The following is a 144179-nucleotide window of genomic DNA, read 5'->3' on the forward strand; positions in this document are numbered from 1 at the left end:
TGTGAGTGGTTCATGGGTGTGCCCAATGAAGGTATTTCTTTTTAGTTTTTGTGAACGTGTACATTTGCATGTGAGATTTTACTGTTTGTCATGTGGTAGAGCAACAACACTAAACTGATGAAGAGGAAAAACCAGTCAGGCCAGTAAGGAACCTGCAACTTATTACTGAAACTTAGAAACCTGAAATCTGCTTTGTCTAACTTCTGTAGTTAACTTCTGAGGCCATCACAGGGCAGTTGTGGAGCTGTTTTGCAAAGAAGAACGGGCAAGGATTTCAGTCTCTAGATGTGCAAAGCTGGTAGAGACATACCCTAAAAGACTGGCAGCTGCAATTGCAGCAAAAGGTGGTTCTACAAAGTATTGACTCAGGGGGCTGAATAATTACACACACCCCACTTTTCAGTTATTTATTTGTAAAAAAATGTTTGGAATCATGTATGATTTTTGTTCCACTTCTCACATGTACACCACTTTGTGTTGGTCTTTCACGTGGAATTCCAATAAAATTGATTCATGTTTGTGGTTGTAATGTGACAAAATGTGGAAAAGTTCAAGGGGGCCGAATGCTTTTGCAAGCCACTGTATATAGGCCTTTAGATTCATGTTTGAGCAGTGTCATTTGGCTCAACCAGTAAGTAGCTAGAAGAACTGGTAAGAGCCATTAATAGATGTAATACTTATTTAAAAGTTTTAAACAAAGGGAATGTCCACAGGTTCGATTTTTGTATGCATGATATTTTATTTATATAACTTAGCAAAGGCAAAGCAAAATCAATAAAATTTAAAATAATATCCCATGTTTTATCTTAACCTAACTGATCTGCAGGACATGTACCTGAACGCTGATGCTGTGACATTATCTTAATTTGAGTGGCTGAAGATTAAATCTCATTCATCTCTGTGGAAAACTGACCTTCAGATATGAGACGGACCTCAGTGGGTACAAAACTATAATTCTTCAAACCTACAGACTGAAAGAGATTCATATTTGTAATATGAAATATGATATAAAAAACAATGATACATCAAATGAACAGCAGAATTTAGAAGAGAATAAAGATTATACAGGTATTGAAAATCAGGCTAAAATATCTACTAATTTTTAAACACAAGAAACAAAAACTTTAATATTCACTTATTAATGCCCGTATTGTTTCTGCTGTTTCCTGCTTTTTCTTATTTGTATCACATTTTATTTAGACTGTTTCTGTTTGTCCTAATCTTCTGTTTCAGAATCAGGTTCTTTGACTTTCAATTGCTCCAATGTTTTCCACACCTGTTCTTATCTTCTGCTGTTTACGTTTTGTTTAATTGTGTCAAACATGTTCTCAAATGCATCAAGGATTTCTTCTGTACCTTGAATCACAATGATTCCACTGTCAAATATAGACACAGTGCCTCCATCAGAGAGCTCAAGTTTGAATTTGTTGTTTTTTTCCATTCGAATAGCGTTGGATTGAGGGTAAGCTTCTTCTATTGCAGCCTTGTAGTGTGCTCCAGAGTTGGTGAAGAAAATGAGGTTACATCTTACACCATTTTGTTTTCTGTCTTCATAGAGAACTTCTGGGTTTCTCTTGAGAGTTTCTTCTCTGAATCCATTCCTTACCTCACCCTCCATTACTTCAGGGTAGTCAAAAGGACGAGCTGGCATCTATGAAACATAAAGCAATTATTATTTTTACACAATTTCATGTTTCACTGATAAACTGTAGATGTGATGTGGTGATATACATGTACCTTCAATGTTTCTTGTTCTGTTCTAAATCAAGATGTACTCAACTTCTAGGTGAAAAGGTGTATTTTCCTTACACAGCTCCCGCAGTAGTCGGTTCAGACTCTGAGTTCCTGTAAGTCTAAAATTGCTCTTTTGTTTCCTGAGTAAAGGAAGAGCCACTCCTTCAAACACTCCTGTTAAACAAAGGGAATGTCCAATGGTTAGACTTTTGTATGCACTGTATTTTATTTCTATAACTTAGCAAAGGCAAAGCAAAATCAATATAATATAAAATAATATTTTATCTTAACCTAACCGATCTGTAGGACATGTACCCGAATGCTCATTTTGTGACAAGACTAAATCTCATTCATCTATGTGGAAAACTGAGTTAAACTCCCACCTGCTCAGTGACTACAAAACTAAAATTCTTCAAATCTACAGACTGAAAGACATTTTCATATTAATAATATGTTATGCAATACACTTACTTTTCCTTGACATCATTGTAAAACAATACATATATAATAATATATCTAACAAACGGCAGGATTTAAAAGAGAATAAAGATTATAAAAATATTGCAAGTCAGACTTAAATATCTAATCATTTTTAAACACAAGGAGCAAAAACTTTAATATTCACTTACTAATAGTTCAAATGTCCATATTGTTTCTGCTGTTTCCTGTTTTTTTCTTGTTGTATCACATTTCATTTAGACTGTTTCTGTTTGTCTCGTGAGATTACACGTTTTATTCGTAAGCTGTGTGATCACTTGGATGCTCGTTTTCCAGAGGATAAACTAAAGGAGTGGTCTGCATTTGACATTGAGGCATTAAGCTCAGACGTCAGCTTGAGTATGGAACAGCAGACATTGCCATGCTGGCAAAGAAGTATGAGGCCATTTTCCATCACTCACATTCTGTGGAGGTCATTAACAGTGAATATGCTGAATTCAAGTACATAATGAGGCAAAACTTAAACACGAGTCAATCAGTACATTCTCAGATATATTGGCTGCAACAGTAAAATATGAGGAGCTAAAACACATCCCACAGCTTGTGGATATTTGTGCTACATTTCAAGCAGCCAGTGCAGATTGTGGAAGAGGCTTTAGTTTAATGAATCGTACCAAAACAGCATCCAGAAATTGTCTTGAAGTGGACCATTTGGACCAGCTGATGTGCATGAAGTCAAAGCTGCAAGCAGACGAGGCCATCAACCTGGACAACATGTACAACCACTGGAGACGTGAGAAGGACAGACGGGAAAATTAGGGTGAAATTTAAGTTCTTAATCAGTTTAGTGCTTATTCTAGTGTCATTTATTAAGAATTTTCATGTATAATGGTTAATAGTCATTAAATGCTATTACCATGAATTTGTAATAAAAACTGTGTAATTATATATTTTGCAGAGTTAATGGAATTTTCAAATATCACATCCTTGCGCTATAGGCCACATGTGCAAAATGTGAAAGTTTTAATGTAAACAAAATTTTATCTCTAAAAGATGTACATGCCTCAATTATTCCAGAGCAGGAGCCCCACCCTGACAACACATTAAGAGTCATTCTACACATCTGTTCATGCAGTCCACTCTAACTACTTAACAGGTAACTTCCATATGTCTTCCTTCCACACTGTGTTATTGTTCAAGTAGAATGCAGAGCTCTAACTGCCTTCACACACCCAAGATCTTATTTCTTCCAGCTGTCACTCATTTCTTCAAAGTATGGGTCAGTGCCATTATGGCATGTAGTGTTTGTGAGTGGTTCATGGGTGTGCCCAATGAAGGTATTTCTTTTTAGTTTTTGTGAACGTGTACATTTGCATGTGAGATTTTACTGTTTGTCATGTGGTAGAGCAACAACACTAAACTGATGAAGAGGAAAAACCAGTCAGGCCAGTAAGGAACCTGCAACTTATTACTGAAACTTAGAAACCTGAAATCTGCTTTGTCTAACTTCTGTAGTTAACTTCTGAGGCCATCACAGGGCAGTTGTGGAGCTGTTTTGCAAAGAAGAACGGGCAAGGATTTCAGTCTCTAGATGTGCAAAGCTGGTAGAGACATACCCTAAAAGACTGGCAGCTGCAATTGCAGCAAAAGGTGGTTCTACAAAGTATTGACTCAGGGGGCTGAATAATTACACACACCCCACTTTTCAGTTATTTATTTGTAAAAAAATGTTTGGAATCATGTATGATTTTTGTTCCACTTCTCACATGTACACCACTTTGTGTTGGTCTTTCACGTGGAATTCCAATAAAATTGATTCATGTTTGTGGTTGTAATGTGACAAAATGTGGAAAAGTTCAAGGGGGCCGAATGCTTTTGCAAGCCACTGTATATAGGCCTTTAGATTCATGTTTGAGCAGTGTCATTTGGCTCAACCAGTAAGTAGCTAGAAGAACTGGTAAGAGCCATTAATAGATGTAATACTTATTTAAAAGTTTTAAACAAAGGGAATGTCCACAGGTTCGATTTTTGTATGCATGATATTTTATTTATATAACTTAGCAAAGGCAAAGCAAAATCAATAAAATTTAAAATAATATCCCATGTTTTATCTTAACCTAACTGATCTGCAGGACATGTACCTGAACGCTGATGCTGTGACATTATCTTAATTTGAGTGGCTGAAGATTAAATCTCATTCATCTCTGTGGAAAACTGACCTTCAGATATGAGACGGACCTCAGTGGGTACAAAACTATAATTCTTCAAACCTACAGACTGAAAGAGATTCATATTTGTAATATGAAATATGATATAAAAAACAATGATACATCAAATGAACAGCAGAATTTAGAAGAGAATAAAGATTATACAGGTATTGAAAATCAGGCTAAAATATCTACTAATTTTTAAACACAAGAAACAAAAACTTTAATATTCACTTATTAATGCCCGTATTGTTTCTGCTGTTTCCTGCTTTTTCTTATTTGTATCACATTTTATTTAGACTGTTTCTGTTTGTCCTAATCTTCTGTTTCAGAATCAGGTTCTTTGACTTTCAATTGCTCCAATGTTTTCCACACCTGTTCTTATCTTCTGCTGTTTACGTTTTGTTTAATTGTGTCAAACATGTTCTCAAATGCATCAAGGATTTCTTCTGTACCTTGAATCACAATGATTCCACTGTCAAATATAGACACAGTGCCTCCATCAGAGAGCTCAAGTTTGAATTTGTTGTTTTTTTCCATTCGAATAGCGTTGGATTGAGGGTAAGCTTCTTCTATTGCAGCCTTGTAGTGTGCTCCAGAGTTGGTGAAGAAAATGAGGTTACATCTTACACCATTTTGTTTTCTGTCTTCATAGAGAACTTCTGGGTTTCTCTTGAGAGTTTCTTCTCTGAATCCATTCCTTACCTCACCCTCCATTACTTCAGGGTAGTCAAAAGGACGAGCTGGCATCTATGAAACATAAAGCAATTATTATTTTTACACAATTTCATGTTTCACTGATAAACTGTAGATGTGATGTGGTGATATACATGTACCTTCAATGTTTCTTGTTCTGTTCTAAATCAAGATGTACTCAACTTCTAGGTGAAAAGGTGTATTTTCCTTACACAGCTCCCGCAGTAGTCGGTTCAGACTCTGAGTTCCTGTAAGTCTAAAATTGCTCTTTTGTTTCCTGAGTAAAGGAAGAGCCACTCCTTCAAACACTCCTGTTAAACAAAGGGAATGTCCAATGGTTAGACTTTTGTATGCACTGTATTTTATTTCTATAACTTAGCAAAGGCAAAGCAAAATCAATATAATATAAAATAATATTTTATCTTAACCTAACCGATCTGTAGGACATGTACCCGAATGCTCATTTTGTGACAAGACTAAATCTCATTCATCTATGTGGAAAACTGAGTTAAACTCCCACCTGCTCAGTGACTACAAAACTAAAATTCTTCAAATCTACAGACTGAAAGACATTTTCATATTAATAATATGTTATGCAATACACTTACTTTTCCTTGACATCATTGTAAAACAATACATATATAATAATATATCTAACAAACGGCAGGATTTAAAAGAGAATAAAGATTATAAAAATATTGCAAGTCAGACTTAAATATCTAATCATTTTTAAACACAAGGAGCAAAAACTTTAATATTCACTTACTAATAGTTCAAATGTCCATATTGTTTCTGCTGTTTCCTGTTTTTTTCTTGTTGTATCACATTTCATTTAGACTGTTTCTGTTTGTCTCGTGAGATTACACGTTTTATTCGTAAGCTGTGTGATCACTTGGATGCTCGTTTTCCAGAGGATAAACTAAAGGAGTGGTCTGCATTTGACATTGAGGCATTAAGCTCAGACGTCAGCTTGAGTATGGAACAGCAGACATTGCCATGCTGGCAAAGAAGTATGAGGCCATTTTCCATCACTCACATTCTGTGGAGGTCATTAACAGTGAATATGCTGAATTCAAGTACATAATGAGGCAAAACTTAAACACGAGTCAATCAGTACATTCTCAGATATATTGGCTGCAACAGTAAAATATGAGGAGCTAAAACACATCCCACAGCTTGTGGATATTTGTGCTACATTTCAAGCAGCCAGTGCAGATTGTGGAAGAGGCTTTAGTTTAATGAATCGTACCAAAACAGCATCCAGAAATTGTCTTGAAGTGGACCATTTGGACCAGCTGATGTGCATGAAGTCAAAGCTGCAAGCAGACGAGGCCATCAACCTGGACAACATGTACAACCACTGGAGACGTGAGAAGGACAGACGGGAAAATTAGGGTGAAATTTAAGTTCTTAATCAGTTTAGTGCTTATTCTAGTGTCATTTATTAAGAATTTTCATGTATAATGGTTAATAGTCATTAAATGCTATTACCATGAGTAGTAGAATTTGTAATAAAAACTGTGTAATTATATATTTTGCAGAGTTAATGGAATTTTCAAATATCACATCCTTGCGCTATAGGCCACATGTGCAAAATGTGAAAGTTTTAATGTAAACAAAATTTTATCTCTAAAAGATGTACATGCCTCAATTATTCCAGAGCAGGAGCCCCACCCTGACAACACATTAAGAGTCATTCTACACATCTGTTCATGCAGTCCACTCTAACTACTTAACAGGTAACTTCCATATGTCTTCCTTCCACACTGTGTTATTGTTCAAGTAGAATGCAGAGCTCTAACTGCCTTCACACACCCAAGATCTTATTTCTTCCAGCTGTCACTCATTTCTTCAAAGTATGGGTCAGTGCCATTATGGCATGTAGTGTTTGTGAGTGGTTCATGGGTGTGCCCAATGAAGGTATTTCTTTTTAGTTTTTGTGAACGTGTACATTTGCATGTGAGATTTTACTGTTTGTCATGTGGTAGAGCAACAACACTAAACTGATGAAGAGGAAAAACCAGTCAGGCCAGTAAGGAACCTGCAACTTATTACTGAAACTTAGAAACCTGAAATCTGCTTTGTCTAACTTCTGTAGTTAACTTCTGAGGCCATCACAGGGCAGTTGTGGAGCTGTTTTGCAAAGAAGAACGGGCAAGGATTTCAGTCTCTAGATGTGCAAAGCTGGTAGAGACATACCCTAAAAGACTGGCAGCTGCAATTGCAGCAAAAGGTGGTTCTACAAAGTATTGACTCAGGGGGCTGAATAATTACACACACCCCACTTCATTTAGACTGTTTCTGTTTGTCTCGTCCTTCTGTTTCAGAATCAGATTCTTCAACTTTCATTTGCTGTAATGTTTTCATCATCTGTTCTTCTTTTCTTGTGTCTACATGTTGTTTCATTTTGTTAAACATTTTCTCAAATGCATCAAGGTTTTCTTCTGTACCTTGAATCTAAATCTTTCCACTGGGAAATATGGACACAGAGAGTTCAAGTTTGAGTTTGTTGTCCATTTGAATATCCTTCAATGCTTCTTCTATTGCAGCCCTGTAGTGTGCTCCAGAGTGGGTGAAGAAAATGAGGTTACATCTTATACCAGTTTGATATGTGTCTTCATAGAGAATCTCTGCGTTTTTCCCATCAGAGTTTCACGTTTGAATATTTTCTTTTCCTCATCGTCCATTCCTTTAGGTTAGTCGAAACGATGAGCTGTCATCTAAAAAACATAAAACAATTATTATTTTTATGCTGATAAACTATTTAATAAATTCAGCACTTATAGATGTGATGTGGTGATATAAATTTACCTTCGATGAAGTAATCAAAAGCTTTTATAATAAGTAAAGACAATTGTCTCCGCTGTGGCAGCACAGATGTAAATCCTTCCAAATGTCTTCTGTGCTCTGAGTGTACAATGTCCGTCTTCTTTTCAGATCTTTTAAATATCTCAAAAAGTGACAGAAAAAGGCAGGAATGTGTTACCCACACAGGGGTCAATCAGTCTCTTGTATAGTTTTTCCAGAGACTCTGGAGTCTCTCCAGTTTTTGGGCTGTTTTTGTTAGGACAGTTTGACACACACAAACACAACACACACAGACACTCACACTTTCCGTCCTATTGGAACATTCAGTGCTTTCCTGTATTACACAACATGCCTGAACAGTGCTCTACTGCACTTCCTTTTTCTATCAGATCATGTTTAAGTACTTTCTATTCTATTCTATTCTATTCTATTCTATTCTATCTAGTCTTATTTATAACATTGATTAGGTTTATATCACATGATGAATGAATGCATGAATGAAAACGTCTGGAGACAAGTTTTGTTTTACCCTTTAATCCTTGAACAACAGTAAGTTAAGATAATTGTCTCCGCTGCTCTCCTAAGGCGTGGCAGCTCAGATGCAAATCCTTCCAAATGTCTTCTGTACACCCAGAGTACAATGTCCGTCTTCTTTTCAGATCTTTTAAATATCTCAAAAAGTGACAGAAAAAGGCAGGAATGTGTTACCCACACAGGGGTACACGGTGATGCCAGTAAAGCAGTTTCAGAGTTTCTCCAGAGTCTCCGGGCTGTTGTTTGTTATTACAGTTTGACACACACAGTCAGTATAAGTTACAAACGAAATTAAAAAATTACAAAGTCATTGCTCTCATCTAATAAAATGTCCAGCTCAAAAAAACTCTATTATGATTTAGTTTGCTTTTTGTATTAAATTTGATGATGAGATTTACTTTATTTGTTGGCCTTATGAAGTTGCTGCCAAGTTTGAGTTTGTTGGCCATTTGTGTAGGTTTGGATTTGGGGTGAACTTTTCTATAGCAGCTCTGCAGCTGTCTCCAAAACAAAAACGTTTGGATTTTCATTCATAGCTTCAGTTTGAGTCATTTCCTTTCCACATCTGTTGTTGCTTTTGGGTAGTCAAAACAATGACCAGACATCTAAAAGTAAAGCATAAAACAAAATCATTGTTTATATGAAATTTTATGCAACTGATACATGCTTACATGTGTGTGTGTGTGTGTGTGTGTGTGTGTGTGTGTGTGTGTGTGTGTGTGTGTGTGTGTGTGTGTGTGTGTGTGTGATGTGGGGAAGTACCTGGTGTTTTTTTCTTGCACAGGCAAATTCAGGCTCTAGAGTCCCGCTCATGATTCTTTGACGTCACCACCCAATAGAATTCATTGTAAGTTTCACTTGTTATTGGTACAAAATAAATTGAACTTTAACTGTTTTTTGTGTCAGAAAATGTTTCAGGTTGTTTCAGTTCATGCTGAGAATAAAGAAAAACTTTACTAAACTCTAAGCTTTTACAGAAAACAGTTTAGTTGTAACTTTCAGCCTTTCCTGTTGTTTCATCTTATATAAAGCTTCTCCCCAACAAACCATCCTACTTTGGCAAAACGTCCTACCATAAGTATGCACATTTCTGCTGTCACAGAGTAATTCCAGCACAAATGTAAGTAGGTATGACGGTTTGCCACTTAACTTTACCCATCAGAGTACGCTTGTAGCTCATATTCATAAAGCCAGGACGGTTTGGCACTTAATTTTACCCATCAGAGTATGTTTCTAGCTCTTATTAACAAAGGTAGGATGATTTGTCACTTAATTTTGTGTCGTGCGCATGCGCAGAAACAACGGGTAGGATGGATTCCCAGAACACCGTATCCTAAAATTAAAAAAATCTATTATTTGAATAGTATTGTGTCTTTGTTTGGTTTAAGAAATTAGAAGATGTCAAGAAATTTATTCTAAAAGACATTTCTTCAGCTGAGAGTCTGAAAGGTAGAAACACACTGTAGTTTTTACTTGCAAGGGCGGTCACAGAGCGCTCACACAAGAGTGGGGGCCCTGTGATGTGCGCGCTCTGTTCTTGCACTTGTCTTTATTCAGATACAAAAATAATACAACAGTGAATACGTCTATTCATAGACAGAGGAATGTTAGTGCGTATGTATGTGTGTATGCAGGTGTATGTGTGTGTGTGATTCTGAAGGACGCGGCCCCTCTTCTTGTTAGGGAGCGCAGATAAAAGTGTCCAGCTCTCCTCTTCCTGGTAGGAGTGAAACTGCTTGTTCAGCTATTATCGCTGTGGGAAAGAATTTATAAAACAGAAACAAGTCTTGTAGTGGACAACAGTGTAAGTCATAAAAAGGTCATCATGCAGTATTCTATCACATGTAAACTTATATCATTAAAAGCTTATACTGACTACTAAGTACAATTTTCCATTGACAGAAGACAACCAGTCAAAAAGCCACTGCTCTTAGTCCAGCCTCTAAACTGCTGTCATTATAATTTAATTTTATTGGTTGTTTTGAAATTTCATTATATGGAAGCTCCTTTTCCATTAAGTCAACATGTATCCCTCATATACAAAAAATTTCGAGAGAAGGATGTTGGAGCTTCTCTGTATCCAGACAGAAGAATCCATCTGGAGTATCTAAAACACTCTGAAACCTGCACTTTTAACCCTCGCAGATTACTTATAACAAGTATGACTAAAAATAAGGAAAAGAAGGAAATGTTTTTTTTAAACGTTTTAATTTCCAAATTTATTTTGAACAGGTGCAGTGAAGCAAACAAAAAGTAAAAATTTCCAAGCACAGTAAATCAAATGTTTACACATATTATCTTGTCAATTCAAAGAAAAAACAAAAAAAACAACCCACAAAACTGCAAACATGCTTCACAACAAACAGCAGTTCTGATTTACACTCTACAGATAAGGTTTGATAACATAATATTTCATTATATGTGAGCTGTGGAAGGGTGGTGCTTTTTAGAGGCAAATCACAACAACAGTTGCTTCAGGACAATTTATATTGTAAGGTGAAGACCTTGCAATAACACAGAGAAAACCCCAACAATCACATGACAACCAATGAGCAAGGTTGTAGTATTTTCGTTGTTACTTTTTTAATGTCAACTCTTTCATTTTTTCATTTAGGTCTTCTGTTTTTTGATCTTCTTGCTTTACGTTAATTTTGACTTTTTCTCTGAACCATGTGAGAAATTCACCCCTTTTCTCATTTGAAACATGTATCACACATTCTCCATTGCTGTGTAACATTATGGTGCTTTTGTCTGTGTCATATTTGTAAGTGATTATTTTTTCAGTTTCATCACCAAACTCCTCTTTTATCCAGTTTCTCCATTTTTCTGGATCTTTAGTATAAAACTGGTATTTATCATCTCTCGATTTTCTTTGATTTACAAACAGCTGTTCAGGTCTGCGCGCTCTTTCTTCCTCTCTGAATTTCTTTTTTTCACGGTCTGTTGCGCTTTCATTGGGATAGTCATATTGTTGAGGAGTCATCTAAAAGAAAAGATAAAAATTGCATGAGCACATTTATTTTACGCCATATCCTCAGAAATCTTGTATTCAGTGCTCACAGTTCCACTGGTGTTTCTTGTGTTTTCTGCCATTTCTTTGAATCAGTTAACTTGGTTTGAAGAAGAGTCGACTGATCCCACAGCGGCTTCCTGAGTGCAAAGGCAAACCTTAATCATTTGTACCAGATATCATATGTTCTGTTATTCAATCTAAGCTGCACGCAAGTCATAAAAACCATTGCCAAAACAAACAAACAAAACATGAATGAATAACAGTAAATTACCTGAGCTTGCACATCCTGGTGTCTTAAAGTCTAAATAAATCTGTTTCCAATTAAAATTGTGCTGGTTGAAAAGCTAGTATTAATAATTTGTTTTCCAACCCTGTTTACCTTTTCCCTCATAATGATGCCCGTGGTTACACATTTACTGTTTTCAGGTGTTCCCACGGTAAACTTTCAAATTCAGGTTTTTTTTAATCCTCTATTATTTTTAGGTTATGATGTCATTAAAGTGTTTCTGAGTGTAAAATAAACAAACGGAGAGTTAAAGACATATAAAAGGATCTGTTACTTACTCAGTCTACTGCTTCAGGCAGAGTCTGTGATTTTGCTGTTTCTCGAGCGTAGTCCAAGAGAAATGACCTGCTGACGGCTTCTTTTCCCCTTTTATACTTCCTCCCTTTTTTTTATTTATTTAATTTTTACAAACAGCCAATCATAGAGCAGAATCAGTGTTCACCAGGGACTGCAAATAAATACAAAGAAATGTGTTTCTGTAAAACAAGTTAATCTTCACCTTCATACAGTTTAACCAAACACACACACACACATTAAAGTTTATTGAGTATTTTTTGCCTGCTAGCTGTAGCATGTTTAATACTAGAGGAGGTTGCCATGGTGAAGTGGGAAGAGTTTTCTTCATATTACATTGAGATGTTTGCGCCGTACAGGGTGTAAGATGACCTGAGGGATGGACTGAAGAGCCAAAAAGGAAGTTTAAACCACCATCCTCAACTGTTTGGACCAATCATGTTAGCATTCTGTTTTTATGACACATCAAAGTATTTACTGCCGGGATGTGGTGCTCTTTTCTTCGTTTGGGTCTCCTGAGCAAAGGAAGAGACATGGAGTCGTTTTGAATCAATAAAAGCAACCAGGCAGTGTGAGCACTGCTGCTAGATAGACTTATTCTGCTGTACTTTAGTACTTAAAACCCTTTGTACATCGTGCCTCATCTACCCTGATTCACATAATCACTTTTTTTTCAATGCATAAGCGCTTTCTATCTAAAATTCACACACATTCTCTCTACAATATATCAGAGAGCAACTTGGAGTTTATTGCTTGCCCATGGTGTTCATTAGGTGCACACTCATTGTTAGGTTCTATTCAATGATGTGAATAAGGGTGGCATGTTGGTGCAGTGCTTAGCAGTGTCCCTTCACAGGAATGTGGAATTAAGTGAATGTGGCTGTAGGATAAAATGCTTTGGATGGTTACCAGGATGAGAAAAGCTCTACACAAGAGTCAGTTCATGCATTTAACACTTCTAGGGCTGGACTTATGTATTCCATTATTATCAGGATGTCCTAAAAACTCCATAAAAAAATCTTTATTTGATCCAAGGGTTCTGATGAGGACTAAAAAAAGAGCATACTTTGCCCACACTGGCTTCATTGTCCCTGTTAAATACAGAATTGGATTTAAAATCCTTCTTGTCACACACAAGGTCTTGTATAATTAGGTCCCATCTTATTTTAAAGACTTCATAGCACTGTATCATCCCACTTCTCTCTCAGACTGTGTGTTTTGTCCCTATAGTATTTAAATGTAAAATGGGAGGCAGAGCAACTCTTGGAGCAGAGCAGCTTCTAGTTTGGATCAGGTGGCCCCAAATCCTCACTCAGGTGGCCCAGGGGCTTCCCATGATGCACTGAGTGTTTCTTCTTCACTCACCTTTACACATTTCTCTTCCACAGCATGTTTTTATCCTGTCTTCCTCCTCTAACCTCAACCAGCAGCAGATGGCTGTCTCTCTCTCTCTCAGCCTGATTCTACTAGAAGTTTCTTTCTTTTAAAAGGGCGTTTTTCTTTTCTTCGATTCCGCTTCCTGAAGAGCAGTTGTCTAAGCATTTCACTGCATATCGTACGGTGTATGACTGTGTATGTGACAAATAAAATTTGAATTTGAATTTAATTTGATTTGATTTTCTATGCCAAACCGTTGCTCATAGCAGAGCATCTGACTGTTGGGCTTTTTCTGTTTTGTCTGTTTAACTGAAGGATTCTGGCAAATATAAAGCAACTTGAGGCAACTGTTATTATGAGTCAACGCTATGTAAATAAAATTGAATTGAACAGAAAAATTCCCGTGGCCTCGACTGCAAGATCAAAATTAATAAAACTTTTTAAATTCTTCAAACAAAACTTGACACTGTAGCTGGATTTCAACAAAACCTTTTTAATTTCATTGGTACTGTTTAAAAAATCAGCGAGTCTGCTTTGATGCCAACTTAAACTTGGTGTGTGAACCGTGTTTGTGTATTTGTGGAGGGATTCGTGGTTGTGTGTGTTTTTTAGTGTGTACTGTGATGTACACGTGTGTGGGAATGTGAAATTGCTTGATAAGGCAACATGCAGTCATCAGTTTCCATTGGCCTCAAAGTAAGAACACACAAACCAGGTCCAGACACAAACACACACACACACATTTTGCTGGCTGAATCCGTTCTGTGTTAGCAAACACACACGTCCACTCTCACATACAGTACATGTAGACACACAGTTTTGCAGGGCAAGCAAGCTGTGAAACGTGTCAGAACACTGAGTGACAGCAGAAAGAAACGATCTGATTGGTTGAGACAGTTGAGGGGTGGGAGCTTCACAACAGTCAGATTTAGATTGTGTGAAATAAAAACCATCCTAAAAGCTACTACATATCCCAGAATTCAAGCTGTGCACAGAACTACACATAAAGCTGGTCTAATTTTTAAACCCAAACCTTCATTATGCTCTTTTAAAGATGAATTAATAAGAATAAGAATATTTTCAACTGCAATACAAACAACTGACAAATGTCCCATCTGCTTGTTTCTCTCGATGGTTTGCCAAACAGTGTTACAGAGACTAAAAAGCAGCTACACAATAGCAGAAAGTGATCTTATTTTCTCCTTGAATAGTTATTTTGAACATTTTTCACACTATCCAGCACAGATTTCTTTATGAGAATTACTCTTGAAGAAGTCACGTGTCAGGCTTTTGTGATGTCTTCCAACTCGGGACTACCTGGAGGAAATTTCTTTTAATTTGGCACAATCATTCACTTTAAGTCAAGGAAGAACTGCAGCTCATTTAAGAGTCAAAGGTAAAATTCACAATCACCATACAAAACTTGTTTCTGGCATTAACTAAATAACTCATTTAATAACTACTAATTAAATAACTTCTATCAAAGTTTTACACAAATGTGAAGCAGAATTAAATAATGAAGGTGTGATACTTGACAAAAGCTCTTTTTTAGTTGTAGTGAAACACTATAAGTGAGGGATAAATATAACCGCAAGGTAACAATTCTAGTTATTTTTTTCTCTGTATGTAGCTTTCTTTCGAAGTTGCTGAATTTTCTGCAGATCAATCAATTTTAAATACAGTTCTGTGTTTCTGAAACAATGCCAGTCAGCTTCTTTAGTGCTAAAAGTTGTTCACATATGAAGTCATTGTTACAATGGATGTTGCTGAGGTCTGAACTGCTTTGGAAAAAGGACATTCTCGAATTTTAAACTAAAATTATTATTATTACTTTTATTTTTGCGGGGAAACTTCCCTCTCAGTCAAATCTGATTAAACCTAAATCCTTAACTTAAGTAGTTCAAAGTAATAAGAGCTTTCTTCTCATTAAGTCTGCTTTCTCACACCTCAAATATTTAAATGTTATAGGAGTTTCTTTTAAAATGTTGCCTTTGCTTTCTCATGCATCACATGAACACATTTCAAGCTGCTGCTCTGACAGATGAATATTGTCTATTGCTTCCACTGTATTAACCCTAAACACTGAGTAGAAACACACACTAAGCCATTCAAAGCAACACAGAACAGCTGCTACTCTAGATTTAACAACACGTTACGAGTCATTCTACACATCTGTTCATGCAGTCTACTCTAACTACTTCACATGTAACTTCAACATCATCAAAGCACATTTTCCTGCACAAGCCTCTGGAGATTTGTTCTATACAGCAGCAGCTACACATGCACACACATACACGAGCTAACACTGGTACACAGACGCACTGACTGCAGCTCATCCACCCTCTCATGTCTTGCCTCAGTCGCACACTGTGTTATTGTTCGCACCCAGAATCGTATTTCCCCCAACTGTGACTCATTCGCCCAAAGTGCGAGTCAGTGCCGTAACGGCATGTACTGTATGTGAGTGTTTCATGTGTGTGCCGAATGTTGGTGTGTTTCTTTTTTGTGTGTTTGCGTGTGAGATTTTACTATGGGTTCATGTGGCAGAGCAACAACACCAGGATCATATCAGGACACCACTAACACACAGATGAGGCGGGGGTACGAAAGCTTCAGGCTGCTTTAAATTAGAGGGGAGGAAAGATGGCGGTGAGGACCACAGGGGGAGGCACCGGGGAGTGACGAGACTGAGCGGGGAGAGAGGGGCGGTTGTGCAGCATCCGGAAGAGTCTGTATTAGTTGATTTTGGTTCCGTAAAGTCACAAAAAAATATTGTTGAAGATCTGGAGTCTGGTACAGCGAGGCAAAGGGGGAGGCGAGGGGCAGGTGGAGAGCACGGGAGGGCCTGAAGATGACTAGTATCCCTGGAAGGGAGGAAAGAAGAAAAACATAAAAACACAAATATCAACAGTGGAAGACATTTTTTATATGTATAACAGTAAAAAACATCAAGCATATGTTAAAGATCATAAAGCAGTATTCCTCTTTTTGCTACTTAAAATTTCCATACAATCATATTTTAGATGATTCGATTTAGAGTTTTGCATTCATAGTTCAACATGAAACCAGCGGCTTCAAGCATTTTTCTGCTTGTGACCTCTTACTTTAAAAAGGCAGCCAGAAATCCTCATCATATCTGTGCAATCGCTGATTTGTTCACAGCAACACCAAACAACTTCCTTTTAAGATGTCCCACCTGGTTTCAGTGTTTTGCTGTCATTATAAACTTGCGTGCTTCTCTTTTTCTGCTAATCCGGTTTGTGTTTATTTAGGCCTTGGATTCTGGAGACTGGTACACAGATTCTTTAGGTTAGATTTTATTATTGTCTAAATTATGGTTTTACTCAATTTACAAATGCATTTTGCTTGGATGTTTGATCTTTACTAAATTACTAAACTGACGCACAGTAGCAGCTTGATCCTTGATAGTATAGGATATGCAACGTGATACTGAAACTTACTCTAGTGTATTTAAAATGAGAATGGATTCCAACTGATCTGCCTATCCATGCATTTTAAGAACTGAAAATACATTTTAAAATAATTGTATGTGTCTTAAAGCCTGGAGATGTGTACAGTAAAAACCTGTATAAACTAATTAATCTGTAAGTTGTACAGTTTTGTTTTGAAATCTAGAAGCCTGAAATCTGCTTTGTCTAACTTCTATAGCTCATCTCTTCTCAACACTAGCAGCTCCACATTAGTTACCACTAGAAGAATCATAGACTGTATATAAAAGATCAATGTGACCAACATGAAATTATCCAAATTCGGCCATTACTCTTTTTGTGTTTTGAAAGTAAATGTGAGAAGAGAGGAGATGATCAGGCTGAGAAATGCAGGGACACTGTTAGTTATTAGCAACTTGTAAATCACAATGAATGCCCACCTTCAAGCATACAGTGCTTTATTGTCTGTTTGACTCTAACTGGGATAAAACTAACATCATGTTGGAAAAAAACGAAGATATGTTGAGTCTCACCGGGATCATGGAAACTGGAAACTGGAAAGAAAGTCCTCTGTATAACAAAGGTGTATGTGACCGCTTTTAATGTATGTGTTTTTAATAAAATACATGAAATAAAAGAAATTGTTTCATCTTACCTCTCCTCCTTCCCCGCCCTGCTGCATTCCTCCATATTCTCCCTGTGGGAGGAGAAGACGTTAATGTGGATGGATTATAAACACGAGAGAGGTGGCGTGAATATTTCAGCAAGGATCAAAGAATGAACTGATGGCACCTCTAATTCAATAAAGCAGTTACAATATTTCCAAAAAGCATGCAGTGCCATTGAAAGAGCTCTTATCATCATGCGCAAGATTTTTCAGGAAAGGGAGAGTCAGTTAATTAATTATAGCTTTCTAAGATGTCAGAGGAACACTTTTGCCTACAGGCTTCTGATGCACAGGCCTTACAGGGAAGCAGTTCAGAGCATGCCATAAGAATATTCACTGCCTTGTCTGATGTTCTATAGATGTGGCTTAATGTTGCATAGACAAGCTACACGGTTAGAAATGAATTTTAGTATCACTGGAGCCTAAAGTACGCAACTTAGTGAGCATGAGAGGAAAATGTCTCAAATATTCAGAGGAAGAAGTCACAAAGTTATTTTTTATGTTGTATTACAACTTGGATTTTTCCTGGAAGCATGAAGGGTTTAATCCAAAGCCCCAAATGATGCAGGAATAAATTCAGGAAGCCTTACAGAAGCTTCTGTTCCTTCCCTTTCCTCCTGAAGCTCACTGAGTTTGTTGTACACTATTAACTAATGTTCACGCAATCCAATACAAAAGGGTTTCTACAGATTGTGTACACCTAACAGACTGTTAGCATCATGCACAGTATCCCCCCCCCCCCCCCCCCCCCCCCCGCTTTCCTAACCCTCCCGATTTCTTTATGACCTATGACCCCAAAATGTTCTGTCCAACTGGCACCTCGTATACAGGCTCCTCCTATCAGGGAAACAAAAATGAGACACAAACAGCACAAACAACAAAATGTGAGAACAGTAACACAAAAACAAAGCACAAGAAAAAAAAGCACTGGCACAAAATTATAACAAAAGAACAGCACACAAAACACACGACAATAAAGACATGCAGAAAAGACACAAATGTTAAATGCAAGAACATCTAACATCTGACAGAGAGTTCAACGTATAAGAGCAGAAGGAGGACGATCAGTTTCAAGAGCTCCAAATGACATTAGTGGTAATTCAAAATTTTCTTATACAAGTTGTAATACAAGTTTTTTGCAAATGTGTCACAGTTATATGTATTTTATTATTTCTTTGCTTAAAAAACAAGCAAACAACACAGTGATGACATAAATAATAATTGAATCCGTAAATACTAAGTTTAAAAATGTATAATTTTTTCAGGCTGTGGAAAACTGGACAGACAGAAAAATCCTCTCACAAGCAGATGGAGCCACAATGACCTTAATTTACTCAGAGCAAATAAATGTAATTAAAGTTTCTCAACAGAGTGCTGCAGTAAAGAAATTGGATTTCTTTGGTGTCCTGCAGTTGTTTGATGTGAGTTCAGGGGAAATGGCTCCATCTAGTGTTCAACCTCAAACTAGCATTAAAGATCAGTTTCAGGCACAATTTAACTTAAATGTGCAGCTGACACTTTGTTCAGCTCAATCAACCCCCGATCCCGTTTTAAAAATGAAGTTTTCAGCATTGTTACTGCATGAGAACTCTGGTTCCCTTCTAGAGCTGCAAAGATGCTAATGAGGTAAACCTATGAAGAGTGTTGGTGCGACCCACAGTAACCATGGTAACTAACCTGGTTGACCAGCCCGGTTGATGCAGCAACGTTCTCGACTCCCTCCACACCCGCCTGCGCCACCTCGTTGGCTCCTGCAACCGCTGTTTCTCCGACAATGTTGGCCTGATCCACGGTCCTGTTGGCCACTGAGACGTGGAGAGCGAAAGAGGGTTAGTGTGTAAACTGCACTGTGAGAAAACAGTCCTGATTTTCACCTCAATGTGAAAATCTGTGCAAAGCTCTTTCCAGGACTTTGAAAAGATCAGATGGGGATGGGACAGGAAATCAGAACATTTGATCAGGAAAAGTGGTATGCAGTGTAGACAACATATTCAGATTAGTGTGTAACCATCTGCCCTCATACAGGTGTATTACCTGCCAAGTAGAACTGTAAATAAATATTTACACCTTTTTTCTCAAGTAAAATTCATAACCCTGCTAAAGTAACCTAAGAGTACAAAGGTTTTAGCAATTAAAGTACCTAAAGTAAAAGTACTCATTCTACAGTGTTGCTTGAAAATAGTTCATTATTCTCTAATGATTCATTAATGTGTGTTGTAAGCTATACAATAAAATACATTATATCACATAACGTAGCTTTTTATTTCAAGTACTGCAGAGTAGAAGTAGATGGTATCATAACAAAGAAGTACTTAAAGGATAAGCTTGTACGTCACTTGAGTGATGTGAATGTATTTTCCAGTACTATTTATGCTATAATCCTATTGATGCTTTCATCTAAGAGTGTTGGGCATGAACAGTAGTCTACCACAGTGACCCTAACTTTAGTGTGGAGTAGGCTTGGGCAGTGCCACCTCATGGCCCCCCCTATGGAGACACCCCTGAAACTAAGTTGATACATTGGCCTCATCACAGAAGAGCCTTTTCACATATATAATTTGTAGGGGTGCAACGATACACAAAATTCACGGTTCGGTTCGGTTCGATACTTTGGTGTCACGGTTCGATATTTTTTCGATACAAAAAAAAATGTTCATGCCTTTTTAATTTGTCATTTATTAAAATTATAAATATATATTTTAACACAAAAGTACAGTTTTTAAATTTAACCCTAACCCTTGTGCGTGTTGTTTTTTAGCTCGTCATATTGCAGCCACAGAAATTCTTTTGTCCATGAAACCATAAAGCTGCACTTTCTTTTTGCCTTATAGTCTGATTTGTCATAACTTCTCCGTTTTGTGGTAAGCTTTTCTTTGGCTGTCACTTCTTCACCCTGACCTGTCTTATTTGGCTCAGCAGAACTAAAATATATATCTGTCTGTGAAGGTTCTCAGTCATCCAGGTCATCGTAGTCAAATATAAATCCTGCTGCTTTTACACACGTACTCACATAAGCTCAGCGATTCTCTGCGCGATCAACCTCACATGTTTAAGCTGCGGGAGATTTCACTTGTCATGTTTGCATAGTAAGCTAACAATTAATAAGACGATGTCAGAGGAATTGGTGCACAAATTATCATCACTCACAGATCAGTGCTGTCGCTCTCTATACACAGTTCGCACGATTGCAAAGTGAAAGCAAAAAAACAAGCGCAAATTCAAACACGATTTCAATATGTCACATATTGACAGTGGCTCACCCAATGACATAATTACCCAGCTACATTTCTGAAAGAATGCAAAAGCATTGACATATATTTTTCCTTCCTACAATAGCCCGACAGGCAGGGGAGAGATAGCCCCGGGACGTCGGGCTAGCGATATTGCGAGCCCTGTATCTGATTGAGGAATCACTCATCTTTGGAAAAGAGAGTTTATTACAGAGAAATGTCTCTTTCCAAAATAAAAGCTATACTATCCGCTTCTTCTGGGTTATATTCTCAGCAGCATAAGGAGAATCCTGTGCTAACAGCTGTCTAAATGACTCGGCTAAAGTTAGTAGCATGCTTGTTGTTTTTGTCTTTGCACTAGGATGATGTCAGTGTAAATGTGCAGTCATATTCGTTGTGTTCCCACTAGTGCTTTCAGGTTAATCTCGTTGAAATAACCTTAACGCCACAACACGGCAAATCTCCGTTAACGAGCTACCCTATACAGAGGGGCTAGACGGCCAACACGTTAACGAGCTAACTGCGCTAACACACTAGCTCCCACCCATGTAATTGAGCATTGCATGGCACATCCAACATACTGTTTTACTTTAGTCCATGACTCGCTTACCTTCAGGGTCATACGTCACATGAAAACCAAAATAATTCCAAACGCCAGATCTGAATGAGGGTGGGGAGGTCCACTTCTGTCTCGCTAGCTTGCCCTGCGCTCTTCCTTCTGACCATGCTGTCTGTGTTGAGTGCTCAGTGAATCTGCGTTCGACTACTCCGCCTAGGCTGCACTCTCGAGCCTAGGCGGAGTAGTCAAATGCAGATTCACTGAGCGCTCAACACAGACAGCATCGTCAGAAGGAAAGTTGATAAAATAAATTACAAATTTTGTATTGTTCTTTTTTTTTCTCCCCTTTGGTTTTCTTTCTTTCTCTCCCCCTGTCCTATCCCACAGTCATGTCTGTCCCGTTTGCAACTGAAAATAAAATAAATTCATAATTATAATAAAGGTCAATCAAATGGACCAATATGATGATCCACTTAAAATAAATCCTCTTGGCATCTTTCTTGGCCTCAAGACAACAATTCTGATGGCTATAGATCCAAACGGGACACAAAAAAAAAAAAAAAAAAAAAAAATTGAAAAAAAAAAATTTGAAAAAAATTGTATTGTTCGATACATATGCGTACCGAACCGAAAGCACTGTATCGAACGGTTCAATATCGATACGAATATCGTTGCACCCCTAATAATTTGCTAAACCAGAAAGATAGTGTTATTCACTTTTATTTTCTTTATAAAAAGCAAAGTTTAAAAACATCTTGAAACCTGAAGTTTGTCTTTCACACACAAATGACGCTGTATAAGAGGGTCCAGAGCAAACAACATCAGCCTGCTCAGTGGAGGACAAAGTGAAGTCTCCAGATCCTTTAGCACAACTGTAATGTCATTATTTAAAGTAATATTAAAAGTAACAGCACTAAACATTAAAATCCTTCGGTAAACATCTTATTTACTTTTTCTATATGACAGTTAAAGCTTTATGCAGCTCTGTTATTATCTGTATGGATTAGAATAAAATCAGGATTTTTCTTATTTCTACTTGGCCATAGTATTATTTTAGTAATAAGCAATGAACCACATTTGGGTCACCTGGAAGAGGACACCTGGTATTTAAACACATTTCTGATGATTGTACCTCTAAACTTGTATCCAATGAACAGTTTATTTGTACATACTGCTCTTATTTGATTTATACCAAAATTCAATATTTATGCTTTTCATATCTTAAATTTCTAGATACAAAAAAGAAGTAATTTGAGAAATCAGATCAGCATCTACAGAGCATTTAAGCCTTTATCTGTTCAAAATAAAAGGTTATCATCATCATCATCATCATCATCATAATCAACATCTGCACCTGCTAGTTGCAAAATCAAATTGAGTGACACATACAGTAGGTGGCATCTGTGCTTTATCAGAAATATTTTCAAACTTTATTAATGTATTTTTTATTTTTTTCGATTTTACTAGAGAAAAAAACTTCAACAATGAAGATTAACTGACGGTTAACCATCCCACCTACCTATGTTACAAAACATACCCTTGTAGCCATCTGGGACTTTATACCATTCAAGTGTGACTAAGAGCTCCTTGTTCTAAGAACCAGAGTGTTTCAGCACAGTGCTTAAAGGTGTAGCCATGAATTCAGTGCTGAAGTATGAATATATTCGGATGTTGTTTTTGTAATAAGAGAAGGGATCATAACGAACTCTTCGGGACAGCAATCACTTCATATTCAGACAACAAACCTCTGCATTCTCCCCTCAGAGGTTTCTGTTTCTATATTTATATGATCTTAATAGTGGCTCAAACATGCAGCTTTTCTTACCTGTGTTTACTGATGACACCACTCCCTCCTTTGTCTTACTCCCTGCAGACCAAAAAGGAAAAACAGACTCATATTCATGTACATGACTCATGCATGTTTCCTGTAAAATAAAGAGACACATTTCACACGCCCTGTTTGTCCTGTCTATGGTTTCTTTCCTCAGTAAGTAAAACAGTCAAATGAAACATAAACTATATAATAGATTTGTTATTAATGAATAATGTAGGAATAAGAGCAATGAGAGTTACATTATTAATAGCCTAATAGTAGCACATTTAATACACCAGTGCATTAAATGTTGTCAGAGAAATATCATAAAATGTTGACGGCAGATATTGCTTATGTATTTTTGGACATTTCTCAGCTGCTGTTGCCCCTTTAAACTCTGACATAACATTCCCAAGAGTCTCAGCTCAGCGTGATCCATTACTGTTTCTAAAAATACATTCACAGACCTACTTTTGCTCACAGTTTTGTCAGTCTGACTGGTATGTTGTGCGCTTTCCTGCGTCCTCAAAGGGTTTTGCCTTTTTAAATTTTTTTAATAAAGTCTGGACTGTTTAAAGATCCTGTTATCTTTACCACTAGCTCTAAAAAAGCTCCTTTCACTTGGAAACATTTTATTTAATTGGAAGTCATCCTGTGAATGGGCTGCAACAGCCGCACGTCTCTGTGTGTGCCTTCCTGCTTTCCAGCCCTGTGCTCATTACAGTATGATCCCAGCAGATTAAATTGTGGTTATGTAATCTGCCAACGTTAGGGATGACAGGAGGGAAGTATCCGAGCTAAAAGATAAGAACAGTAGAAAGAGTGAGAGGAAGGTAAAAAGGAACTAATGGAGGAAAGGAAGGCTACATCTGCAGATGAGTAAACTGACTGCACTCTTTTTTATAGTCACATAGATGCAGCTGCTGCCATTTACAGTGTCCCACATCCAGTCAGCCTTGCTACCTTCTGCTTCCCTCCATCTTTCAGCACGTTCCCCGTGGTACATGAGCCACGTGCGGGGTACTGAGCAGTACTGCAGTACAGCTCATCGCAGGCTGCAGTGACACAGCTTCTTTCTCAGTCAACAGGGGGAGCCCCCCTCCCGAGTGTCACTGCACGCCGTGACTATTTCAGCTGAAGAGCTGATCTGCCTGTCACCAAACAAGCCATGCCTGTGAAAGAATACATGACTTCTGAGGAAACTTTGCTTTATGATTTATCGAGTAACTCATAAACATCTTTTTGTAATAACGCCGATTCCAGCTGAAGGTGATGCACAGGACACAGCTGATCAAATGACAAGAATAAGAACAAAAACGCAATTGTTGAAATAATCCTTGTAATAAATTATAATCCTGATTGGAGGCATGCCTGAGTACACAAAGACGGTATGGATTAGAGCGTTTGAATGCATTTTTACCCATTATGAAATGATGCGTTAAACACAGAGAAATACAGCTTTTTTTCCAGAGGAGGATTTGCGCTTCAGCAATCCTGACGTGGTGAAAAATCCTGTTAACTGTGAATCCTTATGTGCTCTCAGCTAAAGAAAGATGCAATTTTACACACCTATATATAATCAACAACACGCTGTATTACCATATACATACAAATGAAAAAGGAAATTCATATTCCGTATTGCAAATACATCGTGTTAAATTTACAGGGCAGAAAAAAAAATCATGCTAATTGATTTCTTTCTAAAATAATTGCTATATATGTTGGTATATTTTCATATTATTGCAAAAATAAACACCTAGAATTTTTAGATTGTGTATTTTGGATTTTTCATGAATCTCTTTAAACAAAAGATTGTAATGAAACCATCAGTGATTACCAAAACACCGAATTAAATCTTAAAAGCAAAAATAAAGGGATTGATAAAATCACATGAAGTTAAATCTCTTAATTAAAAGTTAAAACTTAAGTTTTGGAGCTGTTTTGCGGCAGAAGCTTTTAAAAATAAATTAATAAATCACTGAGCATGTTGCTGTGTTTGTCCAGGTCTGGCCCATGTGGTGGAAAGCAGGCGTGCAAACCTTGATACTGTGTACTGACAGCCACATGCTGACGTAGGCACTCTGCTGCAGGTGGATACAGTGAAACCATTGACACTCTTCACTGATCACATCCCCTCTCCCCCTTCTGATCCTCCCCCTGTGATCTGCGTTGTTCCCTCTCTGTCTCTTGCTTCACTTTTACCCCCTTTCTCTTGCTTCCTTGAGCCTGTGACCACTGTCTACTTCCTGGAAGATCCAGGGTTTCTTTACCCAGCAAGTCTCAGCCCTCTGTCCCAATGTGTCACCTGTCTTTCTCCTCCACGAGCCACGAGACTACAAGCTCAAAGCTTTTGGTGACATAACACCCCTCCCTTCATTTTTTTACCCCCTCTTTTCTCTCTCTGTCTCTCTTTCCTGCATCCCTCCGTTCTTCCATGTCTCCCTCGGGTGGGTGTTTTGTGAGCTGTGGGGGGTGGAAGGAAGGAGCACTCACTGGGAGGCCAATCCTGCTGCTGTGACGCCACAAACTAACACAAGCACACAAATGTTTTTGCGTCCAGCACAAACCGATGAGGGTAGAGCGTGCGGGAGAAGGAGGGTGGGGGTGGAGGGGTTGTGATAGAGAGAGAGAGCAAATTGCTGCAGTGCTCAAATGATCCTTGCCCTAACTCACCCCTCCCTCTCCAGCTTGTGCCGTTGACTTCCCCCTTTTTTTCATCATTATGATTAAAATTTTGTAGTTGCTGCATGACGGTCAGACAGAGCACTGACAGGATAGACAGCAGACAACGATGGAGCCCTCCACTCTGATCGTTCCTCACCCACCCTCCTTACTTTTGCACCCCCTCTGGCCTGTCCCAGGTGGTGTGAAAGCCTGCTGCTTGGGATAACCTTGAAACGTGACGCAGTGGCAGCTTGAGCTATAATTAAAGTGCAGGAAACAACAGCATCTGTGCAAAGCACCCGAGGTAAAATATAAATGAATCATTTTTCTTGGGCATTTAAAATTGTATTTCCTCTTACACTTACATCATCTTGCGTCTTGCTGTGAAATGATTCTTTTTAAGTGTTTAAATGCTTTTTATAACACTTTTCTAAATATATTTTTTTCTTTTAATTATGAATGTAAGTCAGCTCTATTCTGTAAATTTAATTTTAAAAAAATCAGATAAATTGACACTCTGGAAACCAGTCCATCACTGGACATCCCCATCCAAACTGCTTCACAGACCAGTGATTTAATATAGTCACGCTGGTCAGGTGATGAAAGCCCGAGGAAGCGGCGTCACAGAGCTCTGCAGTGACCTCCTTTCCCTCCTTTTGCTCTTCTCTTTTGCTTTTCTTTTGCTTTCCCCCCAAACATCCACTGATCACTGTCCTGCTGCAAAGCTGTAACCCTCACTGTCTTTTCCTCGCTGTTTCTCACTGTCCACCCTCTGGACCCTGCACCAGTCCTGCAGCAGTATCCCACCAGCACTCACTCCATCCCCTCCTTCCTGCCTTCTCTTCTCTTTTTCCTCCTCCTCCTCTATCTGTTCCTCTCACAAGTCTCAGACATGGATCCCAAATCATATGATGCAAAAAGTACACGAAGTAATTCCACATATAGACCAAAAAATGAGTGCACCTCCCCCCCACAACCCTCCAAACTCTTTTTGCTGCATGATATATTACATACCTACATACATTACCCCCTCCTTGGTCTTAGCTGCTGCTTCCTCCATGCCAGCTTTGGTCTTCTCTGCGGCGGCCACCACCCCCTCCTTGGCCATGGAGAACCCCTTCATCAGTACATCCATGTTGGGCGATGAAACAGTTGGGCTCCCCTGCTCCAAATGGGCCTGGCTGGTTGGCTGGCTGGTGCTTACAGTGAGCGTGCAGAAGTGATGCTGTGAGATGTCAGAGTGTGTGGCTGGGTGAGTATGTGTAAGTGCCTGTTTCCTGGTGGCTCCTCCTCCCTTTGGTGCTCCAACAGAGGGCTGAGAGGAACACACAGCAGGGCTACAGCACTCAGACTGAGAGAAACAGGAGGGCGGATACAGCCAATATGTAAAAAGATGGGGAGAGGAGGAGGAGAGGCAGCCGGATGCTGCAGCATTTTCAAGTCATGCTGCAACCCCGCCCCTTTAGTCATCCCTCCACTCTCGTCCATCTTTTCTTCTGGTGACTCTCTCTCATGCTCAGCTCAGCCTCTGGCTATCTGTTTGCATATTTTGATTGGCACGCTTTGCTCTGGGCACACCTTTGTAGATGCTGAGGCTCCATGCGCTGGTTACATAACCGACAGATCCTCTTGTCAGATCATATGCATCCTTAAATTTTGCAATGTAATCTGCAGTTGCATCACAGAGCTTGTCCCAAACATTTGCTTCCTTTGTTTTTAATTTCTTAGCAAAATGTTCTCAGTTGATACTTTATTTATATGTTTTTCTATTCTTTTTACTTATAGTATTGCTGTTTATATTAATGCTTTGCCATCAGCTCAGATTTTTTTATTTTTACCACTTGAGCTGAATCAGAATGCATTAAGAAAGACAAAGAGAGCATCTACAGCTATTTCTGTGGTTGTGATTGGAGAGAAATTGCTTTGTCATCTTCACCTGAATGAGTCACAACAGCCCCGCTCTTCCTCTTCCTCCTCCTCCTCCTCTTTCTGTTTCACTCAGACATGCTGATTCAGCAGTGCAGTGATTCTGAGTGACATTGATATCACAACCAGGGTTTGAATGATCCGGAACCTTCAGCACCTTCAGTCATTAAATCTGAGGCAGGTTAAGGTAATTTTCCGTGTGCTGCTGCCTGGTGTTGCTTCCAGTGAAAACATGGAGATATACTTGCTCAGTAATAAAAACAAAAACGTCCCACGACCCGCTACACCCTCAACACATCCTTTTTTCTTCTCGTCCCTGTGATGCGTTCGCGGTGCACATGTAAAGTTGGAGTGACATGCAGTGAAACGCACAGGAGAAGAAATGTGAGATTATTTTCAAAAGTTTAGCTTTTAAATCACACATTGGATCCGTACTTGGTATTTTGCTGTTTTTGTGAAATATCCTGCAAAATAAACTGTACTTGAATAATAATTTTGTGTTAGTCAAAGGTTTAATGAAGATACTAGGCTACATTGGTTGGTTTGCGGTAGTGTAATAAAGAATACACTGATTCACTGTATTGGACTAGTGCAGAAGAGGCTGTGGTATTCATGTAAGGCTGTAGGAAGGGTAGCAGACATCGATTTCTAATAAAGGTGATGATGCACACTAGATTCAATCACTGAATTCTACTTTATATTGTGCATTTGTTGGATATCAGCTTGTAAAACATCTGCAAATCAACGAAAAGTAATCAATATCAGAGTCATGTGACTTATCTACAGGTTATTCCTCACCAGCTAAATCCCACTTTACACAAGCTCCATTTTTTTTTCAAAAAACAAAACAAAACAGTTGTTTGATATTAAAATGTTGGCAAGTAGGAAAATAATTATATTCACTGTATAATACTAGATAAAGGAAGGGATGAAGCTAGAACACCGTGATCCATGAAGCGCTGTTTTGCTGTTGCAGAGGCGGAGGGTCCCTCCTTCAGGTCTTTGACTGCCCTCTGGTGTTCACAGGACTCATCGCATCATGACGCAGCATTATGGCAGTGATGGGGGGTTATTTAGACTTCAGCTGTTAAGTCATAAGATGTATGATCATCAGTCACTGATGCTGTTTGCAAATCTTTTGTAGCCAAGTCCAAGTCAACGTGCACGACTATGAACGATAAACTGTTTACCTGAAAAGAGCCTTGCTGGTAGCCCCCCTTCATGCAGTTCCCCTCTGCTCTGCAGAAGTTTTCTTTCTAGAAATTGAATTTTTGGTTCTGTATTTTAATATTTTTTGTTGTGGCCTCACTGGTCAAGTCCATGTTTGGTGTGTCAGTTTTCACCAGAAAGTGCAGAAACATTAGGTAGCTGGTTGGGGAGCGAATAGCAGAAAAACACAGCCAAATATCTTTGTCATGTGTTGGTGAAGAAACAGAACTAAACAAAGAGTTAATATTGTTAACCCCTGGATGCTAACTCACTGCCACAGTATACACTGCTAAAAAATTTGAAAGGGGGATTTTAGAGTACAGCATCCAGCCAATCAATCTGGTCAGTTAAGTAGCAGAGGGAGTTGTTTTTGCTGCTTTGGTATCAATGAAATTAAAAACAGGTGCACAAGAGAGGCAACAATGACACAACCCCCGAAGACAGAAATGATTTTACAGATGGAGGTCACTGATATTTTTTCCCACCTCATGTTTCCCGTTTTTTCATTAGCTTTGCATTTGGCTGTTCTCGGTGTCACTACTGGAAGTATAAGGCAATAGCTGGACCCTACAGAGGTTGCACAACTACTCCAACTCCTCCAGGAGATGCAATTGCCAAAAGGTTTGTTGTGGGTATCAAGATGAACTCTCTGGACCCAATATCAGACACTACGCTGGTGCAGTGGGTCCTGGGTTCCTCCTGGTGCACGACAATGCCCAGGCTCTGGAAGGAGAAACCCCAGGAAACCTGTCATCCCATTAGGAGCTGTCACTGTTATGCATGCATATAAGCACATGGGGGCCATACAAACTACTGAGCACCATTTTTTCCATTTTTCCATTGAGATCTGATATGTTTTCAGTGTTTTATTAATTTGTTTTGAGAAGTGAATGTTAGAAAATAAGAAAAAGTTTAATGGCGTTGCCTTAAAATAAAAGCTGAAGATTGTGGCTCCACATGCTGTGTTCATATCTAAGGCTTTGTCAGCCCTGTTATCACAGCTGTGCCAGTGCCAGCGGTGCCACAAGCAAATAAACAATCATCTTATTATCCTGTCAAAAGCTGTTAGATGCTCTTTTGTTTTTGGTTTAGTTTTTATCCTGGTTTGCAAAGTCAAAGACTGCTTCTGCTTTTCCATCAGGAACAGAAATGACAGGAAACACGATTGATGAACGTCTCAATCATAGCACCACACCATGTTTCCAGCGGTTTCCAGCAGTTCATTCAGCCGTATTGTTTTAAGAAAACATTTATTCACATTCATATCAGTGCATTTGTTTTTTTACATACTGTATTGGTGCATTTAGATACATCTCTATGTGTGCTGCCTCACAAACATGCACATAGTGTTAAAATTCATATGTTTGTTTACGTACTGGTGCATAAAAGAAACATAATTTCTGCATTTTCACTTGAATACTTCATTTTTTGTACAATTTCCCTTTCACATAAGAGAGACAGAACCCAAACAAAAAGGAAACAAGGAAAGAAAAACCCAAATGCTAGATCAGGTTTTAGCAGCTGACAGATATATTTGACATTTAACATTTAGCATTCTTACACTAACATTTAGTATCTTTCATCAAACTAATCTGGGCTACAATACTATGTCACATTCCCGAGCACTTTGCTCCTCCTCTTGCTCCTTATCTCTCTCCATAATTTATCTCTTTTTCCTCCTTTTGTCCATGTCGTCCTTTACATGTTCTCCTCCTCCCCCCTCTCTCTCTTTCTCTTTCCCTTTGTTTTCACCTTCTCCTCTTTATTCCTGGACATTAAGGATCTGTGCAGACAGTCCATGATGCCAGTTCTTCAGCTTGGCAAAGCGGGGCCCTTTGACCTCCGACTCAAACTTCTCTCTGATGGTAGGGAAAACAATATGTGTGTGCGTGGGGAAAGAAATTAAATAAATAACACTTTTTAGTTTACGGTTAGGTGCATGCATATTTGGAGAGTGACACACTTCTTTATAATTTTTCATCTGTACATCATCAAAGTGTATTACAGAAGAAAAAGCCAGTTTTAAACATAGTGCACCACTTTTCCAAGTGGATTCCAGAGAACTGAGGAAAAAAGTATTTTTCTGTTTTCGTGATTTCCTGCCTCTTTGGAGGTAAAAGAGACCACCCAAACATGAGATATCACTGGAAATGCCAGAATGTCCTCTATTGAGCACATTGAGACTTAGTAGGGTCGCTCAAATAAGTCAAAGGATACAGATTAAAAACAAATGTCCATTACAGAGGACAAAAATGAATAGGCTGGGTCTCAGGAGGATATTGTTTCGATCACTGTCAGGTTTCCATGCTATCAAACTCAATGGCAACATCCTTGCTCTAGTCCAATCATCTTCTTGCCCACTTTCTCTGAGCCAATCAGCCTGCACTCTGTCCCACTCTTGTCACTCAGAGCTTCATTTAAACACCGGTGACGATGAAGATGAAGATGGAGGCTTAGACTCCAGGGGGTCCTATCCTAATTCCTATCACTGGGAGTCATCAGAGTCTAATCGTCAAATAGATTAATTGTATTCTGTATCTTGGTGTCTCTCCTTTCTGAAATAAACTGATGATAGTAAAGTGTTTCTTTAGAGGTTGTCAAAAAACAACTCTCAAGACGTACAAGATTAACTTGCACAAAAATGATGGAAGGAGAAGAGTATGAAGAAGGAAAAGAGCAAGTCATGATCTAAAGCATGCCAGCGTACTGAAGCATGGGCGTATATAGCTGCCAGCCAGTGGAGCTGGTTTACTAGTATTTATTGCTGATACGTTCCTAATAGAAGCAGCTGAGCTCTCTGCTCAGATTCAACCAAGTGCTGCAAAACTAATCTGACAGTGCAAATGAATAATTAGCTGAGGCAAAATTCAAAAGATGATGTTCTAGTGTCAAAATAGGTTATTAGATATAAAAGTTAAGTCAAAGAGACCCTTAAAGCAGAAGGAAAGCTGGCTGCAGTAAAGGCCTGGCAGAGCAGGGTTTCAAGCAGGGATCCAAGCATTAGAAACAATCCTTCCATTAAAAGTTATGTTGGTTTGTCCAGTTACTTTTGAGCATATGAAAGTGGATTGCTATGTATAAAAATGGCTGCAATAAACAGTTAATGCAATACCTTTCTTAAACCCTTTTAATTAAAGTTGAAGTATCCACTTCAGTTCAGCTTAGCTTTCTATGCATTTTTCTTTAAGACAAGGTAGCTGATGCCAGTTGATGTAATTTTTCAATTTTGCTAAAGTATCTGAACCTCTCTAATGTCTCCAACTGTCAGTAGACTGGTCACGCACCATTAAAAGACCACTCTTACCTTGACTTCTGCAGGGCTTCCTCATCTGGGTCTTGCACTGCATTGACAGACATAAACAAGAGCATTTAGTAAGATCTCTCAATGAGATGATAACTAATTGAGGATTTGGAAGGAGAAGTATCGGGCACATTCAGGGAGAGGGTATGAAATCATAAAGGATGAAAGGACAAGAAGATAAGGTGGAGTCAGTGTACTGACGGAATTCGGTGCCAGTGATGTGGGCCAGAATCCTGAAGCTTTTAGACTGCAGGTTGGCAGCGCGGCGAGCCCAGTCAGTCATGTCCAGGGGCTCTCCTGGCCTGATCACTGCCTGGTACACTGGAGATGCACAATCTACCACAGGCTCCTTGATGGGCAGAACACCACTGCAGGACAAAGAGTTCAGTTAGACGTCATCGGAACAATGATGGATGTTAAGGCCCAACCTTTAAAAGCTGAAACTAGATCATGTATTAAGTGCCCATGATACACTACCACCTAACGATATTAGAGTAGTAGAATATTTGTACACCAAAAACAAATATTGGAACAAAAAGTAAAATTGCCTAAAGCATCACTCTTTTAATTCAGTGTTGTGAAGAATTATTTGCATCCTTCCTAATTTCTTAGTTTTTACATTTAGTTTTGACATATTTCAAATTATTAAACAAATTTTAATACTAGACAAAACCCAAATAAATACAAAATACAGTTATATATCCAAACCTACCAGGCCCTGTGTGAAAAACTAATTGCCCTTTGTTAAATCATCAATTAGTGGTAAAGTTGTGAAACTTTTGCCTGCCAAACATACAACAAGAGTGAATGATGACTCATCCAAGGGGTCATAGAAGAACCCAGAACAACATCTAAAGAACTGCAAGCCTCACGTGTCACAGTTCAGGTCAGTGTTCATGGTTCAACAACAACAAAAAAGAGACTGGAAAAAAAATGGCATCCATGGGAGACTTCCAAGGAGAAAATAACAGGTGACAAAAAAAGAACACAAAAGCTTTCTGCACATTTGTTAAAAAAAAACATCTTAATGATGCCCAAGACATTTGGGAAAACAATATATGGTCTGATGAGCCAAAACGTAAAGTTTTTGCAAGATTTAAGTTCCATTACAGCATTTCATAAAAAGAAAATCATGTCAACAGTCAAGCACAGTGGTGGTAGTGTGATGGTCTAGGGCTGATTTGCTGCTTCAGGACCTGGATGACTTGCTGCAACTGATGGAACCATGAACTCTGTTCTCTATGAAAAATCCTAAAGGAGAATATCTGGCCGTCAATTTGGACCCTTAAGCTCAAACGGACTTGGGCTGCAGCAGAACAATGATCCGAAAAACACCAGCAAGTCCATCTCTGAATGGCACAAAAAACCCAAATCAAGGTTGCAGTGACCTGAAAAACTTTGGCATGATCTTAAACAGGCTATTCATGCTAATAATAATACAAAAAAAACCTTCAAAGTTATCAAAAAAAACTTGATTGCAGTTCTTTCTGCCAAGGGTTTTGCATCATTTCATGTTATCTTTGTCTAGCATTAAAATTTCTGTGATTATCTAAAACATTTTAGTCTGACAAATATGAAAAAGATGAAGATATCTGGAAGGGGGCAAAGACGTTTTCACAGCACTGTATGCATATTTGTATGTGTCTATAATTCTTTGCTTTTTAGGAGTTCTTGAAAGTCTCTAATCTCAGTGTGTAACAGACCTGAAACTGGAAAGACCTGCTGAAATCTGCAGTATTAACACCCACTGAAAACCCACTAAATATTGAATTTTATACAATCATGGGCATTTTTTACATTAAGGTTAATTATTACATTTTTATAGTTTATGTGTTAATCCATCATATTCAATTCTGTTCTGTTGATCTATAGTTTTACCTTAAGTGCCTGTATTTACTGTCTTGTAGTCTTCATGACAGTAAATACTCAGGAGCATGTACACAGCAGTTAGTAAGTGATTCAGTGCGGGTCCGGGCAGTAGATGTTTTAAAAACCTGTGATACTCAGAACATTCCCATGCCATAAAACTGCATCAGATGAAATCCCATCAGGTTCCCGAAGCTGTGATGATACTGGCTCCTTTTTTCAGAGTATGACTCTAAACTCGACTTGCACTCTCACACTAAGGCCAAAGTACCCACGGTACTTCCTCACACATAACCATGACAACCTCATGGTTAGTGTGCATCAAACACTTTGATGTGATGTTTCAGACAAACACATAAAAACATAAATTCTGTATACAGGAGGCTGGAGGATTTTCAGACATTTTTCAGTCGGGCATTAGTTTATGAGACACATGGCACAATGCGCAAGCTATTATGAAGTCGTGAGACGAGAGGAGACGCACGGATGAGGAGAGGCGAGACGGAAAAGCAGCTCTGCTGTACTTACGCCAAGGGGGAGCCTGCCTCTTCACTTCATGTCACAACCAGGAAGGAAGGATGGGCAGGGATGGGTGGAGGACAGCGCGGGTGTGGTTGGTTGGTTGGATGGAATGAGCAGAGGAAAGTGGGTGAAGGCACGGAGGAGTACTCGGCATGGACATAGACAACAAGGAAAAGCCCGGGCATACACTACACCACTATAGACACCCTATTTGTAGCAGCGTAGGCTTAACGTATGCTCAGAAGCTCCACCTTATTTGGAGCTTTTCAGGCAAAAGTTAAAAGGTCAGTTTCATCAACCACTGCTGTTTTATCAGACACATTGGCATCTCATAGTGGCAGTGATGCTGTGACCTACTGCGTTATGGCAACAGTAAAATGGGATTCTCATTCATAACTCACAAGTTGACTTGCAAACTACTTTTTGGTGTGTCATTTACACACAGAGGCATATTTTAAACCAATCTGACAATCAAAGTAGATTTTAGTGCCTTAATATAACCAGCAAGTGAAGATTGAGTGAATGAATATGGGGATTTTTGTCATTTGAGTAACTGACCCTTTAATTTCTAAACACGTGGCTTTGTTCAGTCAGTGTGATGTCATCAAATGGTGAGTGCAAAAGAGGTATAAAACACCTGGGGGCGGGATTGGTTTAGTTGTGTGTCCTCACCTGTCGTGTCCCTTTGCCTGTGACTGCCCTGCGATAGCGTCCATGATGGCGTCCTGTGAGTACATGCTGATTGGTGTGTTGTACTGAGCGTGAACGATAGTGGCTTTTCCTCCTGGACCCTTCACTTCAATGGGCTTGTGGGTGGACAGGGCTGAGTCTTTCAAAGCAATGGGGTTGAAGCTGGGGGTGTACTCCACACTGTCAGAGCAGGTGGAAAGGGTGAAAGGTCAGTGGGTAAAAGAAGAAGGTTTCAGGTGTGGGGTGAAGGGTTTAAACATGAGGCGTTAACAGACGGGGATATGAGGGGAACGAAAAGGCAAGGTCAAGGTGTAGTCATGCAATCGGCAGAAAGGGGGGGCTGTTGTACCGCTGTAGTGGTTAGCAAATATTCACCACTCTGTACTGTAGCTGTGTCCCAGATCCAAAACATGGAAAAATGTGTGATTCCAGACTGGATTCGAGCCCCAGATCTTCTTGCTGTGGGGAAGCAGTGCTAACCACTGCACCACCATGCCACATATGTTGACTTACACCATCAAAGTTTGGGATTGTCTACAAACATCACTTAAAAGTTCACAATTTATTAACAGTATTTAAGTGCCCATAGACATAGAGACAACCTAACAGCTCTTTCACTTTTAATGCTGAAGCCACAATGAAGTATATTTTAAAATAATCTAGTTGACACAGGGAGCATTGCATCCTGCTGTCACTGTTTGGAAGGGACATTAGCTGCTGCATATGTCATATGCTAACTTCTTACAGTGCAATCCAGCTGAAGTCAGAATTTCCAAGTTCAGAAATGGAACTTTCACCTGGAACTCTGCCTTAAAATCGGATTTCAAACTTGGAAAGTTGGAGCAACCCCACCATCTCGACTGAAACTATTCTAGATGGCAGCAGCGAATGTAAACAGTAAAACTTTTCATCTGTATTGTTGCATATTTGTGACTTGCTAATAAATAAGCCACAGACAGATCACTGACCGGGCTCTATCGATTATGGGCTGTGGTGGCTTTTAAGTGCTTGTCACACATGACAGGCTTTACCTAAGGAGCAAAAAAATAAATAAATAAATAAAATAGTGTTTCTTGATTTTCCAAGTTGAAAATGCTCAAATCGGGAATCACGTTGTTCCAAGCTACAACACCCAACTTTAGAGGGGAACTAAACACAGCATTATTCGTGTACTATGTGCGGCAAATGTTCAGATCCTACTGGATAAATATTTAATACCAGTGAATTAATATTTCTAATATTTGTGGAATTGGGACACAGCATGTCAACAGAAACTAAAAGGTCTTTGACATCATCTCTTGAACATTTCTAAACTCTTAGCTTTTACTTGACAAACAAACAAGTCCAAAGAAAACCAAACATGCTAATGTTTCAGGCACCCAGCAGGCCAAACTGACAGGTCATCACTGGCATGTTTAAAATGATGCACTCAGTTATACTGATATAGGCATAGTACTGCAAATACATAACATATCTGTTATGAATTTCACACACAGTAAAACTGATTAAAAGGACCAGCAGAAGTGGAAATGCAGGTAAATGTCTCAGTACATTATGAGTTCAGTGCTGATGCTGGAATGCCGGCAGCCTTAAACAATTTCCTTTGGGATCAATAAACTTAATGAAATGAAATGAAAATGAAATAATTATTTAAGGGAGAAATAAAATTGTGTCAGCGCTAAAATTTACAGTCTGTTTTGGTTTCTTTGTCTCAAAATGTAAGTAACGTTGGAACTCGTCTCTTGGCTACAATGTAATCTTGGCAGGCATGTTACATTTTTATGATAAAGTAAATGGCAACAGAGCTGTCAGATAAACAAAGTGAAGAACGATGCACAGTCAATTCTTGTGACATGGAGAAAAGTAGAGATTCTGGCCAAAGTCACCAAAGTAATGTGGTAGTCTGCCATTTTCCACTTCTGGGGACCAGATGATTTTAACATGACTTGAATTTTTAGCTTGTGAACGCCACGCTCAGTGCAGCCCAACAGCTACAAGGAAGCTTTAGTTCAACCACAAACACACAAATCCCACAACCTCACACCAAAGTTACGAGTGGATGATCGAAAATTGCTAATACTGCTGCGCTTCACTTCATGCACATGAAATGCTGTAAAAATAAATTAAGGTACTGACTTTGCAGCTGTGTTTGCAATAACCTGTAACACACCAGAGGAACCGACACACAAAGAGAGACAAATAGACAAAAGGGGGGAATGTGGTGAATCACTACAGGTATTTTTTGTGGATAACAATAGCCCTATGTGCGTTGCAGGAAACCATCCGGCTACAGTGCTCATGTGTAATCCCATGTACTGGTCAAAATAGCAGCCTTTTTCCCATCACTGGGATATTTCCCTGCTACCCCTGAAACCTCAGGAGTGACTGACAGGAGCAGAAGTGTTTCAGTCACATGACACAGGACGACAGGGATGTAGACACATTTAGCACAGAACAGACAAAAATATACACAACCACACAAAACAGAACGCAAACCACCCGCTCAACTTATGTCAGAACAGCAGACATTACAGATAGATGAACACAGGCTGGCACAGACAAGTTACTGCAGATTTCTAACCCTGCATATGGAAATATTTATGTTGGTTTCACTTTAGCTTTTGCCAAGAATCTGTCTCATGTATAAAAGGTTACACTCTGGGCTCTTAAAACCTGCTAAAACAGGAGTTTGTAAAGTTTCACACAAATTCACCTTCATAAATCTGCATCCATTTCACTCTTATTCTCAGGGTTACTTGGAACAAATGGTGGTTTTCAGTGTTGTTTCATTTTTAATATGGGCACAAGACAAGGCTAATGATATGGCAATAGTTCAGTCTGTCCATCCATCCATGCATCTAGCTTATAAACCGCTAATAGACTGGGGCCTATCCCAGACACAGTTATATAGTTTTATTAAATTTTCACCTACTGCAGAGGTCAGTTTGAATGTGCTTTGAGTTTGTGAGTATTTGTGAGTTCTGTTGCTGTTTTCAAAATAAACTGAGAGGACAAACAGAGTGCCTGATAGTTTTAATGAGCTACACATAGTGCAGCATAACCAATATCGTGTGAGATTTTAAGCCTGAATGATTTCAATCTTCAGAGAGACTGACTTCCTCTTATGCGAGGAATCATTGCCAACTTCATATTGTCAGTGTAAATGTGTTCAATTCCACAGTGGTGAGACACATAAATGTTTGTCTCTACAGTACATGGATGTGTTCAGGGTACAGTAAAGTGAAACATATCACGTATGGGGCATCTCCCTATAGACGGGGTGTCCTTTCTCAGGTTTGGCCTTCAGGGGATTCAGGATGATGGTGTGTAACCAGAGCGGAACATTCCATAACTGCGTACAACAGCTGCTCGTCCTCTCCGAGTGTGTGTGTGTGTGTGTCCGCATGTACTCAGTGAGGTGGGGCTGCTGGCATGACGCTGCCGTCATCATCCTGTGCTCTGCATGGAGCACGTTTTTCTGACACCTGACTTCCCATTGGCTGTTACTGTAAGGGCTCAGCAGAGGGGAAACAGATTAGGGGGAGACTGATACGTGGCTGTGATATGTCAGAGGCCAAACACGTTACACCCTTAATTAAACTCTACACGTATTCCATGACTGAGACTTCACGCAAACACATGCCATCCTTCTGAGAAGAGACCGCTCAACAGCGGCCATAATTCAACTCCCACCAGACTCCAGGTATGGGAACTTCCAGATCAAATATGCAACATGAATATGACTTTACGGACACCAAAAAAGAAGAATAAGAAAGAAATGGAGCCAACCTGAGCTTTGTTAGGTGGAAATATGAGTTGAAGAAAGTGCTGTTTTTCTGGTATCTGTTTAGAAAGTATATATAAGAATGTGCAGAATGTGTTATATTATGTTTTGTCCAAAAAATATATTATGTAGCCCAATAATGCACTGTGAACACAGAAGAAAAATTATTATTATAGTGGCATTTTCCCTCGACGTTGGAACTAATTTTGAGTCAATCCCTTGGTTTTCTGTGGAGCTGAAAATCACCCTCTATAAGGACGTCTTTCATTACATGAATATCAACTCTAAAATTTACTATAGTGGGGCCCTACAGTTATATTCTCAAAACTGATAAATTTAGAAAGAGAAAAGCACAATGCTGAAATAAATGGCCACTATTACGCTGAATAATTCAGTGATAACAGCACAATACAGCAGAAAAGATTAGTCAGTTACAGGTTATTAAATATGTGATCCACTGAAAAACATTGTTGCTATTTTAGGGGTGAAAAACCAAAACAGTTTTACAAATTCTGACTTTAATTTTTAATGAATGTTTCTGCATTTTTCCCTTAGAATTGTTTAATCAAAATAAATGTTATTGGTTTGTTTTCTGAATCTAAACACACAGATAGCCAGAAGGCGAAAACAAAGATAAAAAAGCAACAAAAAACAACAAAATTAATACCTAATTATTTAGATCTATTGAATAAAAAAACAAACAGAATCTGACACCTTTTGTTTTTTGGTTTTTTGAATGAGCTCAGAGAACCGTAAGTCAGCACCTGTACAGCGGGTTTGTTTTTGCTATACCTGCAGAGCTTTTACCTTCGCATCAGCGACACTCACAAAAACAGCATGTCTCTGCTTCAAACAAGAATAAAACCTTTGTTGTGGGCTTTCATTCCCATGTGTGCAGTAAGAGGGATGCATTCCCCAGATGATAAAATCTTCAAAAAACCAACTTGGGGAGCCGAAACAGCAAAAAGACTTCTTTGGTGACGATGTTGCTGATGGCAGCATCATTTCACTGGCTTTATGTTTTCATCTTGAAGAGTCAGTTTTTGTTCTGAGATATTTAAATGTAGTACTGAGGGAATGTGACCTTTAGTAAAGAGGCTCCAAATATCCTCAAATGATCCTGCGCTCCTCCCGTTCTGTTACCTGGATGCAGGCCAGGTGCATTTGTATGCACGCTCCTAAAATAGTGCCACGTGTGAGAGGTTATGCGTACTGGAATAGCAGTGGAAAGTTCTGAGTATATTTTCTGTTAATCTTTGGTTAAATGAGGGAGGTGTGGCTTCATTCCTTGGGTGAGCTCTGTTTGGCTCCCCCCCCCCCAGATTAGTTATCTTCTTCTCTCCGTATTATTTAACCGGTGGTTAAAGTGTGCTAACCTACCCCAGCGATGAAACTCTTCTGGCCGATGCTGATCCCTCGCCTATTTTGCCCTGCATATCAATCATATCTCTGAGAGTTTCGGGGGAGTAAAGGCCTATTGGGGAATTGTACTGCCCCCGTTGGCTTGGTGGAGATCTTGAAGCTGGGAAGAGATTTCTTTTGCAGGGTTTTTTGTCCAGGAGGATTCCACAAGACTCTTGATCCTTCTTTTGAACTTCTCCTGCAAAATGTTCCTCTTGTAATGCCTTAAAAATGGGAGAATGTCAAGCTAGATGGATATATAGAGATGAAAAATGAATCTTTTAAATTAAACCAAAGCTAGCAGCTTGTTTAGCAGTTGTTCTGTTGGTGTTTTGCTTTTCTTTTGCTGACCTCTGACCTCCCTGTAGTGATTCCCCTTCAGTTGCACTGTGAATATTTTACACTAGAGGGCAGCAGGTCACTGCCTGATGGCACCATTATAAAATAGTTAATCATATTCTTACAAACACGTATAAGACGAGGATACGGAACACATTTACCAACACACAGGATTTAACAGACAACATATATGATATTCAGTAGGTCTGCGTGTGTCATTTAGGTATGTTTTTTTATGATAGAGCGGCTGTGTTTATACCTTCTGGTGAGGGATGACTGGCATAGGTGAGTCCATCCTTGGAGTTGCCGTGGGAACTGGGGCCGGGCGTCTTGATCTGTAGATTATACAGCAAAAAAATAAAAAATTCTGTTCAGGGAGAAAACGTCAGATGTGTTTTCCTCATGTCACTTTTTTGGTGTTAGAGCTGCAGAATCAGCCAGTTTTTCATATGCATAACTAGAAGTTGGAAAAATCTCATGTGCTCACCTTTAGTCTAAATGGAAACTGTGTAGGCGGATTGAAGAGACTCTCATAAAATTAAACTGATTTGAACTGAGTGTGTACATAGAGGGATTTCGCGGAATCACAGCTAGTTACAGAGCCAATCCCGGATCTGTTAGTTTACTCAAGTGTGAAGTGGAACCTTAATTTTCTGAAGTATCACTTTCATCACTTTGTCCTCCTCCTTAAACGCCCAAATTGACAAGGCAAATCCAACTCAAGTACCTTAAAAGTTTCTTCTTCATCACCTACTTTAGTTTGTGGGGGTGGGTGTTAAGATATAAGTGTGCTGCTTGTTTACTTCTGCATTGAGAGGGTGAGTTTGATGGTGGCAGACTTGATCTTGTTCTGGGCCTCCAGGTGCGTCATCCCCTCGGTGCTGACCCCATCAATAGCTGAGATGATGTCACCCTGGGTCAAGCTGCCTCCCGCTGCCTTGCTGCCCGGAGTTATCTAAGGAAAGGGTCAGCAGAGCAGGTCACGCTAGAGCCACTGATACACCTTCCTCAGAAAACTGACAAACATATGCAGTTACACTTAGTACAAATTGACCTGCATTTAAGAAAGTTACAAACACAAGATACGATTCAAACAGTTTGTTCATCTGCCTGCTAATGTTGGCCTTAAACCGCCCAGCCGACGTGTTACTTCCGCTTCCACTGTAGCTGCTCTTTTCACTCAGTTATTAATGCTGTGTGTGTGTAGCGGCACAGTAAATAAGCCTTAAAGTTAGTGGAGAGAAAAGCCGATGAAGCAAACTAAAGTAATCCTTCAGCTCTGGAGATGAGTTATGTTAACTGACAGAGCGTAACCAACTGTTATCTACGAGTCTAATGAGTGTCAACAGCAGAGAAAAAACAGTGAAATAAAAGCAGCAACATTTCAGAGCCACAAAGCGTGCAGAATACTTTTATTCCTGACACTGAACTTATTTCATTGACATGTCTCATGTCGGTTAGAGAACACAGAACAAGAGAGAAAGAGAAGAAGGTCCTTAACAGAGGGATGGGAAGATTTTCTTGAATTTGAATGACAAGAAAAAAGATTTTATTCTTCAGATTATGTAAAGCATTACATCACTTTTCTTTGTCACTTTCAGTTATCCTTCATGTATGACCTTCAACGCAGTATTCCTACTTCTAGCTGTGCAACAAAGCCTCGTTTTAGCTGTTAAACTACACAGAGAGGAGGTTTAAGTGAGCTCAGCGGTCTGGGTTATACAGTATTGGGTCTAGGCTTACAGGCAACTCGTTAAAGAGTTGAAAATAAGCGATGCTCCTGATGCCAGTGATTGACCCCTGTGAGCCCCCTCTCTATCTCTCAAACACACACACACACACACACACACACACACACACACACACACACACACACACACACACACCTACTACTGACATTCATGCAAAACTTCTTTGATTGTTCTTTTTTTCTGTTTATTTTAATCATAGCCTCTACAAACTCACTACAAAGCATTTTTTTCCCCCAAGATTTGATCACATTATCATTGGTCTGCTGTGTCTTTTCACACTGTTGTCATGTCTTTATTTCCTCTTTACGTCTGCTTTGTCTGCTTTAGTGTTTCCATTTCAGTCTTTGTGTGTGCGTGTGTGCAAGAGGCCAGAAAAGCAAGGTGAAGGAGAAGTAATATTTCTGCTGCCTCAGTTCAGCGAAGCGCACGACACCACCCAAACAATTCATCACGCATGTTTTCCTTAGATATAACACGTTCATCCTTCAAAATAAGAGTCTTTAAAATGAACGATGAATAATTCATGTGGAAAAAAATGTTACTTGCAGGTTTTATACAGCATGCCAGACTGCACTGAATCAATTAGCTGGACAAATATTAGGCATAATGTTGCTATTGTTAGGTTATTTTTTCCACATGCACTAACGAGAGATGCTTTCATGGTGAGAGATGTTTTCACTCCTTTAGAAATATGTCAGTCTCAAGAGAGCATGCACATAGACCAGAGTGGTGTGGGTGAAACTCTGAGAGAGTCAAGTTTTTAAAACAATTTCAGCTATGGCAAGCACAATGAGAACATTTTAACATCAATATATTTAATTAATAACAATAGATATATAAATAAATATCACTCTTAGTGGCAAGTGCTTTGGCTTGGATAACAAGAAGTAAGGAAATCCAATGTCTTCATTCCTCTTTCCTTTTATTAGTTCTTGGCAAAAGTCCGAAATCCAAACCTCTGCAGTGTTACGTCAAACTGTAATGTCACCCTGAGCTGACATGTCAAGCTGCAGTGTTTTATGTTAACTTGTCAGGACCAATCACAGGTAACCTGAACAAATCCAATGATACAATCTTACCCTGGACACAGATCAAAGCTCCCCTCGCCTGCCTAAGACGGGGATCAGAAGACAATGAAGTAACAGATGTCTGGATCAATATAACAGAGCCTGATTACCAGCTGAGCATCAATCAGGCCTGAGGAATGAAGGGCTCGAGGTGGGAGGGGAGCAGAGATTACTCTCAGGCAAGCATCCACCTCATTCCTACTTTTCTCTGTTATTTCCTAAATCGACCCCCTGCCCATCTGTTTCTCCACAGGAGCAGCTCCAAACGAGGAAACTGAAACTGACCACGAGAAAGCTTACTAAAGGTAACACAAGCTGCCGTTAGCTTCCTCGCAATGCTCGCTGCTTTCCTGTCCCATTCCCAACCATCCATCCACCTCTCCCCTAAAGCTATTTAAAGGGAATGCTGTAAATACACCCCCAGTGGTGCCTGCCAGAGAATCAGAAAGGGAGAAAGTCTCTCTGCTGAACACTAAGTGGTTATAGTCTTTCCTTCCTTTTAACTTGAATTTTAGATTTTGCTTTGTTTTTTTTAAGAAAATTATGCTTGTTATAAGTTCTTATAAAACTTTTTTAACTTTTATTTTAAATAATTTAGTAACAGTTTTGACAGTGTAGCCCGGATGGGAATTTGGGAGTAGATACTCGTAATTCCCATGGATTTAAACGCCACAGTAACATAAGGTGTTCACAGTTAATATTATGTGATTTAACTGTACTCTGAATGTAATTTGCCCTGTAATATGTCACAAGGTAAATACAGGTAATTAGAGCAATGAACCTGTTATGTTAATCATAAAGTATTATTTTATGGTATGTAACTCTGAAGAGAGTTAAAGTATTGTTCAGAGTTCTAATTTTCTGGAGGCCCGTGAAGGTAGCATGAAACGGGACCTGTGTATCTGTTGTAATGGAGGAAGAGAGGAGAACGGCATGGAGAGATGCACGAGGTTAGCTGAACCAAAGTGAGAGACTCAGTTAGTTTTACTGAAGTTAGCTAGCACAAAAGAGTGTCGGACTAGAAAGCTAACCGTGTGAGAGCTTCGCAACAGAGTGTGGGGGAAGTGACTTTGTGTTCAATGGTCGCACCACCGTGAAAAAACTGTGTTTCCAGCTACGACCGCCGAGGCTAAAGGCTAGCCCGGACTGCCTGGCTGCGCCACGGAGGCAGCCGCTATGGACTGTCGGAGAGCTGGACAGTGACTGGCTAACGCGTTGTAGCAGAGACAGCATCCGGTCCGCAGGGAGAGCGGAGAGTGAATTTAGTTTGGGACTGGCGAACGGAAACCTACCGAGCAACTGAACTGTAAGTTGGACTTTCGTGCTCTTACTGGGGAGAAGAGGATTTTTCTCCATCGTCCGGCGTGAGCAGCAAACAGGCCTGCAACAAGTGTGAATGTGAGTGTGTGTGGGGCCCATGTGTGAATATTGTGTATCTAGTGGATTATATAGCATATTTTTGAGTGTACATTCGTGAGTCACTTACCAAGAGGTGATAACATAATTTGTGTTGTTTAACATAATTTCAAAGGGAAATATTTCATTTACACAGCATGTTTCATTTGTTTATGGAGCTGGATATCATTTGAGTTGAGTTAAGAAAAGGGTGTTTTATACATTACTTTTTCCTGCCCTTACATTCAGTAAACGTTTGGTTTGTGTTAAAGAGTTGTCTGGGGTTGATTCTTTTACTACTGGTTAAGTCTAACTTGCAGGCAAAGGTTTACTGATAGTTTCCCTGATTCCTGTCTATACCAGAACCTTTTTGTGGTATCTAGGCTGTAACGAACCTAACACCCCGCCTAGGGGGTCCAAACTGAGGTAAGTGGATTTAGACTCCGTATCACGGGTGGGGTGCTACATAAAATGGAGGCACCGCTGGGATAAAGACTGGTAGTAATTAGTATTAACTTGTGACCCAGACAACCTTTAAAGAGAGGGTGATTTGAAGTTATAGTAGGTTACAGCAGAGCAAAATCAGTTTGTGTTTGGTATTGTGTTACACTATACACATACAGTAAGATTCACACACTCAACACCAAGAAATGGCTCAGTTACGGCACTGGTGTAAAGGAGAAGGCCTTAACCCTTCGCATGCCATACTACTTAAAGATGTTCCCGAGGACACAGAGATTGAAGTCATAGAAAGAACTCTGCAATCCATTAAAGTTCTTGGACGTGTGAAGGTTAGAGGACGTATGTATGATCCTCAGAGCAAGTGTTTGACTGTACTGTGTGAATGCAGAGAAAAGGTAAATACTAAAGCCATTCCTCTGGACATTCTAGCTGATGGCAGCAATTCACCCTGGAGAATCATCGGCCACTTAGAGGAGGAGGATGGTTCAGTTGACCAGCTGGTTGCAGATGACTGGCAGGCATCTCAAACTGATTTGGGACCTGCCGCCACACTTCAGGCCTCCACTCCTGAAGCAATCATCAGAGCTGTTGGTGACCTTCTGCAAAATACCTCTAAGCCTGCCAGTGACAATAGCAGCTACAGGAGGTTGCGCACCTTCTCAGGGGTTGTTCCCACACCCCCAGGAGAGGAGCAGTTGGAGAACTGGATACTACAGGCTCGACTGATGATAGAGGAATATGATCGGCCTGACAGAGAGAAGAAAATCAGGATAATGGAAAGTGTAAAGGGTCCCGCGTTGGAGATTTTACAGGCTGTACGATTTAATAACCCTGAAGCAACACCTCAAGAATACATTGATGTAATTGAGAATACTTTTGACACACCAGAAACAGGAGAGGAACTCTATTTTGCCTTCCGAATGCTATGTCAACACAGAGGGGAGAAACTTTCTGAGTTTCTGAGAAGAATGGAGAGATCTCTCAGCAAGGTGGTCAAAAGGGGAGGTCTGTCTCCTGCCCTAATAGACAAAGCACGTCTTGATCAGCTCATTAAAGGTGCAACAGGGTCTGACCTGATGCTGTTAAGTTTGCGTTTAAGGGAACGAAAAGATAATCCCCCTACCTTTCTGCAGCTGTTAAATGAGGTCCGCATTGAAGAGGAGCATGAAGCTTCTCGGCGCAGACTTAACCTCAATAAAGTCGTGCATGTCAAAAGCGCTACTGTACCCACAGGGGCACACGTGGAAAATCTCAGACTTGAGATACAAGGTCTGAAAACCCAAGTCAGTGATCTCACCACTGCTGCCGGGGTGCCAGGTGTCCATTCACCTGGGGCAGCATCCACAGAGAATGTGGAAGCAGACGGCTTGGGAGAAGACAAAAACTTCCAAGCATTAAAGAAAGAAGTGGTGAGGCTAAGAAAACAGATCTCTGTCATGTCAGTCAACCCCAGCAAAGGGGTTGCGGTGCCCTCACCCAGGCACCATGGTTCTCCCACGCACCTTCAGCGGGGAGCAAGAGCACTCAGAGATCCCAGTCACTTTTTCTGTTATCGCTGCGGGGAGGATGGGCACATCTCTACCAAGTGTAAGGCTCCAGAAAACCACCCTAAAGTGATACAGAAATTCATTCATGCTCAACGGAAACAGGGAGAAAGTAATAGAACTCCCAGTCCTGCCAAAGAACCGACCACCACCAATGTAGGTGTTAACCGGAGTGTTGTCAATGTCAGGACGCCTAGTTTCCCTGAAGGACTGGTAGGGCCACCCTCCACAGCCGGTGTGAAGGTAGATGGTGTACCTTGCACCGCTCTCTTAGACAGTGGCTCTCAGGTGACCATCATTTTTGACAGCTGGTATTCAAAACACTTGTCTCATGTGCCTTTACGCTCTGTTACGGGCCTAGATATTTGGGGACTAAGTGAATCAGAGACCAGCTATCCTTACAGGGGGTACATTCAAATTGAATTGGAATTCCCCGAAGAAACACGAGAGAAAGTTGAGACTATCCCAGTCCTCGCTTTGGTGTGCCCAGACCCTCGGTGCTCAGATACCATACCTGTCTTGTTGGGCACCAATGTTCATAAAATCAGACCCATTCCTGCAACTGGAAAGAAAGTGAGGGTGGGGAATGTTTGCTCTGCCAAAGTGAATGTTCAGCAGCCTCAGAACCTACCGACTATTATGTCTGAGTCTGCCAAGGATGATGACAGTCCAGTAGCTAACGTTAAGTGGACTGGTCCTGGCCCACTGGTCATTCCAGCTGGGAAAGAACGTATAGCTGTCTGTAAAGTCAAAGACATCCACACTATTGGAGACAGCATCCTCATCACAGAACGGGCAGCTTCACATGCCCTTCCCCCGAGTGTGCTTGTGCAGCCAACCGTACTGTTCTCCAAGATGCTTGATAGAGACAAGTTTCTGGTGCTCATGCGCAACCAGTCACTAAAAGACACTGCCATTCCCATGGGCACTGTGGTTGCACATCTGCATGTAGCTGACATAGTGACTGATGTCCCCGGCCCAAACACAAAAGCTTCTACTATGCTTGACCCATCTCTGTTTAATTTTGGGGACTCTCCTATACCAGCTGAATGGAAAAAGAGGCTTAGTCAGAAACTTGCAGAGAGAGGCAAAGTTTTCTCGACGGAGGAATGGGATGTGGGTTTGGCTAAAGGAGTGCAACATCACATCCGTCTAGCTGACCATACCCCCTTCCGAGAGCGGTCCCGCCGTGTTGCCCCAGCTGACCTGGATGACTTACGCCGCCACCTGCAAGGACTTTTGGCAGCGGGGATAATAAAAGAATCAAGGAGTCCCTATGCTTCCCCCATCGTCTTGGCACGAAAGAAAACGGGGCGGTTGCGCATGTGTGTGGACTATCGGACCCTGAATCGCAGAACTGTCCCTGACCAATACACAGTTCCTCGCATTGACGAGGCGTTGGACTGTTTGTCTGGCAGCAGGTGGTTCTCTGTCTTGGATTTGCGTAGTGGATACTACCAAATTCCCATGGCAGAAGAGGACAAGGAGAAGACCGCTTTCATATGTCCTTTGGGATTCTTTCAATTTGAGAGGATGCCCCAGGGGATAACCGGAGCTCCCGCGACCTTTCAAAGAGTAATGGAGAAAGCAGTGGGAGACATGCACATGATTGAGGTCATAGTGTACCTTGACGATTTGATCGTGTTCGGAAGAACTTTGGAAGAACATGAGCAGAGACTAATCAAAGTTCTTGACAGACTGGAAGAGACTGGCCTAAAATTGTCCATTGACAAATGTCAGTTCTGCAGGCCACAGGTGACATATGTTGGACACATAGTGTCAGAGAAAGGGATTGCCACTGACCCAAGCAAAGTTGAGGCGGTAGCTCGCTGGAAGCAACCCACCGATCTCCCATCACTGCAGTCTTTCCTAGGGTTCTGTGGGTATTATCGTCGCTTCATAAAGGACTACTCCATCATTGTCAAGCCGTTAACCGAACTATGTAAAGGTTACCCACCAACCCAGAAGGGAAAGCGAGCTGTCAGAGTCCCAGAAAAGACCTACCATCGCGTAAATGAACCGTTTGGGGACAGGTGGGATGCTGCATGTACAGAAGCTTTCCAGAACATTATACATTCTCTTACAAATGCACCTGTTCTAGCATTTGCAGACCCAACCAAGCCATATGTGTTGCACATTGATGCTAGCCTTCAGGGGTTGGGTGCTGTGCTCAACCAAGAACACCCAGAAGGGCTGCGACCAGTTGCATTTGCTAGCCGAAAGCTTAGCTCAGCAGAGAAAAACTACCCCGTGCACCAGCTTGAGTTTTTGGCGTTGAAGTGGGCTGTAGTTGACAAGTTTCACGACTACCTGTATGGAGCACAGTTCACTGTGAGGACGGATAACAATCCCCTCACATATATCCTCACCACTGCCAAGCTCAATGCCACCGGGCATCGGTGGTTAGCTGCTCTTGCCACTTACGATTTCACTCTCCAGTACCGACCTGGGAGCAGCAACATTGATGCTGACGCGTTATCGCGCAACCCCTTACCAACAGAGGACACTGATTGGCAAACTTTGCCCTTGGACAGTGTCAAAGCTCTGTGTAAGCAGATCTCCTGTAGAAATTCAGCAGGAGGGGGGGCAGTCAGCTTTGCTGAATCGTTAGGAGTTTCCCCTGAGGCACTCCCAGAGTGTTTTGTTTTCCCCACTCATCTTGACTATGGGTGTTTGACCCAGATAAGCAAGGCCGAGCTTATCAAAGCACAAGACAATGATCCAGTGATCGCTCCTGTAAAGAAATCTATGAATGGAGCGATTCCCTTTACTTTCGACAAAGACTCCAATGCAGAAGCCATGTTGCTTCAAAGAGAGGCAAACAAGTTGGCAATCACTGATGGAGTACTCTACAGGAAAGTACAGAGACAACCTGGAAAGGAAATCCATCAGCTTGTACTACCCCGAGAGCATGTTGCCATGGTGCTTAGATCACTTCATGATGAGTCAGGTCACCTGGGGGTGGACAAGACTGTGGAGCTCATACGAGACCGATTCTACTGGCCTAGGATGAGTGCAGAAGTTGAGCAGTACATCAGGAATTGTGGGAGATGTGTTGCACGTAAGGCACCCACACAACGAGCTGCACCATTGAACCAGATCACCAGTAGTGGGCCACTAGATCTCGTGTGTATTGATTTCCTATCCCTAGAGCCAGACTCTCAGGGATATGCTAACGTTCTGGTAGTGACTGATCACTTTACCAGATATGCACAAGCTTTTCCAGCTAAAGACCAGAAAGCCTCCACAGTAGCCAAGATTCTCTGTGAGCGGTACTTTGTGCATTATGGACTTCCGACCCGGATACATTCCGACCAGGGACGTGATTTCGAGAGTAAGCTGATCCACGACCTTCTGAAAGTGTTGGGAATCCGGAAATCCCGGACAACGCCTTATCATCCCCAGGGAGATCCACAGCCAGAGAGATTTAACCGGACGTTACTTTCCATGCTGGGAACCTTGGATCCCAAGAAGAAACAGGCGTGGAATCAGTCCATCAGTCATTTGGTACACGCGTACAATTGTACGCAGAACGAAGCAACTGGGTACTCACCCTACCTGCTTATGTTTGGCAGGGAGGCCCGGCTGCCTGTGGACATCTGTTTCGGAACCAACGACCAGACACACAGCAGTCTGACACATCACCAGTACGTAGCTAAGCTGAAAGCTGATTTGCAACAAGCTTACCGCCTAGCGACAGAGGCTGCTGACAAAAGTCATCAGAGAAACAAGAAAGCACATGACAAGCATGTGAAAGAACAGACCTTGGCACCAGGAGACCGGGTGTTGCTAAAGAATTTTGGTGTCTCTGGAAAGCACAAGTTGAAGAATAAGTGGAGAACTGCACCCTATGTTGTGCTTGACAAAATGCCCCGTCTACCAGTATACAGAGTGAAACCTGAGAAGGGAAGGGGGGTGGAGAAAACGGTGCATCGTAACCACTTATTACCCATAGGGTATCTAGTGAGACTTCCAAATGATAGTGAACCAGAGTTGTTTGATAGACCTGTCACTCGATCCCAAAGGGGACTCGCCAAGGCTACACCAGTTGACAATCAGGGAGATGCAATATCTTCTTCAGAGTCGGAATCCGAAGATGCATGCCTGACACAATTCCCATACATGGATTGTGAAAACCTTCTGTCACTGTCAGAACAGCTTCTGAGGGACCAAGGTCAAAAGCCAAATGTGTTGGATCTTGAGAGTTCAACCACTGATTTGGCAGATATTGAAAGAAATTCAGATGATCATAACCCTCCAGCTCTCCAGCTAGACCCTGAGGCAGTTACGGTGACTGGCCCTGAGGAGGGAACCGAAGAGAGTGGGATGTCGCTGGAAGGAGAGGAGCATCCAGTGGGCCGCCCACAGAGACTAAAGAGGCCTGTGGTGAGACTGAGTTATGATGAACTCGGGCAATCATCAGATCACCCTGTAGTGGTTTTGAGCCATGGGGTTTTGGTGGGAAGTGGCACTTACAGACATTCACGAGATCACACTTGCCAGACTTCATGGTGTCACCCACTAGCACTATGCCCTTCCTGTGTTAAATTAGAGCTGGACTAACAAAGCACAGATTTTTGTGTTTATAAATCTGTGGGGTTTGATAGGGGCATCAAACGCATTTAGAAGGGGGAGGGTGTAGCCCGGATGGGAATTTGGGAGTAGATACTCGTAATTCCCATGGATTTAAACGCCACAGTAACATAAGGTGTTCACAGTTAATATTATGTGATTTAACTGTACTCTGAATGTAATTTGCCCTGTAATATGTCACAAGGTAAATACAGGTAATTAGAGCAATGAACCTGTTATGTTAATCATAAAGTATTATTTTATGGTATGTAACTCTGAAGAGAGTTAAAGTATTGTTCAGAGTTCTAATTTTCTGGAGGCCCGTGAAGGTAGCATGAAACGGGACCTGTGTATCTGTTGTAATGGAGGAAGAGAGGAGAACGGCATGGAGAGATGCACGAGGTTAGCTGAACCAAAGTGAGAGACTCAGTTAGTTTTACTGAAGTTAGCTAGCACAAAAGAGTGTCGGACTAGAAAGCTAACCGTGTGAGAGCTTCGCAACAGAGTGTGGGGGAAGTGACTTTGTGTTCAATGGTCGCACCACCGTGAAAAAACTGTGTTTCCAGCTACGACCGCCGAGGCTAAAGGCTAGCCCGGACTGCCTGGCTGCGCCACGGAGGCAGCCGCTATGGACTGTCGGAGAGCTGGACAGTGACTGGCTAACGCGTTGTAGCAGAGACAGCATCCGGTCCGCAGGGAGAGCGGAGAGTGAATTTAGTTTGGGACTGGCGAACGGAAACCTACCGAGCAACTGAACTGTAAGTTGGACTTTCGTGCTCTTACTGGGGAGAAGAGGATTTTTCTCCATCGTCCGGCGTGAGCAGCAAACAGGCCTGCAACAAGTGTGAATGTGAGTGTGTGTGGGGCCCATGTGTGAATATTGTGTATCTAGTGGATTATATAGCATATTTTTGAGTGTACATTCGTGAGTCACTTACCAAGAGGTGATAACATAATTTGTGTTGTTTAACATAATTTCAAAGGGAAATATTTCATTTACACAGCATGTTTCATTTGTTTATGGAGCTGGATATCATTTGAGTTGAGTTAAGAAAAGGGTGTTTTATACATTACTTTTTCCTGCCCTTACATTCAGTAAACGTTTGGTTTGTGTTAAAGAGTTGTCTGGGGTTGATTCTTTTACTACTGGTTAAGTCTAACTTGCAGGCAAAGGTTTACTGATAGTTTCCCTGATTCCTGTCTATACCAGAACCTTTTTGTGGTATCTAGGCTGTAACGAACCTAACACCCCGCCTAGGGGGTCCAAACTGAGGTAAGTGGATTTAGACTCCGTATCACGGGTGGGGTGCTACAACAGTTAAAATAACTTCAATAGTCACTTGCTTAACTAATGACTTGGATGAGGAAAAAAGTGATTAATCAAGATGAAATGTAGGTATTCTTGAAAATTAGCTGAAGTGTGCCAGCAGCACTCAGCGTTAAGTCAGGCAGCAGTGAAACTATTCCCATCTTTCCACTGCTGCTGTTCTCGAAGTCTCCATGGAGGTTACATCGGAGGCTCCCTACCATCACTGCTTACAGCAACATTACATAACCAAAGCACACACACAAACCACACCTGCTCACACAGATATACAGTATGCGCGTACACAAACACAAGCTAGATGTCAAATATAGTCAGAGCAGGAAAAAATAATCTAATCTGCGCTGCGTAATAAAAGATTTTTAGGCTTTTTAGGTTACATTTAAGGGTTTAAGGGCACTTTATTAAACAGTTGAAGAATGTGCTGTGTGATTGGTTTTCTGCTGACACAACAACAAATAAATAAAAAGATGCTTACTAAGTTATCCAAGCAGGGAAAGGTTACAGAGGTTTTGTTTGAGGGTGTTAATCATTTGCTTACAGTATTGTGAACTGTGTATTTTGTGTTTTATCACCACTGAATTATTCAATTTGCTTTAAGCCAGCCAATCAGTGCACACAGTCTGAGATGTCTGAAGTTTTGGTTTCCCTTTCCAAGCTAATTACAGACTGTCTCGTTAGTGTCACATTTCTCATTACTTTCTCTTTATGTTGCACAACAAATCTGTGAGGGTCGCTCTGTCCTTACCCTGGAGATGGTGAGGGGCATGTTGAAGTCTTTTCCTCCCTGTAGTCTGAAGCCCCACGGAGCAGGGCCATTCAGAGTCACTGTGTATGTACTCATCTTCGGCTAAATGTCAACACTCCTCCTGCAAACAACTCCTGCTGGCTGCGCGGTTTCCCCTCCTGTGTGCTGTGCCCTTGTTCTCCGTCCTACCCCTGCTATCCTTTTGTCCCGCTCGGTGCCTCGGTGGTTGCTCTTACCTCCCTTGGCCCTGGCTTCACAACCCTTCTGCTCCCAGCTCTCAGGACAAACACCCTGGGGTGGGTGGGTCAGGTGCTATGGAACCACTGAGATACACAAATGGAGACACACACACACGCATATGTTTGTGCACACAGACACACACGTGCAGATAGGTACACACACAGAAGAGTCGGGCTGAGCTACTGCAGAAAACAGTAAAGTCTGACTTCTTACCCCGAAATCAAAAAATATCAATAACACTCAAATGCAAAGTGGCAAAAATGAACATTTAAATTAGTATTAATGTGGAGAAGAGTTTCTTGCCTGTAGGGTTGCTGAGGGTGAGGGACAGACAGCCTAAGAATAGCTGAGAGAGCCAGAGACACAGGGGCCCTGGCCCGTATAAGGCCTGTAACACGAAGCCCCAGAATGCTTCACTGCCGATTCATATCGCCAATATAGACCCCTCTTACTGCAACACATTCTCTCTCTCTTTCTGCCTCTCTTTGGCTCTCTCTCTCTCAGTGCTATGAGTACATGCCGCTTGCACTCTATTGTCTGTAATCAGTGTCTGTGGGCTGATGTCATTTGCCTTTCAGTCTCTCAGTCTTTCATTTTGTTTGAGAGAGGAAACAACAAATTACCAAAGGCCAATTTTCTAGCAACACACCAACCCAGTTGATTAAGTTGCCGACACTCTCTGTGTGTGTGTGTTTGTGTGTGTGTGATACAAAGCAATTTAATTCACAACCAAACACAAACAACAGACGTAGGCATTGTTAAATAGGTCGTGACAGACTGCATGTTTTTCTAATTTCACATACCACATCCCATTATTTTTGTGAATCAGTTCTGAGTCACACACCTTCAAACTGGCAGGGTTTTTGCAGTGGTGTGAGACTAAACACCTGGTTTCATGTGCATGTGGTGTGGAAAAACAGCAATAAGTGAAGTTGAGCCAGCCTGGCCAATCTACTCCTCGAGGCAGTGCTCAGCAGTGATTATGGATTCACCTTGATGATACTCGCACAAATCTGTCAAACATTTTTGACACCACTTGATTAAATCATATTTCTTAGTCATGTATGTGGCGTGGTCACATACTGGGCCTCTCTGATAGAATTAGAGCACAATCACGCCTGGTTTTAATCTATCCCAGACACCTGTCCAAAAAAGAGAAATAAGATATTTGAAAACAGCTGAAGGTTTTGGGCTCACATTCAGTTCCAGGGAAGAGTTTTCAGTCAGCGATCTTTTATTCCTATACTGCCACCAGTATACGGTGGTCAGAGGGCCTAACTCTGGCGGGCGGTCTGGTGCCTATACCTGGTATAGGCACCAGACCACCCACAACCCTGATAAGGACAAGCAGAAGAGTATGCATGCATGGATGGATGGATGTCCTCAATGGGCATGGAAGAGACACTAGAGTTTAAGTATACTTATCTCAGAATAAAGCTCAATATACTGGCTTTTGCAGCATTTATATAAAAAAATTAAAGTGACCTGAACACACACTTTTTTTCTGGAGGGGTTCTCACTGCCCGCTGTTGTTATAAATGTATTTTTATTCATTGTGTTTTTAGAGTACTTTACACCAAAAGTGTTTTTATACTGTTGTGAAGTGTTGTTGGCTGTGCAGTGTGTCTTAAATGCCGCTGGAGAACGTTCTTGTATTTGGAATGGGTGAATGGGATTGGCTAGTTTGTCATGCAAATGTGTGCGCATTTATGTATTCTATTATTTTCTTGATGTGCATGAGCTGTAAATACACTTGTTACTGTATAATTAGGGCTTATCTACAGTGTGATGAATCCTATGCATGTGTCAGCAATGAAAAACAAACTGACTAAGAATGTCTCAGAGGAGTGTGAAACACACACTCACATGAGTGTGAACACTTTTCGGAAATTACTTTCCTGCAATGAATAACAAGCATGATCACATAGCAAAGATGTCATTGAAGCTCATTTGTTCTGTTTGTTTCTCATACCACTTATGCACAACAGCTTACAGACACACATTGAAGGGCACCATTAAGAGACACCTGAGAGATCCGACACACAAGAAATTCTGGGCAAACTGGACAAAATTAAGTCTTTAAGTGGAGTTAAAATGAACAACACAGAGGCTGTATACCAGACGGGATGAGCAGGCTCTGTTTACTAATCAGAGATCCTTCAATATGTCCAGAAAATGATGGAGATTTTCTGTCAGTCTGTTGTGGTGAGTGCAGTTTACTTTGCTGCAATCTGCTGGGAGAACAGCAGTGGAGCTGATGATGCCAACAGACTTAATAAACTGATCAGGATTAGCAGTGATTGGCTGGACAGTGGACACTTTTGAAGCTGCGGTGCAGAAGAGGTCACGGAACAAACTGTTGTCCATCATGCATAATCTTGACCACCCACTGCACCACCTAGTGGACAGGCAACAGAGCACCTTTATTACACCACTTCCTGTTCTGGTAACTGTCCACAGGGAGATCTCCGGAACTCTTTTAACCCACATTTAATCATTAATTTCACTTAACATAAGAATTTCACAAATATATGATATATAAAGTATCCATCATCATCATTGTCATCTTATGTTGACTTAAGTAATGTGTTTAAAGACAACTGAAATTAAACTGAAAAAAGACTAACATGGGCACATGGGCATATTAATGCATGTGAAATACCTTTAATATCTTACAAACGTTTTGCCTTTTGAGACCAAGTTTTTAAAACTGAATAAAACCATCTGACGCTTGGAGATTTAACAAACTGAACAAAATCACTTCAGCACTTGGTAATGGCAATTTTTAAGAGCATATGGTTTACTATAAGAGTTAAGACATACTAAGTTTAAAGATCACAAAACCAACCTTCCAGAATTTAGCAAGATCTTTTATTTAGAAAAATAAATAAAAACAACACAAAACATTTTATACAAAGAAAACAAATTTACCTTCACTTCATCAAAGCAGATTTTAAAGTCAACATATTTATAATATTTACATTTTTCATGTCATAATATTTCAAATATGTATTTTTTTTAATACATTCATTAACAGATACTACAAGACAAATGAGGAATAATGAAAACAGATTTTAAAAAGTCTTGCATTTTTAGCTAAGATTTGAATCCGCAATACATTATTTGACAGAAATGACATCAAGAGTTAGATTTTATGCTGAGGCATGAAGAAAAAGGTTTTTACAATCATAGTCAATGATGCAGCAACCTGAGGACTCTCAAAAGGAACTGGACACGTATGGAGGTGGACAAACAGTGTTGTATTTGTGAGATAACGGTACTAAACTAAAGTGAACTAAACATGTTTAGGGGAAAGAATGATTTCACAAACTGTCACCTATACATCTATATGTTAAATTATGGCATCTGGGGTGATGCAAAATACACTAGGACATCCAGTACACGTGCAAACACGCTCATACTGTGTTGTTGGGTGACCTGCTGTTCTGTTGTAACCCATTTGTGACCTGCTGAGTATGATCTGTATTGCTTGATGTCACCATGAATGGAAAAATCAATGACAAAGTTACTCTTCTCTTCTGTCCTGTTACATGTGTGTATATGTGTGTCTGATTGCCAAGTCTAGAAACATGTCAAATAAAAGTTTTGTTACTTGTTTTTTAATGTTAAGTCAGATAAAGATGTAATCAGTGGTACAAATCCAGCAGGTGCATTTTAATTTGTTTTTTAATTAATCGGTTTCTAATTTAATCCTTCTAAGGCCATGTCCTTGTGTGCAATCAGATGGGTTCCAGCACTCCTGCTACATTCTGTCCCCAGAAATCAAATTTTGACGGCCTCGAGACAGCAGACCTCAAATTCTGTGCAAAACTAAACTAGCTATCATGTGGAGAAGGTTGGCATTTAAATAGTGCTTTTTAAGTTTCACTAACCACTCAAAGCACTTTACACTACAAGCCACATTCAACTTTTCAGACTTGGTTGTACTACCCCAATGACTTTGTGGTTGCTAGCAATTGTTAGGTGAAATAAATTGTTAAGAGGGTTTTGATTGAAAAAAACCTCCTTGTTGCTGCTTTGCGCTGATTTGCCTGCAAACACTTGCTAACTAACAACCATGTGGCAGTGAACCTTATAATGCAAACGAGAAACAAAGAATGTTCATCTTCAAAGTTAAAGCTGTGCCTTACTGTTGAAATCAACACGTTTCAAAAGTTACATCTTTGACTTAAAACTGCTAGCAGTTTCTAGGAGGTTTTCTTGCAGTACCATATATCTCTGTTCAACCAGTTTCACTTAACTGGTTGAAAAGTAGGTAGGTATTCTCTAACCTGGCAAGTATTTGCCAGGTTACTTATTTTGCTCTTCCATTGGTTGCCAAACAGTTGTTAGCAGTTTCTCGGCGTGAGGCCTAACTCAGCAGATTTGGCTTTTTGTGAACTTGTGTTGTTCAAAGTGAAATTTAATTTGAACAATAGAAGTGGTTAACTAGTTAGTGTGGGCATACAAAAATTGCATAGAGCAATCTAAAAATAGCAGAAGTGCTCAAAGCCATCCATTGGTGCTCAAGGGGGATAACCTTGAAGTGGAATATTGGTGGGTATGGGCGAGGTTTTCGATTTTGATTAGTCACAAAAAATGCTTTAATCTTCATAGGTGAATTCCTAACTGTGGAGGACCTTTGTATATCTTTTTTTACACTTTTCATTAAAGTTTTGTACTTTGTTTCTGTCATTCTGAAATTTCAGCAGGTTTCAACACGTAGAGCTTTTCAGCAAACACTGTGTGGGTACAGATGGAGCAGGAGCTGAACACTACAATTTTAACGTGACTTAAATAGGTAACGTGTGAGATCAGTAGTGCGCCCAGTTTTTCCACATTATCAGCAGTCATTTTAATCAGTTTTAATATACAAAATGTCTGGTCCATTATTTATACTAGATACATCATTTAGAGTACATTCTTTAATCGGCAAACACTGTAAAAGAAAAACAAGAACTCTGATTCTATTTTATTGTAGAATTGGTTTGAAAACATGCTTTTCATTTGCATGAATAGGTTCTTAATTCAAAAGTAGGATTCTGACACTTTTCCGTAGCTACGCATTAACATAAACGCTATGCACAAAATAAAATCTCAACATTTTTTAAAACTTTCAGTTGTAACACCACAGAATAAACTGATGACATCAGTAGCCATTCGACTTCTGTATGTAAAGATAAAGAATATTCACATTTCACTTTGAAATTGAAATAATTCAGAAAGAACATCTCCGTTTATGGCAAATCTCACAAAGTATGACCGGAAAGCATGTCTAGAAAGGTCAGACAATCTCCAGCCACCATGATATGTCAGAAATGACAAAAATCCAAATGAGTGCAAACACATGCATAAATTTACTGGGCACACACGCACACATACTTGTACACTGCATGCATAAAAACAATGCTAGGGTCCACAGTTATCATAACCCGCAAACAGCATGCTAGTAAGAAAAGTTCCCAATTGGGGAGAAATACTGAAGCATACATACGCACACTTTCACACGCTTTCACTCCTTTCTGGCTGTTCATGGTAAAGCTGTTGTCTCCAGCATGGCTATGTCAAGGGTCTCCTTGGCAACTGGGCTGTGACTTTTGGTCAATTTGAAGTTGCCATGGTAACCTGGGGGACTGTGCAATATTGACGGGCTGGATATGGAGGTGACGATGACAGACGATGTGGTCTTGCACACAGTCCTTGGCCCTGACTCCGTCATGACATTGTCCAGCTGTGCAAACAGAGAGCGAGAGACAAGAAGAGGTGTTCAGGTGTTCACGTATTATCATTCCCATTGTCAGTCAGTGGTTGGAAATTTGAATAACGGAATGAAACAGAGAGTTGCTAGTTAAGAAAGCACTGAATAAAATGTTATCAGATGTTTGTCCAGTTTACATTAACACAGCTCTTTTCCACTTAATCTGCTAGAGCAACACGGCTGATCAAAGGTATTGATTGGATAGATTGATGACTGGCTTTCTGACAGAGCCCTTAATGAAGTTTGATAGTTTAACTTGGTCAACCTCACGAAATCAATAGTTCTTCTCTAGAGGTACAAAGTAGTGTAGCTGAGTATATTTAAGTATAATTGTGCTTTTGTATAGGAAGTGCACACTATTACTAAAAAGAAATCAATGGGAGAATTTTGTAATACTAAAGATAGCAGTTGTCTTGTTCCTGTTCCAAGCAATAGCCCGACCAGGAGCACAATAGAGGTTCAGAGCAGTTATAGCTCTTGACTTGATTAGATCTTTTAATTTGTAGTTGCACACCATAAGTGGGGGAAACAATGTTTCAATCCTGTGTGTGTACTGCAGAATTGACAATTGAGTAGACCTGTATGGACTTGTTTTTTTATTCAGTATTATCTGAAGAGCGCGACGGGGCTCATAAACTCATCGGGAAAGTGTTTTCAGAAAATAGGGCAGTTTACCCACAGGGGTATATTCACACACAAAAGGTAATTATGGAGTCCCACAGGGTTCTATGTGAGGATCAGTTCTGTTTGCATTCTAAATGATTATCTGCAGTGTCATTCAAAGGAATTACAATGCAGATGTAACCCAGCTTTATCTATCCATGAACTCAGAAAACACACACTAATTAGTTAAACTGTTTCAGAGACCTCTAATGGCCTCAAATTTCCTGCTTTTAAATTCAGATGAAACAAAGGTTATTGCACTTGGCCCTAAAAAACTTGGAGATATCATGTCTAACCAGATACTTGTTCTGGATGGCATTACCTTGGGCTCCAGTAACATAGTAAGGAAAAACTAGTTCATGAATTTGTTGCTGCTAGGCTGGACTACTGTAATCCGTTATTATCCGGCTGTGCTGAAAAACTCCCTGAAAACTCCCTGAAAAGCCTTCAGTTGATCAAAACTGCTGCAGGGACAGGAAAGAGAGAGGTCATTTCACCCACATTGTCTTGTCTTCACTGACTCCCTATTGCATCCAGAATGTATTTTAAAGTCCTTCTCCTCGTATAAAAGGTCTTGAATAATCAGGCTCCATCTTATCTTAAAGACCTCATTGTATCACATCACCCCAATAGAGCACTTTGCTCCCAGACTACTGGCTTTTTTTGTGATTCCTAGGGCATTTAAAAGTAGAATATGAGGCATAGCCTTCAGCTTTCAGTTCACTCTTTGGATTCAGGAGACAAAAAGCCTCTCTACTTTTAAGATTAGTTTTAAAACTTTGATTTTTGATATAGCTTATAGTTAGAACTGGATCAGGTAACCCTTAATCTTCACTCAGTTATGCTGCATTAGGCTTTGGCTGCTGGGAACTTTCCAGAGTGTTTCTTCTTCCTCCAATTTTTTTGTTTTCTATGTGTTTATACCCCTCTGTGCATTTTCACAGCATATCTTTTGTTCTGTCTTCCTCTCCTCACCCCTAAAAGGGTCGTGGCAGATTGTTGTCCACCCTTGAGTCTGCTGGAGGTTTATTTCTTTTAAAAGTGAGTATTTCTTTCCCACTGTCACCAAGTGCTTTAGCATAAGGGTTTGTTTGATTCTTAGGAGTTTCTCAGTATTACTGTAGGGTCTTTGCCTGACAATATAAAGTGCCTTGAAGTAAATGAATTGAATCGAGCATTTATATTCCTCATAGTAGTAGTATTTTTTTCTTTTTTCACTTTCTCTACTGTATCCATAAAATTTGGTAATGGTTAAATGGATACAAAATTAGCAGGATTTTGGAGGAACAAGTCAGTCTATTTTTACTTTCACTTTGATAGGATAGATATGATTCAGGGGAAAAAAAGTTGTTACATTGTCCAAATGCAGTATAAATGCCAAAGGGTACCTTACTTTTGACCAAATAGCTGTATTGGACACCTACAACATGAGAAAGAGCTAAATACACTCAAATTACACCACATGTAACAAGTAAATCATTTTAGACATTTTATATACTTTATGTTGTAAAGTTGCCATTAAAAATTTCTCTGTGAATGTAATTCAGTAACTTGTTCAAACTCAGGTTGTTCTTGGCAATATTTTTTCATCTTCATCTTTATGAACCACAAGTGCTAATAATATGAAAATATGACTTATTTTTATGTTATATTCTAATTATAGGTTTGGGTGTGGATAGTGAGAGAAAGGTTGACAAGAAGCACCCTTCATGCCTTTGATATTCTACAAGGTTCGATTAATAAAGCAGCGTCATAGCAGCAGGAAATGAATTAACCATGAATGGACAGAAAGCACGGCTAATTAAATCTCCTAGACTCGGCAAAAGAAAACATTTCTAAAGATATTTGCCAATCATTTTAAATTACTGTCCTCTTATTTTAAGTTATTGGCCTATTCAGCTACACAGTCAGCCTAAAACTAAACCTAAAAAAAAATTAGTGCAGACAATTGGGAAAGACTGATAGAAAATATTATTTAAATGTTAAAGTGGTGACAAAAAATCAAACTATTGCCAACAAACCTTCTTCTCTGCACATATTTTGACTCATTATAGCAGGAAAAACACAAGTGGTGCTATGTTAACGATAACACTGTTCTATTAAGTCAGACTCTCATCAGTGAACCACTATGTACCATTACCATCCCCTTATTTAGCTCATCTAAATGGAATACAGCTATCATTAACGGCATTGATTATCCTTACAGTTTTCCTCCTTTTCCATATAATTTACAAACGTGCTGTGAAAAAATACCCTAGTCTATATCATACCTGTGTAAACCAGCAATTTTCCAATGCATAGATCATAAATGTTAAAATATGTAAATATCTTAAAAAAATCCATAAACACAGCAAATACAATGATTTGCATTTATTGGAAAGAAAAGTAGCTCTGTTTTATGTACACCAAATATCATTCCTTTTAAGTAACCAAAAACTAATTATTACATTGATGCACAGTTATGCAGAATTTAGCAATGTTTCCTTTTCATCCCAGTGGGATTTGAACCTCCAGCTGGGTTAAAGATTTCCTGTGTTATCTGCCAAGCAGGAGGTTGCACATCCACCAGTGCCTGAGTGGGTTTTCCCCCACAAACCAAAGACGTGGATGTTAGGTAACTTGTTGATGTCTCTCTGATAGAGTGACGTACGGTTTTCCTCCTCTTTACCAGCCTCAGCTTCAGCCTCAGCTCCAGCCTCAGTTTGACACAAGCTGGATAAGAGATCGATGGATGGACCATTAGAGTTATTTTGGTGATCACATGACCATGAGCTTAACATAACACAGTCATCCACAATCTTTGTACCAATATATGCCATTTGCTTTCAGCTAGTCTACACTGTAACTACAGTGAAATTAGGACACAACTGCCCCTCTGCATTGTTAACTGAAACACTGGCCACGATTTACTTTTTCAAAGCCTGATTCAAAGTATTCCGATTCCTGGATTTCTGTGAATAGAGCATTCATTCTCATTACAAAATGAGCAGAGGTTAATGGAAATAGACTGACATTTAGTCTTACTGACCTGCCAGAGGTCTTTGGAGTGCAATGCACATTTACCCACACAGACAGGACTTTGGTCTACCCACTTGATCTACTTTACATCCATAGCCAATTTAGAATCACCAATTAACCCAACTGACCAAAGCACGAAAAAGCCCCAGCCAGCCAGGAAATTACTAGAACCTTTTTGATGCAAAGACACAGCCCAAGAGAGAAGCTGAAATTAGAGGCAGAGCGATACCTCCTAATTAGGCAGTGAGCTTTTCACTTTAAGGAACCTTAATAACCTTTGTTGTAAACAGTAAATGAACTGGTTCTTATAAAGTGCTTTGCTACTTGGCTTGAAAAAAATCAAAGCACTTTAGACAAAATGCCTCATAATTGTTTCTATCGGCCACTTTCACACACAGTTGCTGATCTTGTTCCGAGTTCAGATCTTGCCCAAGCATACTTAAGCATGCACACTGATGTTGTGCATAATGCGTCTCTTGTCCTCCGCCCTCATTACTGCAGAGTTGGCTTAAATGGTGAAGGTTACTTGTTGAGAGGTCAGGCTAAAACACAAAGCGTTCTTGATTTTCTTAAAACTTAAAAAAAAAATTAAATCAAAGTTATTGAGCAAGAAGTGGCTTCTCATTCAACAGCAACAAATACTGAAAACTCCTTGAACAAGGTTAAGTTGTGCATAAACACTGGCACTGGCAGGAATGTCATTTTATGGTTTAATCTGTGTATATTCATACATTCAAACAATGTTAAGTGAAATACTGTTATGCTGAAGTAACTTAATATGAACAGAAAAATACATCTGCTGCAACAAATCTAGTCAGCCCCACGATGAAAAAGAAAATTTAAAACCATTACTTCTTCTGTAGGAATTAGGAAAGTAAGTGTCAGTCAGGCGCTGTTAATCAGTTGTACACAACTAATTGATCATCAGTGTGAACACCTCTATAGCAGCTGAAGTTTTAGCAGTTTGCATGTCTGGAACATTCAGACCAGTGGATACGCAATTCAATGCTCAGAGAAAGATCATCTCAGACTCAGACTCAGACTCAGTTAGCATGTAAAATGTTCAAGTTCATAACAGTACAATTAGAAAGACTGAAAAAGTATGTCTTGTTTGGAAGAACTGCCAAAAGTAATATCTTTTCTCTAGAAAGAAGGCAGCACAGCCCAATCAAAGTCCAGAACTTAAAACGATTGAAATGTGGCAGGACATTAAGAGATCTGTGGATGAATGCCCACAAACCTCAATGAACTAAAGCAATGCTGGAAAGAAGAGGGGGCCAAAATTCCTCCACAACAATGTGAAAAACCGAATTACTAATACAAAATAATGATTACTTCAAGTTATTGCTGCTAATGGTGATTGCACCGGCTACTGAATCATGTAGTGAAAAGTTTACAAGCAGACAAAAGAAAACTGTACATTTACTAATCACCGTACTGAACTGCTGAATGCCAGTCTGACAGATCACCAGACCATCACAGCAACAACACAGAGACTGTTAATTCACATTCAAATCCATACCTACAGCCTAGAACCTCAATTAACCTAACATGGGAAAAAACAATCCAGGCACAGGGAAACATGCAGCACTGTTATGCATTTTCAGCTTATAAGTACTTGTGCTTGTAACAACATACAGACTTAATCTGATGAAAGCAACTGATGTGTTGACTGGATCCTTTTCCCATTGATAGCCACTGATCTAATCTGTACGGTGGCCCTGAATTCCAGGAGCACAAAAGAGTATGAAAGCAGTCCAAAGCCATGATACACAAAAACATCCTGACTGTGTCTTGTCCTTGTTGCAGCAACATGAAAAGCTAATGTGATGTAAGAGGAAAGGAATCTTGGTAAAGTGAAATAATTTAGCAGAGTATGTATCAAGATTTTTCAATATAATGTGGAACATGTTTAATAAAAAACATGAAGATTGCTTTTTTTGTTATGTTGGCAGGAATCCACTGCCCTGAGAATGTGCTTCATACTGTAGTACTTTAGTTTGAAGTTTGTGATAAACCAAATTAATAGCTGGACCAAACCATAATGGACGGAAGTACACATGCTAGAAAAAACAACATTAAAAAATAAAGGTGAACTAATGATTTGTACTATATGATGTTCTTACAGTTATTCTGAGAGGATGGATAAAGAACATTTCTAGAAGTTTTTGGATCATGGAGGTTGTATATGTATGTTTAATGTACACAGATACTATTTATTAGTAGAAAAAAACTATTTACTACATGTGTGGCAAAAAGAAAAAGGGTGATCGGTGGATTCTTACAGAAGCTGGCAGATTGCTGGTTGGCTGCAGACTGATGTCCGACATGGAGATGCCTTCAGGTTCTGTCAGAGCCTGAAGAGTGTGCACATAAACACAGCCATTTATTATCAGTTATACTCACAACAGCTTTTGTGCTATTTGGGCCTTCAGGTAACTTTTACTGAATGCAGACCCGCCCCAAAAAAGCAGGAAAACATGAGGATCGGTCCCTCTCAAATCAGCAAATTATTAGAACGTCTTCTAATTAAGCAGCCCCAATTGCATAAAAAAAGTTTTAAAGTCGGTCTAAATATGGGTATATAAAACCAGAATTGCAAATATTCAAACCACTGGTAAAAATATATTTTAAAAATGGTCAGACAACCCACTTTCAGACCATTTTTTTGCACTCAGAAAATGAATAACACAAAAACGATCACAGATAAATTCCTAAAATTTTCACTGGTCTTTCTTGCCATGAATATTGAATCAGGATCTGTAATTTGAGACAGATACATAAAATAATCTACAAGTATTAGCTCATTAAAATATGAACAAAAAGGCCATCACTCCTACAATTTAACATATTTGTGCACACACACTAAACTATTATTCTTATTTAGAATTTCTGAATATTCGTCTTTATAACATGTGAAAACGTTATATTTCACAACAATGCAAAAAAGAAACTCATAATTTCTTTTTTTTTTTTTAAGTTTGGATATATATAATGATTGCTATGAAATTTTAATACATTTTATATATCTATAAATATATGTCTATATCTATATCTATATATATATCTATATATATCTATATATATAGATATCTATATATATCTATCTATCTATATATTTATTTTTTATTTTTTATTGCCCTTTGAAATCTGAATCAGTGTGTCATCAGAATGTCTCAAAAATTATTAAAAACCCTGTAATTTTCAATGCTCTTTCTCACCATCAAAATTAATCCACATCTTTAATTTGAGCTGGATGCTCATGATGTCTCAGTAAAACAGCAGGTTGGCTAGCTCAATAGGAAAATGGAAGAAACAATTCAGTCTTTATACTTATCTGTTCAAAGTAGTCTTTTACTTAAATTTTATTATGTTGACTGATGCTAGGCTAAATAACAGGACCTTGTTTAATTCAGTGCAGTTTAACAGCACAACAAACTATATCAACAAAAATAATCGTACAGTTAAAATGCCAGCCCTCTTAAACACTCTCATAAATTGAAATTGACAGTCATGATGACTGTGTATAGGTAACAGTGTGTGAGTGTATATGTCATGTAAACATGTATACAAACTACTGACTAAAGATGGAGGTAGCAGTCAGGGGCTTTCTTCCACTGCCAACAAGTGCAGTACTTTTAAACACGGGGCCGCATCATGCAAACTGTGGATTAAGTCTGAAAGTCCCAGATTACTGGATTAGTGTTTGCACCCTCTGTATCAGAGTCCTCAGTGAACCTGACCTGCGTGGCGGTTTGCCTGCATGTGTGTGTTTGCATCATGCATACATGTGGATTGCTTGTATTATTTTTATTCCTGTGAACTAAGATGATTAGAGGGAGACGGAAATGCTCCATATACTGCATGTCCCACATAAAAAGACCTGTTGCTATCACTGGCCTGTCAACAGCATGAGGCTTTTTTTCAGGTTTTTATGAAACAAATAAAATGTCTGGGCGACACTTGACACAAGAATGTGAGATGATACTGAGGAATTATTCAGAACAAGCTGTTAAATAATAAATTGTTGTTAATCAGCTTCTGAACATGTCAGAATTGAGAGGTTTATAATTTTTTTCCTACACCAGCCAATGAGCCATTAATTTCTAAACACTAAACATTAATTTATTTTAATTAAAAATGGTTTAAAATGGTTTATGAGTTAAAATATAGATTTTCATGATGATTCAATTACATGGTGGTTTCAGTTGCAACACTGGGTAACACAGGACAATGGAAGCTCTCAGTTTAAGGTGGTCTTGTGCATGTGAGTGCATTAAGAGTGATCAATCATAAAAAGATCAGTTGGCTTCTGCCACTTAGTTGCCAAAAGCTAGAGCAATCGCTGACAGCTGGTGTGGATGGCCTCCAGTACCAGAAACTATTACACACCTGGTAACTTCTGTGTACGCTGGGTTTCTTAGTTTGTGAACACTACCATGCAAAATTATCTACTCGTGTTCAAATTTTATTGGACAAATTTTATGACATTACTCTAACATCCTAAATTAAACACATGTGTGACGCTTGAAGGGGCTGATAAAGTGACTAAGTCAATAAAGCTTAAATTATAGATGTGATATGAATGAAAACTAATGCTGGGTTTATTTTTAAGATACTCGACAGCCAATTTCACTTGCTGCCAGCAACTTCTGTCATTTTTAGTTAGGTCACAGCCAGCTAAAAATGACAAAATGCCATTGCAAGCTGATCTTCACTAATAAAAGACAGAGAGAGAGAGGGGGGGGGGGGGGGGGAGAAAGGCTTACAGAACTGTGATTGTCTGGTGGGGAGGCTCAGGCATTTAGTATTTGAGGTCACATGTGGGTTAGCACAAATTAATCAGAATCAGAATACTTTATTGATCCCTGGGGGAAATTACTCATAAACTGTGGATTTTGAGCTGTCTGTCAAAGGATGTGTGAATGGCATTGTGAGGGCCGCTTTATGCTGTCTGTCCACATCAGAAATCCAAAGTGTTTATAGACGTTCTAGGCTGACATGTTCAAAGGCACAGAGAAAAGCAGGGTTTTATAGAGAGGAGGAGATGCAATAGTTTTTGAAAATGGTCCATTCCCAGTTCTGCAATCGTTCACGTGACAAAGGCATCAACATTTGACTCCTTTCATGCCTTCCCACAGTTATGTTGTTCCCTAGTTTGAATTAGAGTATAAAACCAATATGATGACAATACAAGTATTCCCCCATGTACAAGAGAGATGGACATCTAACAAATGAAGGGTGTGTTGAGAAGATAGTAGGGGTGCTTCGAGGATGGAGGAAAGATGCAGAGGATTAATAATGTACTAGTGACAATCTTCCAAAATAAAGGTGATAGGACCAGAAGGGAAAGGATTAGAAATGGGTATGTCAGAGGAAGTTAGAGTTAGAGATGGTTTGGACATGTGCAGAGGAGGGATCGTGGATATATTGGGCAAAGAATGTTGAAGATGGAGCTCTCCAGCAGCAGAGGAAGAGGAAGACCACAGAGAAGATTCATGGATGCAGTGAAGGTAGGGTTAACAGGGATATGACAGGATGGAAGCAGACGGTCCACTGTGGTGACCCCTAAAGGAAGCAGCCAATAAATAAAAAGGCGAAGAAGAAGAAGAGGATGCTAGGCATGTTCCACTTCTTTAAACCATGGTGGTATAACTGAGTCGTGACCTGGTGGTTGTTTATGCTCCTTGACAGTTTATTACTCTCAAACAGATCGACTTACAGTATGTAACTATGACAACCACATGGATTGACCCACAGGTGACTTCCAGCCTTTGAATCAATAAATACATTGATGGAGGTTAAACTTTTGGATAAAACTTTCCTTTGAGTTCTTTATGTGCTGTAAACTGTGAGAGTTTATAGTCCATTTAACAGCCTATTTGTTAGAAATTTGCCTGCACTGTGAACTCTTACAGCTGTTCATTTACTGAGTTTTGCAATTAAAAGTGGCACTTTGTGGGGTGCTAATTTAGCTCACTGGCTTGAACAAGCGACCCATATGCCCAGGTTTGAATCCGCTCCAATGACACCCACTGTTTATCTTCCCCTGTTCTCTATCCTCAATGTCGCTGGCTTCTCCCTCACTGTCTAAAAAACAAACTTTATGTGGGTTTACATTCACTTTCACTTGGCTGTTTACACCATATGTCCCTCAGTGGAGAAACTGTGAGTTACATTTTTGTCACTAGTGATAGAGTAATAATGCAGAGTTGTAGACATCAATACATGCTGATTCCAACATGACACTCTTTTCTTCATTTTACTGTATTTCTGATGGCAGAGTTTATATGCAGGTTGATTTTAAAGTAGCTGTGATCACAATAAAGTTCCAGACATGAAGATTTCAGACTGAGACAGTTCGCAAATGTCAGCTTCAGAGAGTCATTTAAAAGCAATAGCAGTCCGTGAGGTACTTGTTCTTTATGAAATTCTTTCTGTGGTTTGAATTTGTTTTAAAAAGTCAAATAAGCTGTTCCCATTGGTAACCAGACAATATGAGTGATACTGAAATGCAAAGTCAAACCAGCAAGATCAGCGTTATTTTCTGGCACCACAGAAACACAATTACACAGTCCCTGGTCATAACATTGAGTTAGCCTGGATTTTAAGTGGACTCCCATCAATATGTCCTCTTTAAGTTATATGCAATTAAACAATGATGACATCGACGATGTCTCGAGCTCCCAAACAACAATTTAAGAGGATTTAGATCAGCTTTGATGGACAAACAAGAAGCAAAACCTTCCATCAAAAGTATCATGAAAATATTATAAGAAATGATCGCCTGAGTCCTATTTCACCCCTTTTTAACTCTATACTTCAGAAATATACTTAGAAATACCATATGGTGTAAAAATAAATCTTTGGGTTTACTATATAGTAAATATATTCTATGTGTGCTGTCAAAAAATCCAGCGACTCTGCCAATAGAAAGAAAAACACTTTATCTGTTTTAAATTTGAAAAAGTTATCACCTCCGATTCAAGACTACCAGCACAAGCTTAACCGCAGTTTCACAGCAGACCTCAAATTTGCACAGAAAGTAAACTCTGTCCTCGAGAAACAACTTTTACATCAGAGTTCTGGTGATTAGAGCTGTGTCCAAACAGTTGTGTCAGTGAACGAGTTTGTTACGTCTGAACCAATAACAGGGACATCTGGTCACAAGCAAGCACAGAAGCAGTTAAACTGTCATTCGACGGGTTGTGTGCTATGAATTCATCTGCAAGGGAAAGACTTTCAGTGCAGTTTTACTTAGAGGGAATATTCAATACAAAGTACCTCAACAGTGGTGTTGTGTCAGCCGGCCATTGTACACCCATTCAAAATGCATCAAAACTTCTTTCTTTCAGGAGCCAAACATAATTTGCAATGACTCCCTACCTTACTCTACAGATTTTACCTTGTGCAACTCTCTTCCCCAAAATAAACACAGGCTGAAGGCTTTTAATACAATGAAGGACACTGTGCAGGTGATCAGAAAGAGACTTCCACTTATTGAGCACTGAAAGGTTTTTTCAAAGTGAACAAGGAGATGAGAATGAAGGGGAGACAAAGCTAATTAAAATCAAGTAGACTGGAATCATGGAACTTTTTGTCGTGTTAGCAGCAATACCTTTACACAAGTGAGGCTTTTATACTCACAGTGATTGGTGACAGGTGACATATTGCTGGATCAGTGGCATTGTGAGCAGAGGTTCTCTCGTACTCTGTGTTATACCCTCTCACCTTTGACCTCTGGCTAGCGTGACGCACCTGTTTGGCATCACCGGACAAGTGACGACTAACAGGAGTTCGTGAAGAGTAGTCTTCCTCCGTGTCTGAGAACTGGGGCTGAGATGGAAAAGGACTGAAATCAGCAATCCATATTTTAAACCTTTGTACAAGGACATAAAATACAAAACATATTAAATATGAGCCACACTCACTGATTCACTCTCAGACTGGGAAGAGTTGTGAGTCCTGCTGGGGCCTTTGAACTCTGACTGGCTGGTGAGGGTTGATCGGCGGATGGACTGGAAGCTGCTGCTGAAACGGTCTCTGCTCTTCATACACAGCAATACCCCGAGGTAAGGAACGTACCTGCTGATTGCTGACCTGAACGAGACAGAGAAATTTTCCAATCCATAATTGCTTTTTTTTTTTAATTACATGATAGTGAAGTGTGGGGCTGCATGACATCCTTACAAGCTGGAGCTGAATTAGACAAATGTCAGCTTTTAATTAGGATGTTAAAAAGTTATCAAGATGAGAATACCACAAAAAATAAAGTAGTCATGAGGCTTGGCTCCTTAAAATTTGGTAAATGGTAAATGAACTAGATATATATACAGTATAGTGCTTTTCTACACTATACAAGTTTGATTAATGCTGTGCATTTAAGGGGTTGTGGTACAACTACCAAGACTGCCCATGTTGTCACTGTAGTCAGTTTTTTCCTTTATTTCAGTGTACTGCTCTTTTACTACTATTTAATTATTGCCTTACTAATGCATTTACTACTATTCAGTTTCTAGTTGCTTCGGTGATTCATGTAACAACACAAAACAAAACCAAATAAGCTATTTTCAGCCTTATTCACTTGGGGGTGAGGGGTGGGGTAGGGTTGTTAGCAGGTAGCTTGGCATGTTTGATGTGGTTTCACCTGGAATTCTCTCCCTGATAAAACCTGAAAGGGATTTTTGTCTCCTGCTGGAACCTTTTGATTGTTAAGCGAATGTGCCAACTACCACACAAAAGCAGGATCAAATAATAAACAGTAGTAATAAAATAATGATAATAAATTATAAAGTAGGTTGAGGCTGATGTTCACCCAGCACTTTGTAGTGTCTTTAAAATCAACACGAATTGGCTCCGTTGCTAAGGTGCAGAATGAATCCCCATGTAAGGATTAGCTTTAAAATAATAATTTGATAAGGAGCAAAGTTATGATAAAATGGACATGATGAGTACTTTAAGGGGAGACGGGATCATAGTGTCTGCTCAGATCAAGTTTGCTTGAACTTACACTCACTAGTGCGTAGGCATGTTCATGGTAAGCATGGCAACAATTTTAGGGGCAGCTGTAAATCAGGAGGTAGTGCAGGTCATCTACTAATTGGAAAGTTAGTAATTCCAAAAGTTCCAAAATACAAGGATATTTGCTGCCAAATGTCCTCGTACTACTGCCAAAAACAAAAGTAAGCGCATTGTGTACATGAAAGTATAGCCTGCTAATGAATATTATCAGAATTTTTCCCCAGTTGAATATTTAAATAAATTTTTACAAAAGTGAAGTCATTTGCATTCTTTTTCATTGTTCATTTCTTGTACAGATTTTGAATTTCTGCTTTTACCATCCCACAAATCAGAAAATATGGTCAAAAGTCTGAAAAATAGGATTGGAACTGAAATGTTCTACAGAGTAACATATATCTAAATCCCTCCAAATTGTTATTGCATCGGACTTTCTTGTGGGATCGGTGTGTATGTGTGTGTGTGTGTGTGTGTGTGTGTGTGTGTGAGTGTCATGTGTTGCAGGAGGTTGCAGGAGGTGCCGAACACATGGCCAGTGTTCATGGCCAGACTTGTAGCTTGTTCGCAATTTTTTTTATATTAGAATGTGATTAAAGAAGTGCAAAGGAGTCACTGGGAGTGTCATGCGCCTCTGTGCGATGGCACATTTACCCTCTGGTTATTGTATTTGATCATCTTTATTAACCTGCTTTCTAGCACTCTCTGTTTCATGCAGAGTAGTGATTAGCTATGAAGACTCATCTGCTTGCATGGTTGGAGTGCCTCTCTCTCTGGTCTGACATTGGCCTCCTTTGACTTCAGCTGCTTAGTAAACGTTCAATATTCTACTGAGTTGAATGTTGTGGGTTGTCTTGTTTTCCGTTTTAATTTCATTAGTTTGGTTTATTAACACAAGTTTAGATAAGGCGATTTAATCGAATCACACACTGGGTGGGTGGCCTTCAACCTTCTTTTGTTTGTTTGTTTCTGGCGCTCCAATCTCCTTTATTTGTCTTTTTTAATGTTTGTTTTTTGTATTCTTCAAAATTCTTTGAACTGTAGAAACTTTGTGACATCGTATATGCTGGGCTCCTGAGAGATTTGTAGATTTTTGGGGGCTGACCTCTCACACCCCAAGCTAAAATTATACCCTTTTAAAATAATTAAAGAACAATGAAACCTTATTCTGATATAATGTAAACCACACATGTTAATCATTCTGTGGTTGTGCCATCGGTTAAAGTATCAACTACTGAGCAACATCTTTGCTAAAACTCCAAAAATAATCTCCCTTTCTAATCAGAGCTGATCAGATGTAACTGACTATAGACCAAGGAAACACATCCCAGCCATTTATATGGGTGACGATGACAAACCTGGCAACATAGTATCAATTATGCACACATGCAGAGAGAGCAATACCAAATTTGACACACTCTCAAACCAAATAAGATGAAATATTTACTTGGAGAGATAACTAACATGAGCATGGAAGCAGCTAAATTTGTTCTTTAAAAAAGTCTGAGCCGGGGGGGGGGGGGGGGACACAGAGACAACATGAACCTTTACTAAAATACTTCAAAATGATTATTTTGTATCTTTTCTTTACTTTCTCTGTATACCAATTATACTTCTCTGTCACACTGCTTTATTATTCCTTTTTGTAGCTTGATGTTTTCTTTCTTTTCTTACATTCTTACTGTGGTGTGCCATTGTGTACATACTGAAGCTGCAAAAAGTTTTTTACTTTTATGTCCTTAATTATTACTCTGACACCTTGTGTAACGTCTGCTTCTTCACCGCTGTTGTGTGCGAGGAGATTGAGAAAGAACACCATTATTTTTTAACTGTTACTGCAGCTACATCCTACCTGTATTTAGGATGTGTTATGGCGTATATGATGGGGTTGTGGATAGCTGATGCTTTGGCAATCACAGCAGGAACAGAGTTCATATAAGGAGTTAACAAGTCTGCATACCTGAGAGAGAGAGAGGGAGAGAGAGATGAGACAGATGGTGGCAGGAAGAAAAATGAGACAAGGAAATGAGACACATTTGTGTGACAAGGGCATGGGTGGGCGTGTGTTGTCTTGTGCAGAATTAGTGCAGAGACACAGGACTGGGACACACAGTTGGGCTTGCATTTAGTGCTCAATTCATCCCTCACTTCACCCCAACATTTTCTTAACTGCTTGTTCAGCCAGGGTCACGGTGGGCTGGAGGCTATACTTCAGGTGACACTGGGACAATGATGGGGTACTTCTTGGACAGGCAGCACAGTCCATCGCAAAAGAACAGGCAGCAGGTAGTTGTGTCACTGTCCACCTGATCAATCCAGTATGCAGCCTTTCCTAGTTTCTTATTGGTCTACCAAGTATTGAGAGAAATATGGTGGTTTGGAACAAATCTACTTAAAAAACCAAAGGTTTGGTTCTGTCATGCATGTGTATTGATGAATACTCTGTTCTAGGTAATCCATCACGGGAGTTCACTTCCTACAGGAATATTAACAGTCTTGTTACGACTAAAACCACGCAGCCATAGATAAATAGCTTTTGGCTGAAACAGCTTTAATGGCATCTTCAATCATAAACTCAGTACTTTATTGTGAGTAAAGTGTTCAACTTTGGGGTTTTTTCGTCCTAATGGAGAATTTTAGACGTCACTGGACTGTGAAAAAAGATGTCTCTTTAGCAGACACTGACACACACACTTGTGCACGTACCCAGCAAATGCAGTGAGGGCTGTGCAGGAATAAGGGGCCCAGGAGATGACAAACAGGAGGATGACGATGAGTGCAATTTTAGCCATCTTCCATTCGCTCCTCATTTTATGGAACCTCTTTGCAGAGTCTCTGGTCCCCTCGCAGTTGATCTTTGTTATTGCCCTGTGACGCACAGACATGCCCACCACCAGTAAAAATAGTTATCGAAAGCCGTCGTCTATAATAAATAATATAAATTGTAATTTTACTGTGATAACAGACCCTCGTTTGTAATTCATTTTTATGGCTAACTTGTTGATATTCACACAGCTGTGGGAGTGTGTCACAGGAGGAGACCTTCGAGAATAATAGCCATAAATGGTGTTGATGTTCGTGTGTGCATGAACAGTACCAACCGCGTTGTGTGTCGAATGGCTCTGAAGATACAGCAATAGCAGAAAATGATGACAAAGAGAGGGATGAAGAAGACAAAGGTGAAGAGCAGCATGGTGTAGGAGCGGACGGAAGGGGTGAACGTCATGTAGTCCCAGGAACAAGACGTCATCAGACCCTCCGGGACGTAGGCACCTTTGGGAGGACATAAACTCTTTTGGTCATTTTCCACATCATTAAATCTGACATTTCTCTCCTGCCTCTTTGCTCCTGAAAAGTCTTTGACTTCATACTTCTGCATTTTGAACATGTTTGTGCCTACTACTTCAATAAAGGGCTGCCGGTAGAGTATGTGAGTCTTGTATGAATGGAGTTTACTATATGGCCAACCTTTTACCACATTGATTTATTTTGTCTATTCAGTGGACAGAAAAATGGAAGAAAACACTGTTTTATATAAGATGTATGGAAGGAAATCCATCCTATAACTGCTAAACACCTAAACAACCTTGAAGACAATGAATGAAAGAGCCAATAGCCTTTGGAAATACAGGTAACAAAGCATAAATAGGGAATACAGAATTAAGCTGCATTACTGGTTTGTACTGTTTATGTAATTTATCCTCTCTCACTGTATTTTATTGGAGTCACTGAGATATTTCTTTGAAATCCTGAAGAGGTTTTTTTTGCCATTGTTTGTGGGGCTTTCCATTGATTGTCACTCCCTGAGACTAGACTTGAATTTGTAAAATGACCACAGCTTCTTAAGAATGCATAACATACCAATGGAAAATCAATTAAGAGCCTTGCCATGGTATACACACTCCCTGGTGGTGGTGGCACTGGATAAAGAATGAGTCAATGCACATTCAAGTCAAACACATCTCCCCTGTGGTTCCACTGTTTCTGGCACATTGTCCAAAAGCACCTTTATTTTTAATCAATCAGTATTAGTGACACGTTCGAGTTTACTTTTATTTCCAGCCATGGTTATGTTATGGTTAGGCTTAATAAGAAGCCATGTTGTAGATTTTAAGTTAAAACCTTCAACCTTTTCAGAAAAAGCTTGGATTTATTGAGATTAAGAAAAGGGAGAAGGCTTTCAATGGTGCTGCCATGTAACCCATTATGTACTACCACCATGGAGTCCTTTGTGGAGGCGACATCATGCTGTGACAGGCTATGTAAGTGTCTAAATCTTACTATTGTATGCATTTATTTGTTTGTTTTTTTTCTTACCCTACACCTCTATCAATCATAATTGCTAGCTGTATTTTGTTGTCTTAATCAGTCCTCACACACTTTCTGGACAGGCCTAAGCTTAAGTGTCTATGATTTTAATAATGTAGACTTGTTCTTCATGGGTTGCAGCAGTTGCTTTCACAGCTGGAGTTGTACTTTGTGATACTTGAACAAGATGTGGACAGAAATACCCCTCCCCTAAATCAAACACAGTACAGGAAAAGCCAAAAGCTAATATGAGAGCGATGGCTCAAACACAGCTCTGTGGTGGTACACACAGCTTTGCAGACCATTGTCTACATGTTGTAGCTGTTTACTCTCACCAGGTGGCAATGTCACAAGCAACCATACTTCTGCTTGGGATGTTGTTGGGCCTAGCCAGAGAAGTTACATGCAAAGAGTTAAAATAGTGAAACAGCTAAAAACAGTGGAAAGTGTCCACCATCTGTGCCTCTCATGTTGAACTTTTTGTCTTAAATTTTTTCCCCCATTCTTCTCTTGTTTGTATTGAACTCGGCTGTCGCTCCTTTTTCTTGTTATGGTCCACTTTTCAACCAGTCAGCGTTTAACCTTCGCATAGCTTAATCAATGTTAAGGTGTCAGGTCCTTGGAGGACTGCACACAAGCATATTTGCATTGGTAGCATCCCCCTTTGTGTGTACTCTGCAAATGCGAGTACCTTCACAAACAGATGCAAATGTGGTACCATAAAACGTGTGAGGCTGCAGAGCCTCAGTAAAACTGTTCCACTATCATATCCATCAAGTGTTTTAATGATTCACGTGAAATGTTCATTTTTTTCCATGCTGAAAAGGCAAACCAAGATCTCTTTGAAATAATGCCACACTTTTCATCAGGAAATACAAATGCTGCCATTAGTTAGATCAGTTGGAAATAAGTAGCTAGACAGAGATTCAAAAACTATATCGTTATATCACACTGATAATCATTATTAAACATCCAGGTCACTGAATAAAATTGTACTCACTCCAGCCAAAGAAGGGCGGCAGACTCCAGCCCACTGAATAGAGCCAGGCAACAGCCACAGTGGTGAATGCTTTCTTACGAGACATCACCCCGAGGGAAGCCAGAGGCCTGGTGATCACCACGTACCGGTCCACTGCAATCACCACCAGTGTCATCATACTGCAGATACCGAAGAGAGCTCCACAGAAGGCGTACAGCTCACAACCTGGGTAGGAAATGTCAACATGTGCTCATGTTAATACTGACCACATCTGATTGTATAATCACAAATAATTGTAGTAAAAACTACAGTGATAGCAGACAAAGTGGTTAACTCTCTAACTGCAATGTTTAGTTAGGTTTAGCTTTCTATTCCTAAGGGGAACATTTTTGCTGGTTGACCATTTGAGATCTATGCTTCATAGTCTATACAATTGGACTGTAAGAATTTCTTAGAGTCAAGTGACAAAAACTGCATTCTTCAATTACCACTTGAGGCTTGCTCCCTGTTGAAATTTCCAGCTATTAATAATCCAAAAAGCATGGTACAAGTAGGAAAAGAGCTAAAAGCTCTGCAGCTTCATAACATGTAAAGTGTTCAGTTCCCTTTTTATAAATGTATAGCACCAATTTGCAACACAAGTTCCTTCACAGTGCTTTATCTTATATAGGCCCTATAAGGAAGAACTTCCACATCACAACCTAGCCATGAGGGCTGCAAACAGATGTACTCCCCATGACGGTCTCGAGGCAGAATAAATGGAGAGAGTTGCATCAGGAAGAACATTTGGTATAAAATAATTGCCAAATCAAAAATAGCCATTATCATGCAGGCATTATTGTGTTAGCAATGACAGACACGAGTGCTGTTGACCGGCAAGGTGCTTGTTGTAACTAGGATACTGCTGAGTAAAGAGAAAGAGGAGACAGCGTGTTTGAAGTAAGTAAGTAAGTAAGTAAAATTTTATTTATATAGCACATTTCTAGATAGAGATCACAAAGTGCTTTACAAGATATAACAGATTAAAAAGACAAAATACAAACAAAGTTAGCAAAAGGCAGTTTTAAAAAGATGTGTTTTTAGCTGTTTTTTAAAAGTAATCAATGAATCAGCGGATCGTAAGTCCTGAGGAAGGGAATTCCACAGTCTGGCGGCCACAGTAGCAAAAGCTCTATCACCCCTAGTTTTCAGTCTCGTATACTGAATGACAAGTAGGCCCTGACTACTCGACCTCAGAGACCTACTAGGGGCATAGGGCTGTAAAAGTTCAATAATATATGGTGGTGCTTGTTGTTGAAGAGCCTTGAAAGTTAAAACCAAAATCTTAAACTGGACTCTAAATTCAACAGGAAGCCAATGTAACTGCATGAGCAACGGTGTTATATGTGAAAATTTAGAAGCTTTCGTCAAAAGTCTTGCTGCAGCATTCTGAACGATCTGCAGACGCTCCAAAGAACCTTTATTTAAACAAGTAAACAGGGAATTGCAATAGTCCAGTCGTGAAGAGATAAAAGCATGAATAACAATCTCCAGTTCGGTATAGGATATAATAGAGCTCAATTTAGAAATATTTCTTAAATGATAAAAGCAAGACCGAACAAGAGATTTAACATGACTATCTAACGTAAGAGCAGGATCAAGGATAATCCCTAAGTTCCTGACAGATGGTTTTACAAACGTTGAAAGAGGACCAAGAGCATTTATTATACTGGGTATATGTCTATCTGGGGCACATAAGAGGACTTCGGTTTTACTTTCATTTAGTTGGAGGAAGTTTTCAGCCATCCAGCCTTTAATGGTTTCCAAGCACACATTTAAAAGCCGCAGCTTAGAAGCCTCTTCCGGTTTAAAAGATATATAGAGTTGGATATCGTCTGCATAACAATGGTAACAAATATCCTCAAAAGGGCTCAAAATGTGCTGGAGAGGGAGTAAATAAACTAGAAACAGTAATGGCCCTAGCACAGAGCCTTGTGGCACACCAAAAGACAGGGACGCAGAAGATGATCTATACTTAGAAACTGCCACAGAAGAATATCGTTCAGAGAGATACGAGGAGAACCATTTCAATGCAGTCCCAGGGACACCAACCCAGTGTTTCAGCCTGTTAAGTAAAATATAGTGGTCAACAGTATCAAAGGCCGACGTAAGATCCAACATTAAGAGAACAGAACATTTACCTGCATCGCTTTGTAACAAAATGTCATTAGAAACTCTAAGAAGGGCTGTTTCAGTGGAATGAACTTTACGAAAGCCAGATTGAAATTTGTCGAAAATACTATATTTATCTAAAACTGCTGTAAGCTGCTTAGCCACGATCTTCTCTAGAATCTTAGCAATTAACGGAATTTTTGAGATCGGTCTATAATTGCTAGTGAGAGATGGGTCCAGCATAGGCTTTTTTAACAAGGGATGTATAACAGCAGTTTTAAAATAGGCAGGGACTATGCCCGAGGCCAAGGAGGTATTAATTATAGTAAGAATACAGGGACCAGTAGAGTAAAAGACATTTTTAAATAATGATGCAGGTAAAAAATCAAGAGAGCAAGAGGATAATTTTGTTGCACTAACTATTTTTCCCAGCTCTGGTAGTGAAACAGGTGAAAAACCTTCTAAAACAACAGGCCGAGCTGGCGTGGGAACAGACAGCGCAGACGCTGAAAAAGACAGGTTTTTCCTTATGTTGCTAATTTTTTCTAAAAAGAAAGCAAGAAAAGTTTCACAATCTTCAACAGAAGAAATAATAGCAGCAGGTGGAGCAGGAGTAATAATATTAGTAATAGTATCAAATAAAACTTGAGGATTACCTCTGCTCCTTGCAACCAACTGAGAAAAGTAAGCAGCCCTCGCAACTCTAATAGCATTGTTAAAGAAGGCTAAAAGATCCTTTAAATGAAGGAGATGAACATTTAAGTGAGTTTTCCTCCATAACCGCTCAGTTTTACGACAATTACGTTTTATAAGACGAATGTTGTCATTTAACCAGGGTACAGACTTGGAAACAGGCACAGGTCTCATTTTAATCGGACAGATTTCATCTAAGATCGAAAGACAATGATAATTGAATAGATCTATAGAAAAATCAACATCGTTTTGTGGGGATAATGTTAAATTAAAAACATCAGAGAACTTCTGTGCTGTGGAGGAGTCTAAAGTGCGGGAAATAACTGTCCGATGAACAGGAGACATAGGCTCATAAAAAGACATATTAAAAAAGACACAATAATGGTCAGAAATAAAAATGTCCTTAGAACAGATATAATCAATATTCAGACCCAAAGAAAAAACAAGGTCCAGTGTATGGCCTTTGTTATGTGTGGGGCCAGATACATGTTGGATAAAATGAAAAGAGTCCATGATACTGGTAAAACTCCTAGCAAAGAGGTCGGACTCATCATCAATATGTATATTAAAATCTCCCACAAGAAGCAATTTAGACAACCTCATAGTAGAGGACAGAAAATCACTAAACTCGGCTAAAAACGAGTTGTTTGGGCCAGGAGGGCGATAGACCAACGCACAGTAAAAAGGATCCTTCTTTCCAATTTTGATGAGCTGCAGTTCAAAAGACAGAAAGTGTCCAACTTTCACTGAACGGCAGTTAAAACGGCTCCGATATGCCACCGCGAGGCCTCCTCCACGACCAGATCCTCGAGGCTGGCTAATGACAGAGAAGCCATTTGGGCACATTTCAATAGTAGACGAATAATCCGACCCCCGTTGCCAGGTCTCAGTCAAGAACAGGAAGTCCAGATTTTTAGAAACAATAAAATCGTTAAGCACAAACGATTTATTCGTCAAAGATCGGGCATTAAAGAGCGCCAGGCTGGAGGAAAAAAGGAAGAGCACAGGGAAGGTTTTTGGATGTTGTGAAGGAGGACGTACAGAGCGTATGAAGGAATAGGGTGAGATGGAGGCAGGTGATTGATTGGTGATGGAGCAGGTGAAAGATAAGGAATGTCTTAAGGGTCGCTATGACTAACAAGTGGATACCAACACAAGCAGCAGTAGGTAGTAAGGGAACCTCACAAACAGGTGGTTGACATCATGATGGCTATTTCCATCTATTATGTACAGTTTGTTGTCACATGCAGCGTTAGCATGAAATTCATAGTTTTTCGATCCTTTTTTTTTTCAATTATCACGGTAAAAAAAGACCCAAAACAGTTTATTTAAATAATTTGATTGGCACTTAATTTCATGCTACATTTCGAAGTATAATGAGATAAATGAGATATGAAATGCTGGAAAAGAGCTCTAGGTTAGCGATTACACTTAACATCATTTGCAGACAAGTGTATGTGGTGAATTAGAAATGAGAGAAAATGTGAGGGAAATAGAAAGCAGGGAGTGTGAAACCTAATGTTTATATAATGAAAAATGTGTCAGAATATTTTAACATGCTGTCTTTTTTTAGAGAGACACATTGTTGGCATATTTACACTTAATGTATCCATGAGGAAATCTAATAGATACACTTGTGGAAATATATTCATGCAAGATGACACGCATGACAAACGACAAGCATTCACTCATCATTTCATCAGCTGTTTTTCCTCCAGGCTGTAGTTTTGTAATTACCATTGACCTGTCACACGTCATATAATCACAACATCAAGTCCAAGCATATGACAAACTCTGTGTTGGCTTTGTGATGAAACTCAAACAAATGCAGGCGATTAAGGCAGTTTAATATAGTGTACATCAACACATCTGTGTGTGTGCGTGTGTTCAAAAGCCAAATGCTGAAGCTAATAAATTCCAGACTGGTTCACAATAAACAGCAGATGTTTTCTGAAGAAGAACAATATTTTTAAGTCCTGAGGCATTTGCTGTAACAACAATGCTGAGAGCATAGTGAAGTCCAAATGCTTTATAAGAGGGGAAAAAATTTATGAGATTGTTTTTATGCAAAATGTGGAAATATGCAATAAAAACCGACATTTAAATCTAAAAACAAAATAATAAAAATTGTCATTTGCATATGGTAGATAAGTTAAACTACAACGTCCAGTGAATATCCAGAAGAAGAAAAAGTATGGCATGTGAAAGCATCAGATTCATTAGAACCAAGGTGGACAAATAAATACATTCAACAATTTTAAATGCTGAATAATCTATGATATCTAAAATGTTTTGCAGTGTTTGGAATTTGGCTGGAGCTCATTTAATTATGGCATCTTGTGACACTTTATCTTTATCCATTTTCTTTGTCGCTTCACCAAATAATGTTGCAGGTGTACAGTAGCCAATCCCTGCTGATACTGGGCGATAGCCAAGGAACACCCATCAGTCAATCATAAGGTTTCCACACAGAGAGACAGACAACAATTCACTCTAACAACCAGCCAACAGTCCATCAAATGTAAAACCTGCTTGCTTTGAGTTTCACTTCATTTGCTCTTCTTGTTTTCATTTGATTTTTTTCCCCTAGCAGCTTATTTATATCACAGGATACTCAAATCAAAATATACCATCAGTCACATTTTTCATATTTCTCATATTTAAGCCCCTGGATTCATTCATTCATTCATGTATAAAAACATGTCACAAACACCAGTAAAAGCTATTAAATCGATAACAAGAAACTGAAAAGCCTTGATAGCTGTATAGGATCAGTCTTTGTGAAGCAGTTTTAAACTTCAGGTTATAGCTACATAGCCCTAAACTATAGCGACTCTACACCCACACTTGTGGGTAAATGTGTTAAAAATACCACCCAGTTTGAATGTTATCGATCTATTGACTGACACAAGTAGGTGGTCTCCTACAATCTTGTGAAAAACCAAGAACACCCCATGAATTAGCTGAAACACCTTTAACAGCAATAACTTGAAGTGATTGTTTTCTGTATAACTTTATTAATCTCTCACATCGCTGGTAAGGAATTTTAGCCCGTTTGTTTTCATGGGGTTTGCATTTGTCTATTCACTGCTCTCTTAAGGTTCTGCCACAACACTTCAGTCTGGTTACTGGTGCTGACTGTTAACTGTTATGACCAAACATCATTACTTTGGTATCATCTGTCCAAACAACATTGAAGACTTGTGGTTTGCTTAGTGGCAAACACTCAGCATGTTATCGTGTGCAAGAAATTAAATGTGCTATTGTTTCTAACATTTTGAATGTTGCATTTGAAAGCTTGTCAATAAATGTGTGTCAAATATAAACATACTGGAATAATATGGGTAACTTCAACCTCTGTGGTCTTCTAGTAAATCAAATCAAATCTATGTGACATCATTTCATCAGTGGGGCAGTGTTTGCCTCACAGCAAGCAGGTCCTGGATTTAAATCCAGCAGCTGGCTGGGGTCACATTATCCATGGGCCTGTGTGGGTTCCTCCTGCTTGTTAGACACATTGGTTACTCAGTGTCTGTGTCTCTATCTTAGATCTTTCTTAGTGATAGACTAGTGAGCTGTCCAGGGAGTACCCTGCCTCTCAGCCCAGGATGGGCAGGGTACCACATTGCTACCCTGACAAGCGATTAAGAAAATGAATTAATAGATGACATCATTTCATTGTGTATAATTGTTGCCTGAACTGAAGAAACCAGATGGTCACTAAAGTTTATTCTTTGAGGAAAATCAATGTCCCTGCAATAGACAGACTGACAGATCATCCACCTAACCTCCTAAAACTGCCACTCACAGAATCCCTAGAGCAGAGGTTGGCAACCCATGGCTCTTTAACAGCTAAAGAGCCGCATGCAGCTTGCAAACAACAGATTACAATTCGGGCTAACCCTAACGCTATTAATAAATGTACTCCATGTATTAATTTAACCTCTCCCAATTACATCTGTCATGCATCTGCCCTAAGGCACAACAGAAAAATCCCATTATTAATTAATGTATTGAGATTTTGTTTAAAGGTACAGTGTGTAACATCTTGCCACTAGATGTCAGTACATTACAGATTGCACCCAAAATAAAAACAGCTTTCTTACCTCTCCCAGGTCAAATGCATAATCTTAGCTACTGTGTCTGCTGTGGGACAAACACCTCTAGCCATTGTTCATCTGCAGTGAGTGTAGGTTTTTGGGCCACTGTTTACTTCAGCTATCAATATGTGTTCCGGTATATTTACTTCAGAGGAGACTATAAAACCTTTTGAAAGCAATCTGATATGAGCTGATGTATCAGTGAAGCTCACTTCTGACCAGTGACACCAATCCTGAGATGAGTTGTTGAGTATATTTGACACTGTTAGCCAGCTTTCTTTGAAGTGGATCTAACATTGATGGACTCTGGCTTGCAGCAAATAAACTCTCAATGATGTGAGAATGTAATAAAATTATTTATGTGTTTATCAGATGGAAAATGTAATCTTTGGGACACTCAAGCCTAACATTAGCTTTTATATTTTCTTTAGCTTATAACCAGCTGTTGTTGTTTAGCTGGCTTGTTGTTAGCTTTCTGCTGACAATATGTAATTGCAAAAATATTGAGAACAAATAAGCATGTTCATGCACATTGTCATGTCTTAAAACCCTGATTTAAATTCAAGAGATGAGGCTTAAGCTGACGAGAAAGAGGATGAGGAAGAAGAGAGTGCAATGGTGGGGGAGGAAATAACCGTGATGAGAAAGCGATGATGAAACTATACATGTAAAAATGTCAAAAACTCATATACAGTTTAACAGAGCTATCTGTAATCTTTAAAATAAAATAAACGTATTAAGTGTTCAATGTATGTGCTCGATTCTCTAGCCACATACATAAAACATTATTACCAAAAAATGTCCACCTCACTATATTTAAGATGATGGGGCAATGATTTGGCTTCAACAAACAGGTGCTCACTCATATGTATTTTTAATGGATTCATTTTATTTTATTTTAGAACACATTAGGTTTAATTTTACATGGATATTCTATTCACGTGAAATTATCTTAAAAAATGACTTACTGCACCTTAAAAAAAACACACATAAATTGCAAGACTCACCCGGTTTACTTGCTTTATTTTTTCATTTCATAATCTGAATCTTGTTCTGTCTTTTACAAAGGATAACTGGGTAGGAGGATGGCCAAGGCTAGAATTAAAAAAAAAAGGAAGCAAACGCCCCCCTGCAGTAACCACCGCTGAGACTTGAGCTCCAGCTCTGACAGCCATTGGCTGTCTTCATCAAGGTCAGGACACCTCCTGAAGGCGCCTCGACTACCAGTGTTTGATCAGTGGAGTGTGTTGCCTCTTTAAAAACCTCTCAATACGACATCTGCTCATGAATGATACCTCCCTCCGAATGCATTCATGTAAAACACGCTATCATCCTGCACATCTGATTATGAGTAACCCTACTGCACAGTGTTTTTTATTTTAAACTGTGACAGAAAAGCAATCATACGGGGTGACAGCTGTGTTTCTGTGTGTGTATCTGTGTGAGAACATTCACTGAACTGTATGTCACAATGAAAAGGTTAAAGTTACAGGTGGAATTCAAAGTGTGCGTGCCTGCACATATAAAAGACTGTTTAAAGTCTGTAAAGTCTGTAAGTGCAACATGTTACGTAATTGAGTTAAAAATGTTAAGCTTTGTATGTGCACAGTGTTGCACCTTTCTTCCCAAAGATCCAGTGTTTGTGCATGCTGTTGATGAAGAAGATGGGCGTCTGCGTGAGACACATGAGGAAGTCTGTGACTGCCAGATTAATAATGAAAATGTTGGATGGTGTCCTCAGGCTTCGGCTCCTGCATACAAACATAAAGCTGTCATGCTTAATGAACTGGGAATAAATAAGTCACAACATATTCTATTATCAGAGAGATATGCAAAAGTAACTGTGGGACATTCATTTAAATCAGTCACATAAGCAGAAAAGAAATACCTGCAAAAAGCATATATGACCAGGAAGTTTCCCAGCAAGCCTGTGATGCCTACAGCAAGGATGACAACACCAATAGTGTAGTGAGCGTGGTCTGGAACATCTACGGTTGGAAATGGGTCGTCTCTGACCATGGAACCCTGCAACAGGACAACAGGAAGCAATTGCTTTTAATTCATGAAAGGACAGTGAAGAATTCAAAATCTAAAGAAAAACTGAAAAAGAAAAGGAAAATAATAATTATTGTAGTAATTGGGATGATTTAAATCTCATTAAATCTTAAATGGAGAGGAATAGAAGCTTGCAGTGGAAAGGAAAACAAAACAAATACTCATGTAAAAAATGGGCTTAAGCTGTTATTCAGCTGTAATTAATATAGACAACTATGTATACAGTAGGTCTTGAGCCACCCCTCATTTAAAAAAAAAATTGCTAGAAAGGAGGAAATGGGCACAAAATGTGCGAAATACATTTTTGGTACGACCACCTACATTTTTAAACACAGGCTGAAATCTTTAAAGTTTTCTTTTCATTTCTTTAAGAAGTCTTCACGAACAGTTGCCAAGGTTACTTGAAGGACAAAGCTCTTCTTTGGATGTTGGCTGCCTTTTGTTCCATTCTCTGTCAAGACGATCCCACAATGCTTCAAAAATGTTTAGGTCGGGGCTCTGAGGTGGCCATGCTTGACTGATAGTGTTCTATTGTGTGTGTGTGTGTGTATGTGTGTTTCTTTTTCTTTATCCAGGTATACTTTTACTGCATTGGTAGAAAGTCATTGTCATGTTAAAAAAATGAAGCCATAACACTTCTTTCCAAATCGTATTGCATGGTTGATCAAAATGTTGCTGCACCCTTTTTTTGTTCACAATTACATAGATTTTGACAAAGATCCCCAACACCACTGATTGAAATGCAGCCACACACCATGACAGAGCTTCCAGCGTGTTTTACATATGGCTGCAGACACTCAGTGTACATATTGGCAACAATTTGGACTAAACATTGTTCAAATTGTTGATTTTTATTGATAAAAAGTCAGTGTTGCCACTATTTTTCAGTCCAGTTCTTATGTAGTTTGGCATATCTCCATCTTTTCTCCCTTTATCTCTTTTAAAGACGGACTGCTTGACAGTGTCTCTTTTACTGAAACCATTTCTGGTGAGGCTTCAGTGAACAGTAGATGGATCAGCTGAGGGGCCAGATATCCGCTGTTAAGTCCTTGCTAGATGTTTTTCCTATTTCTTAAGAACGTGACTTTTAGATGCTGTTCACCTGCTGTAGATAGTTTTTTCTTCTTCTTCTTGTTCTTTTGTACTCCACTTCTCTAGCTGCCTTCATTCTTTAAAGACACACTGCACACCATGCTGACATATGCACCAAAAGGGAATTACTTTTCTTGTGCAAAAATACAATTTTATGCCCGTTGAACTGTTACCGTTTGCAGGTTAAGGAACCAAATGCAGACATAGGAGACAGGTGGAATAAACAAAAAGCACACCTTCATTGGTGGATAAAAGTTCAATAATGAAGTCCATAAACACATAAACTCCTATAAATCCAGCAAGAAAAGTGACCCAAAGTAGCACACTGGGAGACTAAACAGATGACTTAACAAAGGACTAAATAAAGGACTAAAGGATGATGTAGTTGTCACACACAAAGAGCCAATCAAGGGAATGAACCACAGCTGAGGGGAAGACACAGGTGCACACAATCAGCACAGTCTCAGGGGAAGATGTGAGACTGAATACAATACACAAGAAAACTAGACAGCAACGTGAAACAGGAAGTGAGTAACAACAATTAAATCAAAAAACTTGGACACAAAGGTAAACTTGACACGGGGGTCCTGCCCTAATTGATATGACTGTTGGGATTCTGTTTTGCTATGATGGGCCATCAGAGTTTAATCAACAAATACCTTAATTGAATTCTGTATATCAATAAATCATGTTCAGTTTCTTCTATTGATCGCTCCTTATTGAACTTTAATATAATCAAGAACTGAAACTAAGAACCTAAAATGGCTGAATCACAGGCCATGACACAAATTACTATATCTTTGCTATTTATGACAGATTCAACCTGATTTTGTGTGTGTGTGTGTGTGTGTGTGTGTGTGTGTACAAAACGTGAGTTAAGTGCCTTTCTTTCTTTCTTAAATAATCCATAGGTCAGTGCTAAATGACTTTAAAAAAATAAAATGTATTCCTCTGAAAATGGTCAGCTACGTGGACTAGACTAAAAATGGGTGGAAAAGCAGCCAGTGTCTAAAGAAAAACTTAGCGTAGCATCAGAAAGCCTTGACACTATTTCTCAAGACCACTTTAAAAATAAAATGACCCAAAATTTGGGCTCTTTGGAAGCTAAATATAAAGAAATGAAAGAGACTAAAGACTTTTGCACAGTGCTGTGCATGCAGAATTATGGGGTTTTGGTCAAATCCATGATTCAGTTCATGCCACGGTTGGCTATGATTTGGTCAGTACTAAGTACCTTAACTGATAACATTGCATTTGCACTTATTAGCAGGAAAATTTGTCAGTGCATCTTCAAAACTGGATGCAATCTTGTTACAGTTGCTAACATTCAGCAGGGCTGCAGAATTTGTGCAGTTTTGTACAAGAAGCCCTTTTATCTATATTAAAATACATTACATTGAGTCCTAAGGTTTAAAGTCAAATACAAAGAATCAATTTAAAGAAAGTGCCACAAATTTATCCCTAAAAGATGCACTTAGTTATATTCAACCACTTGGCATTTTAAATGAACTGAAATAAACCAAGGTTGGGTTTTGGGGGGTTTTTGTTGTTGGTTTTTTTTACCTCAGAAGAAGAAGTTGCGTGTTAATGAAAGGTTTTCATTTGACAGCACCTTATTTTTTCTGAGACGCTGTTTCACCTGAGAGCACACAGCTCCACTTCAGAATTCATATCAGAAATCCTTACACACCCGCCTGCATGAACACTTCCCTTTTGACTCTCCCTGTGTTTCTTTTAGACAGATGCACACCCACCCACACACATATGCACACGGTCCCCAGAACTAGCTCTGCTGAACTAAATCTTCCTCAGCTGCCCTACCGGTCAACTGGAACACGCATATCTTTTTCATTAATCCTGGATGCCACATTTAAGTGTGCATCTGTTTTTTTCTGCTTATTTGACATCCGTTTCAGCTGTTTTTTGTTTGGTTTTTTGCAGAGTCACAAGCTCTTGTTTTTAAATGGAGGAACAGTAGAGTGAGAAAATTGAGGCACAGTTATGGAGGCTAATGAGTGAAAATGTGGTGGAAAATGAAGTTTGCATGCATGCATGATGCTGTCATGAGGGATGCGTTGGATAACACAGTTCAGTTTTTCTCTGCTGGATCTGCTTCTCCTCCATGGCCACTGATGATTCCCAATTTGCATAATTTCTCACCTTCCTGACTTTTCCTACAAATCTCTCAATCACTCCTTTCTTTCCCTCTGATGTCCTCTGATGTCACCATTCTCCCAGTTTGAGCAGCTTAGGACCAGATTAATGCCGATCACATGATGAGGAGGAAGGAAGGAAACAGCGAGCTGCATAGCACGGAAGGCTCCTCGTCCTCTATGCATGAGACTTACAGACTAAAATGTTATCTTTATACTCTTGATAGTTAATATGTCTGTGAACGCATACTAAAGCCAGACGCACCAGTATCGCTGAGTTTTTCCTCATCGCTGAAAAACAGCTAATACAAATGTAGTGGTCTAGTGACTGTTTAATGAACAGTGAGATAAGACAGGCAAAGAAAAATAAATGAAGTGAAGCATAAAATTAAGATAAGGGATATATGAGATTGTGAGAGACGTCGAAGAAGAGGAACACGAAGAAGAAAAGTTATAGGAGTTGAATCTGAATGAAATTAAGTCATTTCTTTTGTTTTTAATAATAATAAAAATAAGAAGAACATAGATGCTCATATTTATATCAGTATTTGTTTTATTCTGATTGGGCGCTCCATACAAACAAAATGTTTGAACAGCAGGTGGGTGGAGCTGCTGTGCTCACAGACAGAGCTGTGTGCTCCAGATGACCATATTAGGGATATCCCCTCTCTTTGACAATGAGCGAAGAGTAGAAAAAACTGAGCTCTGAAGCATGAGCTTTTGGCTCACACTGATTACTTACAAATGCTAACCTCAATTTTGAAGATTTGTTTAATTTGAAAATGTGAAGTTGTAACAGTCAGTACTGACGAAAATAAGAAAAAGCACTGTAGGTCCCTCTTAAATATCTGTAAACATAAAGAGTTTTCAAGCTCAGGATCTTCCCCACACACATGCACAGGCACTGATGAATCTGTGTGCAAAAATTATTAAATCAACATCCCTCTGATGCAGCCATATATGATAAACATAACTGCAGGAGATTCTATGTTTTTATTAAAAACAATTCTGTAGCCACTCAGATATCAGTGAGCTATAGACTTCTGCACATATTAGGAAATAGGAACCATCTCTTATATTTAAAGAGGATCTTATAGTCAGTTCAATACTATAAGTTCATCTTTAATCAAGCGCCTTTGATGCTTTTGTTTAGCAGTTCAGAAAAACAATATTGGCATAATCCCTTAAAAGATTTTTTCTGTGAGTAAAATATCTGGGTGAAATCTGGTTGTCAGGAATTAATAAAAGGTCATCTAAGAAAATTAGTTATTGGATTTTGTTTTGTGTTGATGTTAGTGCACTGATGTGTGTTGGACATTCACAACCACAACTGACCAACAGGCTGCTGCAAGGAACGTCCATCCAGTTTTTAAAAAATATGTTAAGGTTGTATATTTGCACAATTAAAACCTCATATTCTGGATTTATTCTAGGGCTTAGTTGACTTAACTTTAATCATGTCCTGTCACTCCCATATCTACTGAATGCAAACATAAACAAATAATCAGTAACTGCAATCCAGCAGCCTATTCTATCTCTTTTAAGTGGTAATAGCCTTTTTTCCTTCAGTTGTTCTGAGGCTTAACGGGATTGATAAATGCTGCAGTAACTGCTCAGCTGATTATCTGCTCACTGAATCTGCCACACCTCAAGAGCAAGTTGTTAATCAGCCTATCAGCATGTTGGCAGAGAAAAGGTTCTCTGCGTCTTCAGAGGCAAACTCTTGTGTTTACCAGGTATCAAAACACGATTACAAAAGGCCACCCACTCACTCATGCTCTATCATAGTCTCCTTTTTAAGACACAAAGCCACATGCACGTATCATATCAGCACTCACACGAGCTGTGCTCAAATGTATGTGCATCCATGCGCACTAACACGCATGGACATTTTAAACTGGCTTATGTCCTTGTAGAGATTGCGGATTAGATAGATAATTAGCAAAATGCCACAAACAGTGGAAAGACGAAAAGAGAATCCTAGAGAGGAAGATCAAAATGAAAACCACGTTTTTATCCGGAGTAGAAGATCCCATCTGTTTCTCCAGAAGCTACCCCCAGGCACGGCTCTGTTATCAGCTTTTCCCAGCACTCCCGTGAACACCAGACCACATAAATACAGTGGTTAAAGGCTGCAAGTCTGAGCTTCAAATTCAGAATCCAAACTATACCATTCCCACTTGTTGAACTACATCCAGTGTATCACTTCACCCATGTGTTTCTCAGTACATCTTTAAATCTCCTTTTATAAATCATTCTTAGTCAAGGTCAAAATGGGCTCATGTGGGGCAAAGTTAAACAGTATCTTGTGTTCTATATTCAGTACACACAGATCGTCTAGACGATCACGATGCTACAGATCTGTTTAAAGGGATTTTTTGGATGCGGTGGGTAAACTAATCCTACTCTGAATCAGAGAGGGAGACAAAGAGAAATAGAATCTGATATATACTTGAGGCTGGGTAATGCTTTCCAGCTTGAAAATAACTGTAAATAAGGTAACAGAGGTGTGGACGACTTTAAAACAAATTTCTAAAGCAATTACAAGAAAACAATTAAAATCACTTATCGGTTTGTTTCCATGTGCCTCTGTGCGGACAGAATTTACAAAAAAAACAAAAAAAAAACAGTAAAGTTACGTTAAGTCACCTGGAATATTAAAGAACTGTTATTAGTTATTAAGTGGATGATGTCCCTGCAAACTGGTATATGAGGACTATTATAAGAAAACTACACGAGGAGCAGGTTAAAATTGATTCGCGCTCTCACCACAGAAGTTAAACCCTAAATACACCCACAGCATCTCTTTACAGCCTCAGCGGAGCAAGCCAGAGAACCACCGGTGATGACGGGATTTGCGCTGCGCTCCTGCTTTCATTCAGGTCCCGCGCTGAATGAACAGAGCGCAGATACGCATGCATGGGGAGGATGCCGCGATTCATTCATTCACAGAGAGGTGACACCTCGCGCACTCTCACTCTCAAACATCTCACGTTTTCTGAATGAAAAAAATAGCGAGTTCCTTTGCCCGTTTTTTCCCCATTTGGGTGGGTTGGTTCACATTTTCGCCTCCTTTACGCATCGATGCAACGCGCAGGGGCTCTCCAGTACAGTCGAGGGATAGTCATTTAAACAAGAAAGGAGAAATCAAGAGTTGTAGCGCGATACTTACAGTTGTAGCCATCGATGAAAGCTCCATGGGCCGGCGAGGGCTGATGGAGGTGATATTCCAGGGTGTACGGGAAGTCGGGTCCGGTGTCGGGAACACCGGTCCAATTAGGAGCTTAGAATCCATTAAAGATCCAAGGTGGTTAATGGAAAAAATAAAGATGTGTGTGTGTGATAAAGTGGAATTGTCAACTGCTGATTCTATATATGAGGTGGTCTAAGAGTCTAAGTGGCCAGTCATTATTCCTACCCTGCTTTCATATCCCACTCTAACAGAAATGTGCTGTTAGTACAGCAGCTGTTGATAGGGTGGGAAAGACCTGCTCTCTCTCTATCTGTGCGTGTGTCTCGCCCAATCCCTTCCCGGGATTGCCTCGGAGTGTGTCAGTGGGTCTGCATATGTACAGGAACACAAGCGGGCTTTAGTTTTTGTTTGTTTATTTAACTTCGAGGAATGAGTGAAGTAGTGTTTCTCCAGATTTGCCTGTTTGCACAGCTTCTCTTCCTACTCCCTCCTGGGTTGGAATTATTATATGTCGTTCCTACTGGTAAGAGTTAAAGTAAGAAAAAACAAAAAGAAGAATTATTCACTAGATTGTTAGCTGCCTCCTCCACATATGGCGTTGAATGGTCATTTATTGCTTTTCTTGTTGGGGAGAACCAAGTTTTATGTTGGCTAGCTACAGCTCGCAAAATACATGCATTTAGGTAACATTAAGTAAAAATCTGTATTTATTGCGTTGCTGAGAAATGATTCATTGTGAATGACCCAATTGCAAACACTAAAGAATGAAGGGATACATTAATCGATGAGGAAAAGAAAAATGTATTTGAGTTGATCTTGTTAGATTTTCATTCTAATGTTGTACTTGTAAAGGAAGTGAAGTAAAAAAAACACACAAAAATGAAGTATTAAAGAAATATGATGACTTAAAGAGATTTTGGGACTGCCTCTTAATCTTCTCATTTTTGTGTCCAATCCTACTGTGAATCACACTTGGAATTGTTTGGATTTACTGGCTGGTTGGTTTCCTGTAAGCACATTCCTGTGCACTTGGGAAATAGTGAACTAAGGAGGTGTATTGCTATCATTAGCCTACTTAGCTATGACTTACAGATCATTGTTTCAAGAAATATTTGTAAATTGCAATTTTATAAAGAAAGCGATTGGAGGCTTGCTCTGCAGTTGCTTCAAAGTCTCTTCATTGAAGCCTTTTAGCTTTATTTTGCTATAAAGCTATATTTTTTTTGTTTTATTTTACTAATGTTACTAAAAGAGTTGTTGTTCAAGTCTTGAGCTGAAAGATGAAGCCAGTGCGGAAGCCCCAAAAGCTGAAGTTTATCCATTGGCCATTTGAGGGTAGCTCCAAAAGTAGGTGCATTCACACAAAGTATAACATTAAAATGCCTAAATACCATTTAAACCAGTCTTGATCTCTGTAAATAGTTTCTCTCTGAGTGTAATTGTTAAGCTTTGGATTGTGGCCATGTGCATGGCTGCCACTGTGGCAACACCTAGCTGTCTACTATTGGCTTCTGCTAATTCAAGTCAATGAACTGTGCCACTCAGCTGCAGTTACTTGTGCTTTTGGGATCATTTTACTGGAATTATTATACATTATAGAGACAATATGTGATTTTTGGTGTGTGCACTGCACCCATATAGTTTATTTATTGACTTGGCATGCAAAGCAAGCAGTGCTTGTCCAGTGACATCTAGTAGTAGATCAAAAGAAGTTAAAAACAAAGTGAAAGCAACCTCTGTCCTTCCATGTCAAACAGCATTCTTTCCCACATGCTTCTCTCATTGCCTGTTTGTGGCATCTATTAAATTATTGTGACCAAAGATGAATATTCACTCTGCAAGTAAACAGGCGCTTTGTAATTTATCACCTTAACAAATACGTTTCTTATTACTAACATGTGTCATGCAGAGGAATTAAAGTATGAAAAAGGCTTTAATAAATCCTTTACCAGGTTAAGAAAGAAAGCTTTGATGATGGAGTGGGGATGACTCCAGCCATGTCTGATTGGTGCAACTCCCACCATGGTCAGTAATGCTAGTCACACCTCAGATGCACAGTATGAACCAACATGGTGGTGGACAAATGCCACTTTTGAGGCTTTAAAATGCGGCATCTAGAAATCAACAAGTGATGCTAACTGTTTTTATGATATCTGGTGTTCTCCCACTGTTGCAATGTTTGGTTTGTCTTCCATTTGTTGGTGGTGTCAGTGTCTGCCTTATGAGTCATGACAAATAGTAGGAAAGATGTAGCTATCACCAAAATTTACCAATTTATTACCCAAAACAGCAAAAAAGCAGAAGCCACAATGACTTCATGCAGTGTGTTTATTGGGGTTGCAGTGTGCTAAATGAGTTAAGTGAGTGTTTGAATGTTCAGCATGTGTTGTGAAGTATTACTAGCTGCACTAATTAACTCTTCATATCAGGAACCTGCAAGACAGCATTTAAGGACAAACGGGGGAAGCATAGATCAGGCTCAGTGAAGGCAGAGCGCTATCACACTGGACAGAGTGAACAAAAACTGTATAAACCAACGTATCTGTAAGATCACTTTTTAGATATTCATAATAGCTGATAAATCTGGAAGCCAAAATTTAGATTGCTCAACAACAAAATGTAACAGTTGTGGTACTAATGGGAAGACAGATGAAGCTCTGAGAAAGGTCAGGGGTGCACTGATTTGTCTGTCTTATGACTCCTGGGAAGGTAATGTTGGTTAGCAGTGATACTACAGTGGTAAAGACCGATACATTTACCATGCAGGAGCATGTTTGGTCTCGTCTGCACCAGCTCCGGGGTGAACAATAAAGCATTCATTGCATCTCTGCTGATCCAAGATGACATTTAGGGGAAAACAGTCTCAGGACAGGGAAAGGGAAGAGGCACTCATTGATACAGCAAAAGAAAAATGTTGACAAATTCGTAGAAACTCTCGAGTGTTTCTTCGAATTTGTCAAGAGACTCTTCATGTGAAACCCTTCCTCCCTTTGTTCTCTTTACCTCAACTGCCCTTTTTGCCTTTGGACTTGTTTTTAATTTTTTTTTAGCACATTAAGGCAGACTAAATCCTTCCCCTGTAACCCATTTTAACATTTATATAACTGTCTTTGCTGCGGTCTTTACTTCTCAACAATAACATGTTGAAAATACTTACTAAAGCCCTTTAATGCTCTATAATACACCATAAGTGCCCTTTTAACTGTCTTAACCCTACTTACGTTAACTCCCCTCTGTTATACCACAATCTTGTATGTGAAGAGTATCTACCACCTCTCTCGGGTCGGACGTCTGTGGCTTGAGGGCATCATGCTTTATACATTTCTGTATCTTTCTTTGCAACCAAGTGTCCACACACATTCATACAACATACAAGTTTAGGGTTTCAAGATGTTTAAACATTTTACTTCTGTCTTCTAGACTTTGCACTGAACTTTCTAACAAATAAACTCATCCTTCCTGCATACTTGCTGTTTATTTTGATTTTATGTGTACCGTGTGTATTTATGAGAGTGTATTTGAGGCCCTCTGGCTGCTGTAACACCCACAGAATCGTTGGTCCCATGATTCAGAGTACTGGCTGATATTAAGAGGATCAGAATGTGGGTCTGGACTCACACAACAGTAGCATTATACAAATAACACATTTAATACACAGGACTAAACAGTACCGCTCTGTGTGGCATGATCCTTGCCCTTCCTCCCTCTCTTGCTCAGTCCTGCTCAGGTTATACAGGTTATTCTTTCTCCACGTCATCCATTAGGCTCCTCACATGCAAAAATAATTAGGTTACATTAAAATGACCTGGTTTTAGATCAGGCAACCCATTGTATCCAGGATATTGCATATATTACATATTTGCTTGTTGTTTTACATGTAAATAAACAATATATCAGTTTCGACAACCACAAAATCCTATTAGGCAGCATCCAGTGAAAGTAAACCTAACTCAGTACATTGCAAATAAGCAAACACAAATAATTTAACTGCTAGTGCAACAATAAGCTAAAGTATAAACATAAGCTCCCTCAATGAATTACAACCTTATCGTGATAGAGGGGTTTGTGCATTCCAGTAATCCAAGGAGCTCTGCTGTTATTTGGCCTTTATAGGGTCTTTCAAGGCAAACTGGTCCTGAGTGGGGGGCAAGACAAAGAGTGATGCTAAATCAAAGCAATTTGCTGGACAGCATTGGCGTACCCACACATATAGTGATGGTGCACTGGGAACCACTGGCAGATACCGCCATGGAGACTGGGGACACTAAGTCTGAGTGTGCCATGTTCCCCACCTCCATTGCTGAGATGGCTGCAAGAGTTGTGGCTTCAAGGTTGGTGGTGCCTTTTGTGGCGGTAATCTTAGAACCAGATAGTAGACACTGGAGGTAAAGAATGAGACTTGTTAGGGTTGGTTAGCCCGTGAGACTCCAATGGCTGCTGACAGGTGCTCCCAGTAGAGTGCAAGTCTGGCAGTGGCTGATGCAAAAACACAGGTGTGGGAGGAGTTTGGTGAGACCATGGAATAAGACTTTTGGCTAGCCTCAAAAAGATTCTCATAAAACATTAGAAAAATCAAGAGGGTGAAGTGACACTCTACTCATACTCTATACAGTGGTAGTGGGATTCTGCTGCCCTCAACTGAGGATATAGTCAGGCAGTGGAAGTAACACTTCCAGGATCTCCTCAGTCCCACTGTCATCCATTCTGTAATGGAAGCAGAGTCTAAGGACATGGGGCATGACTGATTAGTTAAAAAAGTGCTCAGTGGCAAAGAGGTTCATCCTTAGCTCGACCTTGATCAGGTGGTAGCTTCCAGCTTGCACAGGAGTGGCTCAAGCAATGAGAATCTGCACTTTCACCTTGACCAAGGCTCTCGTGTGGAAAAGGCTGAAATGTCCACTCTGAGTCTGGGACGAGTTACTACACCAAGTGAATGAGTTTAAATATCTTGTGGTCTTGTTCATGAGTGAGGAGAGAATGGAGCATCAGATTGACAAATGGATTGGTGCAACATCAGGAGTGACGCTTTACTGATTTGCTGTGGTAAAGAGAGAGCTGAGCGTAAATACAAAGCTATCAATTCAATGGCTGAGCTATGTTCCTACCCTCACCTATAATCACAAGCTCTAGGTAGTGACTGAAAGAATGGGGTCACAGATACAAGTATAAATTAATTTATTTTGAAAGGTGGCTGGGCTGTCCATTAGAAATAGGGGGAGGAGCTTGGTCATTCGAGGGACTTGGAGCAGAGCCACTGCTCCTCCAGATCATAGTGAGTCAGTTGAAGTGGTTTGAGCATCTGATTTGGATTCCTCTTGGACATCTGCTAGATAAGTTGTTTAAGGATGTCCTTCAGGGGGAAGCCCCAGGGAAGACCCAGGACTCACTGGAGAGATCATGTCTCTTGCCTAGCTTGGGAACAACTAGATTAACTGGTGCCCCCACAGCCAAACCTGGATAAGCGGCGGAAAATAGATGGATAAAAATGAGCTTGTAGCAATGACCTTATTTCATTTCATAGTAAGTCAAAAAGGGTGTTTATTACCCTGGTTCAAGGTTCACTTTCTCTTTCTTGTATGAAAAATGATTAAAAATAGTTAAAGATAAAAAATACCTTTATGTCGTAAGCACGAGAAAGAATATTCTAATCACCAAAGTTATTCTAATCCCACTTAAGGCTGGTTCCTTATGTGTTCCCCAAGTGGTTGGCGGCAGTTTGTGGAGGTTGGTTCTTGCAGGATGAAATTGGACACAAAAAAGATCTTCACCAAAATACCTCCAAGTTTGGTTGCCAGCAAATGCTAGCTAACTACTAGCTGAGCAGTAGTACAGATTGGAAGAGTATAACATAAATGGAGAAAGATTGCCTTCAAAGTAAATTCAATGCCTTTTGAAAATTCTAAATATTTCAAAGGGCGCAACTTTTAACAAACGAAGCGGTCTCCATGTGTTAGTGTCACATTTTTCACTGCAACTCTGAGAGGAACTAGACAGTGTTTGTAGACAATCTGCCTCTTTCATTCAAACTACAACTTCAATAACATGCTTGTGACCAAGGAGGTTTTGCCAACCAGTGAATACACATTTTTCCTAGAGCCAGGTGGCTGCCAGGGGCTTACGGTCTGGTTTGCAAGCTTGTACAACTGTGACTTTAGCAATCATTTTCCCAGCGACTGCCATAAATCTCCACTTGCAATCAGTCATAGAGTACTCATTTGTTCCTTTATGATGACTGGTGGTTGCCAGATGGTCGCAGACCGGTTTCTATGCCTGTGTTACTGGGATCTTATTCGCTTTACCCCACTTGCAACAATCACCATGATTGTTGCATTTTCAAAATGGCAGACAAGTTAGCATCACATGCACAGTGGTCGCATGTCTACAGTCCATGCGTAAAACACCTCTCTTGAATTCCTTGAACACTTTTCTGGTGAGTTTATGGGGTCACTCACTCATTCTGGGTCATTCTGAATTAAAAAGTAAGTCAATTTCGGCCGTATGATGTTTTATGATGGAGGATTATCCGTAGTGTGAAACCGGTAAAGAGCGCTCATTCACAATCACAAATTGTTCCCCAATGATTGCGTCATTTAAAGTCAGCTCTTCCTCGTCACATCTGGAGTTTACATTTACTAGAGATTGATGCTACACACATTCTCAATATTTACATAAAATAAAACAACAGCAACCTATTTCCCAACCACAGTTCCAGAGATCAGCAGTTTCCTAAAGCTATATTTATAATAATTTGTCAGCAGCATTTTCAACTAATTGTATACGAGCAAGAGACAATTGACTAACAACAGTACACAGTGCATTACAATAGTAAAATCTAGCATGACCCTTTACAGATCTGAAGGTTAAAAAAAGATTTTAGTCTATAGTTCATTTTGAGCTGGACAAAACTGCTTTTTACTTAACTTTGCATTTTATTCTTACTGTATTCTTTTTCTACTGAAGCTATAGAAAGTTTATTTCTTTGTTATCACTTTAGCCTTCCTCTGCATGCTGCTTTTGAGTCCTCTCTTAATGGTACATCTTAAAAGGAAGAATTTTAAGTGCTGGGGAAAAAGGGCTTTTTAAACCTTATTCTGGGGAAAAATCACCAAAAACCATTTCTTTATCAGACTTGACCTTCAGTTTTGTAGCTGTAGCTTACAATTATGGTTCTGGAGACAGCAGCTTCAAAATAACTGCCCAGAGGCTTCATCAAGATGACTTCAGTGTGGCAAGACTTGTTAGCTAATAACTGCCAATCAGCTTTATTTATACAATTCACAGCAACAATTGGACTATACACACCATAGAATATATGTGGTCTCCAATGGGTTTATTTCCCATCTTTGTTTCCTTCCTGCTTTTTATAATTGGTTGCTACACTCTAATTAGTTTTTATCTGTGTCCTTTTTGTTCTTAGACCATATTTATAATCCTGCTTGCTTTGACAGTCTGTCTGTTCACCAGCTGCTATTCACATCTCCATCCATACCTCCTTTTGACTTTGTTTTTGCTTCCTTTAGTAAAGTCCCTTTTCTGTGTTTCATCTTTTTGTTGGATAAACTGTAGTTAGTCTTCAGTTGGGTTTTTTGCCAATTTTCTGAACCATTTTTTGCTCCCACTTTGTTTTAAGTGCCATTAAAGTTCCCTTTGTCTGCCTCACCTGCTGACACCAGGTTTGGGTCCTCATTTTGATGGTGCACAGTAAGTCTGAAGTCTGTTAGTATACAGACGTCAGATGGATAAAAGGAAAAGCATTAAAGATCTATCTCCTTGAAAAACGGCAAGGATACTTCCTCCAAACTGAGTCTTTGTTGTCTCTAAGGGGCAGTTAAACACTGGTTAAAGTAAAATAAAGATTTGCTGTAAAAGGATTGAGATGCATTGAAAATTTAAACAGCTATAGATTAGGGAGGAATACATGATAAATAGAGATACACAAACTGCCAGTGTATTAAGATAGAACAGAAGCAATGAAAAGCGCAGAGGAGTATGTGTATAAGGTCCTAAAGATCTCTTGTTTATAGTGTGTGACAAGAGACCCGATAGGATGACCAATGATCATGTGGGCCATTTAGTTCAACATATTGTACGATGGGGCTTTTGTGCAACACTGGCCTGACAGTTTGATTACTAGATGCTCTCATCTGTTTCTGTCCAACAGAGGAGCCTCCAGATGGAGAAATGAAAAATGTTTATTGCAGTGCTGAGGAGGGAGAACCACAGAGGACAACGAGCCACTTCTGTCAAACATAACCGAGCCAAATTCTGGCTGCTTCTTGACATGTTGTTCAAACCCAGTGCTTGATATTTCGAGGGTTATGGAAGAGAACCCTTCCTCCCTGTTCCCTGTTGGACCTGCTAAATTGATTCCATGGGAAATAATTTCTTTTCTCGATTCAAGAGGAAAGAAATTACAGCTCTGAGACGTCGGCGCTTGTTTACAAACTCAGAAGACAGCAACCGACACAAAACTGCAGTCAGGTGTGTTGAAAGTGCCCAAGTCTAAGGTCACACCTGAGCTTGGTGTCATTTGAAACGAGAGATCTAAAATGACTGATATTTAGAAAATCTCTCTGGGTGTGTGCATTCTTCTAAGTGTGAATGTTGGAAACAAGACATGTGGTTTAAAATGCTTTGAATACTTGAGTAGAAAAGTGCTATATAACTACCAGTTAATTTACCTTTTATAGAGCAAAATCCTGATAGAAAAAATAAAGCCTCACATGTCAGTTATTTAAAAAGCCCCTATCCAAATATTATTTAGTTTAATATCATTGGTCACGAGGACATAAAATCTCTTTGCATTTATCAACGCTAACTCTGCCAACAAATGAAATTTAAGAAACTTTAATATCCTGGTACACATGCAAGAATTACACTACATATACATTACACTGTAATGAGCACCAGCAATGATAAGTGTCCCTCAAGCCTCACACAAAACAAATGCCGTGCTAATTCAAGGCATGGATACATTACGTGAAATAAACAAAATACAGTTGACTTCATTATTATATATATCAACCATCCACAAGTCAAATTGCTATGACCTTTTACTGTGTATGTGCATCAGTGTAACAAAAAGTATGGCTCATATGTTTCCCACTTTGGCTTCTGATTGGCTGTTTGAGGGCAGGGGTAGGACAGTCGCCATCTTTACCATTATGCACAGGGTCAGATCTAGATCATGTGTGGGTGTGGGTATGTGGGTGCGCAGTTTAATAATTAGGTGGGCAGTTTAGGTTAGAGCAGCTGTCTAAGTAACCTACAGGTTGCTCGATTGATGTCCTACCATAATACTATACAAGAATATTATTAAGAACAATTCATCATCATAACACTTATCTAACTGAAAAGTTAATAGATGCACAGAGCAGCAGCAGTAGGCACTCTTTCAGTGACCTTTAGCTAGTCAGAAATTATGTAATTGAGGGAAAATTTTGCAGACCCAGTGACCATTACATCATTACATGTTAACTCAAACAAATGAAAGTGAGACAGAAAAAGCGAGGGCATCATCTAATCAGCAGAAAAGCTGCCACAACAGTTCAACCAAAGCTACACAGAAATTCAGGATGTCAACAAAAATCTCTAAACAAAGTACAAGCTATTTAACACTAGAATTACTGAGCCTTTTTTTCCCTGGTGCAAGTCCCTACTACTAGATTTACTAGCCTGCGCAAATTTGCGTAAATTCCCCCCGACCCTAACACCTCTTGGCACCCCGCTGAGATTTTCACAGGTCTTCAGCTCTATTGTTCTCCTGCCTTTGTTGTGCAAAGACACCCTCCCCCAACCCCCAACCATGAGAGATTCAGGTCTTTCCTTCCCTGCAAGGCTACTTCCTTTCCTTACCTGCAGCGTACACTGCACCATGTTAGTTCTTGTCAATCCTTGTCACTACATTGCATGCCTGTCCATAAACACATATACACAGAGTTGTACATATATTTATATAGCCACACCTTACATAATATGCATGTGTGTATATATATATATATATATATATATATATATATATATATATATATATATATATATATATATATATATAGCAGCACGGTGGTTAGCACTGTTGCCACACAGCAAGAAGGTCCTGAGTTCAATTCCAACATCAGGCCGGGGTCTTTCTGTGTGGAGTTTGCATGTTCTCCCCGTGTTTGCGTGGGTTCCCTCCGGGTACTCCGGCTTCCTCCCACCGTCCAAAGACATGCAGCTTGTGGGGATAGGTTAATTGGATAATCCAAATTGCCACTAGGTGTGAATGTGCAAGTGAATGTGAGTGCGAATGGTTGTCTGTCCCTGTGTGTTGGCCCTGCGACAGACTGGCGACCTGTCCAGGGTGTACCCCGCCTCTCGCCCCATGACAGCTGGGATAGGCTCCAGCGCCCCCCGCGACACTGAAAAGGATAAGCGGAAGCGAATGGATGGATGGATGGATATATATATATATATATATATATATATATATATATGTAGATATAGATGTGTGTGTGTGTGTGTATCCACACACCAATATTTTTGAATACACGTGTCCATATTTATGCTTCCAGATTGTTTGTATAGTGCACTTTCTATACCGTGCTCTTTGTACAGTTTTTATTTAGCTGCTTTTGTCTTGCACTGTCCACTTTTTTGCAATGACAATGCAGATTTTCCACTTGTGGGACAAATAAATGCAGATTTGCTGTGTGTGTGTGTGTGTGTGTGTGTGTGTGTGTGTGTGTGTGTGTGTGTTTGTGCAACATTGGCATTTGTTCGCATATCACTCCAGTCTTGGCCTCCCTTCACTGGTTGCCTGTAAATTTTAGGTTTCATTTTAAAATTTTAGTTCTAACCTTTAGGGCCCTGCATGGTCAGGCTCCTCAATATTTATCTGACCTGCTGAAACCACATACATCTTCTCGGGCTTTAAGGTCATTAGATCAGAGACTGCTGGTGGTACCGCGCACTCGTTTTAAAACTCGTGGTGATCGGGCCTTTTATATGGAACGCCAGGACTGCCATAATGAATTAATTAAATACACCATTAAATAATTAATTAAATGTGGCAATAATTAATTAAAATTGGAATTAATTAATTAAATAAATAGTTATGACACATGTAATTAATTAATTATTGACACATTTAATTAATTATTTATGTATTTCACATTTTAATTAATTATTGACACATTTAATTAATTAATTATTGACACATTTAATTAATTATTTATGTATTTCACATTTTAATTAATTATTGACACATTTCATTAATTATTGACACATTTAATTAATTATTTAATGATATATTTATTTATTTCATTTTGGCAGTCCTGACGCCTGGCTCTCATCATGAAATAATTTTATCTGTCAGCCTCACCCATCAAACTCAGGGGGCGGGGTTAACGCTGATCGAGTCAAAACCATTGCTTTGGCCTGGTGGCCATTGTTTCTAGCACACAACAACCGGCATGTGGAAGCTAACAGAACTGAGCTTTGAAAAACCCTGTTTGTGTGTTACCAAATACCGTTTTAATATCTTTTTAGCCGAGAATGTAGTGGTTTAATCTTCATGTGTCTGGTCGGTTTGTCAAGATACAGCCTCTTTGCAAAAGTGTTTCGATGATTTCGGAGATGTCTGCCCAGTCTCACGGCAAAGCGTGGGATAGACCCGCTCGCCTCGCAAGCAATCCCACCGACAAAGCGCAGGCCCCGGTACACAGCTGTAGTAACCCCCGCTGACTTCTTTTACTGAGGTTATATTTATCGATGTTTTATTTCCTGATGTTCTTATGTGTCCTACGTGTTTCAGTCGCCAATTCTGAATTATAACTAACATTAAAAACATGTTTAAGGAGGAGAGAGAGCAAATAAATCTGTTTAACATCTGATCTTTGGGTTTTTGTTCAGTAATCAGCGTGACCTGTGTATAAACACATAAAAGAGATAACGTTGGTGTTTCCGTCATGTAGTAACTGCTGGCTTTAACTGTACAAAGGTTGTTCGACACTATGAAACACATACAGACTTCATGATGTTCGGCTAATATTTTTATTGTGAATATTAATCATGCTGACCTCGCTCTGTACACCACGCAGCGAGGTCAGCATATCCACGATATCCTCAGCTCCATGAGTTAACACAAAGTTTCCCAGCTGACTATCTAACTGCCAACTATTCCAGAGACGTGAAAATATACAGCATAAAGAAAAGTGTAAGAGACTCAGCAGCAGATTAGAATAACAGTTATACATTTAATAAATCACCAAATGAATCCAAGAAACGAGCAAACCTGTTCCGACAATTTGAATTTGTATTCCCTCAGCTGCAGACTCGCTGCTGTTTAAATGTTTGAAAAGGAAGATTAGATATAAAAAACGTCAAACATAGACTCAGTCTGCCTTCACATTTGATATGAGGCCAGCACGTATAGTGGCCTCAGCAGGCTATTACTGAAATACACGTGCTATATCATAAACTATGATATAAACAGGGAGGTCCTATTAACATGTTTAGTTTTAAAGGACACCTTCCTGCCTTTAGTCTCATTCATGAGCAGTATTAGTTTTCTTCTAACATCCAGAAGTCTGCACAATGTGTTTCATAGTTTGTAACAAGCCTTTGACAGGTAAACATAACATGACCGAAAAAGCAAAAAAAAAGAAAAAAAAAAGAGAGAGAGTGTTGACATAAGAAGAGAAAATTCTCTCAATTATGGAGACAGACAAATGGTTCATTTATGTTTGATGTGTGTTTATTCCTCCCTAAATATCGTCGGTGAAGTTCGCCATGCATGTCAGATTTTCCTGCGCATTTTTATACCTCTGCCAACAGAGAGAGAAAAAAAATCACATTCTAACAGACAGCTGGTGCTTAGAATACAGTTGAATAACTATTAAAAAACAGATGATATTTAGATGATAGTTCAGTCTAACACATGTGCCAGTGAACCATTAAACGTCTGTGAAACTATGCAGTTATGAAACGTAACTTTAACCTCAGCCAAACCGATTTGCTCAGTTGTAAATAAAACAGCGAAGTAAACGTGACCCGACAGACAGAACCTGAGTGAATGAAGTCCAGCGTTTAACCACTGAGAGCTAAAACTCAGCTGAGGTTTGAAAGCTGTGTGCCGGTGATTGGACATCAGCCGCTGATAAAGCTGTTCGCCTATAAAGTGCTCTGTAAGGAAACGAGCTCCAGCAGCTCTGCGCTCGGGGAAAACACTATATTTACTTATCTTGTGCAGAAAAATGCGCTGACATTGCGTTATATCGAGCACCGGCTGCCCAGTTAAACTGTGACTATCACCAGGTAACTAGGCGTGTTTCTTGAATTAGCAGCAGGTGTTAAACAGCTGACAGATGAGGAGGAGGATGCATGCAGGTAAACTGAGGGTCTGTTGAGCTGATCGCTGGTTTCGTGAGAAAAATGTCAGCTCGTTCTTTATGTTACAGAAGCACAGAGACACAAGACCAGGCGGAAAGAGACGATCGTTCGGTGAAAATGAGAATCTGCGAATGCAACATGTGGAACACGGAGAGTGGAATATGTAAACAAACCGGTTAACGTAACCCCCTCGGTGCACTCTGCATGCTAACTGTTAGCAGAGCTAGTGAAATCTCTGAAAACATCTGAGCACTTTTGCAAACATGTTCTATGTTGACAACCTGACCAGACATACGTCGCGACATTCGCGGCTAAAACACTGTTAAAAGTGTAGCTGGTGACAGAAAAACGGGGTATTTTAAAACTACACCACCACCATTGCTGCCTGTGATTTGATCTGCATTCTGGGATAACTGGCTGCCCCAAGTCTACACAAGCAATCGATTTTCTAGGATCGACCTGTTTTGACTTACTTTGCACGGCAACCAATCAAATGTTAGAGAAGCTGCATGGGCAGCGTTAACCCCGCCCCCTGAGTTTGATGGGTGAGGCTGACAGATAAAATTATTTCATGACGAGAGCCAGGCGTCAGGACTGCCAAAATGAAATAAATAAATATATCATTAAATAATTAATTAAATGTGTCAATAATTAATTAAATGTGTCAATAATTAATTAAAATGTGAAATACATAAATAATTAATTAAATGTGTCAATAATTAATTAATTAAATGTGTCAATAATTAATTAAAATGTGAAATACATAAATAATTAATTAAATGTGTCAATAATTAATTAATTACATGTGTCATAACTATTTATTTAATTAATTAATTCCAATTTTAATTAATTATTGCCACATTTAATTAATTATTTAATGGTGTATTTAATTAATTCATTATGGCAGTCCTGGCGTTCCATACTTTCAGACTGTGGCACCACGGTTGTGGAATTCTCTCCCACTGTCTCTTCGCTGCACGGACTCCATTGATTCTTTTAAGAAACAGCTGAAGACATTTTTATTTAGAAAAGCATTTGATTAATTTCTTCTTATGCTGTTTTTATAGTTTTATTGTTTTACATTGTTTTATTTACTGTTATATTGTTTTTATATTCCCATTTTCTGTGTTGTAAAGCACTTTGTGATTTTTATCTGTGAAAAGCGCTATATAAATAAATTTTACTTACTTACTTACTTTACTAAGATCCAAGGCAGGCCAAACCTCTGTGTTACAACCTACATACAAAAGACACACATTCACAATATATGGGTACACAAGTCTGTTTTATTTCAAAGTGTTTCAAACTTTACAGCGTTTGCAGTCCCAGTGTCCATCATCCCTGCATTTGGCACAGGTGAATTTCTGACATGTTGCACAGGTAAACCTGCTGCGATTCCTGTTGCAGCTCTTTTGCACCTGGCACTGCGTTGTCTTTACAGTCCCTGGCACAGCAGCTGCAGCAGCTTCAACAGCCTGCCTCTGTGCTAATATTTCCTTGTGCTGCATGAATCGGCAACGAAGTTGCTGAGCTTGAAGACTCAGAAACATTCTTCTTTTGCCTGTCCACCCTGTACATGCCTTGTACAAAATGTAGGCATTCACCGCCGCCAGGTCCAGCATATTGTAGAAAACCGCTACTGGCCACCTGCGTGTTGCTGCTCTTATGCCATTTGGTCCAACACGTCTACACCACACTGTAAAAGCAGAGAGAGAGAGTCATGAGTATCTATTTTTTTCTATAGGCCTGTATAGCACACATCAGAAAACGTGGCACTGGTGTAAAATTGTACACAAATTCACATACCTTCATGTGGTTATAGTCTGTTATCGTGTTGGGTTTCCTCTTTTTGCCGTCACCGATCATCACGTCTTGGTGCATGGAACTTAGAACACACACAGTTTTGTTTTTTTTAGGTGCATAAATTGTCAAGGAGACACCGCCACTTCTAAGCACTGAAGTGGAGAATACCTCTCGCTTTGCAGTATCTTTTGTAAGTTGAGGAAGTTCACGCCGGACTTTATTCACCGTGCCCAGTAACGTTGTTTTGCGCTGCAGCAGTCTGTGCGACAGTAACAGTGAAGTAAAGAAATTGTCCGTTGTGACGTTTCTCCCATCATCCAAAAAGGGCTCCATCAGTTTCATGACCACGTTCTCTGCCAGCCTCTCTCCCCTCTGAAGACTGGGGTCCTTTCCCAAGTAAGGAGATGCACTGCAGACATATTTGGTGTCCAAATCCATGGCCATCCAGAACTTGATCCCAAATTTGTCTGGCTTGGTTGCAACATACTGTGTGAATGGACAACGAACCTTGGTAGGGAACAGCTGTTCATCTATGGTCATGTGTTCTCCTGGAGTGAAACTCTTAGCACAGTTCTCGTTGAAGCTTGTCCAGATGTCGGAGATCGCCGCAAATTTGTCTGTTTTCACCCGTTCTGCCCGCGTGTCCCTGTCATCAAATCGAAGGTGTTGCATAATTGAAATGAATCTATCTCGGGGCATTGTCTCTTTGATTACTGGCACCAGAAATCCTTCTGACCAGCAATCCACAATGGCACCAACAGGACACATGATTGCTCTTACAAACAGGATTGAAATGAATGCCATCAGTTCATGAACTGACAAATTCCAGTCCGGCTCTGTTCTGCGGGCTTGATGTACCGTGCACTCTCTGATGGTCTGCAGCATTCCCACATCTAACAGGCAAAGGAAGCTTTGGAGCACACTTGTAATCTTACGCTGTCGGAAGATAAACAAATAGAGAATGGTAAATTTACATGAATCTCACTCTAAATGGGTTTATATCAATATCATATCTACTATGGCAGTGACAAACCTTAGCAGACTCTGTGGGTCCAGGTTGCGCAGTGAAGCACAAACGATTTGCTACTGCACTGGGCATTCCAATGTCCTCTTCAACCCACACAGTGCCGTCTTTTGCCGTCTTTTGCTGGGCTTCCCAGTACCACGGGGCCTCTTCTGTGGTGGCATGTTGGGTTCTTGTTCCGTCTCCTTTTCAGATTCTTCTGAGGAGGTATCAGTGGCCTGCTGGACAAATGAAACCTCTCCTCCATCAGAATCTGCTTCATCCATTTCCTGAAGCAAGGCCAAAGCCTGTTGCGCGGAGAGGTTCTTCCTGCGTGGCAGTGATACGGAGGCCATCCTGATGTGCATTTTTCAGAAATGCGAATAAGAAATGATTCTCCCGTCTGGGTCAGTCTGCTTTTATGCACAGCACTGTGCTGTAGTCAAGCAGCGCAGGTTAGTAAACCTAGTGTTAAACTTCCATTGTTTTCATTCAAATTCTGTTGTTTTCATTCTAATTCCGTTGTTTTCATTCAAATTCCATTGTTTTCATTCTAATTATGTTGTTTGTTTTAAACTTCCACTGTTTTCATTCAAATTCTGTTCTTTTCATTCAAATTCCATTGTTTTGATTCAAATTCTGTTCTGTTCATTCTAATTCCGTTCTTTTCATTCAAATTCTATTCATTTCATTCTAATTCCGTTCTTTTCATTCAAATTCCGTTGTTTTCATTCAAATGCTTTTGTTTTCATTCTAATTCTACTCTTTTCATTCAAATTCCATTGTTTGTTTTCAAATTCCATTGTGTTAATTCTAATTCTGTTGTTTTTGTTCAAATTCTGTTGTTTTCATGCAAATTCTTTGGTTTTTGATCAAATTCTGTTCTTTTAATTCAAATTCTGTTGTTTTCATTCAAATTCCATTGTTTTCATTCAAATTCCATTGTTTGTTCTCAAATTCTGTTGTTTTCATTCAAATTCCATTGTTTGTTCCCAAATTCTGTTGTTTTCATTCTAATTCTTTTGTTTGTTTTAAACTTCCGTTGTTTTCATTCAAATTCCGTTGTTTTCATTCAAATTCTGTTCTGTTCATTCAAATTCCGTTGTTTTCATTCAAATGCTTTTGTTTTCATTCTAATTCTACTCTTTTCATTCAAATTCCATTGTTTGTTTTCAAATTCCATTGTGTTAATTCTAATTCTGTTGTTTTTGTTCAAATTCTGTTGTTTTCATGCAAATTCTTTGGTTCTTGATCAAATTGTGTTCTTTTAATTCAAATTCTGTTGTTTTCATTCAAATTCCATTGTTTTCATTCAAATTCCATTGTTTGTTCTCAAATTCTGTTGTTTTCATTCAAATTCCATTGTTTGTTCCCAAATTCTGTTGTTTTCATTCTAATTCTTTTGTTTGTTTTAAACTTCCGTTGTTTTCATTCAAATTCCGTTGTTTTCATTCAAATTCTGTTCTGTTCATTCTAATTCCGTTTGTTTGTTTTCAAATTCCATTGTGTTAATTCTAATTCTGTTGTTTTTGTTCAAATTCTGTTGTTTTCATGCAAATTCTTTGGTTTTTGATCAAATTCTGTTCTTTTAATTCAAATTCTGTTGTTTTCATTCAAATTCCATTGTTTTCATTCAAATTCCATTGTTTGTTCTCAAATTCTGTTGTTTTCATTCAAATTCCATTGTTTGTTCCCAAATTCTGTTGTTTTCATTCTAATTCTTTTGTTTGTTTTAAACTTCCGTTGTTTTCATTCAAATTCCGTTGTTTTCATTCAAATTCTGTTCTGTTCATTCTAATTCCGTTTGTTCATTGAAATTCTGTTGTTTTCATTCAAATGCTGTTGTTTTAATTCTAATTCTACTCTTTTACTTCAAATTCTATTGTTTGTTTTAGAATTCTGTTGCTTTCATTCAAACTCTGTTCTGTACATTCTAATTCCGTTGTTTGTTTTCAAATTCCGTTGTTTTTGTTCAAATTCTGTTTCCATTCAAATTCTGTTGTTTTCATTCAAATTCCGTCGTTTTCATTTTAATTCCGTTGTTTTCGTTCTAATTCTGTTGTTTGTTTTAAACTTCCATTGTTTTCATTCAAATTCCGTTGTTTTCATCCAAATTCTGGTCTTTTCATTCTAATTCCATTGTTTTGATTCAAATTCTGGTCTGTTCATTCAAATTCTGTTGTTTTCATTCAAATTCTATTCATTTCATTCTAATTCTACTCTTTTTATTCAAATTCTATTGTTTGCTTTAGAATTCTGTTGCCTTCATTCAAACTCTGTTCTATACATTCTAATTCCGTTGTTTTCATTCAAATTCTATTCATTTCATTCTAATTCCGTTGTTTTCATTCAAATTCTGTTGTTTTCATTCAAATTCCATTGTTTTCATTCAAATTCCATTGTTTGTTCTCAAATTCTGTTGTTTTCATTCGAATTCCATTGTTTTCATTCAAATTCCATTGTTTGTTCTCAAATTCTGTTGTTTTCATTCAAATTCCATCGTTTTCATTTTAATTCCTTTGTTTTCATTCTAATTCTGTTGTTTGTTTTAAACTTCCATTGTTTTCATTCAAATTCTTTTGTTTTCATTCTAATTTTGTTCTTTTCATTCTAATTCTGTTGTTTTGATTCAAATTCTGGTCTGTCCATTCAATTTCCGTTGTTTTCATTTTAATTCCGTTGTTTTCATTCTAATTCTGTTGTTTGTTTTAAACTTCCATTGTTTTCATTCAAATTCCGTTGTTTTCATCCAAATTCTGGTCTTTTCATTCTAATTCCATTGTTTTGATTCAAATTCTGGTCTGTTCATTCAAATTCTGTTGTTTTCATTCAAATTCTATTCATTTCATTCTAATTCTACTCTTTTTATTCAAATTCTATTGTTTGCTTTAGAATTCTGTTGCCTTCATTCAAACTCTGTTCTATACATTCTAATTCCGTTGTTTTCATTCAAATTCTATTCATTTCATTCTAATTCCGTTGTTTTCATTCAAATTCTGTTGTTTTCATTCAAATTCCATTGTTTTCATTCAAATTCCATTGTTTGTTCTCAAATTCTGTTGTTTTCATTCGAATTCCATTGTTTTCATTCAAATTCCATTGTTTGTTCTCAAATTCTGTTGTTTTCATTCAAATTCCATCGTTTTCATTTTAATTCCTTTGTTTTCATTCTAATTCTGTTGTTTGTTTTAAACTTCCATTGTTTTCATTCAAATTCTTTTGTTTTCATTCTAATTTTGTTCTTTTCATTCTAATTCCGTTGTTTTGATTCAAATTCTGGTCTGTCCATTCAATTTCCGTTGTTTTCATTTTAATTCTGTTGTTTTCCTTCTAATTCCACTCTTTTTCTTCAAATTCTATTGTTGTTGTTTTTTTGGAATTCTGTTGCCTTCATTCAAACTCTGTTCTATACATTCTAATTCCGTTGTTTTCATTCAAATTCTGTTGTTTGTTTTCAAATTCCGTTGTTTTCATTCTAATTCCGTTGTTTTCGTTCAAATTCTTTGGTTTTTGATCAAATTCTGTTCTGTTCATCCAAATTCTGTTGTTTTCATTCAAATTCCATTGTTTGTTCTCAAATTCTATTCTGTTCATTGAAATTCCGTTGTTTTCTTTCAAATACTTTTTTTTCATTCTAATTCTACTCTTTTTATTCTAATTCTTTTGTTTGTTTTAGAATTCTGTTGTTTTCATTCAAACTCTGTTCTGTACATTCTAATTCCGTTGTTTTCATCCAAATTCCGTTGTTTTCATTCAAATTCCGTTGTTTTCATTCAAATTCTGTTCTTTTCATTCTAATTCCATTGTTTTCATTCTAATTCTGTTGTTTGTTTTAAACTTCCATTGTTTTCATTGAAATTCCGTTGTTTTCATTCAAATGCTGTTGTTTTCATTCTAATTCTATTCTTTTTATTCAAATTCTATTGTTTGTTTTAGAATTCTGTTGCTTTCATTCAAACTCTGTTCTATACATTCTAATTCCGTTTTTTTCATTCAAATTCCGTTGTTTGTTTTCAAATTTCGTTGTTTTTATTCTAATTCCGTTGTTTTCGTTCAAATTCTTCGGTTTTTGATCAAATTCTGTTCTGGGCCCTGTTTCAGGAAGCCGGTTTAGTGGAAAAACTGAGTAAGTATACCCTGAGTTAACGAAAACTCTGGGTTTTCGGTTTCACAAAGCGAGTTCAGCTGCAGCCTGAGTGAGTCACTATGACGACACACTCCGTGAAGCTAACCTGCCCCCTAGCAGGTTTACTACAACTAACCCTGACTGTCTCCGCCCCTTTGTCGGAAACCTGACAGTAGGAAGTGTCGGACATGGCGTGCCACTTCCTTGAAGAGCCAGTAGATCGTGAAGCCCAAATTCTCCGCAGAGCTCTCCGCCGGGAGAGAGTGATCAGAGCGCGTTTGGACATTTTATCATTTCCTGATGATTTTCTGTGCGAACGTTACCGTTTCTCAGCACAATCTATAATTTATTTGGATAACATCCTCAGGCCATATATTACGCATGTGACACATCGCGGACATGCTCTCAGTTCATTGCATATTATTTGTATTGCACTTCGGTTTCTTGCAAACGGGAGCTTTCTGTATAATATTGGTGACGCTGAGCACGTTTCCAAGGCTACCGTCTGTCGGGCAGTCAGGAATGTTACAGTTGCACTGAAACGTCTCCTGTACTCGTTTGTGGTGTTCCCCGGTCACAGACCCACAAGATTTATCAAAGAGGGATGCCACAAAATTGCAGGTATCAGGATGAACAAAACTTAATTTATGATGTGGTGATACTTGGACTACTACTTAAATTGCACATTTATTTTCAGGGTTCCCAGGCGTGATTGGCTGTATAGATGGTACTCACATTCCAATCATTGCTCCTTCAGTAAATGAAGGAGACTATGTGAACAGGAAGTCTTTCCACAGCATTAATGTACAGGTACATAGTTCCCTGTAGCATGTCAAACTAACAAATTATTTCATTATAGTAATGGATGCTAATTTGTGTTCTCTGCACTGTGAAGATCATATGTGATGCTGCCAACATTATCACAAATGTGGAAGCCAAGTGGCCAGGCTCTGTCCATGACTCACAAATATTCCGTGAATGTACACTGAGCACAAAATTTGGACATGGTGAGTTGAGAATACTGTAAAATATATAAAGACCAATTGCTTCAGGGACATTTGAACTGAAGTGTACCCTTCTGTCTTAGGAGAGTTCACTGGCTACTTGCTTGGTGATAGGGGGTATCCATGTTTACCCTATTTGCTTACCCCTTACCCTGACCCTGAACCGGGCCCACAGCAGCGATATAATCTGGCTAATTGCAGGACAAGAGCCAGAATTGAAATGACTATCGGAATGCTTAAGGCCCGGTTCCAGTGCCTGCAAAGACTCAGGGTCACCCCAGAAAGGGCATGTGACATTATTGTGGCATGTGTGATTCTTCACAACATTGCCACAATTAGAGGAGAACACTGTCCTTCTGAACCAAACATCAGCAGTGATCCAAACCATGAACATCCTGACCCTCCCACGGACATACAAGATGGAAGAGCAGTCAGAGACACCATATGTCACAATCATTTCTTTTGACCCATCACCTCAACATGTTGAAAGAAGAATAAACAGATTTTTTGTTCAACTGGCTTTATTGGTCGCCTGTATTTCCTGTACACAAAGTATTAAAAGATGTAAACCTCATAAAGTGTCTCTGTTGCTTCCTCCTCTGTAACAGCTGTCAATGTTTCTTCATTATTTTCCTGTAGTAAAGAAATAGACAACATTGCTGTTCTACTGTAAACTCATATAATCTGTGGAGTATTACTCACAACTGCATGTTGGTCTGGCTCAACAGGAGGCTGCACCAGATGCAGTACACCATCACCATCAACTGATAGAATATGAGGTTTATACAGGTCACTTATAACTTACAAGGGACCAAATGGCAATTAACAAACATACCAAGCACCTTACACTTCATTGTCATTATGCTCTCAAAGACAACCAAGGCTGAGGGAAGGCAAAATCAGTCGGAAAATAACTTCACTACAAAATAATCCATTATGGTAAAGAGTTTATCAAATGAATGTGTCGCACTGCAAAGGTGACTGTGAAGAAAGGATGTATGCACATCATGTATTATTTTGAATTTACCCCTTATGTAGGCACTTGTGTCTTGCGGGGTTATTGCCTCAGAGGATGTCCCCGCAGAGATGCCTTCGGCCACAGGGCGCCCACTGTTTTGGCTGAGGGCCAACTGCTCAGCCTCTGTGAGTGGTGGTGGTGGAGGACCCCCACCTGTTTTTCGGGCCTCCGCTTTTTTTCTGTTGGCTATAACGGGCCACATTTGAGCATACAGAGTAAGCAAATATGTACTTGTAATGTGCTCAGATAATTTCAATAAGTGCTTACAGAAAGAAAATTAATGTAGCCTCTAACTGCAATTGATTTACATCGGACAAACACACCAAGCACTATGGCTCATAATACAATTACACCTTACCTGTTTGGACTATATTTTTATATTTCATTTTTACTTGCTGCCAGGCACGTTTGGGGCCTGTTGGGTTGCACCTGCGCTCACATCACATCACAAAATAAAATGTATAAAATAACAAATAAAATAACATATGATAAAATAACGTGTTAAATGGGTGGAAATCCCTAGATCAGTGTTTAAATTAACACTCACGCATTGACTCTGTCGGCTATGTTTTGCCATGCATGCTTTTGCAGCTGTGGCTGTGTTACTTTTTTCCGCGGAATTTGCATGTTATCGGCATATGCTGCCATCAGAATTTCGGCCTCAAGCGCTGTGAAATACATTGACCGCGCCTTCTTTCCCTCCGTCTCCATGGTGACTCGCTTAATCTGTGCTCCGCTTATCAGGGCTTTATGTATCCTCGTCCGCGCGCTTCACTTGGGGTTAAAGCAACTCCGCGTTGACTGAACTAATTGTTATCAGCCGTTCTGAAACGGAATATTCCGAGTTGGACAGTTCGGGGTTACTCAACCGTGAGTGTCGTTTTTCACTCTGAGTTTTCCAAACCGGCTTCCTGAAACAGGGCCCTGTTCATCCAAATTCTGTTGTTTTCATTCTAATTCTACTCTTTTTCTTCAAATTCTATTGTTTGTTTTAGAATTCTGTTGCTTTCATTCAAACTCTGTTCTGTACATTCTAATTCCGGTGTTCTCATTCAAATTCCGTTGTTTATTTTCAAATTCCGGTGTTTTCATTCTAATTCCGTTGTTTTCGTTCAAATTCTGTTGTTTTCATACAAATTCTTTGGTTTTTGATCAAATTCTGTTGTTTTCATTCTATTTCCATTGTTTTCGTTCAAATTTCATTGTTTGTTCTCAAATTCTGTTGTTTTCATTCAAATTCCATTGTTTCCTTTCAAATTCCGTTGTTTTTGATCAAATTCTGTTGTTTTCATTCAAATTCTGTTTTCATTCAAATTCTGTTTTCATTCAAATTCTATTCATTTCATTCTAATTCCGTTCATTTCATTGAAATTCCGTTGTTTTCATTCAAATGCTGTTGTTTTCATTCTAATTCTTCTCTTTTTCTTCAAATTCTATTGTTTGTTTTAGAATTCTGTTGCTTTCATTCAAACTCTGGGGCCTGGGCCCTGTTTCAGGAAGCCGGTTTGGAAAACTCAGAGTGAAAAACGACACTCACGGTTGAGTAACCCCGAACTGTCCAACTCGGAATATTCCGTTTCAGAAAGGCTGATAACAATTAGTTCAGTCAACGCGGAGTTGCTTTAACCCCAAGTGAAGCGCGCGGACGAGGATACATAAAGCCCTGATAAGCGGAGCACAGATTAAGCGAGTCACCATGGAGACGGAGGGAAAGAAGGCGCGGTCAATGTATTTCACAGCGCTTGAGGCCGAAATTCTGATGGCAGCATATGCCGATAACACGCAAATTCCGCGGAAAAAAGTAACACAGCCACAGCTGCAAAAGCATGCATGGCAAAACATAGCCGACAGAGTCAATGCGTGAGTGTTAATTTAAACATTGATCGAGGGATTTCCACCCATTTAACACGTTATTTTATCATATGTTATTTTATTTGTTATTTTATACATTTTATTTTGTGATGTGATGTGAGCGCAGGTGCAACCCAACAGGCCCCAAACGTGCCTGGCAGCAAGTAAAAATGAAATATAAAAATATAGTCCAAACAGGTAAGGTGTAATTGTATTATGAGCCATAGTGCTTGGTGTGTTTGTCCGATGTAAATCAATTGCAGTTAGAGGCTACATTAATTTTCTTTCTGTAAGCACTTATTGAAATTATCTGAGCACATTACAAGTACATATTTGCTTACTCTGTATGCTCAAATGTGGCCCGTTATAGCCAACAGAAAAAAAGCGGAGGCCCGAAAAACAGGTGGGGGTCCTCCACCACCACCACTCACAGAGGCTGAGCAGTTGGCCCTCAGCCAAAACAGTGGGCGCCCTGTGGCCGAAGGCATCTCTGCGGGGACATCCTCTGAGGCAATAACCCCGCAAGACACAAGTGCCTACATAAGGGGTAAATTCAAAATAATACATGATGTGCATACATCCTTTCTTCACAGTCACCTTTGCAGTGCGACACATTCATTTGATAAACTCTTTACCATAATGAATTATTTTGTAGTGAAGTTATTTTCCTACTGATTTTGCCTTCCCTCAGTCTTGGTTGTCTTTGAGAGCATAATGACAATGAAGTGTAAGGTGATTGGTATGTTTGTTAATTGCCATTTGGTCCCTTGTAAGTTATAAGTGACCTGTATAAACCTCATATTCTATCAGTTGATGGTGATGGTGTACTGCATCTGGTGCAGCCTCCTGTTGAGCCAGACCAACATGCAGTTGTGAGTAATACTCCACAGATTATATGAGTTTACAGTAGAACAGCAATGTTGTCTATTTCTTTACTACAGGAAAATAATGAAGAAACATTGACAGCTGTTACAGAGGAGGAAGCAACAGAGACACTTTATGAGGTTTACATCTTTTAATACTTTGTGTACAGGAAACACAGGTGACCAATAAAGCCAGTTGAACAAAAAATCTGTTTATTCTTCTTTCAACATGTTGAGGTGATGGGTCAAAAGAAATGATTGTGACATATGGTGTCTCTGACTGCGCTTCCATCTTGTATGTCCGTGGGAGGGTCAGGATGTTCATGGTTTGGATCACTGCTGTTTGGTTCAGAAGGACAGTGTTCTCCTCTAATTGTGGCAATGTTGTGAAGAATCACACATGCCACAATAATGTCACATGCCCTTTCTGGGGTGACCCTGAGTCTTTGCAGGCACTGGAACCGGGCCTTAAGCATTCCGATAGTCATTTCAATTCTGGCTCTTGTCCTGCAATTAGCCAGATTATATCGCTGCTGTGGGCCCGGTTCAGGGTCAGGGTAAGGGGTAAGCAAATAGGGTAAACATGGATACCCCCTATCACCAAGCAAGTAGCCAGTGAACTCTCCTAAGACAGAAGGGTACACTTCAGTTCAAATGTCCCTGAAGCAATTGGTCTTTATATATTTTAAAGTATTCTCAACTCACCATGTCCAAATTTTGTGCTCAGTGTACATTCACGGAATATTTGTGAGTCATGGACAGAGCCTGGCCACTTGGCTTCCACATTTGTGATAATGTTGGCAGCATCATATATGATCTTCACAGTGCAGAGAACACAAATTAGCATCCATTACTATAATGAAATAATTTGTTAGTTTGACATGCTACAGGGAACTATGTACCTGTACATTAATGCTGTGGAAAGACTTCCTGTTCACATAGTCTCCTTCATTTACTGAAGGAGCAATGATTGGAATGTGAGTGCCATCTGTACAGCCAATCACGCCTGGGAACCCTGAAAATAAATGTGCAATTTAAGTAGTAGTCCAAGTATCACCACATCATAAATTAAGTTTTGGTCATCCTGATACCTGCAATTTTGTGGCATCCCTCTTTGATAAATCTTGTGGGTCTGTGACCGGGGAACACCACAGACGAGTACAGGAGACGTTTCAGTGCAACTGTAACATTCCTGACTGCCCGACAGACAGTAGCCTTGGAAACGTGCTCAGCGTCACCAATATTATACAGAAAGCTCCCGTTTGCAAGAAACCGAAGTGCAATACACATAATATGTACAGAACTGAGAGGATGTCCGCGATGTGTCACATGCGTAATATATGGCCTGAGGATGTTATCCAAATAAATTATAGATTGTGCTGAGAAACGGTAACGTTCGCACAGAAAATCATCAGGAAATGATAAAATGTCCAAACGCGCTCTGATCACTCTCTCCCGGCGGAGAGCTCTGCGGAGAATTTGGGCTTCACGATCTACTGGCTCTTCAAGGAAGTGGCACGCCATGTCCGACACTTCCTACTGTCAGGTTTCCGACAAAGGGGCGGAGACAGTCAGGGTTAGTTGTAGTAAACCTGCTAGGGGGCAGGTTAGCTTCACGGAGTGTGTCGTCATAGTGACTCACTCAGGCTGCAGCTGAACTCGCTTTGTGAAACCGAAAACCCAGAGTTTTCGTTAACTCAGGGTATACTTACTCAGTTTTTCCACTAAACCGGCTTCCTGAAACAGGGCCCTGTTCTTCGTACCTCGCTAAGTAAGTTAGCTGGATTAGATTGTTGACGATTTTGCGTGATCCTGGATCGTTCGGTTCCCCGAAGCTCATCCGGGACTTGCTGTCATAGCAACAGAGCCGTAAGCGTAAACCTGCTCGGGAGCAGGTTTACTTTATGTAAACAGGATTAGATCGCGGCCACGCAGGTATGTCCGCGTCATTCATACGAAAGCAACAGCGATATTCCACCACTGTTTCACCATAAATAAATAACATCAATGTAACTAAAGATAATGCAGCACTTGATCCTTTTATTGATGTCACACAGATACATACAGGTCATTTCCTAAAAAAGGGAAATGTACTATTAACATTCTATTACATGTATGTGATTATTACAGATGTAATTCATATTTCAGAGTAGTAATTGTAAATTACTTCGTGTAATCAAGATGAGAGACCACGGCTATAAAAGCGAAGGTGGATTTGGGAAGCCTGTCGCAGCCATGTCCTGTCCGTATACGCGACCAACCCATTGCGGAAGGTGCAAGATTGATAAGGAGAGTCCTCAGAATTCAGCGTATATTGCGGGATAGACAGGATCCTTTAGCTCAGCGCGACAGTGTGCTCATTGAGAGATATTGATATTCCCGTGAGGGTATTATTTACTTAACCAACTTGTTGACGAGGGGGTGCAGGACCACCACCTGTCTTTTTTTCCTCTGCCCTTTTCTTTTCTTCAACCCAATTATGTTTGCTGCATTGAATGTCACACTGACCCTTTTGACACTGAGCTGTGCGCATACTAATGAAATGTGTATGTTTAGAAATGGACACACTGAAAAAAGCCACAGGTAAAGACAACAATGTGCACTTGACTGACTGCATTTACGTAACTCAGGGGAAAAAAATTAGATTATGACCATTTTATTACATTTCTGTCCCTTGGGTTCATTTTTCGTTACTTGTAACCTTATGAGTACTGGACCTGATTAGATTACTCAAAGCTTCCTGTATTTGTCAACAATTTAAGTATTGTACAAATTATGCTGCAGTGTAAATCTGCTCGCTTTCCTGCCCAGCATTAGTGAGGATTTACTAAGCAATCGTTCTGGATCCTAAATTCTGAAGTATGCAGGTCAGCATTTGCCTACAGAGAGCTGGATTTAATTTACTAATTTCTAGGGCTGATCGTAATTATCTGTGCCCCCCTTTTTTCAGAATGTTGGTATTAGATAAACCAGCTAAAACAGACATCTAGTGCATTCTGCTCACACATTCTTGACTTAGACAATCAAGCCAGATGCTAACAGTAAAACTGACCTGTATTTGGTTGTTGTGTGTGCTTGCATGTGTGCACGCTTGTGTGTGTATTCCTATGTGGTTGCATAAGTGGATCTGGCAGAGGCAGCAGATAGATGCTGACACTATTAAGCTGCTCTGGGACCTGGAATCAGTCCAGAACAACCAGTTCAACAACACACCAGCGATGATGTCCGAGTTTCTAGGACACGACAGCTGACATTGACAGAATTATCTGATCTGTCACACACACGGCCTCAAAGTCCATCTAACTCAACGCATAAATTACTGTATTTTTTAGAAATACGTCAATGTTGCATAAGAATTTGAGTGTAGATTAGATCTAGAGCCAAATTCTTGATGCTTAAAAACTTTGGTACTTAGAAAAAATACTTTTTTTTGACTGTTGGTCAAAAAGAAGGCAAAACAGTTTATATGACAACCTTGGATACTTAGAAAAAATACTTTTTTCTAAGTATCCAAGGTTGTCATATAAACTGTTTTGCCTTCTTTTTGACCAACAGTGTTTCCGAGGCTCACAGCCTCTTAAGCCACAGCGGTGTGTGGGTTGTTTGTTTGTTTGTTTTTTCATTTCAGTTCTACAGATGGGGCAAAATAAATTCAAGGAAAACAACATTTAAATCTTTCTCAGTAAGACAGCGTTTCTGTGAAATAGAGCAACATTCTTCAAAAACAAACTGTGCAAATCATTTTTTGTTTCTTCAAACTGTTTTCACCTCATGTGTTCAGCAGGATCTGGGCCTCATGCATAGAATTTTACTTAGATAAACACAATCACCTGTCCCTTTATTAGGGATAACTATTTAACTGCTGTTAACACAAATCAGTGATGCAAATGGCAGGAGTAGTTAAGATGACCTGCTGAACTGAGCATTAGAACTGGTGAGAGGATTTAAGTGGCCTTGAATGTGGCATACCTTAGTGTCAGATTGGCTGTTCTGAATATTTCAGAAACTGCAGATCTGCTGGACCTTTCCCACAAAATCATCCCTGAATACTTTTATCTAAAATTTACATCATCATGTGCTACCACATGCTACACTTAAACAAATGTTTGACATGGTCTGCCATCTTATTGTAGAACCTTTCCAGTTTCTTGCCTACCTGGAAAGATTGGTTAACTTTCAGCTGATTAGCTTCAGTGAAGTTTGCAAGCCACTGTTTACTGATAAGAGATAATTACATAAATTAAAAGGTATATCAAATGCCTCATGGATGCTGCTGCAGAATGCTGAGCACAGCTAAACAAAAGGCTATTTAAGTCCAGCCCACAAGTCAGCGCAAGTGCCGGCCAATCACCTCATTGAGGTTGATATGAAAACAGAGAGCGCCAACACAACAGGGGTAAAGTGTTGAAGAGAGGAAGTAGCAGAAAGACAGAAAAGCAGCATCTGCAGTCACAATAAAGAAGTCTGAACTTCTCTTTCATACATTTACAGTTTAGGAAACATGACAAACTAGGCAAACACTGTTGCTTACTGCTTCAGCTGTATCTTAGGAGAAAGAGCAGGTCATCTACTGATTAGAAGGTTGGTAGTTTCCTGGATCCGTGGCTGTTCCAGGCTGCATGATACATAGAAAAAGTGCTTGTATAAATGGGTGTGAATGGGTGAAGGCAATTTGTATAAAGCGCTTTGAGTGATCAGGTCAAGTAGATTAGCATTATATAAGAACCAGTCTATCTTAAAATAAAATAGTTATGTATTGATTCTCCATCTGTGGGTGTTTTAAAAAAAAAAACCCATTAAACAGATTAAAGATAAATTTTTAAAAACAGACTGTTTGTTCTCACCTAAAATTATTGTGAGCACTCAAAGTGTATCCAAGTTGAGATCCTCATATATCCCTATCTATATATATATGTATATATCCAATGGTTATGCGTTGGTGACAATACTAACAGAGCATTTTTACGCAGGGACTCGCATCTCCTTCAGATGCTGACAGATTGCTATTGAACCCTGTCAATCTGCCCTGGACACAAAGTGATGCTACATAATGCTCTCTTCAGTGCATTACAATATACACAACATGTGGGAGTGAGAGCATGCTGAAGTGGCAAATTTCCTAAAAGCATTGAGATTATAAAACAACATCTCATCTAATAGCATAACAGGAACTGTGGAAAACATTGTTTCATTAGAAGAAACAAGAGCACCACCAATCAGTAAATATCTGGAGACATTTTTAAAACTCCATGAATGAACTTTAGTGTCCAACTGCAGTGTCAAGCATCATCATTCCAATATATTGCATAAAAACCTATTATGGTTGTTTATCGCTGTCATCATTCTGGTTTGCTTTAGTTGAACGTTATCATATAGGCTGCAGGCAAAGCTGTCTGTCATCACGTCCACTGGGTCCTGTGGGTTGTAGACTGATGCCTCCGTGGATCAGCTTTGTTTTGGTGCTACTGTGGATGTTGGTCGGAGTGGGATGTGGGAGGCTGCAGCCATGTCAAAACCTCAGATTCTTTTTGTTTTGTTTTTGTGTTTTGGCAGGGCATGTTATTCTGCTGGGGTGCTTCTGCTTTCTTGTTAAGCCACAGAAGCATAGTGCATGTCAAAGTAAGCCAGGGCCCAACTATGAACTAAACAAGTGGCGTGCACATTAGTGACATTTCATAGACGGGCAAATTACAGTGATGTGGCACTCCTCAGTGATAACACAAATTAAGATTTTCATACTTGTAATTAAAGACATTATTGAGTGTCTGTTAAACGGGGTGTAGAAAAAGAGTAAATAAGCACAAGAGCACGCTCTTGACTAGAAATTAATTGCTTCATGAATGAGTGACAGCATTAATTATACCTGCATTTCCTTTTGTTGTGCTGTTGCAGAGCTTTGTTAGTGTGGCTTTTGCTGACTGACACAACTGGATGAAAGGAGCTACCATTACTGTAACAGGGCTGCAGGCACAAATACTCGAGACTTTGCTGCGAAAAATGCACGGATATTTAGAATGAGTGAAACAAAGCAGAATCACAGCGGTGGTCTAATGTCAGACATGAGAGGGATATAGCCATAGGCAAGCTGGCATTTGCAGACTATCTCTCTGCACCATTTATTATTGCAACATCTGAGGCAGATAAGCTGTAAGACTATGCACAAAAGACAAGTGGGAAAGGCAGACAGTTCAAGTCTGATGAACAAAAATCTGAGCTGTCGAACATAATTTTTCATATTATTCTATTATTCTGTCCTGTTATTATTATAATAAAGTATTATAAAGCCTGTGTACAGTATTCTGTACACCACATACTATTGATCAAAATTTGATCGTTTTTTACAAAAAGGGAAAACAAGACACCGTAAAAACACATAATCATTTACTGACACAGGCACAGTTTAATTACAGACTTTTGGTAATAACTGCTACAGTTCATTTCATGATAGTATTCCCTGATAAAAACATTTTTAAAAAAAGCTTTGAGTCTTTATTTCTTTTCATTTCAACATAAAACAAACTCATTTCTAATGTCTTATTAGTCAAACATATGCAAAAACCTAAAAGTTTGCAGTGTGTTTAAGAGGATGTGGCAAAATATTATCATGAGAGAGAGTGGAGAAGACGGGTGGGATGGAAATATTAATTTGTGATACGTTATCATTATTATTTTTTACTGGGTTTATAACAGCCACAAATATGCCACAGTTCAGTAAAAAGTCATTAGATATATTCACCCCTTGCAGTACTGTCATCATTAGGCACATTTTTTAAGAAGTGTATTTTATTCCACATGGTTACAGACTGTCAGTATTGGAGGCTTCAAGTAAGTTTAACTGTTTAATCGTCAATTTGAGCAGATATACAGCAGAAAGGTCAACACATATTAATTCCTAGTGTTGTGACATGACAATAGCTCGGCCAGTATTAGTCACACTTCAGAAACTAAGGAGGCTAAATATCACTGGCCCTCAATCCACCTGTGCCAGCTCACCACCTTTCTATCGTTTGCTCTCTCCTTAGTGCTCTCTTTGTTCTTGCTGCTGTTGCCATTGTTGCTGGCACCACCACCCTGCCCGTTCCAAATAAGCTACTTACTTTGTTTATTCTTCTGAGCAGAAATCCCTGCAAGATCATAGAGCTGAGAGAAAAGTTTGGTGAAAGAGAGTCTGTGGAGAAAACGTACTTGTTGAATAACCTGCCTGTCTGGAATATCCACTGCAGCCTCACAGTGCACACAGACATATAGGGCTCACACACAGGCATGCAACTGCTCTTTCATATAAGTTCATGAGCACACATATAGTCAGACGATACTAAGCGCCACTCATGTCTACATATTGCACTCTTACTGAACCTTTCACCACTCCAGAGAGAAGAGGTTAACCAGCTATACACCCAGAGGGTAGCTTTCTAAAAAAATTATCTTTTGTCATATATATAACCAAACGTTGATGACAACTCATTCTACCACGATTTTTTTATTACACTCACTGAACACCTAAATTGCTCACTTGTTCTTAAGGGCGACCTCAACTTTAGACTAAATGAAGAAATGGACAGGCTCAGTACAGCAGGAACTCACTGCAATTGTCAGTCCACAAATATAGTTAAGCCGTACATCTGGATTATTTCCTAGTCAGCAGCTCACTGTTCAGTGACATTTCAGACACTGAGATGCTCCCTATAGCTGTTAAAGATTATGGTCTTGTATCTTTAGCTCTAGGAAATAAGAAGGTCATTACGCCAAGTAAAAACTGGAGACTTTATTAAAAAAAAATTTTATAAGCATGGACTTTATATTTAGACTATAATTACCTGCCTGGAACATCAGAATCTGCTCTCTGAGAGCCAGGGAAAGTTGTGAAATAAGAAGGTAATTCCACCAATAATTTCAGTCTCATCACAGAAGAAAAAAAGAAAAACAAAACGTATTCAGGAATTAGAGGAAACCATTAAATCCTTAGCCTATGGCTCCTTGCTGGAATGCTGAGCAAAATACATAAAGCAAAACTAGATTAATTGAATTATTGATTTAAAAAAAATTAATTCTTAGTACAAAGACTTCGCTTGCAAAATCTTGAACACAGTAGAAAAAATCAGGTTGATTTCTAACTAACCAGTTAAAAATAAATAAAGAAGAAACAACTACATGTTCTGTTAAAGACTTAAGTGGGAATACAGTATATGATCGTGGAAGAACGCAGAACACTTTCTGGGACTTTTACAAACCTTTATATTAATTTTAAATAAGCCTATTTAAAGATAAAAGTTTTTTGATAGCATAACCCTTTCAAAATGATCAAAAAAATGTCATCTATTCTTATCCTTCTTTTATATGGTCTATATGTTTGACATTATGATTATTTCTATTTCTAATAGTGTTCTTATTGTTTTGTGTTGAAAGGCACCAAAATGCACTTATTAGACTAAATGAATCAAAAAACACAAAGAAAAACTTCAAACGACCTTCAGAAAGCCTGGAGAACTGTTGCACAAGACGACAGTCAAAATTCCAAGAAAGTCAAGCTCCTTGGAAGCAAAATATAAACAAATGAGTCATTGCTCAAGACCTTTGCAGAGTGCTGTATGTCGATGATGCCAAATGTGTTCCTGAGAATTATCACAAAGGTGGTTTTGAGTCCTCTGACAGATACTTATATGTCTGCCTGTGGACAGATTTAATGTCAGAACCATCCGAGATACCCACACGGGCTTTGACAGGTGTGCAGTTAAGATCAAAATAAAGGTCGAAGAGGGATGTGGTCTGAGTCATGACTACTGAGAACCTATAAAATAATGTAGTAATGACTTGAGTTATAGTGAATTTGATTGTCATGGGTATTGTATGAGGAAATATAAGATACTATACTCTCTCATGTTACATTAGATTGTTTGAAAAAAAAAAAACAGAGAAGTGAATAATGTAAAAGAGACGAGAAACAGGGAAGTCTCTAACCTGTCTGTTACATGGCCCACATTTGTGTTTCTTTTTTTAGCTGTTAAATTATTGAAGTTCAATTTTATATCTTTAATATAGATGCTTTTTTTTGCCATGGTTTGTAATTTTGCATGGATTTGAGTTGTAGGTATGTGTGGAAATGTATGAATATATATATATATTGGGACGAGCACTCAAAGAAGACTGATAAAGAGTTGGGAATGCACTTGTTACTAAGTGTTACTAAGGTCTCTGAGCTCACCAGCAGGGTCGTCACAGGGGATTAGGAAGTCCAGGGATTACCAGCAGAATGGCAAGATGGGATCTGTGCATTTTATCAGAATTGTCATTAATCCTGAGCTAAAACCGTCCACATCTCTGTGCGACAAAGACGCAGACATCTATATTCCCTATAAAAACACCTACACACTCACACGTGTGATGTATTGACAGAGACCACACAGTCCGATATTTCCTATGGTGAAATTTGTGCATTTGTGATTTAGAAAGCAATCCTTTTTCTCACTTATAGCAACAAGCAAACAACAGGTGTGCTTTCAGGTTTAGAGAAGAAGAAAAGAGGTGTGGGGATATTTAAAAAGGCAAAGATGAAAACGAGAGGTGATAATAACATTTATGTGTAAAAGATCTGTTTCTTCTGTACCTGTAAAATAATTCTTCTTTTTTCTTTTTTTTGGTTTTATCAACTAAAGAATCTATTAGTGTTCATGGACTATTATCATGATTATTATTAGTAGTATTGTATTAGTGTTGAAAAGGATCTATTAAGTCTTTGAGTCAGCTGTGGGTCAGTTCTGCCTGATGGGTGTCATAATGCTCATAAGCATTCATCATGTGAAACTGATATAATTAAAAGTGGTGTACACAACATAAATCTATGCAACAGCTATAGTCATGTGTAAAGAAAACCAAAAAAAACCCCAAATAAAACCCATTAAAATGGGAGCGAAGGATTAGTGTCTCCTCCCAGTTTACAATTCCCAGAGATGCTCTTATAAAGGCCGGAATTCTTACCTACTGTAAACCAGGAGAACAATCACATTTAATCAAGGGTCAGTATCCACAAGTGCTCATGCCGTAGCCTTAGTTTCATTGCACGCTTAGTAAAACCTCTGTTTTGCTGATGCTATGCTTTGGGTAAATTTAATATTGTATTAATAGATTTTCTCGGATGCTTTGGAGCAGCGATATCTTTAGATATCTAAACTCCTGGGGGAAATTTTTGCTAAACACTTGGCTAGTTGGCATTTCATCTGTCTTTGCAACAAAATGAATAGTCCCACATGCCATTAATCATAATGGCATGTGCCTGACATTCTCCACCCCTTTACAGTGGGGCAAAAAAGTATTTAGTCAGCCACCGATTGTGCAAGTTCCCCCACTTAAAATGATGACAGAGGTCAGTAATTTGCACCAGAGGTACACTTCAACTGTGAGAGACAGAATGTGAAAAAAAAATCCATGAATTCACATGGTAGGATTTGTAAAGAATTTATTCGTAAATCAGGGTGGAAAATAAGTATTTGGTCACCTCAAACAAGGAAAATCTCTGGCTCTCACAGACCTGTAACGTCTTCTGTAAGAAGCTTTTCTGTCCCCCACTCGTTACCTGTATGAATGGCACCTGTTTGAACTCATCATCTGTATAAAAGACACCTGTCCACAGCCTCAAACAGTCAGACTCCAAACTCCGCCATGGCCAAGACCAAAGAGCTTTCGAAGGACACCAGGAAAAGTATTGTAGACCTGCACCAGACTGGGAAGAGTGAATCTACAATAGGCAAGCAGCTTGGTGTGAAAAAATCAACTGTGGGAGCAATCATCAGAAAATGGAAGACATACAAGACCACTGATAATCTCCCTCGATCTGGGGCTCCACGCAGGATCTCATCCCGTGGGGTCAAAATGATCATGAGAACGGTGAGCAAAGATCCCAGAACCACACGGGGGGACCTGGTGAATGACCTGCAGAGAGCTGGGACCAAAGTAACAAAGGTCACCATCAGTAACACACTACAACGGCAGGGAATCAAATCCCGCAGTGCCAGACGTGTTCCGCTGCTGAAGCCAGTGCATGTCCAGGCCCGTCTGAAGTTTGCCAGAGAGCACATGGATGATACAGCAGAGGATTGGGAGAATGTCATGTGGTCAGATGAAACCAAAGTAGAACTTTTTAGTATAAACTCAAGTTGTCGTGTTTGGAGGAAGAAGAATACTGAGTTGCATCCCAAGAACACCATACCTACTGTGAAGCATGGGGGTGGAAACATCATGCTATGGGGCTGTTTTTCTGCCAAGGGGACAGGACGACTGATCCGTGTTAAGGACAGAATGAATGGGGCCGTGTATCGTGAGATTTTGAGCCAAAACCTCCTTCCATCAGTGAGAACTTTGAAGATGAAACGAGGCTGGGTCTTCCAACATGACAATGATCCAAAACACACCGCCCGGGCAACAAAGGAGTGGCTCCGTAAGAAGCATTTGAAAGTCCTGGAGTGGCCTAGCCAGTCTCCAGACCTCAACCCCATAGAAAATCTGTGGCGGGAGTTGAAAGTCCGTGTTGCTCGGCGACAGCCCCAAAACATCACTGCTCTCGAGAAGATCTGCATGGAGGAATGGGCCAAAATACCAGCTACTGTGTGTGCAAACCTGGTAAAGACCTATAGTAAACGTTTGACCTCTGTTATTGCCAACAAAGGTTATGTTACAAAGTATTGAGTTGTATTTTTGGTATTGACCAAATACTTATTTTCCACCCTGATTTACGAATAAATTCTTTACAAATCCTACCATGTGGATTCATGGATTTTTTTTTTCACATTCTGTCTCTCACAGTTGAAGTGTACCTCTGGTGCAAATTACTGACCTCTGTCATCATTTTAGGTGGGGGAACTTGCACAATCGGTGGCTGACTAAATACTTTTTTGCCCCACTGTATCTTCCGCTGCTCTCTCTCTCATTCCCTCTTTTCCTTGCTATATGCATGTGGGAGATGCTGCGTTTTATTTACCTCGATGGTTGGGTGTTGGAACTCAGACTGATAAGGCTCCCAAACTGGGGACGTTCCACTAGTAAAGTCGGAAAAGCAAGGAAAATTTTGTTCCTTAGCAAGATAGAGCCATTCATGCATCACCTGGTACCTGTTTTTCTGCACTTCAGAACACTGCTGCATGTTCATGGGTAGACCCTGGTCAGTGTGCTGTGTGTGGCGCATTTAGCCAGTAACAGTGAAAATTAGAAATTTTAAAGTTTCACTGCTGTTTACGTGTACTGCCCTTATCTTGAATTGTGACGTTGGGGTTGGTGGGGCTGCTCCGACTTGCCAAGTCTGATTCGCCACACTTAAGATAGTGTTCCAGAGTCAAAGTCAGATATATATATCTATATATATATAGATATATATATATATATATTGTTGAATTCTCCCAATTCTTTGAATCTTTGGGCTGAAGGAAGGACAATACTCGGTGTATAAATGCTCAATCAACAATCATTTATTTCCATACAATTCAACAGTCAGAGCATTACAACGTCCGGACGGGAGAGATGCTACCAGAGGGTCAGGCACATGTCTCAAAATGGTGACGGGTTGCTCAGCTTTTTATAGTCTCTAGTGGCCCCCAGCTAGTCGTAAAAGCCAAAACATCACATTTTTCTCTGTTACAGCGCCTAAGTTATGACCTCGGCAGTTGTTTCTCTGCTTTCTGTAAGGTGGGGGTGTGGAATGTGGTCTATCTATCTCCCCTGTCTTTAGACACAGAGTCTCCTGCTTACAACCTTCTCTTCATGATTCAACAATTAAGCATGTCAAGAAAACAGTGTAACACATTCCCAGCAGATCAAGGATACAGAGTGATGCACATTTATCTAATGAACTAATATGTGAATATGTTCTGTTAACTCAAAAGTATAATGAGAACTAAACTACATACAGCTCACACACTCTATATTAAAGGGTATAATGTGATCTACAGCAGTATTCTAATTCAACTACTTTGATTACATATATAAGGTAACATATAATAACAGAATAATCTAATAATATATATAGATATAGATATAGATATAGATACAGATATAACACCCTTAAATTGCTTCCTTTAAAGCATTAGAACAAAACAAAAATACGATAATTACAATAAAATTGTGGAATGGAATCATGGAAAGGCTTCGGAAAATACAAAAGTTTCTAATCCTGATTTAAAATAACTACTAGAGTCTGCACACCAGAGTTGTGAGTAGAGATGGACCGATCCGATATTACGTATCGGTATCGGTCCGATACTGACCTAAATTACTGGATCGGATATCGGAGAAAAATAAAAAATGTAATCCGATCCATTAAAAATCACGAAAGCACCTCACAAAACTTGCAACACGCCGTAACTCACCTCAGAACGTTAGCACGTCGGAGCAGTATGCATCACGTGATAGAGCGGCTGTGGCATGCAGGACCTGTCGGTGGTCTGGATAGCATGTGGAGCTTCGCTAGCAACCCGGCATTTCATCTCCGACAAAGTTATCCCCGAGAGAAGTAAAGCAAGTGTGTAAGTCCATCTCTGAATGTTTGTAAAGCATTCCTGCGTTAAGCTTAACGAGCGACTGCCTCTCGCTCTCCGGCTGCTACTTCAATCATGAAACTGCTTAATGATCAGCTGATCGGCTTTTCTGTCGCGAGTCCGTGTCTCTTGTTTGCTTTTGGCCCACTTTGCACCAGAAAGAGGAAACCAGTGGATAAACAACAGCAGCACGTTTAAGCTTGATCAGCTGTTGTTAGAATTTATTTATTATTACTTTCTACTCCAGGATCTTTTTCTACGTAGCTGACGGCTGGTAACTGTGCAGGGGCGGATCTAGCAAAGTTTAGCCAGGGGGGCCGATAGGGCATTAACAGGGAAAAGGGGGCACAAAGACATACTTTTCTTTCTTATTCTCATTTAAAATGTCGAGCTTTTAATTATTTAATATTTATCTGAATCTTACACCCAAAGTTTTAATCTGATGTAAAATGTATAGAAGTCCATTATTGTATATAGTAACTGTTAAGTCTAATATACCCTAGTAAGCTATAGTACTTTTTCCTTTGGGAAGGTACCATCTGTGCAGTCTGCAATTTTGTTGAAGAAAGATGTTGAATCTATTTAATATTTCTTGAAAAAGAATTGATTTCTGTGTATTTTTTTTCACACTGCATCAAATTAAGGTTGATTACGTCGATTAAGCATCATGAGGTGGAGCGTGAGGGGTGGGTCCCTATTTTTTATTTATTTATTTTTGTTGTTGCTGGGAGTTGGAACCCTATTAGTTAGGTTGCTTAATATTTATGCTAAGTACTCTTTAAAATACCAGAATAGGGAGGATGGTGTAGGTTTAAGTTTATTAGATTGATCAGTATTGCTGAACTATGAAATATTTTTTTTTGCATACAGGTATAACAGAATAGCTTTAGTGTAGTTGTTGTTTTAAACTTGAGTATGAACTTATACAAAATGCAGAAAGATATTTTAAAAACAGTTTTGTTGATTAAAAAACACTATATCGGATTCATATCGGTATCGGCAGATATCCAAATTTATGATATCGGTATCGGACATAAAAAAGTGGTATCGTGCCATCTCTAGTTGTGAGGGGAGATTATTCCACAAGTGAGACACATAAACACTAACCTTGTTTGGTTCCAGTCCCAGGAATATTAAGTACACCCTTGGCCAGGACCTTAGCAGCAGCATTTTGAATAAGCTGCAACTGATTAATCTTTTTTTATTATTATTAAGATCAGTAAAAACTCTAAACTATTACAATAATCTAACCTACTGAAAAAATGCATGTGTAAGATTTTCACTATCTTTCTTTACCACGCGACCCTTAGTTCTTGCAATACTTTTAAGATGGTAATAGGCTGATTTAGTAATGGTCTTTATATGGCTAACCATATTTTTAACTTGATCTGTAGTTTTGAGATTCATTAAAGAAATTTGGGAAATAACTTCAAGCCTTGCATTTTTTTTACTGCTGTTTTCTCAGCATTGAGCTGATGAAAATTCTGGTTCATCCATACTCTAATTTGTTAAATACATTAACCTCATAAGTCTAAAAGACCAAAGTTATAAGGTGACACTGAAATATACTGCTGAGTATCATCAGCATAACTACGGTACAAGATATTATAATGCTCCATAATCTAAGCTAAAGGAAGCATATAAATATTAAACAGAGGTGTTCAAGAGCAGAACCCTAGAGGACCCCACACGAAACCTTTCTTTGGTCAGAATTATACTGTCGTTGCAAAGTGATACAAAATAATCTCGATTTGTCAAATAAGATTTAAACCAAATAAATGCACCTTAGAACACACATGCATCAACACTACAATGAGCGGGTGGAGGGAGGTTTGGAGTCTTCTCTCACCCCCATTCTCTGCGACCTGCTGGAGCGGGGGGGCTAGGAGGAGGAGTTGGCCGTCCGACTGCGGTCTGGAGTGTGGGGCCTCCCTGCTGCTGCGGAGTCGGGGCGGTCTGCCTCCCCCCACCGCAGGGAAAAGGGTAACACCACCTGGGTCTGGGTGCAGTTCCCCCCCCTCCAGGGGCAAGGGTACCTAGACCCGGGGCTTAGAGTATGCTTGGGGAGTGTGATCGTGTGTACAGCGTCTCTTTATGTCTGTCTCCACGTTGGTTGAGTGTGGAGTAAGTGTATATGAGAGCATGAGGGTGGGAATGGATGTTTGTATATGTGTGTGCCTGTATTTCTGTGTCTATATGTCAGGTTGGGTGTCAGGCGCCACCTCTCTGGGGACATCTTAGGCCCTCCAAGGTATGGAGGCCTATCTCCCCCTACCACCACTTCCCCTGCCAGTGGCAGACTCCCTCAGACGTCGGTGCGTTGGTGGTTCTTTGTGTCCGGGGATGGGCGTCCAGGTACACACCGGCTCACTCCTTGGCGGCCGCTTATCGGGGCCTGGAGCCTGGGGCTCGGTCACTCAGGCACGGCTGGCTGCCGGCGGAGCTCACGGGCGCGTCACTGCAACTCCCCCTGGCTTCTGCTCCGCGGCTGCTGAGTGAGGCCTCATCTGGGACTCTCCTCAGCTCTTTCTGGGACAGTGGCGCGGCTGCCCCTCTGTTGGTCTTCCTTGGTCTCTTGTGTTCTGGGGGCCTCTGGATGTCTGGAATTTTGATCTCCTCCATACCTGCTTCATGCCCTGGAGGACGGGGCTGTGGCCCCCCCACACCCTCTAGCAGATCATTACATGAAGGAACCTTTTAAAAAACAAAAAACAAGCGCGTCCATGCTCACAGGTGTACACACGGGTGATCACACCCACAAACTACACCCTTTTTGGCTCCTACCTCAAAGCACACTGTGTTCTGTTGATCTTATGTGCTGCACAATAATGTTTAACATTTAGTATTTACTGTCATATTCCCATATATCATTGTGATGTTGTTTATTCTATTACTCTTGTTCTCTTCTGCTTGTTTTCTTTTTTCTTTCTCAGCAGGTGACCCAGGTGATTGATATATGTATTTTTTTTCTTTTTTTCTTCTTTTTTTTTCTTTTTCTGCTCATTCTGTTGGTTTTTGGTTTTTGCCCTTCTCCCCCGTCCCTCTTCTCAGCTGTTTCTCTTTCCCTCTTTCTTTCTCCCCTTCTTTCCCCCAGTCAAGTCTGTCCCATGTTCAGTAAGTGAAAATAAAATAAACAATAAAAGGTGAATCAAATGGACCATTATGGCAAGGCTGGGATGGTCAATTTGGTAAAGTAAATCCGTTGGGCATCTTTCTTTGCCTTTAGACAACAATTCTGATGGCAAAAGAGCCAAACGGGACAGGCAAAAAAAAAAAAAAAAAAGATTTAAACCAAATAAGCACAGTTCCTGAGAGTCCCACCCATTGCTCTAACCTGTTAAGCAGTACGTTAAGATCAACCATATCAAGTGACAATTCTGATTGGGAATTCGGAAAGTCTGACTTTTGATTCAAATACAATGCACCAAGAGTGGCAAGTTTCCCACTTTAGTGTGGTCTTCCTGGGGGTGTGGCTTTCAATCAGCTGCTAACAGTGTTTCACCTGTTCTCTGTTCCCTCATCAGCTGCAGTGTATTGAAGGACTTGTTCTCCCCTCTATTCTGTGCAAGATTGTACAGCTTCAGTAAATTAGGCTCATCTTGCTTTTTGGTTCTTGTTTACCTTATGTCCTCAACTTGGAGTCTCCATTGCTTCTCTGGGTTTCCTTTCAATGTGTTGGACAGTTTTCCTTGGCCTGCTCAGACAAATTGAGTTTCTAGATCCAAACTATCACTCCGAGGAGGACTTGAAATGCTCACTTATTTGCCCTCCACTCTGCTGTCTTTAGTAAGAAATTCTTCAACTTGTCTCAGTTGTTCCATGTCTGCATTTGAGTCTACCTGTTTTAATTAAATCTGACAAAAGGAGACCTTGTAAGTATCGTTGCAACTGACAGAACGACAGGATGTGAATAGAGGAGTAAAATGCCTGTGCATCTACCTTAACCTCCTCTCAGTCTTTTAACAACAGAATAACAGCAGATTAAAGATCTTTCTATGGTATCCCACCCCTTTTTCACATCCACATAACTACCTGTGAGGTCCCAGACATCTGAACCTCACTAAAATATTTTTCAAAACAAGACAGTAAAAAATGAGTGTTGCTAGGTGGCTTTTATGGAATTCCATAAAATTGTTGCCACCCTACAGTGATTCAGATTAGTTTGTGTTTCAGGGATTAGGTTGATGCAGAACTCATGAGCAATGGTTTAGGCACAAGAACTGAATATTAATTGATAATCATAATTTAGGGAAAAATTATGATTTTGTTTCAACAAAACAAACAAAAAAAGGCCCAAAACGTACTTTTAATAGTTCCTAAGTGGTCAGTGGTCAGTAGCATTTCCCATTTTTGGATCATGCTGCTCCTAAGTTGTTTGCGGAATAAAACATATGTTTTTGCCACAAAGGTACAAGAAGCAATAATTATTCTTATGACTGGACACACAATACAGCTGAACAATGCCATGTTTTTGCACAACAGTGAAATTATTGGTGCTGAGAAAATTATAGTTTGCTCGGCGTCTGTGGTTTGGAATTATCTCAGAAAGATGGTTACGTTATCTTGCAATCAAATGACCGAAGCAGAACAAGTGGACAAAAGCTTTTTATCTTTGAATTCTGTTAAGACGAAAATAAAAAACACATCAGGATAGGCAGAGCAGGAGTGATGCCTGAGAATAAGTTAGGAAACTGAGGGTTTAGTTGGTTAAAGAGTGTAGATTGTGCCTGATAATGATTTTAAGAAAATTGCAGTATTGATGGTTGACTGTTTATAAAGTAATTTTCTCCTCTGTTGGAGATGTGTAGGTGGGTAGACTATTACACAGCTTTCAGCTGTTTGTGTACCTATATTACCACCTTTTGTTGAAACACTAATGAGGTACTGACTTGAAGGATGGCAGTGAATGAAACAGCTGACACTGCTTAATCACTACATGAGGACTGTGTGTCTTCATCTAATGGTGTTACCAGAAAAAAAGCATCTGCCCACCCTCTGTACTCCTCACAAACAGGGCAAATAAAAGGAAGATTCGTTTAAAATGGTGTACTACAGATTAAAATGGAACAATGGGTGAAGAGATTTCATCCAGCTGGCTGTTGAGATGAAAAGGGAAACTAACAAGCGGTACCTTGGACTCTTTCTCTGCATGTATGTGTGTATGAAAAGAAGAGATTAGGTGAGAGGGACTGAATGAGCTAAAGGAAAAAAATAATCTCCAGGTTTTAGAAAAGAGTGGGCAACTAAATTTACGAACACAGATGAACAGGAAAGTAAAAACTGATTTTCAGTGAGGTTAAAGGCAAAAACTGATAATATGTTAAAGGGCACGCAGATTTTTCCAAAAGAGGCTTACCCGATAAGCCTTCCTGCCCTAGGTGACCCCTAAAGTAAAGCATTCTGGAGCAGAAAACATTGTGGCTAGTCGACATAATAGAATATGTTTATAATAAATTCACACTTTGTCATAGTCCCGTCCTGCTGTGCTGGCTCACAACATTGTATGTCTCTTTCCTGTCGGGGTGTGTGTGTCTGTGCGTGTCTGTTCATTAATCTTGCATTTCAGGGGGCAGGTTCAGTACCTTGGTTCCCACCTTCTGGTTCTATGCAACAAGAGGGAATCATCTCACCTGTTTGTAATCACCCGTCACTATGTGCTGTTTAAGATGGAGAAATTGTTTCAGTTCCAGTTGTTGAACTAACCCCGTGGTGTTGGTGAAAGGCTGACTCCTCATGTTCAGCAGTTTAGCCCTTGTGTTTGCTTCCTGTGCTCTTTGCTCACCCATCTCTCTGGTGTGGAAAAAAAAGAGATAATCTGCAGAGAATCCTGTGGAGAAAAGGAAACAGTGAACTTACCTGCTTCGCCCGGCCTTGAACCTCACTGCATGAAAGCTTCTCCATTGGATGTTTGAACTCTTTTGTTGCACGTAAACCTGTGAACGTTTACTCTACAGTCCCCTATTTGAGTCAACCTTTGACTATCAGTTGTGACAACTTCAGGGACTCTTTACTAAAACATTTGACAATAAATAAAAGAGAATATACAGTTGTGGTCAGACATACATCTTTAACGAATTTAAAAACCAAGAATTAGATTTTTAATTCATTTAGGATTTATCTAAACCACACAAAGATCAAAATTATGCATACAGGCTCAAATATACACATACACCCCCAATAATATTTGGTTAAATGTCCCTTAGCAATATGCATTTTCTCCAGACTCTTGTGGTAGCCATTAATAACCTTCTGGCATAATTCTGGCTGCTATTTGATTGCATTCCATCCACACAGCTACAACGCCATGCTTGACAGTTGGTACAATGTTCTTACGCAAGCCTCATCCTTACTCCTCCAACCACATGTCTTGTCATTGTGGTCAAATAGCTCAGTCTTTGTCTCGTCTGACCATGAAACTTTTGTCCAGAAGCCATTTGTCTTGTAGGCAGCCGCAAATTTCAGTTTGAGTTTGAAGATTTCACTTTTGAAGGACCTTCGTTTTTGGTTGATACCCTCTCAGTCCAAAACGATGTAAAACTTCCTTCACTGTGGACAATGACAGTGGTGTCCCAGCAGTTTCCAGTTTATGGCAGGCTTGAATTTTAGTGGTTCCTGATCATCCTAACCAGTTTCCTCTCATTGGAGGGTGACAGTTTAGGTCAATCAATCACACCATGGCAACATGGCGACACATCTGTATAATGTGTATTTTTGACCTCGACATCTGCAGTTGTTTAGAAATGACACCAAAAAACCATCCTAACTTGTGCAAATCTACAGTTCTTCTTAGATCTTTAATGAATTCTTTGGACTTTCTCGATGTTCTGAATGTCGGTCAGTCCAATGACTACTGTCAAATAAATCCTTTCTATGCTGGCAAACAAAAACTACCGGTTGTATTCAATCATGATCACTAACAAGAGGTTAATTGACCTGTAAGATACTGTGAGACACTGTAGAACCTTCATCACAAGACCAAAATTACTATTACCTTAATTTACATGACACGTGTCTGTAAACTTTCGACCACAAAAGTAAATGAGCTCTATAGCTGGGATAATTTGGGTTATTTTTTGGCCAAATAACTTTCAGGGGACTTTAAAGGACATATTACAAACAATGTGAGCATTTTAATTAATTCCAAATTTAAAGCTGAACTAAAAGGCCACTGGATCTAGCTTCTTAAGTACTGGACAGATAAAAGAAGGACTGATCTTCTCATCTAACTCTCAGCAAGAAAATAGGTGTGTTTTCCAACTTGGTCCATTATTTCTTTAATCACTCATTTAAAAGCTCGCTTTACAATACTGACAGGCACGTGGCATGCAATGCCTTTTGTGTTCTTATAGGATCAGACAGCATTTCCTTGTGGGGTAAACGGACTGCTGACTTTATTTACATAAACAGATGAGTCAACTAAAAATGCCAAGGGTAAAATCTGGTTTTTGGCGTGATATCAACATTATCTAGGGCTCTAATGTAAACATATCACACTGAGGGTATTAAATGGGGTTTACAAGCATCCACACTGGAATCCTTATGTCGTCAAAAATCTTTTAGGCATCTTAATCCAAATAAAAATTGCCCGTTATATGTGACATGCACACTGCACACACACACACACGCAAGCGCACATAGTCTCGATGGTGTCCTGCTGCTCATCCAATTATGATTGTGCCATGGGGGATAGGGATAAGGGCAAATAAGCTGGTCAGCATAGATGAGTGGAAGATGGAAGTAAGAAGGGGAGATAAATGTCACTTGAGGAATAAGAACTGGCCAGCATGTTCTGGACTGAAAGATCCAACATAGTCAGTCATTAAGAAATAGCTAGAACTTTTTTAGTGCACCAAACTGCCTCCAGTGCCTTAAAGTGATGCTGTCACCCTTTGGAGGTGCCAGTATAGTTTTAAAACAGTCCAAAAGTAGAATTAGCACTTGGCATTTGTGTGAATCCATCAAGCAATTAAGATGCAGTTTACATTGTGAATGTCAAATATCAGCACTGTAGCTTCAATATCTAAGCAAATATGACATATGATAATAATTTAACCTTCTGTTCTTGTCACATGGTTATGGCTAAAACGAAGGGGGTCACAGTGATCAGCTAATGTTTGAGTTCAAATGAACATTTGTACTGGATGGATGGATGAGCTCTATCGCCTCTGTCGTGTGGAGTGCTATGGGTTGTTCTTGATGTGTAGCAGTTTGCTCAGTGACCTCCTGTCCCTCACTGACTCAAATGCCTCCAGATTCTGGCCAGTGATGGTTACAGCCTTGTGGATTAATTTGTAGATTCTACAGGGACTAGAAAGAGAGAACATATTTCTCCTGTTTTGGCTTCCCTTCATTGGCTTCCTGTTAAATCCAGAATTGAATTCAAAATCCTGCTCCTCACATACAAGATTAGGCTTAAAACTTTCCTTTTTGCTAAAGCATATAGTTAGGGCTGGACCAGGTGACCCTGAATCCTCCCTTAGTTATGCTGCAATAGATGTAGGCTGCCGGGGATTCCTATGATGCATTGAGTTTTTCCTTTCCAGTCACCTTTCTCACTCACTATGTGTTAATAGACCTCTCTGCATCGAATCATATCTGTTATTAACCTCTGTCTCTCTTCCACAGCATGTCTTTATCCTGTTTTAGCTGTCTAATGTTTGTAACATCTAACTTATGATGTTTAGTCACATTTTTTTCTTCCAGAAGTCAACCATCATCTCTTTTGCAATGTTATCAGAGAGGTGGGTGGGTCATTCACTGTTATAGTGCAAATCAGGACTGCCCCCTGCGGTGCTGCAGGATTTCTAACCACTCCTTCAGACAGCAGGCCCCTCCAGCCGTACAAATTGAAGCCTCTCTGACAGACAGGCAGCAATCCACATGACAGAAGAAGTTAAGAGTACACAAATGGGACCAAAGATAATAAAAACTACTGAAGCCTGGTGCTTTTAGAAATGTCACTCATGTCCGCCGTTCTGCCAGACATAATTTTACATCTGCAAACTCACAGAGCGAGCACAATATCTATTGTGTTCATAATCACAGAATAAATTTACAATTGTAAGATAGGGAGCAGAGCTACAAGAGACAGCCACTTCCTATTTATTTCCTTTGAGAAGAAGAGATGTTAAAGAGTATGACAAAAATAAAAAGCAGGCTGCATGAAGAGCAGAGTTCAATTCATTGAACTGTGGACCAGAAGAGAAGGAGAATATTGGAGTAATAAATTATCACACTTGATATTCATCATCTATTTCTGTACAATACATGTGTAAATGTGAAGTGCAGTATTTTCAATGTAAAATGTTAATTTTCTTGACCATTTTAATTCAATGAGAATTAACTTGATTCTATAATGAGCGTCAAGTGTCCATGCCAGGAACTGCAGTTTTTGGCGCTTGCTCACAGGCATCATTTTCATAATGGAAGCTGCAACTTAGTGACCCATTGCCTATTTTTTTCTGACCCCCATCCTCTTTGTTTGAAGACATTAGAAAAATTCTTTGCAAATATTTTTTGTTTGACAGGAGAAACTAATTTAAATTCTAGCAATCACAGTATTCGTTTATGGAGAAATCATACATTGTTTATCCATTTTTATGGCTCCCCAGCAGCTCATCTGTGTTTTTTCTAGAAATAATTACTGTTGTTAAAAATATTGGCAGCGTAAAGTAGACTCAATTTGATCTCCCCTGACTTGTTTCCTCAGTTTGCCAATTTTAATGATAAAATAAGATTTCTTTGCATGCCAAATTTTAGTTGATGGCTTCATAATATTAATAGTAACATCTCTGGCTGTTGGGGCAATGTGAATGACAGGAAACAGCAAACCCACTTGTTCTGTGGGGATGAAGTGCAGACATGTGCAAGATGTTGGAGAATGCCTGATAATGGACAGGATGTGGGTTTGAAGATGGTGAGAAATGGGAAGGATTTTTGTTACATGAAAAAAGTGTTAAGAATCAGAGAGATTTAGAAAAGATTTAGAATGACTTAGAGGGCAAGGAGTGTGTGAAGAGCAAGTGAAACAGATTGCTGGAGTCACGAATGACAATAAGCCATACAGAGGTAAGATATTGATTAGCTGTCCTCTTTGATGTCAGTGTTATCCATTAAAATAAATGTCGATAAAATGTCTGGATTTTGGTGATGTGGTGGAAAACAGATAAAAGCAGGATTGATGGAACAACAGAGATCAGTCAAAAATAGAAAACAGTACAGGAGTGAATGGTTCTGATACATTAAGGGTTTAACATCCAACTAGCGGCTCTCAATAGAAGAGTGCAATACATCATGCACACATGCAGAGAGAGGACTGACTGTGTTGCTGTGACCGAGGGCTGAAGTCAAAAGCAGCAGTTGTGATGATAATAATCGCAGTGATTGCTACTTGTTCGCATATCTCCCAGGCTTTATTCAAATGTCTTTCCCCCCAAGCCAACTGCATAGCCTCCATTAAATCTCCTCAATATCTCTCGCTCTCTCAATAGGGATAGCTGAAAAGAAAAAAAAACAATGCACTGGAATCACAGATGGACTGCAGAAAATGTCATCAAAACCCCTGAAAGGCAGATTTGACTTTTATTTTGTAAAATAAATAAATAAATGTCCAGTGCATGTGTGTATGTGTCAGTGTGTTTGCTATTATTGTGAGGACTTGTTTGGGGTTTAGAGCTTAGGGTTGCGGACATTGATGCAAATCCTTGCTTTCCAACATCAAAGGATGTTTGAGGGTTAGGTTTTTAAGGATTGAGGTACTTCATAAGTAGGCTTAGATTAGGGTTTTAGTGAGGAACTCTTTGTAAATTAGGAGCGATATAGAAATGTATGTGCAACATTATTTGCTTATGTTGTGAGAACTAGCAGCAACTTGTTGTTGTGAACACATTGTCACGGCCCAGCGGCACGAGGGAACAGAGATGGACACAGGTGCAGAAACCAACCCGGAAGCGAGACGGTAAGAGAACAAAGGATTTATTTCCGCCCGCAGGCAAACACAAGCAAAAATAAAAATGACGCCACCACACTAGTGACGCGTAGGATAACTAAGGGTGACCTAGATACCTCTAGGAGACAGCTGAACAGCAGAGGCAGCGGGGAGGTGGAAGCAGGACTATGTAGGGGCCGGGGCACTGGAATGAGAGGAGATCACGGTCAGTGGGATCCAGCAGACAATCAACAATCCTCCACAGTTAAACTGAGTTGCCTTACTTGGTTTCAGGTGGAGGGGACAGGTGGGGCGGAAGGCCCAGAAGCGGTCGAGACGTGGGGAGGCAGGCAAGTGAGCGGTGGGCCAGCAGGCAACGTCGTATCAGCAGCAAGCGGCCCAGGTCCAGGAAAGCGGGAATGAGGGAGACAAGACCTCCACTATATACACTCACCAGCTATTTTATTAGGTACACCTCTTCTACTGCTTGTTACTACAAGCATTCACATGGCATCAACTCAGTGCATTTAGGTATGAATGAGGATGGAAGGTGATGTTGAACATGGCGTGCTTGTTGGAGATAATTGAGTTACTGTTACCTTCCTATTTGCTTGATGCCGCCTGGCCATTTTCCACCAACGTCTGGCATCTACAAAGCATTTCTGCCAAGAAAAGCTGATGTTTTCTGGATATTTTGTCATTTTTGGATTATTTTCTCTACAATATATGAAACACAAGATATAAGAGCATCTTTGAACATGCAACATGTCAAACCTTGAAGCTGATTGAGTAGGAACAGGAAAACTGAAAAAAAAAACTTGTATCTGTCATGCAGGGAAAAGGGATTTTATTTTAAAAGTGCATTCAAGGTTTAGTGGGTACGGGAAACCTGAGATCAGTGCAGTGGCCCAGCACACTGAAAAGAATCAAAGCTCACAACAATTTCTCATGTGAGCTTCAGTAGGTTTTCTTTGTGTACATGCTGTGATCAGCTGACCTTTTGCTCTTTGTGGATTTACACAACAATTCAACAAGATGTCAGCAGACTGAGAAACTATCGTGGCTGATGTCCATCCTCTACACTGACACTCCAGTTTTTTTAAACTGTCTTTATACTAGACAGTATACAGTTGGTATAAAGTTGTAATTCAGTTAATTAATCTAAGTATCATTAGCTTAAATGCAAATTCATCTCTGCTGCACCTGAAGTAACCTAAATCTGACCATGAGGACCACAGCCACTGTGCTCCAGTCCACCACAGTGCTTTATTGTGAATTCACCCCAGTGCTGCAAAATAACCTTTTTAACCTGCACTAAACTACCCTGTATTTACATGCAACATTTGAATAACACAAGTTTGTATCGCTTAGTTTGTTTAATGTTATGTTTCACAATACAAAATTGCAGAATTTATGAAAACACATCATATACATAACCAATATGTAATTAAAAGTGTGACATTACATGCAAGGTTTAAATTTGCAGTTTATCAAGCGTCACTGAAGGGTCCTTACCTTTTAAATCTAACCACTCTTGTTCCTGTCCTGTCCTGTCTTTCTTATCTTTCTCCATCTATGAGTGAAGTTAGCGCCCTTTCTTTTCTC

At 39.5% G+C, this 144179-nt stretch overlaps 3 protein-coding genes and 1 long non-coding RNA gene across 7 annotated transcripts; all 4 read right to left on the minus strand.

The window, feature by feature from the left end:
- Positions 1 to 10654: 10654 nt before the first annotated feature.
- Positions 10655 to 12052, minus strand: LOC146626923 (uncharacterized). Its single transcript, XR_014906471.1, has 3 exons — positions 11995 to 12052; positions 11478 to 11567; positions 10655 to 11400 (listed from the first exon to the last, which is right to left on the minus strand). It is a non-coding gene; the product is annotated as an uncharacterized LOC146626923 (long non-coding RNA).
- A 3264-nt stretch (positions 12053 to 15316) lies between these two features.
- Positions 15317 to 30564, minus strand: sncgb (synuclein, gamma b (breast cancer-specific protein 1)). The gene is made up of 8 exons (XM_085360272.1): positions 30511 to 30564; positions 29493 to 29627; positions 26784 to 27120; positions 23118 to 23159; positions 19181 to 19308; positions 18323 to 18340; positions 17492 to 17533; positions 15317 to 16251 (listed from the first exon to the last, which is right to left on the minus strand). Exons 1-8 carry the CDS (start codon positions 30562 to 30564, stop codon positions 16243 to 16245), a joined length of 765 nt encoding a protein of 254 aa, XP_085216398.1. The 3' UTR covers positions 15317 to 16242.
- On the minus strand, positions 29909 to 54258 carry ldb3b (LIM domain binding 3b). 3 transcript variants are annotated; one of them, XM_085361506.1, is made up of 10 exons: positions 54214 to 54258; positions 53671 to 53993; positions 41611 to 41762; positions 41067 to 41142; positions 37420 to 37442; positions 35266 to 35463; positions 34600 to 34623; positions 32407 to 32573; positions 32209 to 32245; positions 29909 to 30763 (listed from the first exon to the last, which is right to left on the minus strand). In XM_085361506.1, the coding sequence occupies exons 2-10, from the start codon at positions 53764 to 53766 to the stop codon at positions 30667 to 30669; spliced, it is 870 nt and encodes a 289-aa protein (XP_085217632.1). In that variant the 5' UTR covers positions 53767 to 53993; positions 54214 to 54258; the 3' UTR covers positions 29909 to 30666. The 3 variants fall into 3 exon arrangements, with proteins under 3 accessions (XP_085217632.1, XP_085217633.1, XP_085217634.1); XM_085361507.1 differs by lacking the exon at positions 54214 to 54258 and adding an exon at positions 54124 to 54207; XM_085361508.1 differs by lacking the exon at positions 34600 to 34623 and having other exon boundaries at positions 29917 to 30763.
- A 5182-nt stretch (positions 54259 to 59440) lies between these two features.
- On the minus strand, positions 59441 to 93190 carry opn4b (opsin 4b). Of its 2 annotated transcripts, none has more exons than XM_085360909.1 (11): positions 93068 to 93190; positions 86484 to 86620; positions 86213 to 86346; positions 77673 to 77876; positions 75466 to 75637; positions 75071 to 75232; positions 74217 to 74324; positions 71281 to 71449; positions 71081 to 71185; positions 65635 to 65706; positions 59441 to 59641 (listed from the first exon to the last, which is right to left on the minus strand). In XM_085360909.1, exons 1-11 carry the CDS (start codon positions 93188 to 93190, stop codon positions 59441 to 59443), a joined length of 1587 nt encoding a protein of 528 aa, XP_085217035.1. The 2 variants fall into 2 exon arrangements, with proteins under 2 accessions (XP_085217035.1, XP_085217034.1); XM_085360908.1 differs by having other exon boundaries at positions 70997 to 71185.
- Positions 93191 to 144179: the final 50989 nt, after the last annotated feature.

Source organism: Diplotaxodon limnothrissa, linkage group LG8, assembly GCF_057381915.1.
Source record: "Diplotaxodon limnothrissa isolate DT_005_m linkage group LG8, D_limnothrissa_male_GT1.1, whole genome shotgun sequence".
Classification (NCBI taxonomy): Eukaryota; Metazoa; Chordata; class Actinopteri; order Cichliformes; family Cichlidae; genus Diplotaxodon; species Diplotaxodon limnothrissa.

Coding starts and splice junctions, on each gene's coding strand:
- ldb3b (XM_085361506.1), bottom strand. CDS start 53,766: ATGAGTACATACACAGTGACTCTGAATGGCCCTGCTCCGTGGGGCTTC. Junction 34,624..35,265: donor CAGGCAAAGGGACACGACAG/GTGAGGACACAC, acceptor TGTGACATGAAG/TGAAGAGGCAGGCTCCCCCT. Junction 30,764..32,208: donor GAAGCCCTGCAGAAGTCAAG/GTAAGAGTGGTC, acceptor CCCTACCATCAG/AGAGAAGTTTGAGTCGGAGG.
- sncgb (XM_085360272.1), bottom strand. CDS start 30,564: ATGGAGAGAGATAAGGAGCAAGAGGAGGAGCAAAGTGCTCGGGAATGT. Junction 23,160..26,783: donor GGAGGGGGTAATGTATGTAG/GTATGTAATATA, acceptor TTTGGTCTGCAG/GGAGTAAGACAAAGGAGGGA. Junction 19,309..23,117: donor GGTGTCATCAGTAAACACAG/GTAAGAAAAGCT, acceptor TCCACGTCTCAG/TGGCCAACAGGACCGTGGAT.
- opn4b (XM_085360908.1), bottom strand. CDS start 93,190: ATGGATTCTAAGCTCCTAATTGGACCGGTGTTCCCGACACCGGACCCG. Junction 77,877..86,212: donor CTGGATCTTTGGGAAGAAAG/GTGCAACACTGT, acceptor TTTCCTACCCAG/GTTGTGAGCTGTACGCCTTC. Junction 75,638..77,672: donor GCCGCCCTTCTTTGGCTGGA/GTGAGTACAATT, acceptor GTCCTCCCAAAG/GTGCCTACGTCCCGGAGGGT.